At 29.8% G+C, this 139,125-nt stretch overlaps 3 protein-coding genes and 1 pseudogene across 3 annotated transcripts; all 4 read right to left on the bottom strand.

Annotated features, from left to right (window-relative positions):
• Positions 1-915: 915 nt before the first annotated feature.
• LOC149058460 (uncharacterized) lies at positions 916-3,290 on the bottom strand (annotated as a pseudogene).
• Positions 3,291-10,251: 6,961 nt separating this feature from the next.
• On the bottom strand, positions 10,252-12,018 carry LOC149058459 (uncharacterized). The gene has a single exon (XM_089221447.1). The coding sequence runs from the start codon at positions 11,684-11,686 to the stop codon at positions 10,541-10,543; it is 1,146 nt and encodes a 381-aa protein (XP_089077573.1). The 5' UTR covers positions 11,687-12,018; the 3' UTR covers positions 10,252-10,540.
• A 12,650-nt stretch (positions 12,019-24,668) lies between these two features.
• Positions 24,669-28,269, bottom strand: LOC107169410 (tubulin gamma-1 chain-like). The gene is made up of 9 exons (XM_089220847.1): positions 28,068-28,269; positions 27,763-27,968; positions 27,415-27,698; positions 27,149-27,343; positions 26,967-27,078; positions 26,739-26,873; positions 26,486-26,668; positions 26,235-26,420; positions 24,669-25,641 (listed from the first exon to the last, which is right to left on the bottom strand). The coding sequence occupies exons 1-9, from the start codon at positions 28,114-28,116 to the stop codon at positions 25,621-25,623; spliced, it is 1,371 nt and encodes a 456-aa protein (XP_089076973.1). The 5' UTR covers positions 28,117-28,269; the 3' UTR covers positions 24,669-25,620.
• Positions 28,270-59,494: 31,225 nt separating this feature from the next.
• On the bottom strand, positions 59,495-129,534 carry LOC107169411 (inhibin beta chain-like). The gene is made up of 4 exons (XM_015519139.2): positions 128,211-129,534; positions 106,302-106,802; positions 66,949-67,178; positions 59,495-63,832 (listed from the first exon to the last, which is right to left on the bottom strand). The coding sequence occupies exons 1-4, from the start codon at positions 128,518-128,520 to the stop codon at positions 63,221-63,223; spliced, it is 1,653 nt and encodes a 550-aa protein (XP_015374625.1). The 5' UTR covers positions 128,521-129,534; the 3' UTR covers positions 59,495-63,220.
• Positions 129,535-139,125: the final 9,591 nt, after the last annotated feature.

Raw genomic sequence — 139,125 nt, 5'->3', positions numbered from 1 at the left:
TATAAGGAGTAAAAATAGGCATTATTATATCGAACACTTGTAGAACAACACAAGAATGATAATTGATATCGATTACTTGTTGTCGTACACGCCGATTACTACAGTTTTAGACGTAAACAATAAAACACAATAATGTACCAACAATTAAAAATTCAATTGAATTAATAGTTTTATATTAAAACGAGCATTATTTTACAACGACATAAGAAAAATATAACATTAGTAAATATTGAATATCAATGTGTTATTTATAAGTGCTCATGTAGTATGTTGTTAACTTAAGATTTATAAAATATGTCACTGTTATTACTTATTAGTTATTACTATATGCTAATAGTATAATTAAAATATACAATTGCTGTATATGGAAATAATTCATTAAACAAAAATATATTATTTATTGAACATTTATTGAATACTGTTCTCGTTGATTATAAGGTATTAAGGTCTTAACGTAGATCAGCAATATACATATTTATTTAAAGAAATAAGCTAACTCAAACACACTACTCAGAATCGTTTTTTTTTTTTAGAATGCGAAAATGTATTCTTGCTTTCTTACTTGTGGCCTACCAAAATGGTTGGACGACATACGATTCCGCACAATATAACCTTTTTACCTACCCGATTCAGCACATTATCGTAATACAAAAGATTCTTTTATTTAACCCAAATTTAACACGATTCCGCATAAAAATTGTTGCAACGTTTCGAGTTATAATGTTGTTGAAGTAAAAATAAAATTATACAAAAATAGTCAAATTAGTTAAAATAAATAATAGATAAATAATAATTTAAACAAGTACCTAGTTAATTAATAATGTATAACAAATATTTTGTGAATAATAATCGCGAATAATAATTAAGAGTCAAATTAGTTAAAATAAATAATAATTTAAATAAGTACCTAGCTAATTACAATTTTTTTCCTTGATATCGAGGACCAACTTGTGATAAAAATTGAATGATATCAATTTGATTTGTTTCATACTTATTGTATGCATCTATGGTGAATTCCATACGTTCTTTTTCTTTCGCGTTCAATATTTTCGAATCATTATATAAAGTAATTGATCTTATTTTAGTTTCGGTTTCCGACTGAAATTCCATCAATACTTTTATAACTAAATAAATATGTGGATGAGGGTGATAAAATTGGCCGTTATATGTGTGATGAAAGCTTTCAGAACCATTAGTTGTTCTATAAAAGTATAAGTAACTATTTTAATAAAATTATGATTTACTTTTATTTTCATTTGGAAAAATTAATTTTACTTTGGACTCATTGAAGGCTTTTCTGCCCACAATTCTGGTGGAAATAAGCATTGATCTTCAATGTAATTCTTCAAAATATAGTCTGAAAACAAATATCCTGCAGAATCGTTGGGGCAAATACTTATAAGTTCGGTGAATGCTTCATTTACTTCATGACATGCAGGGAAGGTAAAGCGAAAAATTGCTTCAACCACTTTCCGAGTTCATCATTTGAATCCATATATGCTTCTCTTAAACCAGATTCACTTTGAATCTAAAAAAAAAATGTTTATAAAATAATTAAATAAATTTATAAAATGTATACATTAATATTGTTACTAACCTTACTCCACCAAGATTGTCCTAAGTGAAATCTGCAAGCCATTATTTTTACATTCGGGAAAACAGATAGGACTGCCTTATGTGCACTAATTTCAAAATCCAGGTGTATTATTTTTATATTTAATAATTTATCGCTGATTTTTGTGCAAAGTTATCGAAAATAATTCCATAAATCTACGTAAGTATTTTGAGTTTTGTCTTTAAAAAAAAAATATATTAGTGGTAAATAAAATCCATTTCTATAACTATGTATGCTGTAAAAAGTACTTAGGTGAATTAGTCAAATGTTCCATCACAAAATAATTCTGAACAAAATTGAGTCAAGAAGTTAATATTTTGAACAGTTGTAAGGCAAATAAAATTTTTATCTGCCGGAGCATAGATAAATTGTTGATTTTTATACGTGAAACATTTATCAGTTTTTAAAATTCTCAGTTGTTGTAAAGCGTTCTAAAAACATCTAATGATGTTGGAAGTACAGGAAATTTTTTTCTTCGTTGTTCATACATTGCTTTACTAACGGATTTAATGTCCTGGTGTTACATACATCAATAACGATTTATATAAATTATATATAAGTGGTAAACAAAACGATTAAAACGACTCCTGTTCACTTATCTATGTATACGCTCATACAGTAGTAATATTATAACAACTTAGCATTTTTCTAACACCTTACTGTTATTAAGTATATGATTTATCTTTCAGCTAAAAGTCATTAGGAAAAGATAATTCAGATATTTATATACGATGTTTAGTGTGACACAACTTTTCCAGTTCTTAATTATAAGTATTAATATATTACGACATATTATATTAAATATTTATCACACGTCCTATACCTGTATGGAGTGGGTAGATATATTGTATATAAGAGAGCCGATTTCACTCAAAATGAGTTATACTGTTCTTCAAGCTCTTACAAGCAGTCTACGTCAGGGGTTAAAGTGGGGGGGGGCGCAGGAGGACTCAGTCCCCTTACCTCTGACGGCGGTTAAAAAGCGTCCCCTTTAACAAATTAGGATTTTATACATTAGACATTATACATAAAATTATATATGGAACGCTTATAACTTTTTGGAAACATTAGTCCCCTCTGGAATTTTTTCCCACTTTAACCTCTGGTCTACGTGCTACAATTGTTCTTAATCCAGTGTTTATTACCCATCAGTAAAAATGTTTGATTGCAGTGTTTGTTCTAAAGTTTTCACTGTGAAGTGAAATATGTTGAGGCATGTAAAATCTCATAAACAAATTAAATTTACATGTGGTGATTGCATACAAGATTTCACCCGTCGAAATAATCTGTCCGACCACATACAGAGCAAACATGGTAGGTATGCATTTTATTTAATATTATATAGATATCAGATTAATGACTGATGACTATAATATTGTCTAATTTTGTATATTTATATATTTCCGCAGGCCTCATAAATTAATTTTACTAATTACTATATTATAAGCTATACAATAAAAACCAATTAAATAACATGACAAAATGTTTATTTATATAAATGTATACAATGGATTATTACATTTATTGTTACCTATTTATTATAGGTATATACCGGGTGATTCTTTTTTCTTATATTGTTTTCTTATAATAAATTATCATTTATATTATGTATATTAATAACTAACCTGATCAGGCACGACAATTGAGGCGTTGCAAGACGCGGGTGCCTCGTCATTTTAATTTCCCCATTTCATTTGTAAATTTTTCAAATTATATATACCGGGTGATTCTTTTATCATTGAACACTCATTATTTCAAAAAGTGTAAAACTGTAAATTTTGTTGAAAATATTGTTTTACATAGTTTCAAGTCGCTTATAAAACAACGTTTTTCTTAAAAGATTATATTTTTAAATATTTTTTATCCTTATAATAGGTTAGTATAGATAGTAAAGGTATTACTATATGCAGTAGTATTTTGTCTTAAAAGTTTATAAAGATTATGATAGCAACTATTAGTGTGCACAAGGTAACTTTCAAAGTCGTCTGTAAAATGTACCCAAATAAGATAATTTTTTTTTATTAATTATCCCGCGGCACTTAGGCCATTGGGAAGGGGGTGGTACTGTAGGTTTATGGAACGGTAGGTGTGTTACACGTGGGTGAGTTTTGGCAGAATATTGGGGCACCCGTAGGTTTCTGCCATGCCCCGGAGTGGGGGATGGCGGCACTTGTTCTCCGGGCAAGTCACAAATGTCACCCGATGGTCGAGGATCGAACCCAGTCCGGCTGAGCCACAGCCGACGCGTTAGACCGCGGCCACCTCGTCCCCAAGATAAAATTGTAAATATCGGTTAATGTGTTCACATCGTTCGTTCAATGTGACATAAATACCTATTTATAGTGTGGTAATTTTAATTTATAAACATTGTTAAATGTGGATGCCTAATTATTAGATACTTCATTAAAGTAAAAATGGATGTAAGTCAAATTTTTAAGTTTGATACATCTTGTGTTGTTTTAAATAGTGATGTTAAGACTTGTGAACATTTCAGCCTCGCGCTGAATCAGATAAGAATCGTTAAAAGCATATATACATCATGCAGAAAGGTTTTGGCTTCGACCCCGCGCCAAAACGTACTAGGATCGGGAAATAGGTTCTTTACCAGACTTGATACGCAATTCGTGTGTACCGCAATATCCGGTAAGTGTCTAATTAACCGGTAGAATTCAGCCGGTTAAGTGATGGTTAAATATTTTTGTGATTTTAACTTAACTTTAATTTTTTATATTTTAAAGGAACCAAAGAAAATCCAAAGTAAATTTATTAATTTAACAAATTTCGCTTTTTTTGATTTAATTGATGAAGTAAAAAAAGTGAACATGTCAATTGACTATAGTCAAGACATCAGAACACGTTATGTGTCAAAAACTGATACAGCTGTAGATGCAGCATCTTTTTTGGTTGGCATCATACAAACTTTTTGGGTAAAAATAAACAACAAAAATTAGAATCACCTGCAGGTGTTCATAATGTTATTAATAATAATCAATTATGTATTTATGTAGCATGTGACATGTGAACATGTCGTTCATTTAGAGTTCAAAACCATAATTAATATGAAATATATTGCTGTTTGCTTATGTGTCTTGTCCTCCCCCCTCCCCCTACATGCCCGTAATAAGCGTCGCAAGACACGTGCCCTTTATTTTTTTTTTGTTATATTGTTTTCTTATAATAAATTATCATGTATACTGATCAGGCACGATAATTGAGGCGTTGCAAGACGTGGGTCCCTCGTCATTTTAATTTTCTTTAAATATTTTTTATCCTTATAATTTTTTAAGAAAAACATTGTTTTATAAGCGACTTGAAACTATGTAAAAAAATATAGCAACTTGCTATCATAATCTTTATAAACTTTTAAGACAAAATACTACTACATAATAGTAATACCTATACTACCTACTATGCCTACATAGCCATAACTATTAATATTGATACCATCAGCTTGAGTCGAAAGAAACATTATGAGATAACTTAATAGCATATTTTATAATCCACAACGCTGTATGTAACACGTTTTCAGCCTGATTAAAAATATTTAACTTATATTATTATTACTGATACTTATATTATAATTTATTACATAGTTACCTATATAATATAACGTGACTAGCATATTAATAAAATCAGAAATATGTATTTATTGTTAATTATTTTGGATTCATAACTATAAATCTTGATAATAAAACAATGTTTGTAACATTTAATATTATATTAATTGTTTTAAGTGTTTATATAAAAATTACGAAGCTTATATCGCGCTGAATCAGATTAGGATCGTTAAAAACATGTATACATCATGCAGAAAGCCACGTTGAAACGTACTAGGATCGGGAAATATGCCAACAGTTGTGGAGAGCTACCGTGTCAGTTGTAAAAACGGCCCTTATAGTCGTGTGCAAGATATAACAATCAACTTACTTGTTTTTTTTTTTAATATTACTATACTTACTGTGGACAACACACATGAACATAATACAATTACTATCATAATAATTGTGATACGGTGTGGTAAGTTTAAGTACCAACCGTTCTTTGTAGAAATAAATATACCTTGGTTTTAGGATTTAATGGCTGGTCTTTTATTTAATCAAGTAATATATTATTTAATATTTGTACAATATCTGGGAGGAGTGAGATTCACGGATGCGTCAGTCAGACTTACACAAGCGGACTGACGCGGTGAGAGCTCGTGTTCGACCGACGATGTTATCGTTCGGTCCTATCACATATAATGGGTGTGAGATAATTATATTATATAGAGTTATAAGATATGGGAAGGAGTCCTCCACCAGTAGCGCGTAGCTTGTACAAGCGGCTACTACTTGATGGAAAGGAGCTCGGGTCGACGGTACTTTAGCAAGTGGTCGGTAAGGGAGAGAACGGGATCGATGACAGCAATCGCGTATATAATGTTGTATGACGTTCGGTCCGGTGGTTTCACTTGTCGTCCCGGATACTCAACGTCGTCGAATTTGTTGCTGCCGGTTCGATGGTCTTCGTTCTCCGACTATTATTGGTCGGCTGATTCTGGTCACGCTGCGTTCGCTTCGCCTCGACGCTGGTCTGCTCGGCGATCTGAACTTGAGCTGTAGAGTCGGTGTAGGTTGTTCTTCTGGTCTCTAGTCGTCGGTGTAGTAAGTTCTTGATGACTTGTTGACGATTAGAGATGAAGTTGAAGAGTGAAGAGTTTCTGAAATCTACTGGTATATATACCCATTTGGATCGGTAAAGTTGTTGCTGATTGTTTGTAGATTGTTGGTATGACGAGTCATCATCGTATCGTTGCCTGGTGGCTGTTACTAGCTCAGTGCGGTTTTTCCTCGTCATACCGTTGAAACTTTACTATGTAAAACCTGCCGTTTGGAACTGCGTTTAATATGTGTTGCATGTGGTTTTTAGTTGTTAGTGGTCCTGAAAAGGACCGTTTTATGTCGTACTCCGTTACAACTTCCCCCCCGGATTCGTGCCCGGGTGGTGTAGCCATCGTGCACTAATTCTTAAAGGACTGTTTACGGCGTATGGATGCCCTGAATAATGCTGTACGTAATTCATTGTTAGACAAGTACCACAACGGCGTTTTTGTAGATACTGTTTTATGTTTATTTCTCGGTGGTTCATATTTCGCTAGCATTTCTTTGACGTAGTTAAATGCTACTGACAAGTTGACATTTTGTTGCTCAAATGGTATGTATCTGTGCACTGATTCCTCTGTTATCATTCTAAAGTCTATTGGTTTGTTCCAATTGTCGATCTGTATGTGTCTGGCCGAGTTTACCTCTGTCACCCACTGTATTATCGACAACTGTTTTTTCTTGTTTTGTTGTTTTTCATCTTCTTCGGCTAATCTTTTGTCCGTCCTCACTGCTTTTACTGATGCTAAAGCAGTTAAATTTTCTTTGTTCTCTTCAATCAGTTTTTGTCGATTTTCTGCGGCTATTTTCCTGGCCGTGTTTCTTTCTGACAGTATTCGCTCCATGGTGTCTCGTGTCTGTCGATGAATTGGTACTGTCTAGTTTTTGTCCTGTTATATATAGTGTTTTTTGTATCTTTATTAGCTCTCTGATAGGTTGTTTTATTGACTGGTTGTTCTGTCCTTCTGATTGGATGACTAGCAACCGTTGTTTACTAGTCAGTACGGCGTTTGTTATAAGTACTTGTTCGGTGGTTGGATATACGGTCGTATTTCCACCACATTTATTAATTCTGTTTTGCCAGTTCTATTATTGCGTAATTCTACTGTGTTACTGCTGATGATTTTTGTAATTGTGTGTGGTCCGTTAAATATATGAAATAATTTTTTTATTTCATTGTTTTGGGCGTTTGACAGCTCATGTGTTTTTGTTAGTACTTGTTGTCCAACCGTGTATTTGATTTTTTCTGTTTTATTTTTTGCTTCATATTTATTTGCCTTGTTTCTTATCCTGCTTGCCACCAGTTGGATTACCTCTTGTTTACCCTTTTTTGGTGGCTGCTCTGGGAATTTGATTAATTTTTTTATTGGTTGGTTTGGTATTTCGTTTTTAATTATCTCCCATGGTGTTAATTCTGTAACTTCTGACCTTAACTTATTCATCCACTCCTCTATTTGATCGAGTTTGTTCGGCCATTTTGTATGTTGGTCATGGCAGTAGGTCCGTAATAATCGGCCAATCTCCCGGTTGTATCGTTCCACCGGGTTTGATTGTGGGTGGTATTTAGTCGAATGTTTTTTCTCGATCCCTAGTTCTTGTAGTTTTTTTTTCCAGCTTGTAGCGGTGAACTGTGTTCCGTTGTCCGTAAGAATCGACTTCGGTTTACCCGTGTTTGGTATGTAGTCGTTTTCGATTCTGTTGATGATTGCTTTCGTAGTGGCTTTTTTCAACGCATACAATCTTATAAATTTGGAGAATGTGTCTAGGATCGCCAAGATGTAGTGTGTCCCGCCGCGTCCTGTGGGGAGAGGACCCATCAAGTCGATCGACACAGTTTCGAATGGTTCTGTTGGTTTGTGTGATGTGTGTTGTCCTTTTGCGTTAAAGTTTATGGGTTTACATCTCTGACAGGTGTCACAGGATCTGGTTATTTGAGCGGTTATTTTATGCATGTTTTTGAAAATGCATGTTTCTCTTAACGTGTGGTATGTTTTATACCTACCTGGGTGTCCCATGATCTCATGAGTTTCCTGTGTAAGCTTTGTTGCTATTTGCAATGGTACTACTACCCTCCAGTTGTCCGTTGGTTTGTTTTTTGAAAATATTATACCATCTTTTTTTGTTAGATGTGTGTTAGTTGTACTGTATTTTTTCATTATATGAGGGTCGTTTTCTTGCCATTTTCCTATTTCTAAGATCATTTCTTTTAACTCAGTGCTATACTTTTGTGTCTCAACCTTGTTTATTGATATTTTCTTTTCTTGACGGTCGTCGTCCGTTCTGGGGTATCTTGTTAGAGTATCTGCCACAATATTTTGTTTCCCTGGAATGTGCCGAATTTCTAACTGATATTCCTGTAGCGCCAAAGTCCATCTGGTTAGTCTTCCGTTGGTGAGTCTGCAGTTTCTAATGAACGTTAGTGCATGGTGGTCAGTAAGTATTATTACCTTGTGGCCAATCAAATATTGTCTGAACTTTTGGCAACAATATACTAATGCCAATGCCTCGATTTCCGTGGTCGTGTATCTGGTTTCTGCTGTTCTTAAGGTTCTGCTTGCGAATCCCAGTGTTGCATGCTCATTCCCGGGTAGTATTTGGTATAACTCCCCCCCTATTGCTGTGTTTGATGCGTCCGTGTTCATATACAAAGGTTCTGTAAAGTCGGGATATGCTATTATCACCTCATTTATGAATACTTGTTTCGACTTTTTGAACGCCTCCTCGTGTTTTTCTTCCCACTTCCATGTGCTGTCTTTTTTTGTTAGTTCGATAAGTGGTTTTATTATATTCGCGAATTTGTCAATGTATCGTCTATAGAAGTTTATAAATCCTAAGTACCTTTGTACTTCTTTTGCTCTGGTTGGTGTTTTAAATTTTCTGATTGTCTCAATTTTTTCCGGGTCCATATGTGTGCCCTTTTCGGATATTATATGTCCTAGGAATTTGACTTCAGTCCGGAAGAATTGGCATTTTTCTAAGTTTACCGTTATGTTATGTAATTTAAATTTGTCTAGTACCGTATATATATGTTCGTAGTGTTCCTCGATGGATTCGGATGTGATCAATATGTCGTCGACATATATTGTTACGAAGGTGTGTAACAGTGGGCCAAGTATGTAGTCCATACACTTCTGAAATTCTGATCCACTTATGTTTAGTCCGAATGGCATGCGTTTGTATGAGTAGTTTCGTCCGTTTACCAAGAATGAACATGGGTCCCGACTCTCCTTGGCTAACGGGATCTGCCAATAACCTGACCGTAGATCGAGTGTGCTTATGAATTTTACCCTACTGAATTTCGCTAGTATTGTTTCGATTGCTGTTGGACATTCTCGATCAGGTATAATTTTTTCATTAATTTTACGTGCGTCCAAACAAAGTCTGACTTCTCCGTTTTTTTTAAAAACTGGTACAATTGGAATGGAGTATGGAGATTTGGACCTTTCTATGATCCCTAATCTTATCATCTTTTCTACTTCCGCTTCCACTGCAGCTAGTTTTGCTATCGGTATCGGGTATGGTCGTTGGTTTACTGGTGTTTTGTCTTTTAACTTGATTTTGCACTCGTACCCTTTGGCTTCTCCGGGTGTATCTCTAAAAACGTCGTGGAAACGCTCCAGTAATGTGTCTATATATTCTTGTTCCTGCGGTTGCATGGTCTTTATTTGTTTGTTTGTTCCTGGTTCTTTGATTGATTTTGTTGAGATGACCCTTAATTGAGATGTCTTTGTTGTCTTCTTTTTTATTGTCAGAGATGTATTTCCGGCAGCTGTGATCAGTGTTATTTTGTTCTGTGTATAATTTATTGTTGCGTTGTTAAGTTCCAAAAAATCACTCCCCAAAATTCCGTTTTCATTCAAATTGTCTACGATGATGAACGGTGTATGAATCGTGACTTCGCCGATCTTTGTTGGTATGAGTATTTGTCTTGTCACTTTTGTCGGTTTCTCGCCGACTGCTAAGTGTATACACATTCCGACTAATGGGAGTGTTGGTATATTGTGTATGTCCTGTCGTATCTCATCTTCATACTTGGCGGATATCACACTTACTTCTGCACCCGAATCAACTAGCATTTCGTATTTCTTTTCCTTTATCACGATGTCTACGTAAGGACATCCCTTCAATTCGGGTTGTTGAGTTGCTGTGTCAAAATCGTCTTCATTTATTAACTCGGTTGTGTCTAGCTCGACCAGGTGCTGTGTTGGATCTTTCCCGTTGTGTTTAGTTTTGTAGTAACTGATTGTGCGGATCTTCGTTGGACTTGGGGTGTTACGTACTGTGGTCAGTCTGATTCCACAGTCCCCTGTTCGTAGTTTTTTTGATCAGTATCCTCTGTGTCGTCTCCTTCTATCTCCTCGTCGTCATTGATTTCTTCAGTCAATGTGATTTGTTTAATGGTTTTCTTGAAATTATTGTTGATCTGTGCTTGTTGTCCGTGTGTCGCCACGTTAGACGTCATATCCGCTCCTTTTTGTGATAAGTTGTTCATTTGACGTGTTGTCGGTGGTTGGTTGTTTAGTTGACTACGTTGTGTTTGTCCGAATCGATTATTGAAAGAGTTTGTGGTTCTTTGTGGTGGTCGACTTCTTTGAACCGTATATTGTTCTTCTTGTTGGTCGCTAGTTGCTTGTTTGCTATACCCATTCTCTAGTTCTCCTAACTTCTCCCATACGTTCAAAAATTTTTTCTCTTGAGTGGTTTGAATGTATGCTTGGATTGCTATTGGGAAGTGTTTCGTAATTAAGTTTATGGCCTGTGTCTCGTCCATTTTTGGCGAGTCCAAGTATTTTAATTCGGCCATCCAGTAATGGAAGTGTTCTTGGAAGTTACTACTAATTGGTTTTTTCCCTGCTTCTGTACATCTGATGAATATGTCCCACTGCTTATCTTCCGAGAAGTAGTGTTTTAGAAATAGTGTTTTAAATGTGTCTTCCGTCGGTGTTGCGTCTTTAATCATGTTGAACCATTTTGCTGCGTTACCGCGCATACAATTCTCGATAAGAATTATTTTGTCTGCTGGTGTGACCTTCTTATATAACATATACGAGCTTAGGTCTTTCAAAAAATTCTTCGGGTGTTCGTTTGCATTCCCACTAAATGTTGGCATTGTCATTTCGACGGTGTTCGGTTTGGTGTACGATTCCTCTTGTTGTGTGTTTTTTAACGTAATCATTTCTTTTTCACGTTTTGCAGTTTCAATGGTAATTCTTGTATCCGTGTCATTTATCAATTGTCTAATTGCTGATGTTTCTTCTTTCATTTTTATCAGTTCAGATGTTAGTTCACTGATTACTTGTTTATGTCTTTCCTCTTGGGCTTCCATTTTTTCGGTCAATGTTACAATTCTTTCATTTAATCTGATTATCTTCTCGCTAGTTGTCTCGTGTGTTGGGGTTTCTTGCACATTCTTCTTATTTGTTCGCGTCATTATGACTGATTTTGTTGTTCGGTCTTTGTCGTGGATTCTGAGTTACTAGTTGGGCGCCAGTTGATACGGTGTGGTAAGTTTAAGTACCAACCGTTCTTTGTAGAAATAAATATACCTTGGTTTTAGGATTTAATGGCTGGTCTTTTATTTAATCAAGTAATATATTATTTAATATTTGTACAATATCTGGGAGGAGTGAGATTCACGGATGCGTCAGTCAGACTTACACAAGCGGACTGACGCGGTGAGAGCTCGTGTTCGACCGACGATGTTATCGTTCGGTCCTATCACATATAATGGGTGTGAGATAATTATATTATATAGAGTTATAAGATATGGGAAGGAGTCCTCCACCAGTAGCGCGTAGCTTGTACAAGCGGCTACTACTTGATGGAAAGGAGCTCGGGTCGACGGTACTTTAGCAAGTGGTCGGTAAGGGAGAGAACGGGATCGATGACAGCAATCGCGTATATAATGTTGTATGACGTTCGGTCCGGTGGTTTCACTTGTCGTCCCGGATACTCAACGTCGTCGAATTTGTTGCTGCCGGTTCGATGGTCTTCGTTCTCCGACTATTATTGGTCGGCTGATTCTGGTCACGCTGCGTTCGCTTCGCCTCGACGCTGGTCTGCTCGGCGATCTGAACTTGAGCTGTAGAGTCGGTGTAGGTTGTTCTTCTGGTCTCTAGTCGTCGGTGTAGTAAGTTCTTGATGACTTGTTGACGATTAGAGATGAAGTTGAAGAGTGAAGAGTTTCTGAAATCTACTGGTATATATACCCATTTGGATCGGTAAAGTTGTTGCTGATTGTTTGTAGATTGTTGGTATGACGAGTCATCATCGTATCGTTGCCTGGTGGCTGTTACTAGCTCAGTGCGGTTTTTCCTCGTCATACCGTTGAAACTTTACTATGTAAAACCTGCCGTTTGGAACTGCGTTTAATATGTGTTGCATGTGGTTTTTAGTTGTTAGTGGTCCTGAAAAGGACCGTTTTATGTCGCACTCCGTTACAATTGTCTTCTTTGAACGATCACGATTTCCGAATGATCCATCTAAAAAATACCAAACAATTTTATTTTTTCAGTTATAAATCAGTTTTAGGCTATAATATAATATTTACCTCTATTTTGGTATGCTCTTTGTACATTTTTGAACAATTTTTTAATAATAAATAATGTATAATAGTTGTTTGTTTACTGAAATATTTGCGAAAATAACGACGAAAGTCATTCAAGCCAACTTATTATTATATAATATATACAATTGTAAAGCTGCTCTTTTTTGTCGATATTTATTTAATTTTGACTCCTTTTATTTCTATAAAATTGTATGCTTATTGTTTTAGGAACAACGCATGACTCAAGTGACGTGCCAGATTTTAATATATTACGTCACCTACTAACGCAGAATCAATGAATAAAGAAAAATAGTCAGCCTATGACCACATTAATTATACTCCAAATTACAGGAACGTGTGCAAATCATATTATACAATAATTTTGTGACTTAATTTAACTAACAGATAAACATTACTGGTGATACGTTTCTTTGACCAGTCAAGCGAATAAGCACAGTAATATAATAATACCAGTACACGTATCATAATAATTATTGGTAATAAACAGGGCTCGTAACTTCATGCACTAAAAAATGCATAAATAAAAATGTATTCATGCACCCACTAAAAATTGTCAAAATATGCATTAAAATATACACTAAAAAGTTCGAAAATATGCCCTAATATTTTTAAATTATCCATTCAAAACATGCTTTATGAAAAAAAATCATGAGCAATTTTTAAAATAATTAGATTAAATCCATACATTTTAAAAGTGGTTTATTTGTTTTAATTTCTTTTACTAAATTGATAAATATAAAATACACATGATTTATACGCTAATTAGAGTAAGAAAGAAGATAAACCTGTTGGGGTGGGTTCTGAAATTATTAATATTAATGAAGAGAATTATCAGCGAGGAATTGAAAATTGGTTTAAGTCATTGGATATAGATAAAACATTTGGTCCTAAGAAACTCGCAAACGGTGATATTACCTTAGGTGATAAAGAAGTAAAATTCACTCAAAACATAGGTAATACTTATCGACGAGACTACTTATCCAACATTCCAATAACCTCGGGTATTATTCAGCTATTGTTTTTGAAAAACCCTACCATTTATACGGATAACGATTTAAAGGTATACAAATCGATATTAATTCAAACATCAGCACATTTAACCGCATCTGGCGCCAAAATTAGAAATACCAGTTGTAAAAAATATAAAAATATTATAAGTAAATTATTCCCCACCGGTGGTGGTGGTGGTGGTGGTGGTGAAGTGTTAATGAAAGTACAGAAAAATAGCTTAGTGTATTGGGATAACCCAAACGAGTTGGTCGATAGACTTCGATTACTTCTAGCGTCTAAATCAGTAGGTAATACAGGTGTTTCCAATGAGATTTATCTATTTTCGAGGAATTACGTGAGGCTGGGTTAATTAAACGAATTACAAATGTCTAAACGTGAAATTGCCGTTGAACTCCACAAACCATCGCGGAGAAATTTCACGAGGCGTAGAGTTGACATATATGAAAAAAATGATTTGTGGCAAGCTGACTTGGTTGAAATGATACCATATTCGAGGAAAAACAAAGGCTATAAGTATATTTTATGCGTGATTGATTGTTTTACTAAATTTGCATGGGCACCTTTGAGAGTAAAAATTATTAGATTAAAAATCTACCTCGGACATAATAGTGCTGCAAAGTCCTCATCGATCATGGTATTCACATCACTATGGATGTACACCCCCCCCCCCCGCTCGACACAGTTTTAAAAGCTCTATCCTCAGCGGGTAATTCCCTATTATGCACATATACGCTCTCCAACTTCAAATTATATTTTATCGGGTTAATACGTACGCAATCATTGATTTTATTCACCAACTCGAGTTTTATCGAATTTAAAAACGTTGGATAACTCACACAGTTGTCAGTATTACCTCTCTAATACCACACTAAAGTCCTATCAAGTGAAGAGTCGAGCTCGATAAAACCCGACGTATTAACCATTCGTATGTGGGCATTTTTAAACTTTACGATGTTACGCGCCGAGTTGGTGTTAGTGCGTTTAACTGACGGGATGGGAATTGGGAGAGGTTAGGGCTTGTGGTGGAATAATAACAATGTTATTATAACATTCACATTAGACGTGGATGCTATACACTTCCAACGATACACGTACCTTATAAAAAATAATAATTATTATTGTTTTTGAATCTAATACGTTCTAATAATATAATAAGGACTACTCGCTTAATGACTGATATTGTTGTTGTGCAACCGTGAGTCCGTGATACCCATAGCCAAATTGTATTCAGCGCTATATTTAACGAAACCTAATAAGGGTGAATTATAGAATAAAATGTTGTTCTTATGACTTATAATCTATACTACATACTAAATACGTGATATATTATCAAATAAATTAATAAATATACATTTAATATTTAATTATTTATTCATTAATATTTAATTGTATGCGCTATACAATATTATATTCATATCATAATACTACTATAGTATTTTTATGTAAATTAATGTAAGTGAATAATTTATGATTATTAATATAAAGACTATGAAATATTCGTTCAAGTAATGAAATATAAACTAAGGTTAATTTTATTCGAATTATTATTAATATTATATTCATTTTGACTAGTATCGGTTATCCGTTTAATCGTTTTGTTTACTATAGGTAATTTATAAATCATTATAGAGTTAATAGCTATCATAATAATAATAAGTTATATACGAATACTTTCATACTTCACATAAATAGAAGATAATGAGATATCGTTAATAATAACTTATTTATACAGTTATACTATATATAAACTATTAAGTCTAACTCAGATACTAGCTTGAAATACCTATAGTTAACTAATGTATTATCTCAAAACGTATGTATTTTATGTTTGATTTTAAATATCAGTAAGTATATTATATTTCTAATTAAATCTTCTCGAGTAGGTACCTATTTCAGATTTGACTACTTATAATTATCAGCGGTTTGTAGTAGTTAAGGAACGTACGGTATGAGGTGAGGTTAGGTTAGGGTATATACGTGATAGATATGACCGAGCGCGAACGGAGGGGTAAGATCGGGTACCTACGTATGTTATGGATATGGATGGGGTGGGTGAGAGTGGGTATATGTACGGTGATAGGTATGGATGGTAGGGTTGGTAGGTAAGTACGTGATATATGCAGATTATAGGAGGGGGATGGTTCACGATAACAATGCATTGATGAGAAGGGAGGGGCATGGTTCACGATAACAATGCATTGATGAGAAGGGAGGGGCATGGCATATAAGTGATAGACATGGTTGGGAGGGGAAAGGCCGGGCACGTACGTGATAGACATGGATGCGAGGGGAGGGGATAAGGTTTTACACGTGTGTGATAGCATGGGAGGGGTGGAGGTAAAGTCGGGCACGTGCGTAATATGATGGGTGGAGATGGGAGGGGTAACTGGATTCCCTGGATTTGCGGGGGGTACAGAAGGAACTAAAACACACTACTATTCTGAACCAAGCAAAACATAAATCATGTCAGGTTATAGATTAATAATATTGGTACTACTTAGTAATATACTTACTAACTTACTCCTTACTAGTTACAACTGACAACTGTATTTACTTGATTATTGATTAACATTATCGACGCATTTTGATAATGAATAGAAACTCTTGAGAATAATTATCAATATACCAAATTAAACAATAATAATATAGACAAAAACAAAATATTGAAAACCCAATACAATCTTCAATTCATTAAGAGTACCACAATTTCCAAATAGAATCTTAGAATGATTCAAAATAAAATCTTTACAAATGTAGATATGGTACACAACAGTAGAGTTCTTACCAACCAAGAACAACAGGAGTTAATTTTAAAAAAATGATAATGACCAACACTGCATTGAGTAGTAAAACAATTAGAGCAGATTTTATAATATAGATTTTACGATCGTAAAATATAATATTATAATTCATTGAATTGACACATTATTTTAAACTGTATTTGCTAATTACACCTATCTAAAAACCTGTGTGTTTTTATGAAATTATGGACTATATTTGTGAATTCGTGATGTTGGAATGTTGCTCGATTTTACCTTATTTGTGTGATTTAATTTGCGATATTCCATGATCTAGTATAATTTTATTTTAAGTTGATGATGGAGTTCTCTCGCCGTTGAAATTTATTAACAATATCATATTATATTTATATTGATAAGTGATTACATGAGGTTTCTATTTTGTGGGACGCGTGTTTAAAATAGTTTTCTGTGGATTTTTATTTGACCTGCAGTTGCAAAATCTACGGAACACTGTATATTGAAAAATATACGTAAATACAGGTGGGTAGGGATACATACTAGATATTAGATACCTATATGTACCTATATGAACTGCTGCAGTTTATGAATCTGGACGATTTTATAACTGAACTATTACAATTTAAATGATAAATCTGTTCAATACATTTTCTTATACATTCTGTATGCTATACGTATATTATACGCGTCGCATATATTATAATACGAGAATATTAATATTCGTGTATTTATAGATGAAGTGAAAAAAAATTTCGACAAACAATATAACATTTACAGTTGTATATCAAATACCATACTGTCGCGCAGGATGACGATATGGCGTTATAATACGTACCAATACTAAATATATAAGTATTAAGTAATGCCCACCTACCTATATTGTAATAATATGGTTGTATAAATTGATAGAAGCAAAAAAACGAACTTGATGTCGGGTAAAATAGTAGTAATGATGATGGGAAGCACACGGTGTGTTAAAATAATGATATGTGCGAGTGATTGAGGATTTAATGGTATTCAAATAATCAAATTATACTATCATATACATTATAATTATTATTATGACAGTACACTCAATCGAAACCAAACGCGCTGTGGCCTGTAGCAAACAGGCATATCTTCTTTACATTTATGGTATATATAAGTTGCTGTGTATGTGTATATACGAACCACTATTATGATGTACAGGGTGTCTTGCCATGATACCCACTAACCCGTCTACTAAGTTACACGACTCCTCAATCACCGGCTAGTATCTCAGCTAAAACGTAAACAATTATTAGTTGAATATTATAAAAATAAACCTAATGAAAATATTATTATAATAAAGCTAGTAAATCGAGTTAAGAATGTTTGCGCAAATAACTTGGATAAGTTTGATGATTTGGCTTACCTATACACCTGAAATTTATCAGCAAGGAACGCAAAAATAATTATATTTAATAGTTTTATTTTTATTTTGTGTTTCAATATGTAGACCAAAAACGTTTACATTTTTATCATTGTGGACGCTTCTATTTATAATTTTCTAAAGTAAAATTTCAAAAATATTCCTTTAAAATATAAATAAAATTGTTGTTGACCGTGGGGACGAATTAAATGAAACAACTTCCACCCTGTATACACAGATATAATATTATGTACCTATACACATAAGTACAAGTACATAATATAGTACCTATATATTATATGCATGGATATTTTTTTATCTGAATATGATTTACATGCGTTTATGTCAGCGGCGTGGCAGATGTATTGCATTATTATTGTTATACACGACGCCGTTGTAAAAATTCAATGTTAACCGACTCCTCGCCCTACCTATATGGATGTACAAATATATAATAATATGTACCTCTACCAGTGTATTATGTGTGTTTATTATCATAATAGACCCCGTACATGTTACACTATGCAGTGAATCTGTTTTCGGTTTCCTGTATATTGGTACGCGTTATGCCATTTGTATTCCTTCCCCGTTCAACCATAAATACCTATAATAATATATTGGCGATCATTTAAACACCAGTGCGCGCGGTTTACGATGGATTATTATACATTTCGATTTTTCCACTCATAGTTTGTCGTTTGGCACGCGCACACACCCGGATGACCGCGTCCAAATAAATGGGTAGCTCATAGGTTAGGTTTCAAGGGGTAATTTACGCACGAACTCTAATTTTACCTGTTATGAAAGTAAAAAGATAATTGACTGGAAAATTATTGGATAGGTTCTCAATTAAAATGTAGCGAATATAAAATATAATACTTAGTATAACTATACATATTATAATAAGTAATAATGAGTGCCTTTTATAGTAGCACATGAGCATCGAAATGAGTTCAAGCGGAAATCTCCAGCTTGAATCAATTTAGTATCCACAAGAATACGAAAAAACTTGTTTTTATTATCAGATTTTATTTTCGTGCTTACGGAAACGTAGCTTTAGTTTTAACACAGATTTTTCTCCTCAAACTGTAATGGATTCCGTGCACACAAATAAATTTACGTGAAAATTCTATTTAATATAAATAAATAACTTATCTCTACTTACTCTGGACATTATCATTTATCAGTTGATAAAATTGCATAATTATAACTTAAAATTATAACAGGCATCATATTATTTGATTTTTCTAAATTGCTTTTTTATTTGTAAAAGTACTTTAAAAATTTTAAATTACAATAATAATAACGATAATTTATAATCAATCGTAAAAAAAAGTAATGTAGTAAGTTGTGTATAATACAAAATACATATTTTAATGAATTCAATAAGTTTTCCACGACTGTAGCCGATGGTTGAAAATGTGGTTGTATTGTTCTGAGCAGCACCGTTTTCGGCCAAAATAAATAACCTTTTCCTTTTTGGCCATTCTGATATGACTGTTTTCGGCAGCACACTATTTTGGTCATCAATGAAATAATCTTTTACGAGAGAGGAAAATTAACATGATTAGAATTTATTAAACGTAATATGTGTTATAACTATAAAAAATCCACATTATTTTATATTTATTGTGTAAATGAATAATATAATAGGTACCTATAACTTTTGTTTTGTATACTTTTTAACTTACTTCAATATATTATAAATTAATAATTGACAATTGTTGACGTGTACTCGTACATAATAATTGTTGATGTCATTATTATTATTATTACTTCTATCTTTATTATATTGTATTATAGCCTATAGGTATCTTATTCTTGTCGATATCTGGTCCGACCAGATACTGGTCGATATCTGGTCACTTGAATTCTTGTCATTGATAAGCTTCTCTCGAGCACACATTTAATGCCAACACATTTAAATTTATTATATCTTGCCAATCTTCCGTATTATTAAGTAAGTCAATCGATAATGTAAAATGTATATAAAAAAAAGAAACCAAATAAATATAAATATATTTTTTCTCACTTAGAAGACTTGATAACTTTGCCGTTCCAGCATTATTGATTAAAATTCTAACTCTTCCTAGTGTAGAATCGATCCAAGAAAATACATTACTTACGGCTTGTTCATTTGTCACATCACAAACTTGCGTATGTACAGTACCGCATGATTATTTCTTTTCCCATATAATGATTTTACTAATTCCTTCAATAAATGTTATAAAACTACTTTAAAATTTACATAATTTTCAGGTTTATAGTGGATTAAGTATTATAGTAAACTACAATACATAATTAAATATTTATGCCAAATTTATACAATTTTCAAAATAGTTGGACTTATGTTAGGCTATTGAAAGGCATATGGAATTTTCAATTATTGTATTTAAATCAATGCACCATAGGCGCAATTAGGTGGGGGTTATGGATGGGGGGCTTAGCCTTACTTTAATAAAGCCATGACTTACGAATTTTTTATTCGTCATAGAAAAAATATACACGAGTTAAACGCGGGTTAGTGTGACTTATACAATTCTAGACCCCCAAAAAAATTGACCCTAGTTGCGCTTGTGCAATGTATACAGAACATTTTCAATCAGTAAAAAAACTTGAATATGTAGTACAAGTTTCTTCATAAGTCGTAAGTAAAAATTGAAAAAAAATTTGAGCGCATATCTGCAATTATTTTAGATTCTGAGCGAAGCGATGAATGTATTGATTTTACCATGATATGTGTTTTTTTTTTTTGTGTCTGTCATCACGTTTTGGGGCAGTAAAAATGCTTTGATTTTTGACTTCAGTACCTCGTTCAATCAGAAAGTGAATCTAGTTGGTACTTTGGGGGGTCAATAGTAAAGTACTTTTCTAAATAATCGAGAAAAACAACTAAAAATTAAGGGAAAAACGGGAAATTTTACGCACACTCATTTTTCGACAAAATCGATTTTGGTTTTTGATGTAACTTTAAAACGAATGACCATAGATACATGAAATTTTCACCGAATATTTATATAAGTATATTATATCCACCATGCAATTTTCAAAAAATTTCGACTTAAGTTGAACTATTCATAGGCATTTGAAATTTTCGATCATTATTAGTTTTTTTAAAATTAATATCGATAAAAATGTATTTGTTTGGCAGAAAAGCTTGAAAATTTAATACAAGGCTCTTAACATATTGTTGCAATAGCAGTTGAAAAATAAAAGAAATTCATAGTCGCAATTTTTTTTATAAGCATTCAAAGTTTGAATTTTGACAACATATGTAAAAATCACGAAAATCACGAAAATTCATAAATTATTTTATGCCAGAAATTCATAAAAAATGTTCCTTTTATATCTAAGATTTGAAAATTTAATACATAGCTCCTATCATATTTTTACAATAGCAATTGAGAAATAAAAGAAATGCGTAGTCACAATTTTTTTTTACAAGCATTCAAAGTTTGAAGTTTGACAACATATGTAAAAATCACGAAAATTCGCAAATTATTTCAAACTAGGAATTCATAAATAATTTTCTTTTTAAATCTAAGATTTGAAAATGTTTAATAATCTATAATATATCCTAGACAGATAAACCGTCTTCGCTCAGAATCGTTTTTCGTATACAATGATATAATATCATTGGATTCAAATTTAATTCCATTAATTACAGTAACCCACTTGTAACCTACTGTCTGTACAGCAGAGCGACATCCACGACTTACCCGCCTTTTTTTTATTTTGAGCGTTTGAAATTCGTAAAAATCTCGAAAATTTACATTTTATTTTGATATATAAATTTATAATTATTTTTTATTTTTATATATAAGATTTGAAAATTCTATACAAACAGACTCGTCGTCCTCGTATATTGTTACGATAACAGTTGAAAAATATTAAAAATAAATAGCCATATTTTTTAAAATATAACCTTAAGTTTAGCTTTTTCTCTAGCGAGCGCTACAACATGGACACCGTGAGTTCACCAACTTCACGCCAATTGCTTTGCCGATTCCTGCACTGGCACCAGTTGGCAGTTATTATCGCTACTTTTCCTTTCCAGTGTTCCATAACTAAAACACTTTCAAACAAATAACATTAAATTAATTATAGATTTATGAAGACAATATAAAAACTAAATGGCTACACGCACAGTACAGTGGAGAGTCTCCACTGGAGACGGAGAGTGAACAATATAATATATATACCTACGTAACTTCTATATTATAAAATAATATAGTAGATAGGTACTTATAATATGTGAGGCATACCTGCAACGGCTGCAAGCCTGCAACATATATAAAATGTAAAAGTGGGTATTGTTTAATGCAATGTTGCCTATACGTTTAGATGTTTAATCTATTTAAAATACTATATATTATACCCTGTTTGTCCGGGAAGGGCTCAGCGGTCGGGGTTACCATCCATAGAGTGACAATCACTTCGGTCACAGTTCTCCTATCGTCCTGTTCTTTGCACTGACGCACCGTAATAGATCTTTGAACGTATCATAAAAGGAATACATGTAATAGTCGGCCATTCTCATGAAACATGACTGGGGCCGCACAACAAGTCCTGTACAACCACAGAATGTTTTTGAAGTTGTTTATACAAAATTATATCTAAAATGATGCATATCATCGTTTTGTTATTTTTGGCGAAATTTAGTTAGAATTTGTTCGAAATAGTAAATACCATATTACTAATACAGAAAAATAAATTTCAATTTGTAATATACCTAAATAAATTATAATATGTCTGGCTTTTTGTATGAAATAATTTACATTATTTGGTGTCCGGACAATATTGAGAAAACTACCAACATAAAATTGAAAAAAATGACTTGGCGCGGCGTGGTTGCTGCAATCATTCACGCAACACCGTGATTGAGTGTACGCACCGCCCCGATTTCACTAGTCCCCGGATGGGTACCTAACGGGTTGTTAGTGGCAAAAACCTTGACACATATACACGTTTTCAAATCAATCGTACCTTCCCTCAGAGTTAAAAAAACCACTCTATTTCCTATGTAGTCACGGGTTAATTAATCAAAAAAAAAAACTGTAAAAAGACATTATTGACCACATCACCTTATTTGGTTTAAATTTATATAGATTTAAGAGAGAAGTTTGTTAAAAATGAAAATGGAAAATATAAAAAGTTAGTATAGAGTATTACACCGTAATACCTACTTCCCAAAAAATATTAGGAACCCAAACCCAAGTACCTACTCGACTAGTGTATTAGAATTAGGTACCTATCTGAGAATTGCCACTAGCATTATAAGCGTTGTAGGTCTATGGTACAATTTCAAATAGTTTACCTTAAGATACAATTTAATATCTCAAATCTTGGTCCGCGTATATCAAACCTGAATCGTGATATTGTTTTGTTGAATTGACACTAATTTGGATGTAATATCCAAGATATTAATAGTTAATAAAAATATTAAATGAATAATGTAAGTATAGGTACCTATTACCTATAATAAATTAATTAACATGTACAGTTGGTGGAGTTTCTAAAGTGCTAATAACTAAATGTTAAAAACATATTCGGTAAGGATATTTCGGATGTTATTTACTTTAACTGTTAAATTTGATTCTTTACTTTGCGTTCGAGAATAGTTATGTAATAAAAGGTCTGAAAAGTCAACTAAAACAAGTTTGAAATGGATCAAAATTGATATGGTTTTCATAAATAGTTTTTATAATAAGATTTAATTTTAATTCTATATTTTATATTTGATAAAAACAACCTCAAAACCTTACTAAATTATTTTTTATTATTTTTAGTTGACTCGACAAGAAAACTTTGTTTCATTTTTACCATTAATATTAAATAATTCTGTTGGAGTCTAAAAAAATTACTTAAGAAATTATTTTCAATTAATTTTCTTTTTTTAGATCCTGAACAGTGATGATTGTGTTATATTTACAATGGTAATTGTTCTTCATTCTGTCATCAACATTTGAGGTAATAAAAATGCTCCGATTTTTGACATCAGCATCTTTTCTGATAGAAAAGTGAATGTAGTTGGTTTCATTAAACTAACTACAAATTATATGCTATTATGAAAATGATTTTATTCTTCTGGCGAAACCCAATAAGTAATAAATGTAGACATCTTCACCAAATATCTTTATTAAATATTTTCCATAATATGATATATGGTAACATTTTCTAAATTTGTAGTGCTGTTTATATAGCCTTGACAATTAATGGTGAATGTAAAATTAACTTTTTATTTAACATAATTTTTTAAAACTTAATATATAATATATACTTATCTATATTCAATCTTAATAAAATAACAATTATAATAATGTCTAAAAATATGACTGACAAATACTCTATGAAATATAATGTAAATAATTATTATATATTAATTACCATGTAAAATACCAATATGGATCAAAGTTAACAAAATGAAATCAATATTATTAATTAAATTTTCAGAATTTATAAAGAAGTCTTCAGTGTATGTTATGACTCTTAAAAATCATCAAGCAATCTTGATGTAACAGAACATTTATACCAGTTGATATTTTAATTCAATTTATTATCTATAAATAAAACTATAGCTATAATTTATTATTAAAGTAGCCATTATTTTAAATTAAATTGTTATTTTTAAATAATAATTGAAAAATCTGGTAAAATAATAATTAGAATAAATAAAAAAATAGCCTTGTCAATATTAACAATTAAATATAATTGAAATTTTGAATTTATAATTATTTGAAACTTAAATAAATTCTAATTATAAATATAGTTGAATTATTTAGTTTAAAAAAATAAAATATTAAGCTATTTTTTGATGACAAATATATATTATATTTATCATAAATATAATTATCTTTATCATAAATATAATTATCTTTATCAAATAATTTGTTCACAAGTCATAAGTAAAAAAAATTAAAAACAATCAGTCAATATTTTACATGAAATGACACTATAAAAGAATTAGTTTCTATCTCTTATTTTTGATTTTCTTGTATCCTATTTCCCTAAATATTTTTTTGTACATATTGTGAGACTCAAATACATTTTCATCTAGTACATTAAAAAAAAATATCCAAAAAATATCCATAATGGAAATTCAAAACAAAGTATTACAAAATATTAACATAGAGAACTTCTCTGACCAAAATGTGCTTTTTTGATGTTGACATCATTTATTTTCTATTGAATTTAGACACCTATAAGAAAAAAGCACCATTCAAATTTTCAATTTTGTTTAGGAGACAAAAAACTTATTTAATAAAAAAAAACTATCTTCTAAATAAAATTGAAAATTCTAATTGGCCCCTTGTTCTTTTAAGTGTTGTTATGCTTAATAGTAATAATAACTACATAGAATTCAAACACAAATTATTATTTAGAGGGGAATTTTTTTCTATAATAATGCAATATTTACTGAATCATTACAATTATTATTTAGAAACATTAAAAAAAAAATAAAAATACAGAGAATTTAGATCACTATGTTAGACGTTAGTAGATATAAATAATAAGTTTTCAACAAAGTGTAAAAAAATGTTAAATAAATATAATTATAATAAATTATGTAACTCAAAAAAACTGTGATGAATGTTAGTAGGTTTATAAATAGTAAATTAATGAACTTTTTGATTCTGTTAATTCTTGACAGCATTTTTCTGAAAATAAAGAATATAATTAAATCTTTGAAAATAATTTTTAAACATGAGCTGAAGTATGACAAGTACTTGACAAAATCTTGAAATCGTTATTAATTTTGATGTGGTGAACAAAATATCTAATTTTTAATATGTATTTTTCAGTGAAGTATTTGAGACATTAAAAAAACTAGTCTCAAACCAAATTAAGTTTTTAATATTATTATTACAACAACTAAAATAGTTGAAAAAACAAATTTAAAAAGCGAGACATAGTCGTCTCAGTATTTAAGATTTTGTTAAAAAAAAACTTATTAAAATATAAAATTATTTTGGTTTTACAATATTTAAAATAGTCTAGTTTGTTTTACAAATTAGATCTACTAAAATAAAAAAATTGTATACACAATAAAATACTAACATAATTAAAATCAAATCACTAATAAATAAATATTTTTAGGCTTCTTAAACTTTTATAAACAACACCATACCTAAACATGGTTATTACTTATTAATGATACAATTGCATTAAATAAGCAATAGTACCAATACTCTTAATTACTAAAAATTTCTTACAAAATAGCTCACTAAATTGTTTTAATTTATGTACATACAGGTTGCCATTGAAGATATGTGTCCTTTGTGGCTTCCAAATATTCATCTACAAGGTTTTGAACTACAGCTCTAGAATCATCCATTTCACATAGGTCATCTTTGAACATATTTTGTTTTCGAAATTGATCTAAAAACGCTTCTCTGTGTCGCAGTTTATCATACTGATCCAGGACTCTCTGGAAAAGCTGAAAAAATATGTAACAATAAATATTCCATTTTGAATTATACTAGTTTAATTTTTAAGATCTACTTGAGATATGCTTGTGTGATTGGCTAACATAAGTCCAGATACACGATGTGCAGTGGGAACATAAGGTGACTTTTTAGAAAGAGCAACTTGAATACTGGATGGACCCCAATTAATGAAATTTACAGTTTTTCTTTCTCTAATTCTTTGCAGTGATTTGTATACTTGAGTAGGATCAACATCGCCCTGTAATTTTATAAATATTAATCATTACTTTCATACCTTAATTTATTGACTAAATATATATAGTAAATACTTGGATTATGTTTAATATAGATAAGTAGCAATGTGGTATGGTAGATCTTTCTTGTGCTGTGGACACCATCATATTTTTAGGTTGTAACAACCGTCTCATCACGTCAAATACTGTCGTTTTACGAATATTAGCATCCTATTTACAATATAATCCAAGTTAATACAGATAACATATTATTTAATATATATGAATAGATTCTTTTAAATTAAAAAAAAATAGTTGAAGTACCTCATGATCAGTTGTTAATGGGGTGTAACCTGTCATAAGAAAGTGTAAACGTGGTGATGGTATCAAAGGTCCAATGAGACCAACTAAATCATTGTTCATGTAAGATGGGTATCTAAATAAGATCAAAACTTAAGTTCAATATTCTAAATAATATGTACAAGTAGCAAAAATTAACATATTACCTTAAAGTAGCGGTTGAAACAGACATAATTGTAGATACTAATGAATTAATTTGAGCAAATGATGGATTTTCTATGTGTAAACGATCAGTAGCAATCCGATTTAATGCAGTATTATCTAAGACTACGACGCAATCTGCACTTTGCGCAAGTCGTTTTAAAGTCAATAGCGAATTGTAAGGTTGTACAACTACATCACTGTACAAATATTTGAAAGAAACAACAATTTCATTATTATAATTTGAAACATATGAAACAGTTAACCTTACCTAATTTCATCTTGATTTGGAAATACACTATATGTTTCAATAATCTTTTTTGGATATCGATCAGTTAAATGTTCAAGTATAAATGAGCCCATTCCTGAACCTGTACCACCAGCAATTGAATGGCATAACACAAATCCTTGAAGACTATCGCCGCCTTCAGCTTCACGATCTAATATGTCAAACACTTCTTCCTGCAGTCTTTCACCCTGACTAAAACCTGATGCCCAATTATTTCCAGCACCGCCACCATGTTTAGATAAATATACATTTTCAGGGTTGTATAGCTAAATTCAATTAAACAGTATAAAAACGGTGAAAACTATATCCAAAAAATTTTATCAAGCTTACTTTTGAGTAGTTGGATGACATAATTGAGTGTATGACACGTGGTTCCAAATCCAGCAAAACAGCTCTTGGGACATAATGGTTGTCATCAGCCTGATAAAAAAACACATCTTTTCGGTCGCCAACACCTTCTGTAGCAAATGGCTCAAGTACTCCTTCTGGATTAATACCATGCTCAGCACAAAGTTTTTTCCAAAATTCGAAACCAACTTAACACAAAATAGTATTACATTTTCATAATGAGTACAAATAAAGCTAAATAGCAATTATTGATTAGGTAACTAGGTCTCATTCTATAAATTACTTACTTTGATTTCCACATTGGCCCAACTGGACCGTTATCATTTCACACGGCATTTTAGTACAAAGATTATTTCTTTATTTTAATACATTCAATTGAACAATTAGCGTTAGTTAGAACGAAAACAAACAATTACACATAGTTGGCTAATGAGAAAATTTCAACATAAATAAATAATAATAATATTAAAAATGCAGTTACAAAATGTACTTGTAATCAATATAAAAAAGTGTTCAATGATAAGAATGCCTAAACTAAAAAAATGGCGCGAAATCCTAAATATTGATAATAGTTAAAATACAGTGTTGTACACGTAACAATAATTTTCAAAATATTTCAAAGATATAGAAAAAATTCCTGAAAAATATTTTCCTCGAATATTGACTGTTTCTGACGAAAATTTACCCCCAAATTATGCGCCCCCGCGATATCACACGCGCCAACCGGCATTAAACTCGGTGTCATCGATTATTTATTGCCGTTAAACATTAACACATTAATGGCAAAAACTTGGAACCCCGACTATATGAATAAAATTATGACAAGTTATATAAAGTACGGCCTTATCTTGATCACATTTCCAAAACATTTTTGCAACATATGAACCCAAATGAGTTGCAGTCCATTGATGAGAAAGCATGATAAAGTTCAGGGGGCGCAGTGCTGTGAAACAATACATACCAATGAAACCCATAAAAAGAGGCTACAAGATTTGGGTACGGGTTTGATGAAACTGGGCATATTTGTGAGTTTGAGATATACACTGGGATAACAGATTCTGCTGAACATTCGCGTTGGGAAAACGTGTAATAGTAACTCTTACTAATAAAATCTAAGGAAAGTACCAGTTTTGTTTGATAATTTTTTCACTTCTTTTGACCTCATGGAAGATTTGCTTAAAAATAAAGTTTGTGGTTGTGGAACTTTGAGAGGTAATATGAAAGGACTTCCTATAAATTAGTTGAATGATAAACAAATGAAAAGAGGTGATTGTGAGGGAAGAATTTCAACCACAAATGTGTTATGGATCAAATGGAAAGAAAATCGTCCAATACAATTTCTCTCAAATTATCACGATCCAGATCATCTTACCAGTTGCTCGAGGAAAGCAAAAGATTGGTCATCAGCAAGCATAACATGCCCTACAATTGTGAAGGATAACAATAAAAATTAAAAATATGGGATATGCTGACTATACAGATATTATGAAATCATACTATGAGATATTGATCGAATAAGAGCCACAAATGTGGCATAAAATATTCTTTTACATCTTATAGATGTTGCTGTCACTAACTCGTATACATATATTATTTAATTTAAAAAGTCGAGGGAGACAGGTTCCTTTGAAGAATTTTAGACTTGTTGTAGGTAGTTGCTGGTTTAGTTGGCATTCCAACTACATCACCAAGAGGAAGACAACAGACATTTAAAAATAAAACTAACAGTTTCAAAGTTAGAATACCACTAGAAATTCATTTTGATAATGTTGCACACATACCAAAAAGTTGTAAAATTCGTATATGGCACATGCCATAACTGCTCTACTAAACAAAACCCTAAAAGAAGAAGATGGGAATGTTCTACATGTAACGTAGCACTATGTTTATCATCAGAGAAAAACTGTTTAGAAACAATTCACAAAAAACAATAATATACCATGTATTTTTTTTTTTATAGGTACCTACTACCTACTTAAACAAACTGTTATGACATTATTATCTAATAAAAAACTTAAGTGTTTATAAGTTTTTAATCCTAGGTTCGCAGTGGTTATATATAATGACGACCGTTTTTTAGGTATTTATGGGTTGTAAAAACATTTTTTTAAATTTTTTTTTAGAATATCGTCGGCTTCTTGCCAAAACTCGGTAACTATTTCAAACTATTTTGAGATAATGGAGCTATCTAGTGGAAAACGTGGTTTTCTAACGTTTTGCAAGAGGCGTGAATTTCCTACTCTAACCTGCTTAAAACTTACAGTTTCTTATTTTCACTAACGGAGAGAGACGTAAATAATAAATATAAAGAGTAAAAAGTCATTAATGGTTTAGCGAGTTTTGGTATAGACAAAATTAAAGAAATATCGATTTTTTTTAGCTACAATAAGAACAACTCATAAGGAACCTTGTATTAAATTTTCAAGTTTTTTTGATCAAAATTAAACTGTATATAGATAACACTAACATAAACATTTGGTGAAAATTTCAAGTATTTACAGTGATTAGTTTTTGAATTACAACCATATAAAAAAATCGATTTGGTCTAAAATTGTTTTGTGTAAAAATTCCAGTTTTTCTGTAATTTTTTCGATTTTTTTGAAAACTGTTGGAAAATGTTTACTTTTGACCTCAATATGCACCAAGGATATTCACTTTTACACCAGAAACCACCCCTAAAGTTTGAAATTGAAGCATTATTTCGACTACTTATGCTGTACACAGACACAAAAGAAAAAAAAAAAATTGTAAAATCAATATACATTCATCACTTCGTTCAGAATCTAAAATGGATTTCTGTCTGTTTGTCCTATATGCATTTTTAAATGGCTGAACTGATTGCGATGTAATTTGGTACGGAGATATATTAGAAGATAAATTAAATTAAATAGCGATTGCGCTGAATATCATTCAATCGAATATTTTAATTATTCAAAGTCTGTTCTCGATAAAACGAATTAAATTACATAATGTTTAACTAAATTGAATATCGTTATATGTATGATTATTACTTAGTATATTTTAACCATTATCCTTTATCCATCTTTATGTATAAAGTATACTGTTAGAAAAATCACATGAAACAAATTTAACACACAGTTTGAAACATATAAGAGGTAGGATTTTTGAAAAAAAAACTTGTGTAAATGATCAAATTTATTGCATATGTATTATTATTATCAATGGTATGTAATTTGTTTTAGGTCATTCAGAACTATATAGAATCAGTTATATTCAGCAAAAAACCAAGAATGTTGATACCGGAGGTAAATAAGAATAGACTTTATATAAGATTAAGAATATGAGTGTCAAGTTCATAATATTTTGTGCATGCGTGTAGCCTATTTGTTGTTAGGAATAAAATATAATAGTAAATAATATTATAGCTTATGCTCTTTTATTTTAGATGGTACAAAACTTTGCTGATAAAAAGAAGAATCAATACTTTTGATTCTTTTAAATGAGCTATTTAACTGTCTAAATTGTATAACCACAGTTTTCAAAAATCCCCCACCAGTGATCTTAGTGGAATGTATGATAGATGGAAAGATTTTTTTTGCATTCAGTAATATTTTTGTATTGTAACATTATATCAGGTAGATCTTAACATTTTTAATATTTTAAATTACAAATTAATTTTAATATTTAATTTAACTTATATTATATGATGTATGATTTCGTATATGGCCACTTTAATATGTACAATAATAATATATACGATTTTCTATCAAGACCTTAATATAAAATTTATCTTGATTTATAAATAAAAAATATAAAATCTAGTAAAGATAAAAAAAGATAGGTATGTGTACAAAAAATATTGTTCTGATGTATAATAGTATTGATATTTAAAATAGTTCAACAATAATCAGTTAATATTGCCTTTAATTTTAATTTTGTAGATGCATCTAAAAAGGCAGCAAAAAAGGAAGTCGCCATCTTAATATTAAATCATTTTTTCGTAGATTAAGATGATTTTAAATAAATATTAAAAACTATTAAGAGGCATAAGTATGCTATTTATAAATCTACAATTCAAATTTAATTAGGTAAAGTATCTACTCTGGTGTATGATATTTAACCATGTACCTGCTTTTATTTTTTTTGTTTATTATAATTAACAATAAAATAAAAGTAGTTACATTAATTAATGTCATACACCGTAGTATAATATATCTTACCTAATTAAATTTAATTGTACATGCTATTTATATAACTTAATAGTCAATAATATTTATTTAAAATTTTATGAAGATCATTTGCAATACATAGTCACAATTTTTTTTTACAAGCATTCAAAGTTTGAATTTTGACAACATACGTAAAAATCACGGAAATTCGCAAATTATTTTAAGCTAGAAATTCAAAAAATTGTTCTTTTTTAAATCTAAGATTTGCAAATTTAATAAAAGGCTCCTAACATATGTTTAAAACAGCAGTTGAAAAATAAAAGAAATGCATAGTCACAATTTTTTTTTTAATAATTTTAGTGATAATTATTGTGTTATAAGTCTTAAGTTACATTATATTTGTATTTTCTTGTTGTAATATTTATAACACTTTTGATATTGGTTATTTAAAAAAAAAAAGTTAATGAGTTATGTTATAGCAATAATTATTTAAATATAAAAATAGCTATTAATAATTTACAATAATAATGAATGTTAATAATAACAAAAATTCATAATGATGATCATCTGAATAAGTCCAATTAGAAAAATAATTAATATCAAACCGATATAGATTTCAGCCTAAACAAATATTAATAATCATTTTTGTATTCAGTATAACTCATTAACGGTTAAAATATTTGCATACAATACTTTACTAATAAAAAAACAGTGTTTTGCATTAAACATTTTGAAAAAAATCTAATATGTCTTAATGTAGTAATATAAGCAGATTCCATTAAAAAAAAAAAAAAACTACGTCAATATCTTAAAAATCAAAGATTTTGTAGGGTTGAGACCAAAAATTTACTTTTTTAAAAACTATAATCATTTTCTGAACAACCTCTATTTTTCCGTTAGCGAGTTTTGGCAAGAAGCCGACGATATAATGTATAAAGTATTTTCAGGAAACAAAATTTCTATTTTAATTTTTTTTTACAACACATACTATAGATTTGTATTTACAATTTAATTTACATAAATTATAACATAAACTTACAATTCTACACAACGAAGGGACTTATGTAATCCAGTCCTGGTCATCTAACAAACGTTATGAATTTCATACATTAGCTAAAACCCAATTGGTATTCTATAAATTAACTAGTAAAATATTGTAGTTAACGAGCATAATTAGGAAATTTATAGAATAACTAGTAATTCTATAAAATAATGTATTACATACATTTCCGCAAACATATATTATTATATTCCTAATCATTTCAAATTAGAAATTTAAATTTAAAATTAAATTGCAAATTCTAATTTTTTATACTCCGAATAATATTCTGTTTCGGATAAATGAAATAAAAATGTATTTTGTGATAAAAAAAAAGTAATAAATTTGAGAATCGATGACGATGTATTATAGTATCTATCATCCGTGGCAAACGTAAAATCGTATTGTCGTCACTCGAAATTTGTCGAAGACGGTTCACAATTTTTTTTATTTCATATTTCATTGTGCTCAAGTTATTTTCTTAAAATAACTCTATACTTTCAGACTTCAGTTCAGAGGGAGATGAAGAGATATGAAAGGAGAGCAGTTCCTTGATATGGCGTTTGAACTCTAGATATTGCTCAGCTGTATTTAACTTGATTTATGCGTAAGTTTGATAGTCTATTATTTTAAAGACTTAAATATTTTACTTTTTAGTGTTAAAACTAATATTTATTGTCCGATCAATGATACCCGGGTGATGTAGATGGGTATTTTATTATTGAGCGCGCAATGCATAAAATACGTATGCACAAACGACGACGACGCATCCATATCGTATAATAATAATATATTTTAACAATTAAAGAGGTACCTATAGTGTCGTACATCTAGGCATACTACATTATTACACCCTGGTGTTCTTATGTTTTGTATAATTAAAAATTGTTTTCACTGTATACTTGATAAACGTTTAATTACATCATAACATTTAAACTTTACTCATCCACGGCGAAAAGCTCAAGGTCCGGCGTAAAGTTCTAGGGTTTGGATTGACTTGGACAAATTGAATAACGAGTGAATTATAAAATAAATTAATATTACGATGACGTCTGCTGTGAACCAACCGCGATTAAAGCAACGCCATAATTTATCAAACATTAAATAGTTTTATAAAGCAGGGAAAACCGAGAAGGAAATCAAGCTTTCCAATGTATCTTGTCAACGAGTAGGATGTAATGGATAACCTGAATTCAATAATTTATTATTTTATCTCTACCTAAAACGATTTTGAAAGAAGATAGTGTCAATTAATTTTCAACCAATATATAGGCAGGTGTTTAATATAGTAGCAATAGTATAAAGACTATAAAGTATACTGAGTTTACTTCTACCAAAAAAATGGTATCTAAATATTATACTTTATAATAATTTATTTTTATCATAATTCACTTATACCTAATTCAGTATTGACAAGTAACTAACGTATTGTATAATATATTTAACGCCTTTCAATAAAATAGTGAAGGCATTTTACAATAGTGACTTTTCGCAATGAATAAATAATTTTGTAGTTTCTCATTCTATCATACTAAACATTTATATATTTTAATTAAACCTTTTTAAAACTATTCATTTTATAATATAACCCCTTTAAAAAATATCCAAAAAAAATTGTAAACTGTAACGAAAACACAATTGAATAAAAACTGCAATTAAGTTTAAATATTTATTTTGAAAATTGCTTTAGTATACTTAAACGTCTTAAACTAACAATAAACAAATATATTACGAGGAAGCTCGTATTACATTTAAAATATTTTTTTTACATGCAGAACACATATTTTTACTTAACGGAATTAAACATGAGAAATTTTAAATTTCAAATATTTTTAAATAGTTTAAAATCAAAAATATAAAACATAATTAGATACACTAGGTATACAATTAAAATTAACATATTAAAAAATAATTAGGTACTATTCAATTATATTTTAAAATTCATAACAAAAATTTTATAAAAATATTCTTGTGTTTCTAATATTTCAATACAATCTTAATCAATAATCAAATAAAATATAATTAAAAAATTACTATACCTAGGTATATCGTTGTATTTTAAATTTAAATTTAAAGTTATAAATTATTTTGGTGATTGATATATTATCAAAAACAATTATTTCATTGAGAAAATCGTAATCATTGATCTCCTTGATATGAAAATAATTGCGTTATGATATAATATATCTTTGGATTTACCTGATTGACATAATTTAATATAATACATGGCAATTGTCATAGTAATTGTCAGTAGAAGATGCAGTCAATTAAAGATTCTAAAATTTCAATAGCAAAGCCGCTATGAACTAAAAATATACTGCATTCTGTATGATTTTATTTTCACAAATCATAATATTTTTAGATTTCAAGTCAGTATTTGATGCGTTCTCACTTTTCAACGTCGGATTTCACAGACGTCGCGGATTCTATCAAAGCTCGAAAGAGTCGATGTTTGAGGTAAATTTGTTTTCATGTTCTTTTGGGGCTTAAATTTATTTTTTACAATTTACATTATTATATTTAATGTCACAAAAAAAAAAAAAAATGCTACCCATGTATCGTAGACGCATATTTTATTTCTGAGCTCGAAATAAATAATTTCCCGAGATCGAATAATTTAAAATATGTGGTAGTCGTTTAGAATAATTATAACCTAGATATATATGTGTTGAAATAAACATTTTAGTTTAATTAATAGGACTACTAAGTTAGGTATAATTGATAACTTATAACCCATAATTTGTAACTGGTAACTTGTTCAAATCCAACATTATAAGTACCTAGGTAAATTAAAATACATTTATTTATTCGCAAACAAACAATTTTCAATAGGTTATTGAATACAAATAGATGACCGTCTAATCACCTTTTACAACTTAAGCTTGTACCTATTGAAGGTGATGTGTTCTTTGGGTAGTATAATATCATTAGTTCCAATAAACATTAAATAAAATATACATAGGTGCTATAAATAGTCTAAAATCAAACACAACTGATAAAAGAAAAATTTAATTACAATATATTAAATTAGGAAAATATATATAGGTATATAAATAAAATATTAGTATCATAATAAAATAAATATAACTCTTTTGATAAGGTTATAAGATATGATATAATTATATAATTTGGAGAATTGAAATTAGAATAGTTTAGATATGGTATACTTAAAATTATAATAATATATTTCTAGCTATCTAATAGACTACTGTATAATGTTTATTAAAACTATAGCTAACTATCTATAACTTATAAATTAATAACTATCTTTTAAACTTTAGTGAATAATGATAATTTTTCTTGATTTCATTTATAATTATGTTTTTATTAATTATAGAATTAGATACTTACCTCCAAACTTATTAATTAGTTGCTTTTATATTTTTTTGGGATTATATTTATAATTTTTAAAAAGGTTTTAGTACCTAATGTATGTTTTTTTTGCTTTATTTATAAAAATAGTTGGTAAGTAAATTTCTATATTTTCTACATTTATTTTTAAATTAATATTGAATGGGCTTAATAATAATTTATTGGACATTTTATGTTTATTGTTAATTGAGATCACTAATCCTTTGGTTGTCCAAGTTATTATTTGAAGAATTCAAATTTAATTTCGATTTTAACTTATTCAATATTATGATTATACCTCTCCAACTTCATTAATAACATAGAAATATCAATTCCATTTAATGTAAGGTAATAATAACAAAAGGTTCTTCTATTTCACCAACAATATTATTTCTATTTGATTCAATTTTTCTAGATATTACATTTTTTTTTAAGTTTTAGTAAAAACTGAAGGAAATAGGTCATAGGAAACTATTAATTTAATACAGAATTTTTTTTACTGAAATATCAGGCATATTATAGTGATGTATAACCATTGTTGTTCACCTAATATCTATACCATAAGGACCTATACCTTGTACACCTAAAAAATGTATTACTTATTTTCCAAATTACGATAGGTATCACAAAAATTAACATGCAATTAATTGGTATAAAATTTAGATATTATTGAAATAAAATAAATACAACAACTAATAAGCAATAGTAATTAATACTCATATCATAAACTATTATTAAAATAAAAATGAGCACCCGAGCTCCGGTAGGTAATTATCTAATAACTAACCCTTCATGACCAGCAAAGAAATTTTATATTCGTATATCTAAAAAAACTAATAGATTCTTAAATAAAATGTTCAAAACACAAATTAACACATTATAATAACTAGATAGGCAGGGTCAAAATTAAATATCAAATGGTTATTTTAGATATTTATTATCTGTAATGACTAAAAACTCATAGGTCTTAAAATATTGCTGAACTTTTTACTGAGTGCGTATAATTTCAGAAATGGTATTCGTCAGTGAAAATTTGACAATTAAGAATAAGATATCATATTCAGCAGTGTAAATGTGTCAACGAGACAGTATTTTGAAGATTCTGATTCGGACATGGGGTAAGTAGATAGTTTTCTATTTTTTAGTAGTTTACATTTTATATTACAATATTGATCTGAGGATACATAATTTAAAATTATTTGTATTGAAACCACTGGTATAACACTATTCCGAAAATAAATAAAGTCATGATTAAAATATTAGAAAATTGGTGAGGTATAAAATTTTTAAATTTATTTTTTAAAATTATTTCCTCAATGATATTTAAATATTTTCAGCGATTATCAGGTACGATGACCTGTAGGTACTAAAATGACTGGGAGTATGAGATTGGGGGAGTTGTGAGAGGGGGTGGATAGAAAGGGATAGGGAGGATAAAAATGGATAGGGATGTAGAGGGATAAGGAGAATGAGTGATAGAGTTGGAGAGACATAGGGTGAATGAGGGATAGGAAGACAAAGGATTAGGAAGATAGATAGATAGTTAGAGTAAGGGTGATGGAGAGGTTGGAGAGATAAATGGGGTATAGAGTTATAGTGTGTGAGAGAGAGGATTAGAGAGAGTTTGGGAGAGAGTGGGATAGGGTGAGTGTAAGGAGGTATAGAGGGATGGGGAGAGAGATAGATGGATAGGTTTTGAATGGCGGAGACGATTAGGTTTGGATAGGTGGGTGAAGGGGGAATAGTTAGGTAGGTTAGTTATGTTAACAATGCGGAATACGTAGGAAAGGATCTTTAATTGCAAAGGTAACAGACTCTTTGGCAGAAACCACCAAGTCAATAGGTTTACAACTTTCGACTTATTGGATAGAGTAAAAAGAGAAGGTTGGTTAGGCCGATTAAGAGGATGTCGGTGTATCTTTTCTTTCTTTAACCCACGTATATTATACCAAAATTTTCGTTTACAATAATGATAAACGTAAAAATTGGTATATTGTGCGTCGGTCAGAGAGAGAAAAAGAAATGCACTGATATCTTCTTAAGTGTTATCAAGTTGAATTGGCTATTGATTGTTGACTGTTTGTATTATTAGAGTTTGTAGGAAAGCCCTGTTACATTTTTAAAATAACAAAAATTTTATTTTTATTTACAACGTTATCAAATATATATTATAGCTTTATATAGATAAAAAAAGAAAACTCTAAAATAGGAAACATTAAATTATTATACTTTTATTTTTCTAAAAAAAAATTTAATTCTTTAAATAATTTAAATATTTTAAAACAAATTCATTTTTAAAAAAAGAAATCGAACATTAACTAATTATTTAGATTAGTATGAAATGTATTCATTTATAAAATATATAAATTCATTAAATGCTTTATTATATTTAACACTATTGGAAAATTAGGTTATTATATTAGGGCATGATGGCGAATTATTATATTCACCAAACATAAAATAATTTATCACTTAAATAGTATTTGTATATTTTTATTAAAGTAATTTACAAGACAGGACATTAATTATAATTAAAATAATAAACTTGAAATCAGGAATAATTGGAATTCGTAAGTAGTATATTATTTTTTTTGTATGAATATACACGGGTAATTTTTTTGTTGCAATAAACTCGTGTATATTTTGTTTATGGAATGTGGAACATTAATAATTACTGAAATATTAATAATAATTTTGGGTGCTAACGCTAAGTCCCTCCCCTCCATGCCACACCAGTTTACGCCTATGTAGGTGTTAAGTGATTAGAAGCAATTTTAACGACCAATTATATTACACTTATTCAAATGTATAATAATGGAAAGAAATGAGATTAAGTGATAAGTAATTATTTTTTCATATAATATACAGTCTAAATTTCAGAAATATAACTTTTTGACAATTATTGACAATTATAATACGCTTCTATTAGGACTGGGAAGGAGTATTATACTAAGTAAATTAACTTGCTAAAATAGATGAAATACAAAAATTGGATATATAAGTAAATGATTTTAGACATTTTTTTTTAATTATATGAAGTTGTGGCGTAATTTTATTTGTTATTTAATATTTTAGGTGATAGACATGTTGTAATTATTATCTATTTATCTTATATAATAAATTATATTATGGTTTCCTTATGTTTTAAAAAATATTTTGGGGACTTGGTATAATTGCACAATGATTGACCAAAGTCACATGTTCTGAGGTTATGCATGGACCGGTGTCGCTAGCTCCTGGATGGGTGACCACCTGGGTTCATAGTGACGATTCCTCGTCCTATTTACATGTGTTTCAAACAATGCAGTTGACGCCTTGAGAAAAATTTATAATTCTTTGGCCTGGTATATAGACACTGCAATATTAGATATTCTTGTACCAATACCTAGAATAAAATAAATAGGTTTACAAAATGTGCATTTTGCGGCGCGGTGTGATGGTGCCGTATTGGCTGTTATCTTTAAACTGAGTCAAGCATCGTCCGGTGTCGCTAGCTCCCGGATGGGTGACCATCTGGGTTTTTAGTGACAAATCCTTGACAAATATGCTGAAGTGTTTCTAAACCAACCTGTAACCTACAGAATGATAATAGCCATAGTTAAAGATGCTAATGTTAAAAAAAGTCTATTATGTAATCATAAAAATAATACGAAAACAAATTGTACAATTCATAAATCTATAAGGTATTATAGTTAATAATTCACAAAACGTAAGTCATTTGAGATATAATTTTCTTAGGGACACTTTATCATTATTATATAATACTTCAATATAACATAAAAGAATAGAGGGACTATGATGTAAAGACTACTAATTATCACATGATATATTTAATTGAAAAGAAAATTTGTAAAAAAAAAAATGTTTAGCTTAGCTCAAATATCCAAAATTGTAATATTTAATTATTTCTGGTGTGGAGTGTTATTTTACTAGATACCTACCATAAAAACATAAAATAAAAAGACTAATCTTCGTAGTAATTTTATGAAATATTACGTAAAGCTAAAAAAAAAAAAAATGTATAAACAATTTAAAAACTTATAATTAAAAGTTGTTTTGCGTAATAGAGAAAATTTCACCTTTCCAAATATTCATTTTTACATAGCGATAGGGTTCGAGCCATTTATGTATGGTCTAAGTTGTAAGAGGTGAACAATCAATATATCAACTTGATAAGCAAATACTTATATCGGAGACCAACTAAGAATCTTTTTATTCAAAATGTCCTAGAGTAACTTCTGTTAGTCACGCGATAGTGCGATACCCAAATACAATTTATTGTTCAAATTGATTCTTATTAGACTCAGTGACGTAGTATAATCCTGGCTACGGCACTGCCTTCCCCGCGTGACTAGCAGAAGGTTACGTAAGTCATGAGAAGGTTAGTAAACCTATAGTGACTATGGTGAGTCGAAGCTATGGTGATGATAGATGACTATCATCGCTTGTCGTTCCCTTAGCAATGATCTTTTCCTACTAACTATCAAGGTATTCGACGTTGTGAACATAACGATGAGAGAAAATATATAAATATAATTGAGGAAATATAGTAAGTTTTAAAGTCATAATAGTGTTATACCAGTATTTCATAAAAACTAACTTAAAGATATAATAATGAATCCTCTAATCATATACCATTTATTGAATTAAATATAAATAAAAGTAATTAATATAGGTATAATAATTCAAAATTATTATTAAATTATTCACACGTAGTGGGAACCCATGCCAGGTTCTAAATTGTTTTTGCTTCTTAAAAAACATTTGCCTACGGGCTCCAGGTCCCCCCTTCTCATTTTTTTTTCAATTATTTCAGTATCATTACTTTTGGAGTAGGTTCTAAACTTTTTGTGCTTCTTAAAAAACATTTGCCTACGGGCTCCAGGTCCCCCCTTTTTATTTTTTTTCAATTATTTCAGTATCTTTATTTTTGAGTAGGTTCTAAATTGTTTTTGATTCTTAAAAAACATTTGTTACGGGCTCCAGGTCCCCCTTCTCATTTTTTTCTTATTTTTTTTCAATTATTTCAGTATCTTTATTTTTGGAGTAGGTTCTAAATTGTTTTTGCTTCTTAAAAAACATTTTCCTACCGGCTCTAAAAGTAAAAATACGGAAATAATTGAAAAAAAAATGAGAAGGAGGGACCTGGAGCCCGTAGGCAAATGTTTTTAAGAAGCAAAAACAATTTAGAACCTACTCCAAAATAAAGATACTGAAATAATTGAAAAAAAAATGAGAAGGGGGGACCTGGAGCCCGTAGGAAAATGTTTTTAAGCAGAAAAAAAATGTGAACTTACTCCAAAAGTAAAAATACGGAAATAATTGAATAAAAAATGAGAAGGGGGACTTTGAGCCTGTAGGCAAATGTTTTTCAAGAATCAGAAAAATAATTTGATAAAAATTGATTGAAAGTACACACTGCAGACTATAATTTTTAAATTATTAAGGGGGGGACCCCTTCTTATTTTTTTTCAATTATTTCAGTATCTTTATTTTGGAGTAGGTTCTAAATTGTTTTTGATTCTTAAAAAACATTTGCCTACGGGCTCCAGGTCCCCCTTCTCATTTTTTTCTTATTTTTTTCAATTATTTCAGTATCTTTATTTTTGAGTAGGTTCTAAATTGTTTTTGATTCTTAAAAAACATTCGCCTACGGTCTCCCGGTCCCTTCTTCTCATTTTTTTTCAATTATTTCAGTATCTAAAATTTGGAGTAAGTTCTAAATTGTATTTAATTCTTAAAAAACATTTGCCTACGGGCTCCAGGTCTCCCCTTCTCATTTTTTTTCAATTATTTCCGTATCTAAACTTTGGAGTAAGTTCTACATTTTTTATGCTTTTTAAAAGACATTTGCTTACGGGCTCCAGGTCCCTCCTTCTCATTTTTTTTCAATTATTTCAGTATCTTTATTTTGGAGTGGGTTCTAAATTGTTTTTGCTTCTTAAAAAACATTTGCCTACGGGCTCCAGGTCCCTCCTTCTCATTTTTTTTCAATTATTTCCGTATCTAAACTTTGGAGTAAGTTCTAAATTTTTTTTGCTTTTTAAAAAACATTTGCCTACCGGCTCTTAAAGTAAAAATACGGAATTAATTGAAAAAAAAATGAGAAGGAGGGACCTGGAGCCCATAGGCAAATGTTTTTAAGAAGCAAAAACAATTTAGAACCTACTCCAAAATAAAGATACTGAAATAATTGAAAAAAAAATGAGAAGGGGGGACCTGGAGCCCGTAAGCAAATGTCTTTTAAAAAGCATAAAAAATGTAGAACTTACTCCAAAGTTTAGATACGGAAATAATTGAAAAAAAATGAGAAATAATTTGATAAAAATTGATTGAAAGTACACACTGCAGACTATAATTTTTAAATTATTAAGGGGGGACCCCTTCTTATTTTTTTTCAATTCTTTCAGTATCTTTAATTTGGAGTAGGTTCTAAATTTTTTTTGCTTCTTAAAAAACATTTGCCTACGGGCTCCAGGTCCCCCCTTCTCATTTTTTTTCAATTATTTCAGTATATTTACTTTTGGAGTAGGTTCTAAATTGTTTTTGATTCTTAAAAAACATTTGCCTACGGGCTCCAGGTCCCCCCTTCTCATTTTTTTTTCAATTATTTCAGTATCTTTACTTTTGGAGTAGGTTCTAAATTTTTTTTGCTTCTTAAAATACATTTGCCTACGGGCTCCAGGTCCCCCCTTCTTATTTTTTTTTCAATTATTTCAGTATCTTTATTTTTGAGTAGGTTCTAAATTGTTTTTGATTCTTAAAAAACATTTGCCTACGGGCTCCAGGTCCCCCCTTCTCATTTTTTTTCAATTATTTCTGTATCGAAACTTTGGAGTAAGTTCTAAATTTTTTATGCTTTTTAAAAAACATTTGCCTACGGGCTCCAGGTCCCCCCTTCTTATTTTTTTTCAATTATTTCAGTATCTTTACTTTTGTAATAAGTTCAAAATTTTTTTTTTGCTCTTTGAAATACATCTGCCTACAAGCTCCAGATCCTGTCCCCTTTTCTCGCATCACGCGTACACCAATATGTACCTAATATACCAATAGAATATTATACTACTATTATATACTAGTCTTTGATCGATAAAATGCACACCGATAACATAAACCAATACACATACATATGATGAAAGAAACAAAATTGTTTATTTGATTGGTGTTATCTCTAGAACTTTTAACTGATATTAAAACTTTTTTTTACCATCAGTAAGCTACCAAGTCTCTTGAATCTATATATAGGCTACGCTGGTCAGATTGGAAAAAAATTAAATGTGGACTGTAAATGAAGTTGAACAATTATGCAAATTAATTTATTAGCTATAGTAACCCTATTCCTTGATGAATATTATAAAGGGGTATGCTATAATTTGAAGTACAATGATGAGTAGCTCAGTTCCCTGCGTCCTCCTCCAATTCAACCACTGATAGGCTATATAATATCTTGATAATTTACCCTTAATTTTTAATGTAAATTTGAGATTTTTTATAGCAATAATAATATTATTAAATATATTTTTATACAATTTAATATGGAAGAATAAAAAATAAACAATTTGTTATTAGGCTGCAAGCTTAAAAATTTTTTCACTTATACAAAGCTATAAATCCAATAAAAAATATTATTCAATATGCCTACTTTTAATCCTGTATTTTAAATTACCGTGTTAAAATTTTTTAATGATGTGTACCTACTTTATACTTGATATTAATATAAAGTAATATGAATAATATATTTGACTGTTGGGTACATAATATCAGCGTGAAGTGACGGTGGATGTGAACTATAGAGGAATAGATAAATAATTCTATTAACAATTCGCATTCACCGAACTCTCGACCATACGCTTTCTGCTGGACTTACACGAGCAGCTAATGTGCACTCCATACAACGTACTTCGCAGTGTCGTATTTATACCGAGTCTACTGGGTCCTAGGCCCCAGAGTGCCTAATGAATGTAGGGGACACAAAACATTGATTATGATTGATGAGTAAAAATATTGAATATTTTTTTTATTTAATTATATATTTATGAAAAAAATATATTAATCTGAAATACGAAATACAGCAGTTGTGTTTATTGTCTTGCGTGATGTTAAGCGGGATGTTACTTGTTAGTTAAAAAAAATAAAAAGTCTTAGTTTGTACGTTGTACGCAGTAATTGCAGCACAGCTATTCTAAAAGCAGCCTAAGTCATACTTGGCAGTGGATAGTTTGGAAGATATTTTCATTGAAAATATAGACGGTCCGTAAATTAAATTTGCGAGAATAAGTGATTAAGATGTGCGTTCAGTTGTAGGCTCTAAAAGATATTTAAATTTAATTCTTGTGTAAAAGAGGGCCTCTGTCTCTTTTTATGATCCTACGGCTACCAATTTTCTCGTTACGGCACTGGTGTACTGCGTACAGTTCGACGCATATTTTATTAAACCGTTCGGTCCGGTGAGTTTTGTAATACGGCGCGACGATCGCCTATGGATCTTTGCGCAATAATATGCGCCATCGACGGAGTGATGTAACGTTGCAGGCTGCATCGTAACTGTTAACGCTATAATAACGATGTAACATGTAACGTAGTCGTAACAAAGACATACAACACGTCATATTCAAAGGTGACACGACAGATGAATCGTTATTCGGTACCTATGCCGTATGCGGACAGTAACGAAACGGTAACGCGAAACGGAGAATAGAAAAGCTAAATGGGCTAGTGTTTAATCCCTGAGACGACTTGCAGTAACGTCGACACACAACACGAGCATGTCAACAAAAAAACGATTTGTCATCCTGATGTCCAATGACGGGTATCCTCAACGTTGCACACACAAATATCAACGATAATATAGTAACCGGTAAAATGTTATTTAACAACCGCGCAAACTCTAGTGAGTAATAGTCAATAGATGATAGCTGTACAAAAATAAAATGTCACTATACATTATACAATAACATGTAATAATAAATAATAAAAAAGTAACAGTAAGAATAAATAATAAAACAATAGTAACAAACACCTTGTGTAGTTGTATATTATGTTAAGGTCAACGGGTGACCACAAATAACGGTCAGTATACCTCGAGTACTGTAATGACGGTATAACCGTGTGCGGCGTATTCTGGCTATAATAATATAACAATATGTATATCTTCCTGCAGACAGCAATAATACTATGTGGCAAATGCACAATTACACAGCAACCGAAGTTCGCACCGGCGCTATGAGCATTATAATATACATTACGCGTTTTCTTTGAAGGGATGAATTCGCATCGAAACGACGACGGCTAAAGCAACCAGACGACAAGACCGCAGATCCTATACCAGACACTATTTCCTGAGAACGTGGACGACGGTCGCCTACAATGCTGCACGCATCGCGTCACATAAAAGTAACGACATCGACGTAGTATATAGCCTAATGTTTAGCAATACTGGTTGAAATGTTTGTGAAAACGACGAATTAACACACGATATGCATCGTTAGAAAAAAATACCTCGTCGACTATAATACTTCTAACTCGTTGTAGCACTTTCCGAGAAAAAAAAAACGGCTAAACCGCGAAACGAAAATCTTTGGAAACCGTTTGCTCGATAGATACGGTACGTCGTTGTTCATTACAAATTATTATAATACATTTAATAACTTATTTAATGAGTAATTAATTACAAATAATTTTTGAATATTCGTGGAAACCACAGACCGCTACGATCGGCGATAAAAAAGAAAAAGAAAAGTCACTGAGAGTAATTTACAAGTAGAATAATCGTCGTCTATACAGGTGAATAGTTTCAAAGACAAGTATCATAAAAAAAAAAGATTACTCTAAAGTATTAATTTTTTTAGATTTGCACGCAAAAACACGTTCCAATTCCTACGAAAACTTAAAAAAACGCATTTTCACTATTTTCGCTATCTGCGACCGATCAACGTGTCACACAACCCGAAAACAAAACAGTTTATCATAAGGAGGCGATTAATGTTTTTCATCGTCGCCTGGTGCATCGGGCGAAAGCGTTCGGTGTAGTGATGACATCGACCACGGAGATGACGACGAGGATTGCGACATCGGCGACGGTTGTTCACTGTCTGACAAAAAAACTAGAAGTTCTACAGATTCTGATAAATCTACGAATATAATAAACGAAGTACAAATTCAATATTCTATTCAACCTAACCGCATGCGGCTTCCGAGTGAGTCTCGTGTGACTCTTGAAAGTTGAAACTAATGTAATGACTAATGAGTTAAAAATATCATTACACTAAGCTTAGAGTAAAATTAATTCATATTAAAATACATATAAAAAACACTCCTCAAAAGTAAAATCCCATTTCTTAATACCTACTATCTTACTATATGAACAATTATGCTCTGTGTAGTGTAAAAAATTAATGTTGCTTTATTTATTATAAAATCAAAAATATATTTTCATTTTATATAAACATACATACCTATCTTAACAAAGTGACTCACTTCAAAATAGCTTCATGAATTTGAGGCTCCCAAGATAAAGGTGGCCACCCCTGTTATATAAAATACGTAGGTATACACTATACGTATAGTTAACTGTATGGGTACAGTATAAATGTATGATTGTGATAAATTATGTGATCAATAAATACCTATCACAAGTCGACTTTTCTTATAGCGGAACATTATTTTTAAGTTTTTTGAGGACAGCGGGCACTTATCTCGAAAGCGGGATTTTTAAAAACGGGAAATTAAAATTTGGGGTGGTCAAATTTTGAAATTTTCAAAAGCGCCGGGAAGAACGATAAAAAAAAAAATAAATAAATAAATAAGAAAAAACAAGAATTTTTATGCAAAGCCAATTTTTGAGAAAATCGATTTTATAGATATTGATATAACCCTAAAACAAATTACTGTTCTTCTTCTCCTTCTTCCTCAGCTTATCGGCCCATCATAAGTGCCATCGCTGCAATCACATGACCTTTCCATTTTTTCTCTATCATATGCATCGTCAAAAGACTTCTATATTTTGATATCTTGAGCTATAACGTTCACTCATATTGGTCTTCTTAATGGTTGTTTTACGCTGAAAGTTGTAAAAAAAATAAAAGTGGTTGTTTTTTTACTTATTTTGTTAACTAAAACTTCTTTTATTATTTGTTCATCCGCTCTCTAAACATGGCCGAGCAATTCTAACCGTTTGATTTTTGTATATGAAATAATATTCATGTTATAATAATATTATTTATTTTAAAAAAAGTAGGTACTCAAACCTAATACTATTTTATTTTTAGTACCAGAAATTCTGTTACTTAGTATTTAAACTCTATACGGTAGTGTTAACACAATGTTTTGCGGCAGTAAAAAGCTAACTTTGATAAGTCTAATCTAAATTATAAAGTTGAACTTAATAAAATAATACAAGTATTGTAGTACCTAGCTAACTAGCTAAAGACTCAACTGTAACGAACACTAGACTAAAAATGGTTGCATTTACAATTTAATGTTGAAATCAACCAAACTAATAGGCATCCACAACAAATAATATTTGTGTAGTTATATGAAACCCAAACAGGTATTGTACGTTCAATAAAAAATTAAAAACAAATAGAAGTGGTAAAAATCAGTTTGGTGTTCACGATATTCGTAATAGCTATGTACAACTTAAATTAGGTGTAACCGCTACTTTCAGTGGCATACGTCGATGTCGTTACTTTTGTAACGCGATGCACGCAGCTTTGTAGACGCCCGTCGTTCACTTCCTCAACAAATAGTGTCTGGTATAGGACCTGCAGGACTTGTCGTCTGTCTGGTCGTTACGGTGCGAAATGTAATTGTGCCGTATGCCACACAGTATTATTGTTATCTGCTAAAAAATATATATAATATATATATATATATATTATCTGGTGCCGCCGTAGCCGTCATAATATATTATATATTTATATTAGGATGCATATACTTAGTCAGTGGAAATCGTTCACGTCCGTCGCGTCGTCTCGTCGAGATTATCGACATCTTCAGCCGCGGAATACGCCGCAAACAGTTATTTCGTCATTGCAGTAGATACTCGAGATATTATACTGACCGTTATTTGTGGTCACCCGTAGACCTTATCATATTAATATACACGGTGTTTGTTACTATTTTTTTTATTATTTATCATTACATGTTCGTATAGTGACATTTTATTTTTGTACAGCTATCGTCTGTTATACTCACTAGAGTTTGCGCAGTTGTTAAATAACATTTTACCGGTTACTATATTATCGTTGATATTTGTGTGTGCAACGTTGAGGATACCCGTCATTGGACATCAGGATGACAAATCGTTTTTTTGTTGACATGCTCGTGTTGTGTGTCGACGTTACTGCAAGTCGTCTCAGGGATTAAACACTAGCCCATATAGCTTTTCTATTCTTCGTATTCGCGTTACCGTTTCGTTACTGTCCGCATACGGCATAGGTACCGAATAACGATTCATCTGTCGTGTCACCTTTGCAATGTTTGTTGTATGTATTTGTTGCGATGTTACATCGTTAGTACAATAATTTATAGTGTTAACAGTTTCGATGTAGTCTGCAGCCTGCAACGTTACATTACGCCAAAATGCGCGATGTGTAACAAGATTTATACCAACATTCGGTCGATGGTACATTATTGTTCTGTAAAGATTTATCATCTACATGTACTGAGATAGATAATATATTGTACTGGAGCGTGGACTTGGCCGTAAAAACGAGGTGTCGCGATTGATGTTATCCCCACCGGCCACCACCGCAGAGCAGAACATTTAATTGCGTGTTATGACTATTTCCGTTCATAAATCCTAATTTACTTACGGCTCGTTTTTTTTTTTTTATCATTGCGAAAATGGTGAGTCCGTGCTCCAGTATAAAGGTATTACATATATATTAACCATAAAGTATGACACCATAACCTTCATTATTACATTTTAAAACACGATTAGACTTCATGTAAATTCATAGAAGTATTTCAATAAACACACAAGAAGTGATTCATAATTTTTTCCTTAAATTAAATTTATATATTATATCTATCTGTATTAATTCAATTAAGGTTTAACGTCTATAATTATTAAAATAAAGTTGGTTTATAATATTGATAAAATACATTTTTTTTTTAATGTTAAATTAATTGTTATTTATGAGGGTTCCAGATTTAGTTCTCTACCAGTGTCAAAAATATGATGTGGGGGATCTGCATACACAACTTGACATTAAATACTCAACAAAACTACAAATAATGTACATTACACTGACAGACTAACGGTAAACAACTACAAAGTCGTAGCTAAATCATGGAATAAAATGAGTACACCGTGAATGCATAATATGATGTAATATACTAGCGTCTAGCATGGTATTGAATACTGTTTGTATTCCAGCAGATGCATTTGCAAGTGATATCTATTTAAATTATCGATTATAAATTGGCTCATTTTTTTTTTTTACAAAAAACCACTTGTCAAGTGCTTGGATGACAAAATAAATATGATACACAACAATCATACGTAAACTGTATTGACAACATTTTTTTGCGCAAAGGCATTGAATAATATTCTAGGGCAGTGGTCTTCAAACTTGTTAGACTCATGATCCATTTTTTAGGTCTACATTTGTTGCGATGCACTTAAGCCATGTAAAAAAACAAAAAAACAAAAATTGTAATTGCTTTGTAGTAGTTAGTAATACTTGTACTATAATAACTAATGAATAAATAAGCAAACAATATCGATAATATTCGTAAATTATGAGACTCTTTGATGATATATTAATTTTATTCCGCTAAGGCTTACTTGCAAATTATTACATATATACAAATGTTGGGGGGCACTCATGATACGTAGAATATGATCTAAGCCCCAAGGTAGAATCATAAGTCATGACAGACACAGGCACGTAGTCAGAAAATATTCACTAGGTGGGCCCTCTCCTTCCTGACATTTGTATATTATAAAATGGTAGTTATCAGCATATCATTACTATAAATATATAAGTATATAATCTAATAAGTAATGATACCATATATATTATCATTTTGCCAGTAGCTAATAAGTATATTAAAAAAATCAAATACAAATAATGCTTTTAATAATCATAATGATAATAAAATCCAAATATTTAATATATATAAAACAATTTTTAAATGAAATACAATAGATATGAATGACAGATATAATTTAAGTACTAATATAAAAGTATTTTTCTATTTTTATGTTTTATCGAAAATCTATTAAAAATTTGAAAACAATTAAAAGCCATTATATTATAATGAGTCCCCTAAATACTTTGGGTGGGCCGGGCACATATTAGGGTGGGTCAGGAACAACCTGGCCCTCGCTTAACTACGTACCTGGACAGACAACAGTATATAAAATATTATATACTGTGATTTGATATCCATTATATTATACATTATATAATAAACTGTATTTTCAATTATTTGACATTTATTTTGTTTATTAAACTTGTTAGTTGGTATAAACATAGAACAGTAATATAGATGCGGCGTTACCTATCACAATTGAAGTCAAAAGTCATTGACCCCAGAAAATAAGAGTCTAACACTGATACTATTCTCCGTAAGATCGCGTTTTACTTCTACAAACATTGATATCTATTCAATATTTCGATGATAATTTATTAATAATAACTTTTGCGAAACTTTGAACCTTTGAACTGCATTCACTATACGAAATACGAATTAAGATTCAGTCTGTAGTCTGTATACTGTATTTCTTTTTGCAATCTTTTACATATTTATGTATATAAACTATAATCAGGCTTTTATATTCTTTTGAATTTCATTTAAATTTCTGAAAAAATGCCTAGTTGTTTTAAATGTAAGCGGTTTATAAATTCTATTTCGTAATTGCAGAATATTATGTTACACATGAGTAAGTACCTCTTTAATTTTTTATTAAACAATTATATATTCTCTATTTGTTGAAGGGTGGCCAAATTCAGGAATTGCTGAATGTACCTATACTGAACAAGATTTGAAATGTTATTTAGGTTTCCTACTAATCAGTCAAAAAGAGAAAAATTGTTTGATTTTGTCATTGAAAATGATTTAAATGTAAATAATATCAATAAGTATAGTACATTGTGTTCGTGTCACTTTGACGCATAGTCTCATTGTTCATCTGTTCCTATAACACAAAATCATTAGACATCTATGCAAAAATACTGTTCCTAATATCAAAATATGGAGAGTGGTAAACGTAAGTTTTTAATAGCATTGAATAATAAAAGTATATTATGTATAATTATATCAATTATTAAAATAAAAGCATATTTATAATATCATAAGATATTCACATAAAATATCAATATTATAATGTTTTGATTTTCCTACTTTGATAATTTTAATTTTGCTTTAAGTAGATCATTGCTTGTTAAATGACTGTGCTAAAATATTATACATTTATATTACCCTCATATTTTATTTATATTATTTTACCACACAAATATTATTTGGTTGGCAATTTATTCTGGTAATGAGGTGTAGCTTGATAATGGAGAAATTATCAAATTTTACTCTGTTATAATATAGTTTATTTTCAGCTCGTACGTGGGAGAATCATTCAAGATCGTATAAATTCTTTTCACGATTTTTGTTTACGTACACACTACACTAGATATTATAACCTGTGTGTGTGTGCGTTGCAACATTTTACTTACTGGAAGTATATACGTCAGTTGATGGTAAAAGAGCACAGAATTAAATTAAATGTTATATTTCTATGTACCTGGCTTATTAAATAATATATGTTTAAGAATGTGGCCCACGCGAGAAGTATTATATTATATTATACTATACTTTTATATATTGCTTCAAGAATATAAGTGCTCAGTCTACAGTATTTTTTAAAATTATATCTACGTTAGTTTTTGGTATTCTTATGTATTCTACCTTCCTATTATGTAGTTTGGTTAGAACATTATAGGTATCTTTAATTATTAAAATAACTATCTAGTTTTTCATTTCAAGACATCATGTAATTTAGACTTAAGTATAATGTATACATGCCATTTAACATTTATTTTAAAGTTATTAAAGTAATTTTATGTAAAATGTGATATAAGATATTTATTTTTAACTACTGTATCGTGTATATCATGACTTATATTTTATGATAATTTGTAATTATTATATACATAGAGAGTGTTATATATATGTTAGCGTAAAAGTATATAGATAGCGGTAAATCCTATAGGTTTGGTCGACTGATGTTGGTAAAACCTAAGATATACAAAATAGTTTAGTCAAACCCCGAATGATTTTTGTAGTTCGGACGTTCAGTTGATATTCAGCATAAAAAATATCACACAATCGGTAGACAATTTCGGACTTTTACTAGCACTAATTGTTCATCTTAAGATTTATCAAATCTCGTTTGTAAAATTCCAAACTACAAAAATCAATCAGGGTTTGACTAAACTATTTTGTTTACCGACAGCAGTCGGTGAAACCTAAAATAATTTACAGATAAATCCTAGGTTTTACCGATATTCGTAATTTTACCGTAACATATAGTTATATACCGTATATATATATATATGTAAATCACAAAGTTAACACTAGATATGCTACTAATAACTATTCGCTAAAATTTCCCAAAAAAGATGTTGTAAAATGTATGATTTTGTTGGGACACATATACATAATATAATGCCCAAAGAAGTGGCTAATATGTCTCTTCCTATTTTCAAAAAATACATTACCAATTGGCTTCACCATGAATACGATGCTACAATATTGAAGTTTCAAGATTAATTTGTTTTTACACCAACATTGTTTATTTATATTTGCTGTTCAAACTTATATTATTGTATTTCTGTTACTGGTGTTTTATTGTGTATTTGAGTAGGTATTTAAGGAGAAAATGATAAATGTAAATGTGTTGTATATAAGATAACTCCTAGGCCTCCACACGAGTTTAAACTCAGTGAGGCCTAGTAATCTTTACCGATATAAAATAAAATAAAAATAATCTATATATATATATATATATGTGTTAAAATTATTTTCAAGTCGTTAAAAAAAAGTATCAAACTTTAAAAGTATTTGCACTAGCTACTATTTAGTTACAATATACCTATACTATTATGATAATAATGAAATTAAAATTGATTAATCTAAATAGTTAAAGAATAGGGAATAAACTATTTTCTGTTTTCAAGTAAATAAGCAATCGTTTATACTTCATACACAATCGTTTATAAACCATTGTATAAAAATATGAAAAATTGCTGACCTTGACTAAATAACTAATGATAATTTACTGCATAACTAATAACTAAGTTAACAATTAAAATTATAACTTGTTAATTATAAAAATTATTAACGTTTATAAAGTATCAACAAATTTAAAGTATATAGGTACTGAAAAAAGAACAAAAAAATGTAAAATAAAAGTATTAGAATATAATTCCTCTTTTCAAATAAATTATATAATAAAATATACTAAATATAATTTTTGAGCTTATTTTAGAGATGTGAGGATGTAACCGTAACGTCTAATAGTTAAATACTCTGAATTATAATAGATATATACGATATACTAAAGTTAACAGTAAGACCCCGCGAACTCGCAGTTTAGAATATTCAAAGTTATAATGCAATTAATTATAAGCTTATACCTACATCAACACACCAACTGTCAAGTTTTTGAATCTATATTTCACCAAAATCACTTTGATAATTATTACTATGGTAAATTTATACTGCAATATTGTATGTTTTAAACTGGACATTTATAATTTTTAAAGTAAAAAATTTGCAATTTTGCAAACGAAAAATAATTTGCTCGATTATGTTTACACCAGCTATAGGTATTTGTCTCGATATTTTTTCATGTGTATTTATGTCCAAAGCACAACATCGTTGTGAGTGGCAACCTTTTTTGAGTGGAGGTAGAAACTTTAATGAGCTATGACTGGTAGCCAGGATATAATATAAATACTGTCATATTTAAAGTCAAACAAATTACTATATTATTTTATATTTTGTGAAATATCACAAATAGAGTTTTTATTATTTTAGTTTTTTCACGCACACAAAAATACACATTTACATTATATATTTAGGTGTATAAATATTAAATATATATGTATTTTTTTTCGTTCATTTGGTGCATGTAATGTATATTATATTGAAGCAGATAGAGCGGCAAAAAGAAGGTTGGCTAGCAGTACCATCGGATTATTTTTTTTTTTGTTTTGGCTCGTCTATTTTATGAGCCCGGTCGGAAGTGCTAACTTGGACCGGCCGTTGTTCTTTCTATTTATTATTCCCGATTATTTATTTCGGATATGCATTTCACATTGTTTCCGCTCCAGTCTTCAGACACGCATTCGCACACACACGCGTACGTACGCAGAAAAAAATCTATGTGTTTTCGCATACGACATTTTATACCCTAAGTCGTTAAACAATAAACATAAAATACCAAACGATTAAGAATGTATATCATATTATTGTACACTGACAATATAATATGTGCAGGTAATATAATTTGATTTCAGTTTATACGCTGATTACGCTGTTTTAGGTCATATAAATGTGTCGAATGTGCAGTTCGAATAAAATAACGCATATTTATTCTAATTTATAATTCTGTTCTAAATGCTTATGTTTATTTAATATCTCAATTTAACATGGGTATGGTGTACCTGTCTGCGATTGTTTCAATACAATAATGAATAGAATATGATACACAATAATGTTGATTTTTGTTGAACTATATATTATATTTGTAATAGTATGTGTATAATATATGCTGCGGGTGTTCAAATGTTAAATTACACGATGGAGTGTTTGTACCAAGGGCGTATATACAGGGGGGGGGAGACATGGGGGCCCCTTGACTATTGCTTTAATTTATTCACTATTGTTCGTACCAGTTATAATATCAAGCAACATAATTCAATGTTATTATTTTATTAATTTATTGAGTTAATGATATTTATTAAAATATTAAGAGTACTATTAATTCTTATACAATGCCTATATAATTTCTAAAAAGTGAGGTTATTGAATAACTGCATTAAAAAAGTACCAGATTTTTTTATTTTAAATTTGAATTATTAATATCTCTTCAGCAAAATACTAAGTACACCTCTGCTTTATAGTAGTACATTATAGTACTATAACAATAGTTTGTATAGGTACATTTTGAGTAGGTGTTGGGTATAGACTATACAGTGTGCACTGAGTACCTATTGTGTAGGTGTAAAACCAATACAATAATAATTATAATAATATTATCGATAAGTTAGAATCCTTGTTTAAAAATTGTTAACTCTTCTCATATTTATTTATATTATGTAAAAATTGTAGCCACAGTGTCATTATTTTATCTCGAATAAAATCAAAATTAAAATAAATAAAATATCACACTAAAAATCAACAATGTATTTTTAGTTAGAAATGATAAGGTATATATAAAATAAATAAATAAATCATCATATTCGTTATTAATAAATATCTATCGTATAGACGAATGTAATGTGCTGAAAAGACAATGTGTTTATGTTTGCTGTTAAAATATTGTAATGATATTACATATTTTACTCTGTAGCCAAGGTGTCGCGGTAACATTTATAATTAATATTCTCTTTTTAAAATACGTATATAAAAAGTGCTTATATTATGTGCGATTGTGTTACATAATATACAGATGAAATTTTCTTAAAAATAATGTGTCGGAACTCGGGGTACTTTGAACATTTATTTAATGTTCTTACAGAAGATATAAATTAAGAAACAAAAATAAAAAAAGAAGAAAATTATCGTCCTAGGAATCGTTTGTGCGTCTGCCAAAGCCATTGTTATATTTCACTTGGACTCCATTACCCGGTTATGTGTAATGTATAGAATATATATATATATATAATATATATGTAATGATGGTACTCACGTCTCACATTATGTATTTCCTATATTTTCGATAAAATTGCAAACATAAATTTAATTTTGTGAATATATGGACATAATTATTATTATATAGGTGTATAAAACAAACAAATTAAGTAACATTTTAGGTATGATAATTATTAGAGTCATTAAACTAAGTTGGATATCTAAAATTAAGTATATAGCGAGGGCTTAAGAATAATTCAACTAATATATAAAAGTGTATAATATAATATATATATGTATATGTCTAATATAGTTTAACTAATGATTAAATTGTAAAGAAAAAAATTGTATTTTTACAAAGCGTTATGGAATATAATGAAAAATGTTTTCTAATTTTATTGTATTCAATAACATTAAATTTATAATTATTTATTTAATACTCATTCTGCTATTTTCTTGGAATCTAAACTTGAAAATAATGGAGGACCATTTGAATACAAAAAGTGTTAGAAAGCTTAATATATATTTATTTAATTAAAAATTTACCTAATTTACGTTATATACAGAGTGTTCTATTTGACTTTAATAACCAAGGTATGAAATATTAAAATCCATCTAAACTAACTTTATTCATTTGAAGTGCCTAATCAAAAGCCAATTCTCAAATGAATATTGTATATACACAATATTCATTTGAGAATTGGCTTTTGACCTATAGGTATAAAGTATAAACATTAAAAAATAATTTTATAGCGTCTACAATTTGTCAATTTATGTATACATATAGATAAATTGAATAAAATTTTGATTTCCAATTGCTTTACATTTGTGTTTGCTTGATTTTTATTAAATATATTTCAAACTGTAAAATTCATATACATTTTCATACTATGATCAATGATCATGCCTTATTGAATGTTCTTTGGTGATACCATTTTCAATTCATCGTATTAATTATTGATGATATGATGGTATTAAAATCAAAATAGCTAATAAAATTATAAACATTTATATTTTATATACTATTGATGATGATCATTAAATATGATGTTAAAATCTATATACTTTATTTATAGCCTTATAGGTATCTAAATATAATTCAAATGGATGAATATATTACATTTTGATATTCAAACTTACCTTTAGTTTTGTTTTGTAATGATTACATGAGCGTACTTGTAGATTTGTAGACTGTACTTCACTTGTCTGGTTCGTTTTTAAACAACATAATATTATAAAATTATTACCAATGTGTTTCTCGGATAAAATAATCAGTTTTAAATATTTTTTTTTTAGTCTTACGATTTATAAATTAAAAACGAAAAGCCTACGTTATTATAGCTTCAAAAACATATTATTGTGTTTTAATATAAATCATTCAATAATTCAATATTGTAAGGATGATTTTTGCATTTATGTATATATAGTAAATACTTCAGATTTATATTTGACTATTTAAGTTAATTTACAGTTAATACCAGAGCTTGAAACCAATATTCGATACCGGTTTCAAATACCGGTTAAAACCGTTAAAAACCGAAATCGAAATCGGAAAAAACAAACACGGATAACCGAAACAGGAAAAAAAATTTCGGTTTCAAGCCCTGGTTAATACCGTAAAGATAGGTATATAATTTATAAATATGTGTAATATGGTGCATTATAAAGTGACTAAACATTGTTTTTTTTTTTTACATATTATAGTATTATAAATGGAGTCCCGTAAGTAAACACATTATTATTATTATGAATATACTTTTCTTTGAATAAAATTTTCGCTATTTTTTAATTATTCAGATTTTATATTGCGAATTAAAGAAACGAATTTATTATAGGTATAAGTTATTGATTATGCGATAATATTATTTTTCTGTAAAATATTAGTTTATTTGTATTTGTAATTAATTTTAAATATTATGCTAATGTTTTATGTAAAATAAATAACATGTTATTTTCATAGTTACGTCAGTATAATCAATAATGACGACGAAGATTGCGAGCCTTATAAAATGTCAGAATTTCCAATATATTTTGTGATTTTTATTAGCAATAGTTTAAAATTGCACTGAGAAAAATTTTATATTTTCCCTTCGTTTAAACCTTAAAATTGAATAATACCATTTAAAATCGTTATCAACAAGAAGTCGAGGAATTGGATAATGTGATTAGGTGAGCTATACAGAAAAATGAGTAAACAAATATGATAAAAGGTCAATAAATAATATTTTACAATAATTGTTTCAAATTTATTGCTAACAGATGTTTTTTATTTTCCCTATACATAATAATAATAAGATCAGTAATTATTTATCATACAACAATATAAATTCTACAATATTCATAAAAGCACGTATTATAGCAAGGAAACAACACTAAAAAACTAAAAACTAAAATGTATCATTAATTTTTATTCGTCGTGCAAATATAATACTTATATTAAATTTTATTCTATAATATAATATGTATTATATATAATAGTTAAAAAATAGTAGTAATAACTTATAAGAAATACAAGTAACCAAAGCTTGTAGTATCACAATGTGGGCAAAATAATTTTTAGAAAACAAAATGTACACAATACATCAGGCTAGTAATATATATATATATATATATATATATATACCGTTTATTATAAATATATTGTACAAAAAAAAAAAATGAATAATAATAAATAAATAAATAAATACATACATAATGGGAAATGAAAAGTTAATTTCTCAATATTTATCTAGGTATCATTATTTAATTTTATATATTTTTTTAAATAATTAATTTAAGATCTTTAAAAATTTGTTTAAAAATTTGTCTAGTGTTTCTATTAATTTGCTTTATAAAATTATTATTAGTCCATTCGATAGATGGAAAAAAAATTATATAAAACAAAACAACGTCCCTAAGTCCTAGCACAATAACACTATTCTACTGTTCGGAATCAGTCTCTGAACAAACTCATCTAAAGCATTTCAAATTAATCTAAATGACATAAAATGCGAGCTGCGCGTTAAGGTCACGGGGACATTTCTATTAATGCGGGTAATTAATATTAATTCATTACTACGATGATGTCCGTACATAATATATTTAACGATATTACAATGTCGAACAAACTTAGCGTCGCTGTTGGTGTACCGTACTGATTCTTACTAATTTAGTCTGTCGGACGGCGTAGGTAATTTACAAAAAACAAGTACGTCCAGACAATTACACTCGAAAAAATTATACAGCACGCGTGTCGCATTTGTTGAACGAAACTGTTTCTAAAATCGAATATTATGGTTCGTTCTAGTAGGTATTTATGGATCCGAAAACTTAATATCATTATAATGTTCTGTTATATTTGATTTTTTGTTTTTGCTATTCAATAAAATACGTATAAAAAAAATGTCGTCTATATTCGATTTCCTTAAATTAATTATTTCGATACGTATAATAATAATTGCTTATATATCGATTTAATTTAAATATTTATTCTTATACGCTATTGATAGATTTGGAATGCATTCGCAAAATAATAAAATAATCGTTAAATTTTAAAATTTAGGCTAATGGAACAGATTATTAGGTGGTATTAATATTTTAATAATAAATCATAATAATTACGACTCAAAACTTCTGTGGAATAATTCATAATAAGTTATTATTAATAACATATTTAAAAGGGAAATACTAAAATAAGTTTTTATTTTCAGATAGGTATCACGGAGTAAAGTTGGTTAAAGAGCTGCCAGTTGCTGATGAAACGCATTTTTCGGTTTTTGGTAAAAATGAAAAATTACCATATAGTCTGTTTAATCAGTAAGCGTTTTTACTACACTTTAAAATATAACACAATAGTGGTAGAAAACAGGGGGAGATTAGGCCTTGGGTTTTCACTTCAGTGAAGCACATTAATCCATTGAAACGTCAAAACGCTGCAAAAGATTGTTGATTAATTGAAACCTTTACACTATCTTATTTTTCGGAGTTGACACCGCCATCGCAGTTTTTAATAAATTCGTCGACCTAGGGAGGCCCCCTTGAATTGAGATCGGTTATAATATGCAGTGGTAGGTTTTTCAAAACGTAAAAAAAACCATAAAAAAATTGTATTATTCAAATAATTATTGTTGTGGACAACCGAGGAAATGCATTATATTATATTATTCCGTATGTACTGTGCCTTGTAACATTTTGGTGATGGCTGATGGAGAGTTTAATTAATAATAAACGATTTCTGTTCGATAACAATTATTACACACAAACGTCTTATAAGAGATCACAGAACATTTTTCTAAAATATTAATAATTACAATTATTATTATTGTTGTTACAATTTATTGTTATTAATAATTTAGAATCTATATAATCTATAATTACTTATAATAATGTGTACCTATATGTATATAATGTGGAATATTAAAGTATCGTAAGTTAAGTTTTTCACGTCATAAACATTAATAAAACCAACAATCAAATTGAACGTGCTAGTGTAGTCGGTACATAATATATCTATATGTATTATATTATATATATTTTATAAAATTAAGTTTGAATTGCTACTTATTTAATTTTACTATATTATGTAATTAATATTATTATTATTATTATTATCTTCGAAGCGTTCAAATAAGAATGCTATGTAAGTTTTCTACTATATAAGTATTACACTTTCGTATAAAATTACAATGAAAAATATATATAAAAAGTATATAATATATTTATGTATGAGGTAAAATTAGGTTATACGCGATTGTATATAATATACACACATACAGTGGCGGTGTGAATAGCTATTTTATGATGCGACTGCGTCCAAGATCTAGACTGCTAGACTATTTTATACTTTATACTCACCTGGTCACATTTTAAACGCAGATCATAAATGTGAAAAGTTAAATACTAAGTGTGAACAAATTAGTGGTTGGGAGCTTATTGAGGGTAGTTGCTTCATAGGGGGAAAAGTTCAAGTTGCCACTGCACACATGTACACATTATACAATACCTACTAGATACGCGGTTAACTGTGTGCACACGAAATACAAAATTAGCTACAAGTTAACTGTGATAGGTATATTGGATTTATATTATTAATTATTATGTATGTAATAGTCTATAGTGGCGATATATAGTGCGTTTAATTACGAATGCCATTGGTGAACGCAGCGCAAATTTTTTGGGGGGCAAAAACTTCTCCCCTCCCCCACCAGAACATAAACATTTCAGTAAAACCAGAAAAAAAATATACAAAATTAAAGTCGCATTAAATCACAACGATACAAGAATCACGGAACTACCACCACCATCACCTCAGCCTGAAATGATTTCCAGCACCCTATATGAGCGTATGCCGCGCGTATTATACGATATAATATCATAATCACGTGATGGTATAGTTACCTGTTTAACGTTTGCGTTTTGAAAACATAAATAATATTATAATATTATCGAAATGAATGCAAAATCGATGATATCAAATCGCGAGAATGCTCTATAATATCTACAACTTACTGCATACCGTATTTTCGGGTTCGTCGTCGGCATGTCGTCCGTCGGAAAATTGTCCGTCGCATCCTTCGATCGTCAAATATATTATTTTTTATTTGATAATATCTTAACTCCGATCTATGCGATAATTTCCACAGCATTTTTCCCATGTTAATTCGTTTATTATTCGTACATCGTTTTACGGCGGCGATGAAACCTAATGAAATTCGTTACTTCGGGCGCTGTGGAAAATAAAAATGAAAAATGCTAAATAGACCGGTCGCCCCGTTACCGTAATAACGAATTCAAAAGGCGTGTCTGAGTTTCATTTTAATAAAATTACATTTATTGTTATCATTATTTTAGCACTGCCGCGTTGATAATAGGATTATCTATTGGCAGAAATCCGTGGATGAAACGGTGGCAAAATGGACGTGGACATATTTCTATTGATCGCATATGGTTCAAATTTTGCTGATCACTGTGTCGCAGGCCGCAGCAACTATAAGATCAGTCATGTTTGTTGTATTTAGTATAATTGTATACTAGTACGGCCAAGTACAAAGGTAGTATACCTATATGGCTATATATACCTATAAAAATTATAGTTAACAAAACATTTTATATGAAACTCTCATTCGGAAATATTATGATTAAATCATTTTTTAGAAATATTATAGAAAATTCCTATTCAATTTTCTCATCAAAACCTAAAAATAATGCATTCATTGAGAACAGTGTCAGAAATGACAGTATCAAAAGATTGGGATTCTGTGATTTAAGAATCAACCAAAAAGAAAATTTGTGATGTAATTATCAATACAAAAAAATTTATTCAAATGTTGAATTGACAATAATGTTATTGAAAATAATACTTTACGATCTAAAAAAATAAAACTAATAAAGCAAATTATTAAAATTATTAGTGTGTGATGTTGTCCACCTCCTCGTGAGCGCACCCCTAGGGCTAATGTAGGTAATAAAACGGGACGGACGCACATGGGCTATGCGATATGCAACATTGAGCTATGCAATCATTTTTGGTTTGGGACGCGTATACATCATATGCGTTTTTTATGGATCCGCTCGGAATATTATCCAAGTATTATTTTGAATTTGCGGGGGGTAGGGGGTAGGCTAGGGTCGCGTGGCTTGGTGACTAGTGACTTTGGCGGGAAGCGATGGAAAATACGCGTAGAAAAATAATAAAACGATTTTAATGATGATGATAATAATAATAATAATAATATAAAATGAGTATGAGAAGAACAAGACGAAGAAAAGACGAAAAAGAAGAAGGATAAGAGGAAAAAGAATAATAATAGAAAAGATCGTCGAGCGAGGGACATATTAAAATATATAATATATACGCCGTGCACGCGTTGTCCCGCGTATACGTCACACATCGAAGTGACGTAATAGTATTACACTTTTCAAGTATATAATAATAATAATACATGTAAACGGTATACGCAGTGCTTGCGCAATCAAAATATAAATAATATGATAATAATTATATTATATCGTCAATGATAATAATAATAATAATTGCACGTGTGCGCGCGTACTCGTCCACTCTCGTTTCGTCGTTGCATTAGGGACAACCGCACTCGTCGATGACCATTTTGGGCAGGTCCCGCTTGATGATGTTACCGTCGTCGGTGAAGTATATGAGCGACATGGACGAGAACTTGACGGGCGCGCAACATGGCTGGAATATGGACGAATGTTTGGCCTTCCTGTAGTCCTCGATGGCCTGCGTGTAAAAGTTTAGGTACGTGTCCGGTGTCCTGTGCACACCGCCGCAGTCGCCGCGGCAGTAGTTTGCGTAGTAGCCGCCGGGCGCGATTATCCACGAGTCCCAACCGATGTCCTGGAACTTGATGTAGAACCGTTGCTTGCAGCACTGACCGCGTACCGCCAGCGAACAGTCCAGCGCTCGACGGCGCACGCGCCTCGCCACCGTCGGGTCCGTGTACACCATCAGGAACGGGTTCTCCCACTCGTTGGCCTGCCTGGTGTCGTGGAACAGCACCGGCGACACCAGCCCGCCACACCCGGAACAGTCGATGTGGAACCTCAACCGGTGTTTACCGCTGGACCCGTACCACTCGCGCACCGTGTTCGTCACGTCCACTGATATCCAGCCCAGGTTGTTCAGCGACAGTGACAGCGACGACGCCAGCGTGGCGTGCTCGTCGAATTCCTGTTCGTGTACGATATACAATATAATAAGCAATAAAATTATACAATAAAATATGATACCATATACCTATTATAGACTATATTATAATCTCTCTATAACATATACAAAACATACATTTCTGGCCAGTCAATACCTATTACCGACTGTGATTTGTTCTGTGCATTAACATCGAATTGCTTTTCGGCTGAGAAGGGTTGTACATATTATTATTATCGTATAAAACAAGTTTAAAAGTATACCATAATGTTAATGATTAAATAATATAATCTGATAATCGCAACTATTTCTATAGAAAAAAAAAAATTAGACTTCGTAAATCAAAACGACATTAATGATTGTTTAGCCAGCACGCTAAAGAAATCGCATACGGTTTGAAAAGAAGCTAAGAACACGGATTCGATGAATTGGTATAGTAGTATAGTTTTTATTGAAATCAGTCAAAAAATTTCTGAAATTAATCGTTTGTTGCAGTATTGCGTTTTCGTTTGTTTTAACGAAACTAATAGGTTTGGCCATGCATTATCGGGTAGGGGTTGCTCATAAAAAGTTTTATGGATTTAATCTTCCATATAATATTCAATCATAATATTACATAATGTTTAGTATTTCAAACTTTCAAATTACAGACATTAAACTTTAAGATGCAAAAGTACATCGACACGGGGGAGTTGAACAGTGAAGGGACCTGGTGGCCGAGCCGCCTATAGTATTCTAGTAATATTATTCCATGATGTAGGTATTAATACTTTCATAAATGTATGCTGTATTTACGACGCCACACGCTAACTGCAATGCAAACCGTTGTTTACGTGTATACCTAACGCCGCAGTATTCTCATTATATAAACTGCAGTGCGACTTAAGAGCGGTCTGATCGGATTATGAGACTAAAAAAACAACGAAGCTGCACATTTTAGTGCACACCATAAGTCAGCAATTATTATGATTAATGGTCCATTGTGCTGTGTGTTCAAAATTCGTGTGATATTAACACCGTGTTCTACGTAGATCAGACGAGTCCGATGATTTCTATTCCGATCATGCTGTTTCACTGCACTTCGGTGAGTCTGATACGGCAAACTGCAATAATCATTATTTTGTTTTACGCGGATTCGTAGGATTTAAGTAAGACCCCCTGGTTTTGCACGCGTAAAGCTCCATCAAAACTCAAATCCCCCAACGACTTTGAAAACATGAATGTAATAATATTATAGTAATATTATATGTGAATTAATGGTTCGTATAATTTACCACCCGTATCACAGACCACTTATAACTTTCATGGATGTAAAATCGAATTATCAAAAACAAACAGAATTCTGATCGAGTTTCCGCCGTTTCATACAGTCATAATATATAGGTACAGTATAACCAAAGTTGTGAACTTGGGAATTGACGCCGACGGTAATAACACTAATAACTATACACAAACATAAATATATTGTGAATTTGACCAATACCTCCCCCCCCCTATCGCAGAATGTGTTCAGACTTTCCCACGAGATCCAAAGAACCAGAGGCCCCTGCAGGTTAGATTCTATACATATATTACCTATGTGATTATCAATGTCGAGCTTTCACGTACATCAGCCACATATATTATTATACGACTTGTCGCATTTAATGTAATAATACGATGCGTGACGACGTAATTGCTCTGTCTCCGCGTTCCCTTGTTTATATGACATTAAGGCTTTTAAAATTATCCTAATAAACGTAAGTCGTATAATATATGTAATGTGCCTATGCGTTTACGCAGTGCGACTACGCGTTGGCAGATCGAGCGAGATGTTTGGCGTGACTTGCGAAGAAAATGTCTTAGACGAATATGTGAAAAAGAAACGCATCCGTTGAGAAATCACGTAGTAATAAGATCGAGCGGAAACGTGCGTATATTTTTATAATATCATACAGTGTAGACGTGTGTGAAATGCTGTCTCTGGCCCATGGGAGTCTGAGGACTTGCATCATTAAAGCAACATACGTACAGTGGAAGAGAAGAAAACCAAGACATTGGTAACTACGGTCTACGAGTTCAATATAATGTTATTATGGTGCACCTACGTTTAGTTCAGACGATAACACACGAGGTTTTTTTTTATGATTGATATAAATAATTTGTGTCGATTATCAAACCTATGGTACAAAATAAAACTATATACATTTTTAAATAAGTTATTTTCAACCATATAATATTATTATGCTTGCGGTACTGAATTGTCGCGTTCAAACACATAATATTACTATCATAATATATGTTATCCGCAATATATCATTCTGAACTCAACAATACCATATGTACTCTGAACACCCGTGGTGGTATGTAATTGCGTACACATTTTATTGTTTTAGGAAACATTATAGCGTTATTTTAGCAATCGCATTAAATTGTATGGCAAAAGATTTATTAGTACTTATTATATATACACTCTATCAGTTTGTTTGGGGTTAGACTAGGTTTTAGAGAACCTATTTGAATCATTTCCAACCGTTGTGAATTACACATGCATTGGACGATGTGATATTCTTTTATAATAATATGTACAACTACAATAATCAATATCTATGTACATTCGCAATAGATCATTGCTTAAGTATAATTATTATAATTTAATAGTGCATATTTAATACATGTATTTGAAAATTCCAATAAAATTAATTATCTAGATATCAGAAAGATAGAAGAAATATAGAGCTTTGATTAAAAATAATCCACTCTCCTAAACTAGATAGTACTAATTTTTGAGATGAAATTGAAAATAATTTTAAGTAGGTAGGTACCTATATTGAATAAGTAAACATTTGTTTTGATTTTTAATTATTACAGTGTCAACTGTCATTGTTAAACAAATATACGTGAATTCGATAATCTGAATTTCCTCTTAATTGAAGAAAATCAGAGGACTTACATAATTATGGTTTAAATTTCAAACGAGAATACAAAAAAATATGATTTATAATTCATAATATTTTTTAGATGTAGTTCTATATCAAATTGTTTTGTAGGAATTAAAACATTTAAAACACAAATCTTAGTAGTATGATAAAATAATTTCCTAAAATACTACGACTATACACTAATTGTAATAAATGTTATGTATTTTTTGCGAAACATACCTTACCACTTAGGAACGTGGTATTCCGCATTGGGTTCGTGCGGAAGTTTATTTTAAACAGCCACAGAGTTACATTGTGACTGTGATGGGTCCTACGCGCAGCCGGGGGAACGTCCGGCCTGTATTCTAACCTAAACCACAGCTTCGCAGACTTGACTTTTACAGAATCAGTGCTTCCCATATCCTGCGACCACGGGAATTCTAATAACGTTTGTCCGTTTAACGTTGATCCTGGAACAATACAAAATAAAACGTTAAATTATATAATTTAATAATAAAATAATATTGGAAAATCATCTTTACAAACGGAATTTGGTCTTTTAAATACAAAAAGTTATATGCGATCAAACATGAAACAGGCAATAATAAAATATGCATATTATATTATACAGTAAAAAAGATCAAGAAAGTCAAAAATTAATTGGTTGTCGATTCTGTTAAAGCGTATCACTTCATTGAATCATAGAAATTGTATTATTTTAAAGGTTAACTTTCAAGTTACATCGTTACATGATAATATTGTATTATGCAAGATTTTCAGAAAAATAATCTTACCACAATGAGTCACGTGGTATTATTTGAAATTTGTATTCTTCATTATTATTATATTTTATTTTATATTTTTAAACACTAGCTGTGCACGTGACACAACTGTTCTTCTTTATCTAGTCGATATAACGCAATATTATTACTTATTAACTTATTAGTCTCGAAACTCGGAAGAAATAATGACTAAGGTTACCATGGTTAAACAAACGTTATCGCCGAATTACAATAGAGCATAAACTAATAAACTATGATATAATGTTATTTATTTTTTCAGTGTTAGGGTTGACGTTGCTCATAGGTATGTAATATGTATGTCACAATACAATAACATTATTATTTTTTCATGATTCCGAAGAAAGATAACTTAGCAAAGACGACATGCTCGTAATTCTCTACAAACGAATAAACGCAATAAACGAAGTTCCGTTTTACTTAGCAGGAACTGTTTCGCATTATCCAATACTTGATTCGAAGACGACGTTTGATTCAGAGACCTAAACATTATACTCTTTATAGAGCCATACCGCCCTGCGTATCATCACCGGCAATTCACGAGGTTTCAAAGAATCGGACCGCGTCTATTGTATTTGATTCGTTTTTATTCTCAGCGGTTGTTGCAACTCGCGGGTAGGTTCTCGAAAAGTCGCGACTACCCCGCGTTCGTCTCCGGATAACATAAATATTTCGTATATTATTAATAAATATCATCGTCATCAGCGTCGTCGATTTCGCAATCGCCGTCGTCGTATTCGCCGTCGTCGTATTCGTCATCATCGTCGACGTCGTCGTCGTCGTCGTCGTCGTTTCGAGTGAGCACTATATAATAATAATAATAATGATAACATTATAAAATTTCATGTTACACGGAGACGGTTTTAAATGCGCCACGTCGATAAAATGTTTATCGTGCCGTTAAGACGCTCGCCGGTGTGTGCATGTGGCGATGGTCGTTACTCAAGACACGCGTGTCATTTTACAAAGTATTCGGTATAATGACAATAATATTATTATGATACACAATCGAAATTAAATTCGCTCCTGTAGCCTCGTCGGATTATGGGTGTTTGAATGATATAGTAATAATAATAATAATATACAATAAAATGCGTATAATAAGAGACCATATAATATTATTATTATTATTATTATTATATTACTCAGCAGACACGTGCGGCGCGTTATATGGGCGCTATAATAATGGGCAACGCAATCGCAGTTGCATACGATTATAATATTTATATAGCTGCATTAACATTATATGCAGGCTCGCCGATTTAAATACCGTGGTTTGCAAGCCATAAGGTTACCAGAATAACCATGTCATGTCGCAACTGTATTATATTAAAAATGTCACTGATGCAGTTGAGTAGACGGGTGAATCACCCAATTTGGAAATAGCCGCCGGTAAATATGTATACGAAAATATTGTCCAAATAATAATTAATGGCTGCGTACGAGTTGATTCCCGGGTACCTGTTTACCTTCACCGATACCGTTGAGTTGATTCCCGTGGGTGATTAAGAGGTACATATACGAGTTGATTCCCGGGTCATTATACATTTTTTTCAATGTTTATTAAAATATTTATCCTACTAGTATAACCCAAGAAACACCAATACGAGGAGGTTGGCTGACAAGTTTATCAAAAATGACAAAAATGTTGTTTTTTTTTTGTTTTTTCATATTTTGAAAATCATTCAATTTTTATTTATTAATTATTTTTTGTATTATATTATATTTATTATTTATTATACAAATTATTAAAAACATTTAGTAATTAAGTAAATAAATAAAAAAATTTAGTAATTTAGTAAAAATGTCTATCTTATTGTTTTTATAAATTGGTATCTGCAAGTAATGAGATTATATAACAATAGGGAATCAAATCATACCATTCTCTTAATGACCCGGGAATCAACTATTACATAAAATAGGTCTCGGGAATCAACTCACCTATCGCGTAATTAATAGTTAGTAGTGATCACTGATCCGTATACCCTGCAGATCTCTAACGCTCGCAGAATGTGTTGAAATGTTGTTATATGATTCATAACGTCTAACTAACGTCAAGCTATAATGTTAAAAATGTCATAATAAAGTGTTACCTACAAAAAAAACGAAAGGGAATTTTTGTGTACCTAATTCTAAATGTTCTTTTGTAAATAGTCATAAATATAAAGGATACTAAATTTAATTAAACTTTAAATTTTTTGCCGAAAGGGTTGAATAAATATCATGCATTACATGAAATAGGCCTTTTATAAGTATTAAAACTACGTTAAGGATATATATATATCAACATTTGAATTTTAAAATATCGAGAAAAAAATAGTAATTATAAAATCAAAAACAGAAAACGCTGCACAGACTTGTGTCACGTAGCCCGTCGGTGGCAGATGCGAAGTTCCGTATCATTAATTGTTTTTGATAATGCACGGAATAAAGTATTTATTTTTATCAATTAACATTATTTGTATCGTGTGTGTCTTGTATGGACAGTTATATTGGTAAAAACCAATTAAAAACAGAACAATTTAGCACATTCAAAAACTGTACAGAGAAAATGAACAAAATATAATTTTAAATACATTTCGTATTATATTATCTCAATATCTCCAGATATCCTATAATATGGTAATGGTATTATATTTTACTAACGATATTCTATTCTAGGCACTATACGTCTTATGCTTGTACAGCAGTCAAAAAGCGATATCAAGAAGTTTGAGGCTTTGAGGGAGATACAAATTCGATTTAAATTATGATGTGCAGTTACTCGAGAACTGGAATTTATCAAAATGATTTTTTAGGGAAGTACAAAAAATTCAAATTGTCAATTTTTTCGAGTTATCGAGGTTCGAGTTATCGTGACTCGACTGTAATATTATATAGTTTTATTTAGATGATTTTCAATAATCTGGACAATCACGCTGTATGGACTTAAATGTTGTGAACATTTTAAGAGATTCATAAAATAATGAATTGTGTATAAACTTCCAATTTCATTTAAATCTCATCAGAGTACCTATACCTATATTATTGTACATTTTAGAATTTTAAATAGAATAAATATGCTATAAGAAACACTATTTGCCGATAGGCGTGTACATAACCAACGGACAAAAAACCGTGCTCGATATAGGTCGTCCATCCGGTATACCGACGGAAATAAACGCGTAATTTACTAATACATATTATTATATGTTTGCACATAATAATATAATATTTTAAGTACACTCATCGAGACGACTGCACTAATATTGTTTCTACCGCCAACCGCGTCAGTGTATAGTAGTGAGTTTTATTTTCTATAGCAGTCCTATTTAAACATAACCAATATTATTTAAGTCCGATATTGTATTTCGATCAAACGAAATAGCATCGGTCGTCCTGTTTCAACGGTTTACTTTCAGAACCCGCGTCTTTGTCCGTGCGCGTCTAGACATTGTCTCGCTAATGGCTTGGCAATGTTGGTTTTAATGTTCGTCCTATATAAAGAGGTCCGGGGGACATTTAAACTAAACTGTATAACACAAAACGCGACTTTTATGAATATTCGTCGTAAATATACTATACGCTGCGCAATTATTTTGCCGTCTTCGATATGGGGACATTGGGAATATTTTCCGTTACGCCAGATAATATACGCATTACACACATAAAACTGTCGGCGTCTATTTAAATCGAACGCAAATAATTCAACGAGTCGGAAACGATTTCTATTTCACGTTTGCGAGAAAAAAAAATGAATGCCGCCGCGGGCATTGTATATACAATAATAAAAATAATAACAATAAATATATACTATATCATTGTGTTAGTATCGCGATGCATGCATCTCATTATCGCATAATATACAGAACAATATGATATTACGTTGAACGTCATTACATAAAATATTATTACAAAAACGGATCACGCGTCGACGTAGTTATACATCAGTAGGTAATAGGTATATTAATAATAATATCACATGACAATAATTTAATATTGGATTGTTCAAATAACACGATTTTCCATGATATTAATTTTATTTTATTATTCGTTTAGAAATATTACAAATAATTTCGATGTGTTGTTATTATTTATTGTTACAGGACGGTGGCCATCACGACGGAATCATTTATAACATATTATAGGTAGCACACTACGCGCGCGACGTGAACAATTTATTTTCGTACGCTGTAGGCTCTGGGTCAATATAATAGAGTTTATTGACCTAATAGTAATTACCAAAATCGAAAGACGATACGTTTCTCTATTATTATTCAGTTGTAGGTATTTATATGTATTTTAAATATTTCAACAGATATGTGTTCAAAATAGTGCATATAGGTGTCTGGTATCTTACATGATTATAATATAGATTAATGCATTCAATCATTGACATATTACAGGCCACGGGGATATTCAAAGAAAAAAATGTTCGATACTTTGATGCTATGCATTTATATATACGACGATTAACGTTCTCTTAAACGTGCATTTGTTAATGCATTTGATATATTGCCTTGATAGCCCCGCCTAAATAGAGTCCAATAAATTGTTAGGGAGTTCCTACGATTTTTATTATCTGTTATCATTTTATCAACGGTTATTATGAATAACGTGTAAACAAATATATTTTTATTCTTTTATTTTATCGACATACTTAAAATGCTTATATGCAATAATTTTATAAATGCAATAATTTTATAATACTTAAATAAATGTCAACATTATGTATGCTTAACTCTATTCAATTTTTGGATTTAATATATTTTTTATAACTAAGCAATCACATTAGGGTTGGTCAACTAAACATTTAATAATATAATTACGCGCTATATTACGTCAAATATGATATGGACATTCTGTATGTTTGTGGTATGTAAATATTTTTAAATAAATAGTGACAAAAGTTTGACTAGTTTGACATTGCATTGTTATAAAATCAAAAATCGTTTACTGTACATGTGCAATAAGTCAAAAAATTAACTTTATATTTTAAACCAAAAACCGATAATACGGTATACCGTACTTAATTCGAATTAATTTGAAATTAATAAAACCCTGTTGATAGCTACCTCTTTTAAGTATAAGAAAAAACTCCTAAAAACTACCTGCTCGATCTGACATGGGGCACACTCCATGAAAGTGTAATGGATTTATTCTGCAGATAATGATAACAATAATTATTATACGATCAAACCATGTCATGGTTATGGTATTACCATGTTTGTATGAAACTCAAAATTTGGTTGGTTTATTACTGCGATGCCCGACGGTCGATACTATAGCAAATATCGATACTAAAAATAATAATATACCGTTTCACACATTGGTTACACGGCGCTACGAGTATGCAAACGCGCATCGCTTTCGCGTAGAAGCCCCAAACATCGTATAATCACAATAATAATAATGAATAATAATGCTTGTCGTTCCACGGAATACTGCGTCAGTGGTGAAGTTATTAACACAACCATCTCATATTCCTGGTAACATTTCTATTTCGATGTAGTTGGATATTAAGTATATTTCAAGTTTGGTATGTATATATGTGTGAGCAGTGTGTATTGCAGTGTATACGCGGAATAATAATTTTATGAACCCTACAGCGTAAGCTTCGTGGTACATCGATAATAAATGTAACATAACTGAAAATCTAAAATTAACCCTAAGAGCGAATTCTAAGAATTTTAAAAATGTGGCTGGTCTCATGTATATACAACCATAAAGGGTAAAACTGAAATATACAATTAACGAACAATTGAAGCATTTCAAAACATCGACACGGAGCTTACATAAAGACCTAAAAATGCAAACAACCGACGAACTTTCCCGACTACATTGCCTCATACTTATGTCACATACATATAAAAGTATACGTGATAATGCATTCAGATGATTTCAAAAACAACTGGCTTACAAATACATTTTGCGTTTAATTTTCTTTTTATAATTTTGTACGTAAAAAACTTTTTAAGTAGAAAAATAATATAATAAAATATATCAATAAAACGCGAACCGTGTGAGGTATACCTATAATAAGAATAATGCAAAATATGTAAGATCATAATATCACCTATATAACACTACAGTACCCACCTACACATTTGACATGCAATAGTCGTCGTAAAGTTGCAGGTTAATCGGGTGCGACCCGACGCGACGGCCACGGCCAACACGAAAGGCGGCGTTGCGATAGGTTTTCCGGGAACAGCAGTCAAAGCGACATAATAAAAACAACTTTACTGCCACGCCGTTATATTATGCCGGTAAAGAACTCAACCCCCTGCTAAAAAAAAAATAAAAATAAAAATATAACTGGCCGATAAAAGAGTAACCGCACACGTTTGAGCCGATCGCCGCCGTATAACAATATGGTATTTCGAAATTTAATGTTATAATATATCATAATAATATGTATTATAAATTGTTACACGATAATATTTTACGATCGTGTGCGCGTGGCATAGGTATACAGTGTGTTTTCTTTTAGGTAACACAAATTATTTCTGTCCACTGTCCAGTGACATTTAGTTGTATTTGAGTTTTCATGGAAAGCTATATATTATAATATTCAATACTAAAACATTTTTGAAATTTTTTTGTATTTTTCATTGTGCCCTCGTGTAAAACGCGACGTGCAGTTTTTTAAATGGCAAAAAGTGTAATTTTAAAACCAGATTTTTTATGGATCAAATTTTTAAGAAATTTTATTTTTTAACTATAGTTTAAAAATTCAAATTGAAAAGACGGGATAAAAATACCCTGCAGAATCACGAGGAAATTTGTTCAAATCATAGGATTGTTGTCGAAAAATTTAATAAATTACTCAATCAAGTTGAAGCACTAATTCGATGTAATTTAGATAATTTTGCATTAAGAGAGCCATGGTTAAAAATCAAACGACTTAAAAAAAAATTGGAAGTTATATTGTGACTATTCAAGAGGTAGTGGAACGCTCCCACACGTGTAGGTACACACATGTCGATAAAACATTAAAGCCCAATACACGAATAATAATATTAATATTTTTTTCAAGAGTATAAATTTCTTCCCAATAGTATTAACTCACCTACATAGGAAAAAAGTTTCTTAACATCCAAAAAAATTTCTTAAAATACATTTTAATTTTTTTTAAGAATTTTATAATTGATAAATTGCCTATCTTACAATTATTAGTATCTAAAATTTAAAAATATAATTTTTATGGGTTTATAAATTCAATTTTAAACAGTGGAAAAGTAATTTTCAATTATTCCTCATGATGAATTCAGTTATGGTTTCAGACGATATATCCGATCACTATTGTAAAATATAGTCTGCAGTAAGATTTGGATAAGATAGGTCTATTATGCGTTGGTATAGAAAACACTGCCGGGACCTTAAAAGGAAACATACTGTATATATATCGTGAACGGTTTCTCGCGCCCGCGGCGGTTATTGCGTCGCGTTTCCCGGGTTATTGCACCATCGCCCTGCCCCATCACCGCCGACCCGTCTGCGCCATCGACGCTGACGGCTGTTTACCGACCGGCGGCGACGACTTCTCGGAAACACACTTTGGCCGAAAACGCTCGCGCCGCTGCACCCTTTATATAATATTATTATTATTATTATATGAACATAATACGATATACGCACACGACTAAGCAGTGTGTGCGATCACGATAATAAAAACGATATAATATATACGCGGCCTACATATTATTATACACACATCATCGGTGCAGTAAACCCATGTCCCAGCGAGCGTTACGGTCCTTGTAATACCCCATACACGGTTAGGGGTAGTATACGGCTGTTGTCGTAATGTTGTGTAACTCACGACGTATAACAATATATTATTTTATGCGATCCGGCCCGGGCAATAAAAACGGAGATTTTAACGGGAACTCGCGCGCCCGCGACGCGACATAAACATTATATAATAATATATTTTGCACGTTTTGGAACAGACAACATTTTTTCTTTTGACGTTGTGTAAATCGCGCGCCTATACCTGAATGCATAATTATTCATTATATTATGCAATTGTTCGTTTCGTACGGAAGATTCGTTTCAATTTGTATATAATAAACGACCGGTGGGTTAGCTGGAAAAAAATCTATAGGGAGAACTACAGCCCCTAAAATACTAGATATACCATATATATGGTACAGTTATAACTAGTAATCCGTTGAATTTAGTCTTGACTAGTCAATATACTTGTTTAATAAACCCCTTTATTCAAAAGCCATAGTACCTAGTTTTTTTTTAAATTTAATATTTATTAGCTTCAACCAAATGTTACGATATAGCTCGACAATTTCTTTAATGAGTTAAAACTAAAATTAACTAAACCCTTGACGTCAGAACTAGTTTTAACTTGCTTAAAAAAAGTCTGAAACTAGTTTTGTCTGTAATGTAAAGGATGGAACCTAAAACTACACAAGAATTATAATTTTTCTCATAGTTAATTCTAAAAATATTGTTAAATATTAATGAAAAACTTTTCGACCAACAAAAATGCTAAAAATTAATTGTTAAAACAATCTGAACGATAGGCACTCAAAGACTACTTACAATACTTAAACTCAAACTACTATACATTTAATATACACACAGCTATGGTTATAGTGACTATCACAGTCAATCCAATTTGATAGCCAGCAGGTCGATGTTATCTTAAATTATTTGATAGTCGGCTGGTCTATCGCGATCACCCATGGTCACGAACGATTTAGGTTTTTTTTTTAACACCTATATCTGTACGTTTCAATAAAAACTAGTTTTCTCATTTAGACATTTAAATTTGATGTTAATTCTTATTTTAACTATAAATAGTCAAAGTTACAAGTATACCTTATACAATCTAAGTGAGTATACGGATTTTCAATAAATTTGAATTCAATTAATTTCAATATCATTTTAAAAATAATAATGACATTATGCAGCAGTTTTAAAGTTATTAATTTAATATTATCTGCAGTTGTGAGCCGTGAGGATACCACAAAGTTGATCGCATTGGCAACTATATTCTAAATATTATAGTCTCCGATCACACTTTTTCGGCGGCTAATTTTGTAGTATTAATAGTATTATCAGTTGGATAATGTCGACATGGTATCCAAATATTAGCATTACACCCGCGGCATACGATAAGCATTATCGTCTATGGATTTGGCGTTAGGGCCGTTTGGCGGTTTCACATATTATTATAACATGTAATATATATTATGCGATGGTCCGTGCCGCGGCGACCGGACGGACCGGCACCGACGCGATGGGGTCTTGTGCGGTGATAATAAAATACATTCGGCGGCGGCGCGCGACGGTGCGGTAACGATGTCCTCACGCCGGCAATAAAAAAAAAAAAAATAATAGAAAAAAAAAGATACCGAACAGAGACAAAAAAAAACCCCACGCGGGACGTTATATTATTATTATTATTATTATATTGTGTGTTTGTGTGTACGGCATATATATACATATTATATAACGAACGCGCGACCATCCTGAGCAAAGGCGGCGTCGGACGGCTAGCGTGCGGTACACGTATTGTAACTTACGATCATAATAATATTATATGTGTACGTTAGTCGTATAATATCGGCGGCGGCGATGATCGCGGACGTTTTATACGCAATTTTATTACAAACACGCCGTACGACGCCACCCCCTCACCGATCCCATCGCGCTACCTCTTCCTTCGGGGGACCGTATATTATATAATAATAATATGATATGTACCTATATGTGTGTATTTTACACATAACATAATATACGTCGTGGCCTTTGACGTGGAGCTTTTTAATTGGTTCTGTATTGGACCCTGCCGAGACTTGTATATACGTGTCTATATAATACATCTCGTACCTACTCCGGCACGTGCGATGCAACTGCCGAAAAAAAAAATTTCCCCAAAAATAAGGATGAAAATTCCATACTTATTATTATTGTCACTACAAAATCAAATACGCGTACGTTAAATTTTATACAATTATGCTCACGTTTTATCAGTATAGGTATTACGAATTTTTATTTTTATTCCTTAACCATCCCCTCTTTCACCGATAACACCCTGTTGCCTTTATATTATAAAAGTATTATGTGTATACTGACCTGGTGGTTTACTAAGCACGCTTACCACAGTTTAATAATACATTATATTAAGTCGAGTATTAATTATTATACTTGGATAGTTGGATAAATTTGATACATTTCTATATTAATCATTAAAATGTCAAGTCACCATAGGAAAAATCTTCCAAACCCATTATTATAAACCTATATTACTCTTAGTAGTTTATACACTACAAAGTTAGATAATTTGAAATTTAGATTTAGATTTATCAAATTTTTATTTTTTATACCTAAATAATCTAATGAAGAAAAGGAAGGTTTTCGTATGAAGAACAGAACTTTTATCTCTACAGGACACACCTTAAAAAGCACTTAAAGTACTCAAAACGACAAGAATTTGAAAATCTAGCCTTTATATATGTTTAAAATTTCAAAAATTGAAATTAAATATTAATATTACTGAAAAAGGCAGAAAGCATGCGTAGTGAATATTACCCTGTGTAATAAATAATACTATATACAAATATAAATAAATATATTATTTGCCACTCGCTACGGTCGGAGAGTATATCATGATATTTCAGAACCAAACTTCATGCATTTATCACACCATTGTAGTTGTAGCCTTGTAGGAATTTCCAAACTGCACTCCTTACCCTAAATTAAAATGTTTAAATTGTAACCTGGTTCAACAAAATTGATGTTCAAAAACGATTAATGTTTGAATTGCATACGATCAGATCATTCTATAGCACATACATTACTTTAGGTTTACGATATTGTAGTGTACATCGATTTAACGAGTTCAATTAGAAAATTAAATTTTTCTGTTCTCTGTTTAACCTTACCCGGGCTTTAACGGTAGGCAGGAACTTACCAACATCAGCAATTTATTAACTATTAAGTGATTTTCATCTGAAATTATTCCGTACAGTTAAGTTTAGGTTATTCTTATCGTAATACTACAGACCACCGTTTTGCCCACGGATGTGATAGTGTTGGAAAGGTACCTACCTACACGTCCGGCGCGGCAGAACCACCGCCAATCGTTATCTTTGTGCAAAAGCCTTATACTAAACGAATCACCATTTTATTCGATAGCTGCTTCTATATTCAGTCGCTACAGTGTGACAATATAATATATATTTTACTATGAATAAATCGTAGCTGAAGAACAAATAACTCGAGCGAGTTGTTGACTTGTGAACTATTATAATAATGGACTGCACACCTCCGTCCTACTAATAATAAATTATCAGTATTAAAGCGAAACCATGATAAATCATATAAAAATAAATTATCTGTTTTTGTTTATACTTTTCTGGTGGAAATTTTAACCGATGCGTTCTTTTCACCGTTAAAACGATAAATTAATTTATTGTAGCAATTTCAAAAATTTTCCTGATTTATCTTCAACCCACTGACAAGTTTGATGCATTTTATTTCTAAACTTAAATCTTTAGCTGATGATTTACGTTTTGTATAGTTGAATATTTCTTACTTTTATTAATCAATGATTCAAAGTCAATATTAAAATAAGTGTAATTTTCACCTTAAACTTATAAATTCCCTTATTAAAAGGTAATTTATTTTTATAAAGATAGAACATATGAATGAAAACTTCTGAAAAAACCCTAGTATATTATTTAATAATGTTTTTATGTCGTAAAATATTGAATGTTTTGTTTCCACAATTCTTTGTTTCTTATTAAAAACAAATACCTATACAGATCATTTAAATTTAAATTCCGCGAATAAATTCGATATTTCTTATTATCACTATAATATGCATCGAATAGGTACCCGTACCTTACATACGTTTATTAATATTCATATTATGCAAATGAATATTTTTGCTTATTAATGTTCTCGTATTATCTAAATAATTAAATTTCAAAAGTATGTAATTTATTATCGCCGTATTGTTTCATGTATTAATAAATCATAGTTTTATGTCAAATTTAAAATAGTATTCATATTTTTACGAACGGAAAAACGTAATTTATATACTATAATAAATATATTATGTTGTATCGCTGTTGTAAATGTTATCCATGTACAGCCATCTAATGTTTTTGAAAATCTGTGCAAGTCTTGAATTTTCACTAATGTGTTATGTTAAAGCTTTTCAAGACACCGTACCTACACAAACCAAGTATTTAAACCCTTTTCATGTAAATTGAGATTAAACAACATATTTCAAGGACGAAAACTTTTTTAATTCACATCGTACATTATATTTAAATTGCGTTCAAAGTTTATTTTTTAATTTAGTCCAAAAGTGCTTAGAGCCACGATTATTATTATGATGCATGGCCGTGTATGATTTTACTAGACCATTATCGACGTGCAAACAGTATGTGTGTATAATATAATATTATATCGTGTATATACCGCTCAGGAACCTATACATAAAAATATAATATACAAAAGAGTGTATACACTGTACATATTATAAACTATCATGAAATGCCTGAGGTGAAAACGATAAATCAAAATAGTAAATGGGTTTGGTTTTTATTTTTTTTAATTAAAGCATGGTGTTTAAAAGAAGGGTATCCGCGTGTATAATAATTTAATACGCACGTGGCACGTGAATACCACGCTAATAACAGTATTCGTGGTAGACGCGAAGATCGTTAGAAAATTTACGAACGCGGCGACGAGTCGCGAACAAATCCTTCCGGTATCCGTTTGAGCGAAATATTCGGGCTTCCCGTTTTCAACTCGTGGAGGAGCATTATAATAATACGATCTCGGAGAGAAAATCGAAAGTTCCATCATTTTTTTTTTTTTTTGCTAACGATTTTCTCATAAATATTAAAACCATTTTTGTTTCGCCGACTAAGAGTTGACCCACTTCTTTGAGGACGGTGTTTATTTATTATCAGCTGTGGTTCACGTATATTATTATTGTTATATGTGAGCCAGATATTTCGGTCCACGTCAGAAGCGCCGAGTTGGACTAACGTTCGATAACCCCTATATATCATAATATGTATTTATACAATTTACTATGGACCGTCAGCGGTGGGGGTAGGAGTCACCCGTACATTGTATTATATTATTTGCACCCCTCTCCCGGACGCCACAATACACAAGACACATAACGGTCCTTACTGCGATCATCTCCCTAATCGCCCCTACCTCAAGGCCTCAAGTATATTATTATTATTATTATATAGACATCTTCACAGTCATTCTCTGGTTTTATAAATACGCGTACACACACGCATTTTGGTCACCAATAATGATGTATATAATAAGTAACGTTTATGCGACCCGGGGGCAGTTTACGTGTCTCGTTGTAAAAATCTGCGGCGGCGGCGTCGTCGTCGGAGGCGGTGACGACGACGCCGGGCAATCGATGCGAGAATCGTAGTGGCTGGGAAAAATGACATTGAAAGCTGCTTTCCGAAAAAGTTTATAAGGTCCTCCTCTGTGCATGCCGGGACCATCGCCGTTATCTGACATTGTACATCAAATAAAAGTTTCCTTTTATTTTTCGGTTATTTTATTTAGTATTTTTTTTTTTTTTTACAAACTCGAAAAGGATAACTTTTATTTTATAAGTTCCGCTGATACGTTACACAGTCGTCATGGTTACAGTCAGTGAATAGCGATGAAAAAATCAAAAAACCGAAACTTAATATTCGAAAAACAAAACTATATTTCTGTGTACGTATATAATAATATATAGTACACGTACGCACGTACACACAACTAGCGTCTAGCACGAAGGATTTTCTCGACAATCGGTGACGAGATTATATTATAATGTGCTATAACAGCAAATCGATCGGACAGCTGTGTATACGCATTACAGATGATTCCAATTTTAACTATATTATGCTAAGTATATACACATTAAAAAAATGTATATTATGTAAAATGGTATTTTTTTATAGATTATTCATTCATTAATTACATTTAATTATTTAAATGGATATAAAAATTATAACGCATTCAAATTAATTCGCACTATGAAGTCTAAGCTTGTGAGGGATAGGCTAAATTATGTATATTATATTACGTAATTATTATCGTTTTTTTTTTCTGTAAAGGTTAATGAACCTAGAGTTTTTTTTTTGTAATAAACTTAAATGAAGTTTATGTGTAATTTTAGTTTGGTCTCCCGAGGACAGATTCTACCCATTCACGATGCTTCTGGTAAATATTTCGATGATAATTTCGTTTTTAACGCACCTTGTAAAATAATTATTATCGTTGATGACTGCCAATAAATGTCGGAATGTGTAGTGCACGGTCCTGCTACTGCCTTCCGGAGGGAGTAAATTTTGTGGAAATAGGAACTTATAGATATAGGCATCGTTTTTGAATTTATTCACTTGAGTGGGGTGTTTTCGGGGTTCAAAAGCTTTCTCGATAAAATCAATTTATGTTTGAAAAAGTTGTATATTATAGCATTTATAAATTTTCTATTTTGATATTAAATTTCATCTTAACATATTTATGGTGTTCCTTATTTTTAGTATACACGAAAATAATATCATATAAGAAAAAGAATAGTGTAATACACGATTTGGGTGCCAGTTATTTGCAGTTGTGTTAATAACCGAATTTAATGATAAATAAGGGCATTTGATAAAAACGATACTGCACAGAGAAATTGGGTAAGTCAAAAAACAGACAACTGGCGCTTGCTTAATTGATTATTATTTATTTTTGGTTTGTATCGATTTAGTTCGAAACTATTTGAAACTATTTTTAAATTCTTCTTAAATATCTAAAGTATAAAAATACAGCATTTTGAACATATCCATGAAATATACATTTTAAACAAATATAAAATATATAATTCATTTTCTCCACTCAAATTAAAATTAAATTTCAAACTCTCAAGAATTAATAAAGTTTAATAGTTTTCAATTTTGATAAAATATGTAAAATATCATTATATAAGTGATTACATTTGAATTGATTCTGACTTCTGAGTCCAGTGAAGAATACCAATTTGTTGGTTTTAGTGTTTTTCAATAAAGTGTGATTATTTCTATCATTCGTTACATTTTAAGGCAGATAATTTTTTTTCCCACATTGAGCTTCAATTCTAAAAACTCAAGAAGTGTTTTTATTAGTAGGGAAAACTAACATAAAATATCAGGAAAATAGTAACATCAACACAACACCTACAGTTTCGACAGAATCGATTTTGATTTTTTTTTTTTCAATTCAGAATTGGATTAATTGCAGAGACTTGACATTTAAAATATTTACCTATACTACCAATTTCAAAACAAAATATATCTCCGAAATTTAAAATATTTGGTTGTTTCTTTATATATTGATATTTTCTATATAGACAATAACATTTAAAAAAAGACTAATTTTAAGCTATTTCAGATAGTGAAATATTTTAATATTAGTCAAAATTGATTGTAATGTTTTTTAAAACTACATTTCTTACAACATTTCTAATTTTAGCTACAAATTTGTACTGAATATTATTCACATAATTTTTTTTATACAAGTAAAAATATAATGTTTAATAGTTACGTCGTTATTGTGGAAAAATAAAAACAACTGCTGTTAGTGTTAAAGCTTTTCCGATTATATTACGAAACTTCAGCATTTAAATAAAATGTTGTTCCAGTTGACACAAAATGAAGATGTAGATAAAATATTTAGTACTCCAATTGTTTTAGTTCACAAAAAAACTTTTATTCTAACTATGTCTTGTTTAGACCAATTCAAAGCGTTGTGTTCACAGTTCACATATAAGGGGGATATTGAAATTAATTAAATACATTTTAGCATATATATTCTAACTGTATTGTAATAGTTTATGACAATTCATTTTTAGGATCTTAAAAACTAAATACCACGTTATAATCATATTAAAGTATACCTATACACTCATCATATACTGGGTGATTTACCAAGTATGTTTTTGGAATATTAAAATATACTATATTTTTTAATTCATAAAAAATACTTCTGTTTTTAAATGAAAATGCCATTTTTGAACTGTAAATATTATACATAGATATTTTTTCTGAAAATGATGACGAATAAGAATCAAAATTCGTACGAGTAGTTTTTGAGTTATTTAATTTTATGTTCTAATCGCTATGGATAAAAGGTCAATGGTAGCGGGGGTATAAATTTAGGTTATGGCTATGGTGATTTGAAAATCTTAGTCATTATAATCTATCAATATAAATTATTTGTAAAAATGGCCCAAATATAATAAACACTAAATTCAATCTTATGTGTATTTAATATTTTTGTAAAACCATTTTTAAGGGCTATTATCCTTAATACAAACATTTTAATAACTAAGAAACTACTCTTAAGAATTTAGGGTACATAAAGGTACATAAAAATTAAAAAAAATTAAAATTTTCAATCAATCATTTGCATTTAAACAGGAAGGTTAGAATTTGAAAAATAGAATTTTGTATCGCTACAGAACACTCCTTAAGTAGTATAAACAGATTCAAGAATTTAGAAGTATAGTCTGAGTATATTTGAAAATTTCAAAAATCAAAAATTTAAGAAAATCACAATTTAAGAAAAAATGGGGATAAGCTTGCTTGGTGAATCACCTTGTATTTGTTTAAATATATTATATACAAAAAGTATTAATCGTAGCTATGTATTCTAAAAACATGTTATTCCATAAAAAAATATCCCACGCCTATGTCTTATAAGATAAAATATTTATTTTTTCAATTTATAAGTTGTACAATAAATACATATTAAGTACAATAAACATAGCGCTTTTTTTTCTAAATAATATTATACTATAATGCAGTAGCTTGAGTGATTTGAGGCAAGAACTATCTAGTGACGGTACATCGGCAAGTTAAAATATAAAATAGAATTTTTACGGCTCCAGAATTTATTTTTAAACTTTGAATATATTATAGCACCTACCAAAAAGAAAAGTTTTTGGGAGTAATAATAAATCAGTAATTTATATTCAACTACCGCGGGATATATACCTGCATATGAACACCGAGTACCGACCTTGAACAGCATAGCCTTTAAATTTTTACTCCAAATACACATATATAAGGTTAAGTATTAAATATTCAAATTGTAAAATCCAATCTGTTGGGTAGTATAAAGAAAATAAGTTAGTGCAGAATAAAAAAGTTATTTATCCATCTTTAACACCACCAAGTTCGATGTTATTCAACTGCAGTATTATTATATGACAAATTGACAATGAAAAAATGTATGCATTTATGTATGTTAGAATAAAATAAAATTCTAGAAGAATATTTTTGGACGTTTAAAAATCTCGAATAGTGATTTCAAGGTTTAAGAGAACTATAAAATTTATGTTTTTTTAAAGGCACCAATTATTTTCAAAAATGACCATCATAATATATCATTATTTAATTTACATAAAAACATAAAACGAGCATAATACGCTAACATGCAAGACTATTTTGATTTTTATATATTATTTAACAAACTGTAGGTACTGTAATAATACTCATTATATTGATTTTATGCACACGCATTTATATTTTTTGTGCAAACAACTTTTATAAAGTAGGTAACACAACAGCTGCGATATATTTTTAATTTTAAATGTTAAAAATACGATTATAATATATTATGCCAGAATAATATTATTTCTAAGATTAAAATGATAGTTATATACAAGGTAAGATTTATACTTTTAATTAAAACATGTGGGTAGTGGATATTATATAATTTAAACAATTTATACAATGTCAATAAATTATCAAGAAGTCTTAAGTGTAAAAATTCAATTTTATTTTTTTAGATTTTCTATTGAACATAGAAATTTTCACATTTAAGTATTATAAATATATTTGTGTGTGTGTTGTATTATTTTATTTCAATCACTTTCCTTCCAAAAGTTCTATTATATATATAATATACTATATACTATAGCTGATCGCCGTGAATTTCGTTGCTCGTTAAAAATACCAACTCTATACAATTTAAAATTTGAGTTTAATTCGTCGTTTAATACCCGGCTACTTATGTAAAAAAAAATAGTTTTTAAAGCATTTCAAATCATAAACAGAATACTTATTTAAATTTAAAATACAGTTTATCTGAATATTCTAATACATGATATGAATAAACACACTTGAGTATTAAAATAATATTTAATCATACCATTGTAATAGTTGTTAAATAAAATGTTTTTGTTTATTATTAGTTACCTAGATACCTACTTAATATTTCACTCTAATCTGGTGAAACATTTAAATATCTATCATAAATTTAATCATGATAAAAAGATAAAGTTACAAACATATTAATAGAATAATTAACTAATAAGCATTTAGTATTTGGAACATAAAAAATAAATCAAGTTTAAACAAATCAATTTGGATATCTGATTTGATAAAGCGGTCCAAATGTTACACACCGTTTAAGATATCCAATGAATATAATAACGAATAAATAATGTCTATAGAGTACATTAAAAATACAATATTGTATGAATATTCGATATACCTAATATGTAAAATTAATTTTACCATTAATTTAGTTAATTTCAAAATCTGCTGCAGGTACTTAATGTATAATAATATTAAGTTATGACGTATATTAAAATGAAATATGCTCGATGGCTGTTATTTTACTATATAATCTTTTAAAAATTATTACATCACGTAAAAAATAAAGTAAATATATGGAGAAAGCATTTTTTTTTTTTTATGCGGCATTCGAAAATATATTATAATATTATGAATTAAAAAAAATAGGGAGAGAGAAATCACACCTCAAACAACTTCGGCCGTAATGTGGTCGTGTAATATTTTAATCATATTTTGACGATTATTATTAATACACTGCCTATAATATTGTTTTATCAATAGTCGCGAGTACGTGTGGAGTCGCGTATAATAGGTACGTCGGTACGACGTCTCAGCACAAAATATAATATATAACATTACATACATAACACTGCATAGCACATAATAGTGTGCGTACAGACATAACATTATATAGGCAAGTTTATCGGTTTAGATTGCTTTTTTACCACGATATACCTTCCGTCACTGTGGACACGTCATATTACACAGCTGAGACTGTTTACAGCCCTATATATAGAGAACGTTTTCAGTGCGATCACCCTACACGGATATCGTTATATATACATATAGAATTATATATACATATATATACGTGCATGTATAAATGTACATAATATACATAATATGCATTGCGCAGTGTGTGTGTGTGTATATGCGTGTGCGTGTGTGTAAGAGCGCTATAAAAAGGACGTCGGACAAGTGGCCTAAGTCGTGCGAGTGTGTCTGCAGTGTGCGTGCGTCTGCGAGGTCTCAGACACGATCGATGGCAAGTGGCTCCAGTGAAAATCCCTTTCCGCCAAGTGCCCCACTTTCCCAGTCATCGCGGCCCCACCACTCTCCCGCGACCCATCTCATTGGCCGCGCCGCCACCGTAGCCGCCGAAGTCCCGTCCCCCGTCACCGCACCACACAGCAGCGTAACACCCCACAGCGTGCAGCGGCACGCAAAACATTTTCATTCCAATCGCTTATCTTTCCCGCCTTTCTGTGCTCAACGACGGCCGACTTTGTCCGCCGCCACTGCTACATTATACACACACACACTCACACACATGTATAGAATATACATATTATATATACATATTATATATACCACCACCCTTACACGAGTGCCTTCCGTCTCACGTACTCATATTATATCGTTTCATCCTTCGTTGGCGGATACGTCCTCACTCCTTCCTACAATCCTACATCATCACGTTCTGTTAAAAGACAATTCTTATTATAATACAATTTTTTATTTTTAGGTCAATCATCCCTTTCGCGTTCAATTCACGAATTTTGTAATGAACTATACATACCACGTACCTCCCATCCTCTCCTATCAGTCACACCATAAACTCCGAAACGCTGGCCTCTGGTTCGAGGATTAGCCACTGTTCTACTCCGAATCGCCTGGTCACCATATCCACCGCTGTCATCGCGTGTACTTATTTATTTTTGGAAATCGCGAGATAAATGCTCCTGAAGCACTTGCGTTACCTACCTATACACTGACAACAGCTGTGAGCATAATATATAACATTATTATTGTTGTATTATACATTATCTATTATGTAACTATTATATTTAACAGTCGTATACTAGTACCTATAGTAGTATACTATACGGAAAAATGGGTGACTGGAAAATCTAAAACATAATATCACACATAAATAACGATATGCGCATGCATAAATTTATTATCGTTGTTATTCCTATATAATAATATAATGTTGGACGCCTCGGCGATGAACGTGGTTGAAAATCGTGTCTAGATTTACCACAAACCCAATAATAATAATAATTATTATTATTATCGATTAGGTTTTGGATGTGTTATTTTATGCACGCCAGAAAACGTGAAATATATATGTATATTATAGACCATTAAATGTATACTGCAAACAACGAGAGGAGGCATCGGCGGCGAGAGTGAAACATATATAGATATATAAATATATAGGTTTGCCGTATAAAACTAATGTGAATCCATTAAATCGTTTGGGTCCGCGTATTTTATGAGTTCCCCGAGTTAATCAATATAATATACAGAATACGCGCAATTACATACACATAAATGAGTGTATGTATAGTAAAGCTGTGCGTGTGTGTCTGCGTATGTGTGTGAATACTGCAGAGGGAGCACCACATCGTCAAACTCGTCTTCATTATCGCCACCGTCGTCTCTATATCGTTTATACATAACATAATGTCTATATTTTCCGCACAACTTTCTTAGTACTATTATACTAACGTTCAACACCATAATATAAATAATGGTCAGTCGCGATTTTCCCGTAGTCCCTTCGGATATCTGCGGTCGCGAACAACTTCAGACACACTTCGATAATATCGCTATAACAATAATAATAATATGTTATCCGAATAATAAACACGAAAATTATCGTAAAAACTATAATTTATGAAATACTGCGCGCGCAAACATACACCACACACACGCAAGCTATATATTATTGATTGCTATCTAATATCTATTACAATATATTCACATCTGTCTATCGTCCTTCGTCGTATAATAATAATAATGTGTATTGTATATACCTAATATCATCATATACCATATCCCTATTTGGCTATTGTGCATATACCTAACAGATGTATATAGGTATATATTTATACTAAAAAAATTACAATAAGAACACGCACTATGTGTTGGGACGATTCTAATTGGATTACATACGACGTCATTGCGACGGTGCTTGCAGTAGACTACGACAACCATAGGTATAAGGTAAACTATATATATTATATACATGCAGCAGATTATATTATTATATTCAAATAAGCTATACGTAGTACGACCGACGCGCGGGCGGGTGAGACTGCCACACCGAGTCGGTAGCACGTAGACCGGTCCAGAACACATTACGCGTTTTAAATGAGACGTCAACGGCAGTATTGCTATACAGTAGGTATATACATACTTATAATATGTAACATAACAATATACACGATAAGACTGTGACGCCACGCGACTGGTCATGGTTGAAATTAAATACATTTTTTTTCGCACGAAATGTTAAAACATATAATGTTATTCGTTTCCTGAAAAAAAACCCTGACGTTTTAGATTTCGTTTATCTGTGCACGGCCTGTCCATATTTTTTTTATTTTTTAACTAACATAATAATGAAAATTAAAAGGAACTGTATCAAAAATATTTTATATTTTTAATACGATGATAAATTTCAGAGGTTATTTACTATAAACATTTTTTTTTTTTATTGCTAGTAACTTATGGCCACTTATGAATTGATAATAAGAAAACTAATTACATGTTAAAGTAATATAATTTAGCAGGTTATAAGCTATAAAGATAATTAAATCCAAAAGAAAGTTTAAATTGATCAAACCACTTATAATAAACAAAATTACCCATGCAACAGTTTATGTTTTTTTAAATTCAAACTATAAGGCCTAAAGAGTCATATAAAATATAATATAGGGCGGGTAAATTTCTTAAAAAATGAACAGTAACTTTTAAATTATGTACTAAATTACTAAAGATAAGTAAGAAAATTAATTTAATTCGTTGGTGGCCATCATAACGTTATGTCGATGCATATTTTAGATCATGTAATCTCGTATGGATATTAAAAATATAAACGTAAAACCACACGACAATTTTTTTTTTTTTTTTATTGAACGTTACAGCTTCGGCAGCATAGGCCATTAGCTTTGAGTTTTATACAATTATATACTTATAAATATTTACATAGAATAGGAAGAAAAAAAACAGTTTATACAATATTAGTGACTTATTACTATTAATTATTATATGCTTTTTTCTAAATTTAATGCCTTGAGGAAAGATATGATGGTTTCTGGTAGGCAGTCGGGACCGATAATTTCGTACAGGTTGGAAGGTCACGACAATTTGATCACTATACTACATCATTAAACTTTCTATCATCAATACCTATCGTAATATTAATATCGAAGAAATTGAAAATCATAATTGTTAAATTATCTATATTAACTACCACGAAATCTAATATTTTAAACGCTTTGCAGCAGTATTTTTGTCTAAACCTAAACATAACAATATCATATAGACAATAGATGAAATACTTGTATATACCTAGTAGTTAAGGCAATTGATTAATTGAAAATATATTATTTGTGTATATAACTAAAGAATTAATTATGTGCAAACCCAAATATATATAATAATATATATTTATATCCATAAATAATAATCATCAATACATTTAAAAATGTAATTCAAATTTTAAACATTTTGTGAATTAGTTTTAAAGAGTTTGGTACAATAATTGTATGAAATCAATGCAATTGTAAACCAACAGTTGTGTGTATGCCCACAATACAGTCAAATTAACAATTTCCTCTGATAGTAAAAACCTATATCATTATACTATAATGTTTCATTGAAATCTAAGTAAGTCGCAGTGTAGTTAAATTCAAGTGCCCTTCAAACAGTGTGAGTGGTTATAATATAATAACAACTAGCCGACGTTGTGTGATTATTATTATTATTATTATTATTGCTATTGATGCTGTCGACTGCAGCCATGGTACAAATGAAATAATAAAACATAATGGATTCAAAAAAATGCGTTCAGTGTGGACAGCCCAATAGAAACCGCAAACCGCGTGGTGTCGATGTGCGCGTGCGAGACGGAAAAAAATCTTTAACTTCATATACGGCCGTTAAAATTCCTCGCGTCACACTATACGGCATTACCTACGGCTGCGTGGGCGCCGCCGTCGTCGAAAGAGGAGCACTATACACACGCGTCTTACTGTATATTATATATTTGTGTGTATGTGTGTGAGTAGATGGTAAACCATTTGAGTCGCTTGCAGACAAACAATATACTTATACACTACGGTGGCGTCATTTTATGTATAATAAAAATATGGAAAAAAAATAATAATAAATTGTAATATATAAAATGAAAACTGGTTCTATAATACCGTTCGTATTGCATGAGAGGCTAGACGGACTTTATGGAGAATGACTCATTATATGTATATACATATAATATTATACATATTAACGTGTACACGACGTATAGGTGCGCACATGTCTATGCTTGAATTTTCTTTATTTTTTAAAATACGCTGTTTATTATATGCAATATGCGCCATAATATTATAATGCTCTACACAAATTATATATTTGTATTTATATTTTATATATAATTATATAACATACGAGATGACAACGCGTATTTTAGTAAAATATTGTAGTATGTCTGCACACGGTCTGTATAATGAATTGCGCACTAAATGTCGTTGAGCGTAGGTTCAACGGGTCATCTATGTGTTAAGTGGATCTCGAAAGTCTTGGCACGACTATGATGGCGACGGCTTAGTATAACTTATTAAAATCGAAATAAAAAAGAATCTTGTAAATTATATGTATAACCTTATATATTATGAGTTTTATAACTAGAAAATTATTTTACTGATATTCATATATAATTACATTTAATATAATTTTATACTAATATTGAGCATTACAAGTATTTGTCTTAACAAATAAATTATACATATCTGGTGTATTGCAAACATTAACAGCAAGTATCACAGTAATTTTAAATAGGGTTAAAAATTAACAGTTTTTTTTTATTCAGATATTATATTTAAAATTAAAATGGAAGATCGATTTTATTATTTTTGAACAACAACCATTTTCTAACGATTTTAACCATAGATTATTTTATATATTTGTATATTGTACGATATTGGCCAAAGTCAATTTTCACCGAAATGGACCAAGTAATATAAGCCTACAACATGTGTTATTTGCACCAAAATTTTTGAAATGCGTTTGTAATTATTTAAGCCAAAAAAATGTTTATATATAACTTTCACAATTTCAAGTAGTATCTATCTAACAAATATAGGAATTTAAATTAAAATCGTTTTTAAAGATGGTGTATCTACATGCAAGATTTGATATATCATAAAGACGTAGAGTATATAATATACTAATATATTATTGAGATATCGAATAGATCGAGAAACTATAATAACACAGAATATTTCATTTTAGATTCTCAGTGGTTATTTCACTTATATATTTACACAGTTCTGTTGTACGTCAGACGACTACTGTACCTACCTATATTAACTCAAAAGTTACCATATAATAATAATAATATAATATAACAAATGTATTACATAATATAGTAAAAATGGTATTATTTTAGACAAAAATTTATCTTAAAAAATTATTTGTATACTATTTAGATTTTGATGAAGAGTGGCTATAGTCCTAATATCAATACTTTATAGCTTGGTTTTTATTTATAAAATAGATAGAAAAATCACGATTCTGTTTAGAACTTAACTCTTCGAAGACAATTTGAGCTTAAAAAGATTGTTGTAGCTATGTATTTGTAATAAATGTTTAAGTGTGTATATTTTGTGTTACAAATTAAGTCTAAATATTATAAACACTAATATTGTCGCTCAAATAGTCAAGCATTAAATGAATACCTATTAGTTCTTAGTAATACAATAAAAAGATACCTACTCATTTTTGGTACAAACTACAAACATTATTTTCGGCTATCTGCAGTGCTGTAGTTCACAAATTTTTATTTTGTTACAAATAACAAACTCCCACGATATTTATAAACATTTTTAGTCTCAAAATATATAGGTACACATATTATATTAAAATATTATATATTACATATTTATATACCTAGGTACAATAAGTACATTCAACATCTTACAAACTAACCGTCATCAAAATGGTGACGTTGAAAATAACTAGATTACAACTCCATGTTAGTACTCGCAAGTCATTCGTTCAAGACAACAACAACTATAACTATAGTTTGTGTAGTAAAATTTAAAAGCAGAAAACAATAAAATAAAGATTTCTATGAAATTAAAACGTATTCTAGGACGTTATGTGAAAAGTCGATACATAGTATTGTAGTAACTCCACTGTTAAACGTTAATAAAAGTTTACAATCATGTCCAAATAAAATAAAACTTCAACGATAAATATTCATATTTTTGGAGATCATATGAATATAACAATATAATTGCTATTAATAAATTAAATTACGTACTTATATTAATTTATCTTCGTAACAGTTTATAACTAATACTATAATAGCCTTTTACATAATTACTCATTATGAAATAATTTTTATTAAACACGCTCAATACAAATTTAATATTTTTAAAATGTAAGGTATCTGAATTAAATTTTCAACATAGATTTAAAAAGAAAATTTTTTATGAATTTCTAGCTTAAAATAATTTGCGAATTTTCGTGATTTTTACGTATTTTGTCAAAATTCTAACTTTTAATGAAAAAATATGTGACTATATATTTATTTCATTTTTTAACTACTATTGTAACAATATGTTAAGAGCCTTGTATTACATTTTCAAGCTTTTCTACTCAACAAATAAATTTTTATCGATATTAATTTAAAAAATACTAATAATGATCGAAAATTGCATATGTCTATAAATAGTTCAACTTAAGTCAAACATTTTTGAAAATTGCATGGTGGATAGAATATATTACTTATATAAAGATTCGGTGAAAATGTCATGTATTTATGGTCATTTGTTTTAAAGTTACATCAAAGACCAAAATCGATTTTGTCGAAAACTGATTGTGCGTAAAAATTTCCTTTTTTCCTTAATTTATCCTGATTATTTAGAAAAATATTGAGAATCTTTGGCTTTTGACCCCCCCCCCCCCCAAAAAAAAAAGTACCAATTAGATTCACTTTCTGATTGAACGAGGTACTGAAGTCGAAAATCGAAGCATTTTTTCTTCCCCAAAATGTGATGACAGACACAAAAAAAAATACACACATCATGGTAAAATCAATATATTCCTTGCTCAGCTCAGAATCTAAAATACCTAACCTTAAAAATTAAAGGTTTTTCTCAACTATTAAACTGATGAAGTGATAAATGAATGACAATTATCGATTAATGGGCTCAACCGTAAATATATTACAATAGTGTTTGCATCAGAACCTTGACAGTTAAAGTGTATGGTATTAAATAATTAATATTTTATTTATGTTTTTATCTTTTACTTTTGTATTTATATACAATTTACATATTATAATATACTACTATAGTAACAGTAAGTATTATAAAATATTTTGTGTAGATTTTAATTATTTATTTATTGGAAGTAAATAAGTACTAGAGCGAAACTTATATTGTTTTGTTATAATTAGAGATTAGATTTAAGGCATAATCAATTAAAATAAGCACAAAATTGTTTTAAAAATAAAGCATATTTCATTTTTTTAAAGCAAATAAAATGTATGACCAAAAATTAACACAAATTTGTTATAAAACTGAATTAAAAAAATTTTAATTTTAACTTTAAATAAAAAAAGAATTCACAACCATGTATTTGGCAAGATTTTCAGTAGTGAAACGGAATCTATTATCTAACAAAATGTTTTTATACATAGAAAACCAATATAACCATTTAGTCCATACTCCATATTCCGAGTTTTCTTGTTAATTAAATTCATTTTTTTTTTATTACTATACCATAATAAATATATAGAAATTCCACAGCTCGGATAACTGAAAAAAGAGTAAAGTCAAAAAAAATCATTTACATGAAAAAAAAAACCAAAATAAATTGGTTTATTTGTAATCATTATGACATTAAACGAATTTATGAATAAAAATTAGATGTCTATCTCATATATAAAAAAGAAGTATTTGCTTTAAAATCCGACCCTTAGTTATAACAATTATTTCAAGGATTAATTTATCTTGTTTCACATTGAGCTACCTCTACTAGATCTTTATTTACTCGGTTGTCAATTATAACGATTTTATATCATTTATTTGAATAAAATAAGGTTAATGTTCAAACTTCTAACAGATAATCTGATAAAACATTCTAGAAAAAAGCCTTAAAGCTAAAATGCAAGACGTTTCCACTTACAAAAATAAATAAATAAAATAATAAGAAAATTAAAACATTTCAGTATTTAAGAAAGCTAATAACAATTTATGTGTTGAGTATTTAACAAATAAATAAATAGTTAAACTAAGTTCTATAATAATAAACGATCCGATACTCAACATTTTGAGTTGAATTAAATATATATATATATATATATATATGAAATGTAATATCGTATAATATGTAACAAATCATATATATATAAATGCCTAAGTGCTGTCCGTAATAAAACAGCATAGCACAGAGAACAATATAACATATTATTTATGGCTTTCAATAATATTATAAATGTTTTACAAGAATATAGCATTTAAGTGCAGATATCTAGTTAAATATGAATATGGCACTAAAAAATAAAATCAAGATGTTTTCTTCGTTTGTCAAACTTGAACTCATATCAAAGTACACACGAATTAGTTGGCATTATTTATTATATTTCATCAAATCGTGTAAAGACGTAAAGTAAAATATACTACTTTAGGTGATATAATTTAGTACATTTTTATCCATTTTTGAATAGTATTAAAAATATCCAGAAATTTCAAGAGCAGAAAAAATGTTTAAATGATACCAATAAGAGCCAGGGCCAACTGATATTAACATTAGATTTATGTTATAGAATACAGACAAAACAACATAAATATTATAATCAGTATATAAATGTCTAAAAATGGCTAAAATTTGAAATGTGTGGAATTCGGTTGATTATTTTTACGCCGCGCCGTGTACGAAATTGGTGAAGAACAAAACGGTCAATCATTATTCATAGACCATAGTTTGTAGGAAACTACGACTAAAATATAACGTAATATCGATCTTTATTGTGGTTTCCTAGTGTACAGGATATGAGTACTGCAATGTTATTTATCCGTTGTTACTGTAATCTCAATTTTTTTCCCGAAAACTTCATAGCATTAACAAGCTTAAAATTTATTTAGATACATATTTTAAATATATTTATTTTTATTATTTATGTATTAATGGTATGGTTATTAACAGGTATTTTTATTGTAAGAGGCAGATACGGTTGGTTTGGAATACGTGTTTATGGTGCAAGAATTCATCACTAAAAGCCCAGATGGTCACCCATCCAGTATAGACACCAGCTGATGCTTGACCTCAGAACACGTTATAGTGACTGCGGCTATCGACCATACCAAGCCCCTATTTTATATTACATTTACAATGAAAGATATATGATTTTTAATACTCGTATTATGATCGCTTATATATTTTGTATAAAGTCAACCGTATATTCGTATATTTATAATGTATCTCAATACTTATATTTAAACATAATACTGAAAAATTTTTACGAAACTTTTAAGATTTAATAATAAAATAAATATTAAATATGTGTAAAAAATTATGTACAAATAAATGGCTTTAATAATTTTCACGTTTTCCATGTTATGTATCTACATTAAATTTATGAGAAAACGCATTGATCCATTTCGTAAAATAGTTTTGAAATAATTTAAGGCTATCGGGTGTTCTGTGCAAATATATGACAACAAATATGGGTCGTGATATTTTATTCAAAATTTGAATCTATTACATTTTATCTCAACTTTGTTTTGTAAAAGAAATATTTTTTACCATACTTAGATCTTATTCTCCTGTTGTAAACTAAACACACTATTTTGGAATCTAATAATACCCAATTATATATTATTTCTTAAAAAAAATATAAATAAAATAAATAAAAATAGAAGTAGAAAAGTGATGAAAAAATTATTTTTGAAATTAGCTAGAAATTAACACAACCATAAATAATTAGTACAATCAATCCAATACTTGATGGGCATATTAAATTAAGTAACATATAGGTACTTATGTATTTAAATCATTCGACAAATGTTATTTTAATAATTATTAAATGATTTTATATATTAAGTATAAAAAGTAATAGGTCATAGATATTAATATATAAATTGATAACATGTGTACACGACAATGCAATCCTTAAAATATATAAAAACAATAAGTTGTCAAATAAATTCAAACGAAGAAAAGCAATTGAATTGAATTTATTGTAAAAAAAGTTTAGTGAAATTTTATTTAAACAAATGGTAAAAATTATAATTTATATTTTATACAAATATAAGATACCTACTGAAAACTCATATTATATTATATATATTGAATATTTTTTGAGTTATGGTTCATACGTTTATATTTTTTGTTTTGTTCTAAATATAAAACAATAAAATAATTTAATAAAATATGCCCTTGTAAATCTTGAACATAAATGTTAAAACTTACAATAGACCAAAATATAATATAATCATACATATTCACATGTATAACTATTCGTTTATTATCGAACTCGTGTTTGTAAAGTTTTACATTCAAAAATGCTTTATTACTATTTGTACGACTTTCCGAATAACATTTTTGGGGACGAGGCTCTAAAAAACCGTATTTCCCAGCTGCAGTTATTTTTATACTTATACAAATCGTGTAGATACACGATATAATAATAATAATATAAATACACGTGTCCTTGAATCAAAGATAGCATAGTGACTTTTAGAATACACACGACGATGATAAAGGAATAACCTTTATATGTATTGTGTGCCGCAACATAAAAATCACATTAAAAGCCCGGCGTGTTTTATTCGGCCACCTACCATAACAATTTCGAACCATACAACCGTATGCGATTGCATATTGTTAAAATGTAAAATAAAATATATATAATAATAACATGTCGCGCGTGATTCCAAAAAAGCTACCATATAATTACACTGTAGAATGACATGCGCGGGTTACATAATATAATATTTGATAGGTATATAATAATAATAATAATAATAAATAATAATATATTGTAATTACTAATAAGCAATAACGGAGACGACACATGGCGGCGGCGATCGTCCCACGCTTTCTACGTATATATTATATTCTCGTAAGAATCTTCATCATCGTGACGAAAACTTCTCCACCGAACGGCTGTACCTGCATATTATATTGTTATTATACTTTATTATTACTATCTACTTATAGAACTGTGTGATGATTATTAACGGTGAAAAAACCGACAGTATAATATCGTTATTATCTATATTATTATAACAATACGACAACTCCAGACCTAAAGGCGTATCTAAAATATAATATTTTAGATACGCCTTTATGACTTGGCCTCTTGGATTCACCTATAATATATTATTAATAATGTCTGCCTGAAATATAGATATTTGACAATCACAATCACTGTTAATAATTAAAAATTGTCGTAAATCTGTATAAAATGTTTTATTATAAATACCTATCGTCCTATCATGCTGATTAGATATTAGTATAACTAATTTCAATACATAATTTACGTATACTACAGCTCAGTGCCGTTAATACTCAAACTATAATTCAAGACTTAAATCCAAAATACTGATTTTATCTGTGGTGTTTTTTTAAAAATCAATTTTCATTCACTATTAAAAAGTTTCAATATGCTTGAGAATAGATATTATATTATTATATAATATACACAGTATATATCAATAATATATCGCTACTTTTTATTTCATCGTAGATTTTTTGGTCTTATTTATTTTTTAATTAAATGTATTTTGTTTTGAAGCATAAAGTAATATTATGGACGTTAGGTTAGGTTTTAATATTGAATTTTGTCATTTTGAACAAACAATTTAAGTTATATTAACCATCATACAACATACAACTATACAAGGTATATTAAACTAGATGTACATAAACATTTAAAGTTGTATGAACGGAAAAGTGCAGAAAAAATATTGAGAAATTCTACTCATCTTAATGTTAAACACTTTAAAAAAAGTTCCAAATTCAAATAATTAATAATTTATTAACTTAATATATGCACTATATATATATACTTTATAGAGGTTTTCAGAGTTTTCTGCATTGGATGATAAAAATCAAACCATAAAATATCAAAATAAATCGTACTTATTAGTGTTGCATTATTTCAGTATAAGGTAATAACTAATAATATTATTATTATACATGGATATTTGTAATTATATAAAAAACATTATTTTCGCAATCACATCGTCATGCCGAAAGTATTAGTGGCTTTATCACCTAAATTATCTAATAATAAACATTAACACGCACAAAATAGGTATATGCGGAAACATAATAATTTCCAGTACATGGTCTGGTCAGTTGTGTTTTGATGTGTGTTGTATGTGTTTCTCTCTCTCTCACCCGTCACATTCTCTCACTCACCCGTTCTCTTTCACTGTTTTTCAGTGGGTCTGCGCGTGTATCTCTGTGGTACTAACTGACAACTGTGCGTCTGCAGTGCAATGTATCATAGAACTGCTGCACGCAGCACGCGTGTAATAGTCGTATCGAAATTCCAATATTCCATATAATACATTACAGGGCGCCGGTGGATATAAATATAATATATAAATTATTATGGTAATGCAGTATATCATAATATTTATTATAATCGTATGTTATATAAAATGTGTTGGTTTGGCTGCCGAGTACTGGTGCGCTGCTGGGCGCTGGGGACCACGGTTTTTATAACGACATTAATATACCTGCCTCTTTAGCGTGAGTGGTGCACGTTGAAAACTCTCACGGTCACCACAAACATATAGACGGTCATAATATTATACATACCTACCTACACGGCTACACTACACACACACACACACACACTTAGGTGTACAAACACTAATGTATACATGTGTTAGCAAATATGTGTATTATATACAGTGTCCCAATTAGCTACATACTTAGACATTATATTATATTGAAAAGAAGACTAAAAAATAATAAGTTTAAAAAATAATAATAATAATAACCACATTTATTAGGCGGCGTTATAGATTATATTATGTAATAATAAATACATGGGCGTGAACCAGTATCTATAAATTACCGACTTAACGATCTGGATCTAGGGTTTCTCTACTAATATGATAAAATATATAGCATAAACGAGTTCAAAGGAGGCTGTGGCGGTATGTTATAGCCGTTATAGGTATTTCTGCCCCCGAGCCGTCACCCCCTCCGCGCGTGCCGTCGCCGACACTGTACATGCCGGACCGTGTGGACCTCGCGTCGCGTATTCATTTAAATAAAATCATTTTAAATCAACAGACTGTCAAGACAGTATCGTATCATTATTAATAAATTATAATATTATATATAATATTCTCGGCGGCCGTGGTAGTCACGCGCCACCTTATCCGCGTGTTGTCGTGGTATTCTTGATAAACAGTACGTATTATGATGGGCACTCATCAAAGCGGATTTTAGGAGGAAAACACCTCCTACATACTAAAAAAGAAAGTCATCAACCCGGTTGGGGCAATTTCTTCTGTAAATAAACCATAGTACAAATCGAAAATATGATATTATTATGAAAACTGTCGCACTCTGTCGTGTGCGGTCAAAGCAGAACTGGTCTACTTTTACATACACACTCATACTTTCCCTGAAAATCTTTATAAATTATTCTTAAGAGGGTAACATTTCAAATTGTTTAATTTTTCTTGATTTTTTTTCTAACCTAGCCATATATCAGTGTCCGCTGTAAGGTTAGACATATAGTTACAGCGTAGTACTCATCTAATTAACACTATTATTAGGTACTTAGATACTAAGATAAATTCACTTTTATCTAGAACCAAGATAAAAATAAAGTCGACTCAGCCGAAATCGATAAATATGGGATATAAGATAAGAGTATAAATAATAAATACTGATCGTGTGCGCATTTATTGCAATTGGCGAAGTGATGAGAAATGAACTTCCGTACGACATACGTTATGTACTAGGAATGTATTAATAATATACACCAGGTATGCGTTTACCAAAAGCCGCCAATCACGGGCCAGTAAGCAATTAAGTATAGAAATATCGTTTGCAAGAATAATATACATATTACATTATTTCGGTGCTACTATGAGCCCGGCGGCCGATGTCTGGTATACGAGGATGGAGAGGAGGGGAATCGATGGGTGTCCTGGGACCCGGCGGCGCGGCGGTAGCGTTTTCACTTTGCTCGCGCACCCGGAAAGTCTGAACGCGTCTCGTTCGCCAACGTCAAATTCGACTAGCGGCTACCAAATGGAAATTTTTTTAATTAAAATATATTCATATGTATTTCTTTTTCTTTTTTTTTGCTAATAACGTGTGAGCGTTAATTTAACCAACCGCCGTTGAACATTAAAGAGTTTAACTCTTGCGATAAGATTTCAGACGAAGCTATGCCGTCCGACTATAATAATATATTGGTTGCAATAGCATTAAATTACATTAAAGTATCGATTTTCCCCAAAGGTTATTCTATAACTTACATATATTACAATTTACATTGTTCATTCGTTCGGTATAACCTATATAATACGTATATGTAATAGGTATTTTGGTTGTTAGTTACATATGTTATTTATCAGTGTATATTTTTGGTTCAATATGTTAATTACCTTTGTGATGATTACGAATTAGTACCACAACCTATATTACATACCTATGTTTGGTGAATTGAATTAAATAGTAGTACCATCTCTTTTTTTAAATAAAAAAATAGGTGTTCTAACAAAATCTTTTTATTTAACACATGTATTATTATTATTATTTTTTTGTAACATTAAGGTAGTTAACAATATATAATAGGTAATATACAATTAAATTATTTATTGTTATTTTCAAAAGTCGCATGAATTTATATTGAAGAGCTGTACTATTGTATCTTGTTTGTAATTCTTATACTCAGTCTTTGAATTTCGGCTTGTTGTGCAAATAAATAGATAAATAAACGCCCATATTTTTACAGCATAGAAATAAAATCGATGGAAATATATTTTTTAGATATTTTACCTATCGGAAGAGTTATCTGATTTTAAACTTATTGTTGACCTTATATGATCCAAGTTGTTGACTCTTCAAATTTTAATTTTTGTAAGAAAATAATTAATAGAATATCGAACCAAAAATGTTGGTGTATTAATCCAAATTACAAGCATATAAAGAATTCCCTACATAGGTATTGAGAGATATCTGCGGTACAGTGTACCTAGCTATAACATTATGTTGAATCAATACCTATGATCATATTATTTAGGTGGATGATTTCAAAATTTTATATTGGATGCAAAAAAAATTATAACTAGTCAATCACGATCAGAGCAGTTCTAAAAACCTTAGATACCTTACAATTTTTTAAATATTATCAAACATACTTTACGAAATATTAAACATTAATCGCTTTTTCTATAGCAACGTGGTCGGGAGACCTTGTTACGATATTAGTTATCCAGAGAAGGTTTTCTATTCCTTATGGATAAGTTTTCCGTTATTGGGGGTTAGAGCACTGTATATGAGATATTTATCAATAATAAGACACGTTTGGTTTATAGATCCATATTAATATTATTATATTAAAAATAATACATTACTAATGTAGATGGCTCTAAATAAGTGTATTTGGTGAGTTCACTCCTGTTGATGGTGACTGTCGAACTAACTGCTGTGTGTCATTTTAATAATAATGTAATTATGTGCATGGGTAGAAAAGTGTTGAGTGAGTATATATTATGTATTGGTCAATCATATAGTGTGTGTTAAGTGTGGGTATAATATTTATATGTATATAAGGTGTAACTAATGTTCCACTATAATAAAATGAAAACGAGTAGTTAAAAGATTAATAAAAACATATTGCATTAAAATTGATTAAGCATTTTAAAACTTAGAAGATAATTTAAAATAGTAGGTGTGTTAGATAGTTACAGTAAATAATATATATAGACATATAGTATACTTACTTAAAATCTTCAATAAATATTTATTCTCGGAAGTATTTAAACTCAAAAACAATTAGTTTTATCATTAAAAATGACTAGGTAAGACTATAATCATGTTATGATATTATCCTTGATGTTAAAAAAATTAAAAAGTTATAAATTTCAATAAAAAATCTGTAATATATGGGATCTATGATGTAGGTATAATGTATGAGATGCAAATGTACAATTGCATTCTGCAAATGACGCCCCTGATATTATTATTTGATACGAACTTCGTACTTTACATAGCAAATAACCATCAAATATCAATGCGTGCTATATCTATGCCAACTCGTCTTTAATTTTTTCGCTCGTTATTATTATTTTTTTTAAAACCAATATAAAAATAAAAAAAACCAAGAAACCGATTTATTTAAATTTTAATCTAGTCGTATAATACCTTTGTTCGTTTGTTTTGTCGGGTGTATAATATACATAAAAAAAAATCATCATACATATATGATATATTATATATTGTGCGTCAAACTACAAATGGAGTTTAAACCGTCGGTATAAAGTGGTGATCACACGGAACACGATGAACGATAGTGAATATTCACCGAAACGCTCTAAAATATATATATTTTTTTGTTTTTAAAAATAACTCTACTTTATTTGTGTAGGCATATTATACATATGCCATGTAAATAAAGTACTTGTAATCTCGTCGACGGTAGATGGAACTTAATGTAGTGCCCGTTGTATTTTTGGAATAATATATATACATGTATATTTAGGTGTAGTATATTATTACTAAAAAGTTAATCGGTATACATTAGTGCTTTAATTTCAATTTACAAGAGTGTTTTTTACGATAATAATCAATTCACGCCAGTGTGTTTATTAGTTTTCAATCAATTATAAGTGGATTATATTGTATTTACCGATCAAGTTGATATAGCATGATGGTAATTGGATATGTATATGTGTAATATTATTCAGGCGATAAATCTCAAATTAAAATACTCACTCCGTTTTAATACTTATCAATAATAATCTTGTACCTAAACAGATTTTAATTATATATATTATTTTTAAAATGGTCATTATCAAGTTTATATATAGTTCATTTAAATTATTATGTATTTTACATAATATTAGTAAGCTAATCGAATTATTATACAGACATACCGTAGTAAGATACACGATTATAAATGCGTATAATACAATATATAATATAATAATAGTTTAATCGTACACCATCAAAATTTATGAAACACTTATAATTGCAGATAAATTGTAAGCGGAATTATTTACACGAGTTGTTTGTAAAAAATGTTGTTTGACAAATTGTGTTCATTCAAATCGTATAGATTCATTATAATATATTATGTACTAAACAATTACTCGGCGTTCGTCGTGCCTTTGTCATTGTGTACAGGCTGCCGAACATCGATCCATCATTGCTCTATAATGTTGTGTTATATGCATTGTTTTATCACGTACCTTGAGCCGGCCGTACAACTCGCACGAGTTCACGATAAAACGCAAATCGTACAGAAAGGCAAAATATAATTCATACATACATATATAATACGCTTCAATTGTTTTTACTATTTGTTCAGTGGAAACTTTTCCATTTAGATGTTTATTACGTACCATAAACATCTCTAGAATGCTCACGAGTCATGATAGTATTTTCAGAATAATTTTCTGTAGATGGAAAAATGCCTAAACACACATTTCTGCATGATGTCTTTTCATCAATATAATAATAATACGCAATATGACGTTATTCGCGACATTTGCAAAAAAATAATATCGTTATCTATTTAATACCCTTCAATATTTGTTTTGCATTTTTTACAAACATGAAAAATCACAAATTCAATTTTCATACAAAAAGTTCTGAGAATTCATCGTTTCGATTTAATAATGTATTTTTATTTTAAAAGTTTAAACAACAACTATGTCTGCTAGTCTGCAAATGTAAAATGGCACAAAAATGTAGCACTACATTTTTTAAATTTAATCCAAAAGTGTTGACAATTGTATAATTTATAACATCGTAAAAAGGAGGCCAATTTTGACTTAGCCCAGTGATACTCAAATTTTTAAGTTCACAGGATATCCATTTATTTTGATTTATGTTTATAAAGTGTAAATACATAAATATATGAAATAAAACCATTATATAAGGGTTATTGTTGGACTTTATCAAAAAACATTATATGACTGATGTAGTGTGTGCTTTATTATAACCTATATATAAAGTTTTAATTGTTTTCCAAACAAAAATTTCTTGTGAAGTAAATATTTCATTTTTGCATAAGCTATACGCTTTACAGAGCTTATTGTTAAAAAAATTTAGTACACATTTTACTTATATAATATTCGAGTAAAAATAAAATGTGAATTAAAAGTTCTATTCTATCTTTGGACATGAATATGAAATTGAGAATTTATTAAATTAAATGAAAAATTTGTATATAGAGTAATTTGTCTACAATAATGTATAACGCTGTTAAACATAAAATACTGTTATTCTTCTAAAACTTGTTCCAACAAACCTGACCCATTTTTAAATGAAATCAAAACTCGCTTAGAAATATTTCTACAATATAGTAAAAGTTAAATGGAATTTTAGTTGATATACAGAATGCATAGCTGAATTAGAAGAGTTATCGTCCTGACGAAAAAGAGTGATATTTCAAAATGCTGTTGAAACAATTGTTATATTTTTCCCAAAGTCATTGGTTCGTGATATCTTGCTAATGCATCGCGCCTAATAGGTGTTCATTTATTTTCATATTTTTTTCGATTAGGTAATTTTTACTCTTCGTATAAGATAAAAGGTATATACGTCGTACCTACTACCTAATACATTATAATACTATGCACGGGTCGCAGGCCAGAAGCCAATGACTTGTACGGCCGGGGGGCTATGCTATTACACGATGTTTCAAATAAATCAAATTTAAGAAAATACAATAAAGATAAACTATTATTATTATTATTATTACGCTACTAAGCAGGCGCTTATAATGTAAAACATGGTGTAATTATTATTATATACAGCGCGACAAACGGAAAACGATGTACGTATACAGTTACCGTGTGAACTGGCTGAACGTGTAATTATTTTTTTTATTATTTGATATTGTTGTTTTATTATTATTATTTTTTTATTACAAAAATATTTACAATTTTTATGCGTCTACTGACATATTAACGAGTTCGAAGACATCTAAACGACGTGATTTGAGAACGAGTAGATATTAACTATATAATATATATATAGAACTATTACACGAGTAAATAATATAGTATAGTGCAGTCATCACATCTCTTTATAGTCGTCCGGATAAAATTTCTGCTGCAGCCCTAACACAACTCGGGTGGGCTATATTATTATCATTTGATGAGATTCGGGATTTTAATGTACTATATGTAGGTGTGAGCACGATAATGATGATGATAATAATAATGTACGTTCCAACACTCACCTGGTTCTGCAAATCCGATGATCTCTCTGGTGCGGCCGTAAAAATCGTCGGGCTCCGAATCAACGTCTCTGGTGGTCGGTAACCGCGTACTCGGTGGCAGTGTATTACCGGCTGCGGCGGCGGCGTCCGGGTCGGCGACAGTCAACCCGGACAACGGTTCGACGGCCAGTGCTTCCACCAGGAACCTCGTTGACCGCGCCTTAGTAATATTTGGTTTAGCGGTCATGCCAAGCTTGGACAGTATCTGTTCTTTGATCGCCTCTATTCGCTGTTTGTCCAAGCTAGACCTGGTGGCACTGTCATAATGCCGCCGTCCTCGCGGGCGGTGCTTCCGCCGATGGTGATGTCGATTGATACCGGAAGTCGCCGCCGACGACGACGATGAAGACGAGGACGACGAAGAAGACGAGGACGACGACGATGATGAGGACGACGGTAACGGGAGCGTACCAGACGCTCTTTTGCACCATGGGCAATGCTGTCGTCTACCACCTGATGTACCTAAAACAAAACAAAAAATAATTAACATTATATTATGCGTAATATTATACATCCGTACTTTAATGATAAACAGAAAATTATTTTCTGTAGTTATTTAAACAGCACACTAAAATACCCTTAATCAAAACAATTTGAGGAAAACAATTGCTATTAAGTTAATTGAATTAGGTATAGGTACGTACTACAATTATGTCTGAACCTAACAATCTCTTCCATATACTCGAATACTTAGTTACAATCTAAACCTACTTAAAAATTCATCTAACTTAACCATACATTCTCGTGGCATACTAAATTGTGTCTTTGGGTGATATCAAAAATTGATACATAATAAAAAAGTTATTAAATAATGAAATGCATGATAAGATATTTCTATGAAATGTTCATACATCGAATAATTTTCGATTTTTATTAAAAATAATGACGTGTTTTTTTACTGTTTTAACATTTTTGATCATTTTCACAATTATTTTTGGTTGCACTCAAAGTATCCAATTTATTCATTATTCATTATGATTATTGTTAAATACCTCCAGCAGATAACTAAAGCCCCCTTTTATGTGTTAAATGACACCCTCCATAGTGACCTCCTCATTCCGACAGTTGAAACTCTTTACAAACGTTTCCACCTCAAACTTTCAAATCACCGAAACCCTCTCATCCAAAACCTCTCCTCTCGAACAATCTTGGTCGACCCTGGCCGACGCGCGACGTTTAAAGCGTAGCTGGTGCCGTGATCTGCTAGTCGACTAGCTAACTAGTGCACTATAATCACTACTATCCCGCCATTAACTGCTATTATTGAATAGCTTCTTCATTCAAGCCAACCAAGACTTATTATGTACTCCTCCATTGTGCTTATTGTAAATTCCTCTTACAGATTGTACAATAAAAAAAAAAAAATGATTTTTGTAATAACTATTTAGACATTTTTTTAGAGAGATGTTTTTCAATTTATTTTTAGTCACTTATTAACAAAATAGATTTATATTATTAACTGTAGATAATCTATAATGAACACTTTATATTCTCTTTTGGTTTTAATTATTTTACTTATTATTATATTTATAATCTACATAATTAGCCCATAACTAGCATAACTAGCCCATAAATTATTGGTTATTATATAAGCACAATACATTGAACGTAACAATATGTTTTCTCGTAATGTTACGATTTTTATTTTTATTTTTTAACCCCTTACTAACTCATATATGTAATGGAATACGTAGTCTACCGTAAAGTACAAGTACCTATACCTGCGGATTAGCTATATTATTATATTAGATATATACGGAGACCATTCATTCTAGAAACCGTTCTAGCTAATATAAATTGTTATAAATTCCATTACGGAAATCCTATACCCACTCAACCATTTGGTAATTAAATAGCTAAAACTTAATAGTAATACTTTAAAACTAGTAATACTTATAACTAAACTATACTAACAATAGAAATCAAAAATAAGTAAAAGCATATTGTAATGTCAACAATCAACCATCAGCTTATGAAATTCGATCCAAGCAAAGATTGCATTGGTGATCTAGCCAATATATATATAAAATTTAGCTTGAGCTAAATCACTAAAATACACCAGTAAGTAGAATATTTATAATAATACATTATTTATAGTATAAATGGTAATAGATATTAAATAATACAAATTATTTTGAAAAACCTAAAGCAGAAAAATATTCGTTAATATAATAAACTGTATAGGTGATCAACCGTGTATCAACATTTTGATTCTAGAAGATTTGAATTTACATTTAATTGATACAATATTAACATACATAAAAAAATTAAAATTTGCCGGTCTGAGAAAAAGTAATTAATTTCTATCAGAATATTGATTATAAGTATTACATAAATATATTATATACCTATTTAGTACATAACAAAAGTATAGTTTTGAAGCACTGAAAAATTATTTAGTGTGGCAACTTTGTAAAAATAAGGAGCTATAAATTATATAATACCTAGTTATAATTAAAATTTGATTAACTGTCGATCAAACCGATTTCCATAAAAATCCACATACAAATACACACTCCGATAAATAGTGAAATTAGTAAAACATAATTAATGATAAGTTACTTTAAATATTAAATAAAATAGTAGGGTATCTACTCAAAACGATTAATATAAATTTATTAGGTATGAGCTATGATTATGTTTCTGCGTATACATATACCTACATAAAACCACACAAACTAAAAATAATCACACATTTATGAAACCTAATGTATATACAGTAAAAAATAACTATACTATTCCTCAGATTGTTTAGGTATGTGTTAGTGAACCTGCACTCACGTACAAATAATAGAGCACTCATATTTCAGAAGTTACGATAAGTCAATTATTTAAAAATTATTAACAAATACTTATTTCAAATTTGCTATAATAGAATGAACCTTAATTTAATATTTTATACTTGATAAAAAAAAATCAGCTTAACGCTTTGATAATAGTACAACCAGTAATTTAATTAAAACGTAATAATCATTTTAACGAATTCGTAATTATTTTAAACTGTAATCATACTTAGTATATAAAATAATCATAAAAAGTACCGTGGCTGATGAAAAATTAAAAAATTAAACTCATTAAAAAAAAAAAAAAAAAAACGCCTCGTGAAATATGCATTCGTATTTTATATTAATAAAATTGAGAGTAATTTTTTAGGGTAGTAAGGTAAAATTATTTGTTTGGCTGGACATTAATTTTAAGTTTTAACATCTTTACACCCTCCACTCAGAAACTTTGTACAATATAGCTATATGTACAAAATTGGATTGTGATACCCTAAATGGTTCATAAAAACAATCTATAATTTATTATAACATGCAATCAAAATTAAATGTTTCTATATTTTTAAATTAAAAGTTGGTATTGCCACTGAATATTATACTACACCAATTAAGTTTGATAAGTATCAAACAAATTCACTGTGCACAAAACTTTGAATACCTATAAAACATTTGTTATTTTAAAAATTAAATATTAAACATCACAAAACCATTTAAAGGCGGTATAAAGTTTGAAAAAGTATTTTTATTTTTTTAATATTAATTATTGATATGAATTATAGATATATTCATGCATATATTTATAAAACCATCCCTTATAAGTGAGTTAAAAAATTAACAAAAGTTCCTACCTAATTTTTTTATTTGCTTAAGAAAACCATATTAATAATGGTTAAAGTCGTCAGTGTCATTCCAAATTTGTAGTCATTATTAAATTTAAAAAAATATTTTTATCAGATTAACAGCATTGTGATGACTTTCACTACGCCATCGCCAACGCACTTTTTTCATAATTGTAACACTATGGAAAAGTTAATGATATAAAACCATATTCATTTATAATCGCCGGTGGTCGTGTGACGTGGTAGTAATGATCAACTATATGGACACAGACAGTATAACTAAAATTTACTATAACTATCTTTCCATCAAGTAAATAAATATAATTCTTTTTATTAATTAAATAACTTCAAAAGCTTAACTTTTTTAAATATTTAATGGCATAGAATGAAACATAGTTGGACCTATATTATCTATGAAATAGTTAACAAAACTTTGTTTTTGTTTACTAGAATGTTGTGCAATTTTAATCTCAAATTTGTTAACTTGTTTACTTTCAAATTTATTTGACTCGAATAAAATGGTAAATTAATCTCAAAGTGCCTTAAGTTCTATATAATTTTATGTGGAGGACCCTAATATATCCTTTTGTTTAAACATATTCGTACAATTAGATTTTGTTGTACATATAAAGTTGTCACTGAATTATTTACACAACCCACTCAGACTATTGAACCATACTGTATAATAGATATACTGGATAAGTATTGCACACCACTTCAATAGGTAAGATTTTATTTAACTTTTACATTTTGAGGACGACAGATCTTAAATGTATTGCTAAATCATATCAACATCTACATTCCACATTCCACCGTTGATAAAAATATATAATTATACCAAAGTTATTAATTATATTTTGTATTTGAGTACTCGTTATATTTTTATTATGACAAATTACAATATTCGAACTATAATGAATGCATTTATATTTCATTGATTGGTAATTACTAATTAGTAAATATTAATACAATATGTCTAATAGTAAAAATTACGAAAACGATTTTATTTATACTCAACGACAGTTTTTCATTATTTGACACAATACTCTTTATATATTTAATTAACTCCAATTCCTGTTTTTTTTCTACAATCCCCTACCACGATTAGCAAGAAAAAAGAAGTCATACAAAAATTATATTTTATCATAATAAACATTAACAATGATATTTTATTTTTAAACCTTTTCAGTGCATAGTTTTGATTTATGTTTAGTAAACAATGTATTTATTCACAGAGTACAAACTCCATTTCCTTATTACTGCAGTATTATTTAAAATACTGATACGCGTAATAATATAAAAAATATAAAAAAAAAAAAATTATAGGAAATACCTAATGAAAATTAGAGAATACTTACAATTTAATATCATTAGCGTTACAATATTATTTAACGATAATATTGTATTTATCATTTAACAGAATTACGTTGTACCTACCCTTTCTATACGATGTTACTAAACTATTAACTGGAAAATACATAATTTCAATCAGATATTGTTTGGTACGATAACTTAAAATATTCTAAAAGCGTCTATCTATATTTCTTGTATATATTTTTTATTTTTTTGTACATTTTAAAGTTAAGTTTTCGTATTATTTCTGAATGGTGTATTTTATTATTTATTATTATTAACGTTATCAAAATTGTACAAAAGAAAATATTTGTAATATCACGTAATGTACTGAAACATTTTAATTTACTATAAATAAAAAATAAAGACTTATCAATTTATATAACAAAGAGAGATTTAGATATTTCCCTTAATATTTTTTAATTTTAATAATTATAACGATGGAAATCTCTGAATTTTACCTTTATTAGACAAACGTCTCAAAAAAGGAATTTTAAATATAGATTCGAGCGCATGTTTTAAGTAATAGTGTGAGAAGACCAAATAAAAATGTATAATTAAATATTATTATGATTATAATATTTAATATTAAATTAGAGCATAGGTAGGTAAGAAAAATTAAAGAACCTAATTTAAACCTTACACCGTTTATTTATACTAATTATAACAATTTATAAGATAATATATTACAGCTATTAGATACTTTAAACTTATAAACTATTCATAAAATATATTCTATTAAAAATGTAGTTCATTATTTTTACAAATCAACAATACATTTTCGATAGGTACGTATAAAAACATTATACGTAATTATAAATTTTTTTAGTTAGGCTTCGTGTTTTAAAATATAAACTTTGAGTGTCTTCAAAATATGAGTACCTAATTAGAAAAAGAAAGTTTCTATAATCTATAATAAGTTGTTAAATTAAGTTTTAGTTTATACATAACATAGGTATAATAATATCATACAATGTATATCTTTTATACTCAAAGATATAATGGAATTGCAAGTCATACATTAATTGAACTCAACCACTCGATAAATAATTAATCAAATTGTATTTTCTATAACCACGAAATGGAGAACGAAATGAGAATAGATTAATGAAAGAAAATATTTTCAAGGTATCAGTTGTGACTTGCGTGTGTAAGTTAATGATCAAATATACTTAAATACTTAGATACAGGTACATGCTAGCTATTTTACTTACTTTACTTATATATAATTCAACTACAACTATACTTTTTTTTTTTTTTTTAATTAATTATAAAACGTTTCTATCCTATGGCTATCTACATCTATAGATAAATGAACATAACTTTTTTGGCTATTTTAAAATGATAGTTAAATATAAATAAAATAGGTATTATAGTAATTGAACAAATACAACTATACTTACATAATACAATTTTATTATCTATGGTTAAGTAAAAATTTAGGAATGTATATTATATCATATCAAACATTCAAATGACGTGATCCAATATCTGCAGTATATATTATAATATTATTGAAATAATTAATATTTTGTTAGACAAATGTCACATTGACGCAGGTTTCCGAATGAAATAATGAATTCCCATCACCGCTATATGTTTTGTCTTTTAAAATTTTCTAATTAATTTGAAATTTAACAGTCAGATAGCGAAACTAAAATAAAATGTAATGGATAATCCGATAATATATTATTTACATTGCGATATATTATGTTGTATAGTGAGTGATGTCTGTATGTGTACTTCGGTCATAAACAATTAAGCAAATGAAATCCATTTGTTTATGACTTACTTAAAACACTGAGAAGTTTTGTCATTAAGTAAAACTTCTAGGAAAAAGTGTACTAGCATAATAATATGGTGACTAATTCAATTAACTAGTACGTATATATTTCTCACGGTGATATTTTTTTTTATAGATGTGTTATTTTGGCTAGTGAGTCACCCCGTATTTTCGATAAACCGGCTCTGGACGTTTCGTTATCATTACATAGCTAGTATTGCTGTATTATATATTATATTATACTATAAAGTACTTCATCGGTAGGATGTGTCATTAAAATCCCATAACAAAATTTATAACGTTGAGTTTATCACGTGTTCTGTCGAATCAATTACTGAAAATTGTTTGAAAAAGAAATCCTTATATTACACATATTAAATGTATATACTGTATTATACTATACATATATATTGTGGTATTTAAAAAATAGATATGTACAATGTATACGTGGTAAATGGACATTCTCCCCATACCTATTTTTAATGTAAGTATATTATTTATTATTTTATATACAATTATTATTTCTTTTTGACTAATATTAATTTAATTATTAACCTTATAATGACGTGTGCTTATTGTAAAAATGTATTTGTAACGATACCACTTAAACCTATAGGATGTAAAATATAATTTAAATAAACAAATTCAAAAGCAACATTCAACATTATGTGAATGGAAAACGAATCCTTTATAATATTATATAACCATTAAACCAATGTTTTCAGTTAATTTTTATATTTATTGACTATTTATCTAAAAGTGTATCGATGATTTTAAACAACTCTTCAAATAAATTAATAAAATTATAAATATATTATATACATAATTAGGTAGGTATAACAGGATTAACGGATATGTCCGTAGTCTTAATAATGCTACATATTATCATGTTCGTATGCTAAGTACCTACTCAGATTACAGAGTAATTTATGAATTTAAATTTAAGTATGTACAACTAACATTAACTTAAAATTAACTTATTATATTAAATGCATTTAAGATTTATTAACTAAAATTCACAAGTGAACATAAGATTGATTTTTTTTGTGGTGGTAAGGAGTAAGGACTTACATAATCTTAAGATAAGTGGCCCGTACCACTATTACATGGTTTACGTGCATAAATAATATAATTATATTCGGGGGTCTAAATCCTTGTAAGCCACCCCTCCTTGTGATGTCTGTTTATGCAAAAATTTTAACGGATAACTATTGTATGAAATATTCAAATATTGCAAACTTACGAAATAATAATTTTAATTTATTGAGTTATATAATAAAATATAACCACATATACTCTATGTATAGATACAATTGATACAAATTATGTTTCCATAATAGTTTTATTAAACCAACAATAATAATCAATAAGTAACCTAAACCTTGACAACAAAAGATATGAAGGACGCAGCGGACACTGTAACCGTGGGCATAGCTATAAAATCTATAATAGGCCACATAATTTTTTTATAAAAAACTTAAGTATATGACGTGTTATTATGTAGACATTTTGGTTACATGATTTACAGTTTATTATATTATACATTATGTACATAGTATAATTGTATCTCTATAAAATATATATAATATATAACTGTGTGTAGATAATACATTATACTAAATCTGATGATTCGTATGATCACGGCGCGTACCTATATGGAGGCGAGTTCGGATAACATGGAGGCATGAGGATACGGTTATAAACTATTCGTCTAAATACTGACGTTTGCTATGATATTATATTTTATAGGTAGGCAGGTACATTACGTACAAAATAATATTATATTTTATGTACGCGACATTTATATAGTGTGCATTATATACATAGGAGCCGCCGGCTAGTTATTGATTCCGACATCCAATAGGTCATTGCATTTTAATTGTGTGCGTATACCAGAGCGATCAATGCACGCACACTCACACGAAAATTGACTACCATTGCCTTCTTATCACGAAAACACATGAACTCGTCTACGAATGTGTGTGTATATTTTCCAGATTGCATTCACGCGTGTTTGTGCGTGATGCACCATGAGCTATATAATATATAATATATTTGCATATAAATAGGAGGGTCGATGCAAGTTTGCTCATTTCACACGTAATTGCATCATGTCTAGTATGTTCTTAACAAAGTTAAACACAAACATATATGTATAACAATAATAAAATGTACATTAGCCCGTTTGGATTTGTGAGCGTGCATGCGTGTGTGCGTGTGTGCATGTGTGCGCTAGTGTGTTTGTGCGTATATAATAATATTATAATGTATAATATATAATACAGTTCTGGTTATAAAACGATTTTCCCTCGGGAACGCCGTGGACGACTGCAAAAGCGCTATTAAAGTAAATATAAATATGCACTCTATTAACATAATACGTAATATATATTCAGTATTTTCCGTGTTTGTGTGTATGACGATATTATGTAGGTATACGTAGGATATTATACATGCGTATACGGTATGCTCGGTATAGTACCTATAGTGTGTTATAATAAACGCTGATAGCCGCGTCGGTCGGTGGTGGCGAGGCGTCGTCTGTCAGCGCGGGGTTGAGGGTTGCCCGCGGTAGTCGTTGCGCGATGCGTAAGTGGGTGCGTGACACGACTGACCTCGCGTAACGACCATCGTCGGCCCAGACGGACACTGACCTGCGTAACCGGAGAACTACCCTTACAGAAAAAAAAGCGAAATGTCTTAGTCGTCGCCATCCCCTCCTCACAACACACACACACGTATATTATTAAAGGCGCGTTTAAGTTTTATGACTTTTACGTTTTCCTTTTGTTTATTACGTTATTATTTATTATTATTAATGTAAGTTGTGTACACGCGCGTCTTGCTCGACATAATATGTATGTGATGTATATATATATATATACCTATATCATGGTGTATTATTCTGCATACGCCCGTAGGAAAAATAACGATGATATTATAATAGTATATGCGAATATATTATGTACACGCCATTTCTACTAAAAAAGTAATATATATATATATATATATATATATATTATGATATATTATATAATTACTCGGATAATTGGGAGGTTTTTTTTACGTAGGTACCGAATAACGTTAAAATGTTAAAATATATCATAGTCGGATACCAACACCTAAAACATTATTAGCACTTCGTAATAATTCGATTGTGAATTTATATCATGCCACTTGTAAGGTGTCGTGCATATACAATTTCAAATTATATTTTTGGTTACTGTGCCTTCTCTATTAGGTATATTTATAACATAATACAAACGTATTCTGTGAGGTGTGTTAATCAAATGAAGTCCTAAAAATCTATGCGCGTTGAGTATTGTTAATATATAACCCACCATATTTTTTCTAATTGTAATATTAAAAACGATGATATTTAAATATTTTCACTTGAGAATTATTGATCAGTAAATTCAAAGGATTTTATAATTAATAATATAAGTAGGTACGTTAACTGAATTTAAACAATTTAATAATCTCATACAACTTTTATAGAATATGCTTTTAGTTTATATTTTTTAATATGAAATTACAGACAAAAATACGTTTAAAATTATAATGTTTGAATATTGCTTTTTTTTTTAAATTTATTTCAGACAAAAACTTATCATTATATTTTAAAAAAACCTTGTATTATTTGTATATACATTGCATTAAATATGCTAAACACAGTATCATAGTTAGAAGTTGTTTAATTTTACTATTTTAGTGAGACAATCACAAATTGACTTTAGTTGTGTTTCTTTTTTAAATGTTTTCAATAATTGAAGAAGTTAAACATTCAAAAACAAAGTTTATATTTTAATATAATTTTGGAGGATATTTTAGGAACCTAGTATAAAAACATACACAATCTAATACTAATAAGTAAGTAAGTATACGATAACAACCATTTATAATATTTTACTAAAAATATATCGATGTAAATTGTAATTGTCTAACAATAACAAGTTGCATTACAGTACCTAAAAGAAAAACGCAATTATGTTGTGTAATTTAAGATATACATTTTATCTAAAGTTTTTTTAAACTGCAAAGTAGCATGATATGTATTATTAAGTTATTTAAAATCTTGGTCATTTAAATTTTTAAAGTAAATTAAGATTTTATATTGATTAAATATCAAGACTAATCATAAACATTTTTTTACATATTATTATATAATGCATATATTATATGACTATATATGAGTAATAATATACAATATGTAATTTGGGAAAGTGACCGGCTGGCTTCATAATGTAGTTTATCTTAAGTTACGAAAAAAATTCTTTGAAGTGGAGTAGGTTGGATTCGATTAGTTTTTAATTATGGGAAAATTAACTTTTTTTAAATAAAACTAAACCTACCTACTAAACATTCGCTGATCTATCTTCGACACTTTTCAACTTTTTATCGAATTTTTCTTAACTCTTAGGCTATTTCAGTGCGTTAATTAAAAACATACATAATTAAACCATAAATCTACAAATTATTTTTATTAAATCAAACTAAAAAAAAAATTGTTTTAAATTATCATTTTTGAAAGTAATAAAAAATAAAAGAGATATACCACATTAAAAAGGTTATTTTTTCATAATTTAAGGTACCTATACTTTATAAGGTGAAAATTAATCACATCAAAATTAAAAATAGTCTTTTTTTACGTTTATATAGCCATATGAGTTATTACCTAAATTATTGGTTCCTATATTATAACACAATTTTTAATTAATATTTTCATAGAATAGGGTTTAAAAAAATAGATGAGCGCATAACTTTTATTTTAGGGAACTGTTGTAAGTACTTTATCTATTATTCATTAGTTATCAGTTGAAAGTTTCACAGACAAAGTATAGGTGTAACTGCGTAAGAATTATGTGTAATTAGATTGGAGACTGTGTATCAAAACGTATAGTAATAAGAAGTGCTTACTCCTGAATTATTTTTTGATCACCTTTAGTAGGTACCTAAATAATTATTATAAAAATTTTTTCAAATTAATTTAAATAATATCTATACTTGCTAAATATTTGTTAATTTACTTATACATACGACGAGTTTAGTCGTCAAATTTTAAAAGTGGCATATAATATAACATAGAACACCTAAATAAATATTTCATTTCCATGTAAGTATGTAACTGGTTTTAAAATAAAACTTGAATATTTTCTAACAATTCTAATAATCTAAAATTATAACCGACGAATCAAAAAAAAAAAAAAGCGGGTAATTCGTGGATGTCGCTCTGCTGTACAATAGGTTATAATAGTGGGTTACTGTAATGGATGGAATTAAATTTGAATCCAATGATATTATATCATCATTGTATACGAAAAACGATTCTGAGCGAAAACGGTTTACCTGTCTAGGATATATTATAGATTATTAAAAATTTTCAAATCTTAGATTTAAAAAGAAAATTTTTTATAAATTTCTAGTTTAAAATAATTTGCGAATTTTCGTGATTTTCGTGATTTTTACATATTATGTAATCGAAATTCAAACTTTGGATGCTTGTAAAAAAAATTGTGACTATGAATTAATTTAATTTTTCAACTGTTATTGTTAAAATGTGTTAGAAGCCTTGTATTTATTTTTCAAGCTTATCTACCGAACGAATACATTTATATCGATATTTATAGAAAAAAAAACTAAAAAATTTGAAAAATTTAAATGTCAGTTAACAGCTCAAAACACCTCTAAATATTTTGAAAATTTTTTCAAGTATAGAAAATGCCTATATAAACATTTAGTGAAAATTTCAAGTATCTGCGGTCATTTGTTTTAGACTTTTAGAGTTACACCAAAATAAGAAAATCGCTAAATGTGAAATCCAGTGAAAATCCAATATTGTAAAAATTTAAATTTCAAATGCAAATTTGAATTTCCAGTGGACTTTTAATTTGTGATAAAGATTGACAAACTTGTAAGGAATCTTGTATTCAATTTTCAAATCTTAGATTTAAGAATAAAATTTTTTATGAATTTCTAGCTTGAAATAATTTGTGAATTTTCGTAATTTTTACGTATTTTGTCAAAACTCAAACATTGAATGCACATAAAAAAAAATTGATGAATTTATTTTATTTTTCAACTGCTATTGTATCAATATGTTAAGTGCCTTGTATTAAATTTTCATACTTTTCTGCCGAACAAATAAATTTTTATCGATATTAATTTTTAAAAAAACTAATAATGATCGAAAATTTCAAATGCCTATGAATAGTTCAACTTAAGTCGAAATTTTTTGAAAATTGCACGGGAGATATGATATACGTACTTATATAAAGATTCGGTGAAAATTGCATGTATCTAAAGTTACATCAAAAACCAAAATCGATTTTGTCGAAAAATGAGTGTGCATAAAATTTCCCGTTTTTCCCTTAATTTTTAGTTTGTTTTTCTCGATTATTTAGAAAAGTATTAAGAATTTTTCACTTTTGACCCCCCAAAGTACCAACTAGATTCACTTTCTGATCGAATGAGGTACTGAAGTCAAAAATCGAAGCACTTTTACTGCCCCAAAACGTGATGACAGACACACAAAAAAAAACACACACATCATGGTAAAATCAATACATTCATCGCTCCGCTCAGAATCTAAAAAAAAAGAAAGAAAAAGAAAAGAAGAATGTGTAATTATTTTTTTAACTTTTAAAGTATAGTAATTATTTTATTATTACATCAAAATACTTAAATTATTACTTCATATAGTCAGAATAGCCATGTATTATACATGCTGTAATTTCTATACAATTAAAAATAATAGTTTATACCTAATACATGATACATCTTATGTTAATAATTTATAAGCTAAAATATTCCAGGAAGACCACAATACTTCTGTCAATATATTTGTATTGTTAAATTTATTATACTTGAATCAACCAAATTTAGATTTTTTTAATTAATTTAAAAACATGTAGATGTATGCCTAAGGGAAGACCTTAAGGGAATATTATTAAAGCGAAATAGAGACGTGGGGGTCAAATACTTTTTTGTTTTATCAGAAAGTTTAATATTACTGGCTGAAATTATTAGATGAAAGCAAATTAAGCTTGTTTAACATTTTTTATTAAACTACTTTTATGTCATAATCATTGCAATTTAACCGCCATTGTTTTGTAGAGTCTACTACGAAATGAAAACGAATCGGTCTAATTAAACTAAAATTTATTCACTCAGTATTTTGCAGAACGTCAAAACATTTAATTACCAGTTATTAAAGAAATAACTAGCGGTATATCACCATGTTTTAAATGATGCATGTCAAACCACAAATTTTATATGTTTAGATTAAAACTTCAAACCAAAAAGAGACGTAGGTAGGTACCTATATCAAAGTTGATGTATAAATGCATCATTCAATTAAAAGTTTGATTGTGGTATAATATTATTCAGCATTGATATCAATACATAAATGGAAACTACATTAAAATTATTTATAGTATATTATTTTATTATACTGCAGTATAAAACAAAACTACTAATTGAACAAAAGCGAACTCTATTCAGTAAAATTATGGATGGGCTCTAAAACAAAATGTTAACAGCATTCATCGTATAAGTTATAATAACATGCTATTGTTATTACTGTGGGGGTATCGGTAAAATGCAGCTGGACAAAATACTTACCTCTATCACAGCAGTAATTCCGAGACAATAGAATTTTACCGCTACCACTGCACCTTTTTTGTGGGACTTGTATATACAGTCCCAAATTTGGAATTATAATTATGGCTGGATTCTGTTCGATAATCCACCTAGTTAAGTCCGATTAAAAACATTCGATATTGGATTTTCCTATTGTTGCTTATTAATAAATTTAGTACTAACAATATGAAACAACTAATAAGTACAGCGTATGGAATGAGATAATTATTTTCACAAAAATATTAACCAGTAGTGCTATGGATCGTCAATACTCGAAAGCGACTTTTGAAAAACTGAAAAACTTTTAAGTATAAAAATGAATAATGAATGAGTAAAATTCAATACAATAAAATACATTTTCATTTAATTAGTTAATTATTTATTTATTAAAAATTAATTTTTTAGCATTCCATACTAAAATCTTATTTTATTTTTATTTAAGCTCGGCGACTGAGGTGATTAGCTGTAAGGTTGGTTGGTACTGTTCGGTTTTGGGACTGTAGGTTTTTGGAACACTTATGTGTTGTGTTTTGACAGAATTTCTGGTGGGCACCCGTAGGTTTCTGCCATGCCATGTTCCCGTCAGGTAGTATTGGACTAAACTCGGGAGAGTTTACCATCGGGAGAGTTTACATGCCATTAAAATCGCCCATAATTTTATTGTTTGACATTTTTTGTGCTTTAAAATTTTTTTAAAGTTAAATTCAGTAGTTTTTATCACCGAATTTGGTCTACACCGTGTCTATGGGTCTCGGCTGTTAATTATTGAAGCTATTAATTTTGAATATTCTCAAACAATCAAACACTACTAAAATATTTACGTTTTGATTTATCTAAATGGTAATATTATGCTGATTAATAAATATAGTATGAAAGTAATATGTCATAGTATGATACAATATATCACAATGATATAAAATGTATGATCAGTAAATACATTTAAATTTCTAATAAATTTCTAATGAATTTTATTTTCCTTTTTTTTATTTAGTTACTATTATAAACACATGTTGTGTTGTGTTTAAAATAAATAATATCACAAGAAGCTTATTAAATCAGTTAAATCTCAATGAGTTCAATCTCAATAGCAATGACTAATAATTTACACGACGATAACTTGATGTTAAGTGCTCATATTGCGTCGACGCATTCCGGGAACTAACACTTCTAAACTTGAATAATAGTAATGAATGTATAGTAATTCAACATAATACGATATCATTTAGTCATAGAAATGATCATCAATTATTATACCTAATGTAACAAATACAAATATGATAATCAATAATTTTAACTTTCTGAAATGATTACTGGTAATATTGTTTAAATTTTAATGACGTGAATATATTTTACTCCTAATAATGAATTTATTTAAGACATAACTATATTCAAAATAATTATCTTTGGTTTCAGGTTTGCTAATTTTAACAATTTGTAGCTAATATCATACGATAACAATATGATTTCAAAGATAGTTTCATGTTTCAATAAATATAAATAAATTATTTAAAGACTATTTATAGGGGAGAGTGGGAGAATCTGTTAAAAACGTATGATAAGATTTTGTTAAAGATAAAAATAAATGTATAGTTTGCATAACATGTTATATAACAATGCAAACTTACAATATTTTAAATACAATAACTAGGTAATCTAATTATTATTATTTTTAAATTCAAATATTTATAAGTACGGTTCTACCCAGAACATATTTAAACATACATAGTACGCGGCACTAATGCTACCCAGTGAAAAATAAGTGTTGAGACTGCAGAAAGGTTGGTTTCACTAATTTCGGCTATACCTATAATATGGCTATATATGGTCATCTATAGTAGAAAATTCTATAGAAGTGCCACCCACTAAACATTACTTAAAACTTTCTCTGGTTCTACCCCGCCTTCTACATATATTAATACCTACAGATTGTATACCACATAATAGTTTTCAAGTATAGCTGATTAAGAAATATTATAAGAGTGGCCAATTTAATTAGCAAAATTTGACGTTCATCGTGATGACATATCTTAGTATAGATATATCATATATAAAATATGTTATTTAATCAGACATCACTCATGTTAAATAGTTTTAGAAAAATACTATAAGCATAAAATATATATTCTCACAATTTAAAATTTAGAATTTTATCAGGATAAATATTAGGTACTGCAAACCAAAAACTTAAGCTTACACAATGCTTATTAATTAATTTTAAAAACGATGAAATTTGTTTCTTAAATACCTACAAATATATTATACGATAAAAAATATGATATTATATCAACTATAAATATGTATCTATAGGTACTTAGATACTAAAATGTATAATCCGTAAATATGTAGAGACTTACGTCTATCAATACAAGGAAATATCCTTAGTGATAGACGTTGCAGAGTAATAATAAATATTAATTATGTACATATTACCTACAAAAACTGCTAAATATACACTCATTATTATTATTATTATTATGTACTATGTATAGATACCTATAGAAAATTATATTATTTACACGGATAAAATAAACTATTATTCATGCAAATGTCATGAAAATCGATAAGACGAATTATTTATTATTGAATTTTTGATTGATGTGATTAGCCTAATATATAATATTATTTGCGTATACATTATGTATACTATATTATAGATCCTTATAGGTACAGTGCGTTATAATTGTAATATATAAAATGTAATAATATTATCTCGTAACGTGTAATGTTTTTCTCCGTGAGACGTGTTCACGCAGAAACAAAAACCAAAAAACGAAAAATTGAAACTTGCGTATACAAAATAACAACTTAGGAAAGCTCGCACTCTATGGCCGTTTTAAATTCCGGATTCTCGTATTTTAATACTACACAATTAACTACAATTCCATGTACAATTTAAAAATAATTAAGTTTACAACCTCAATATTTTGGTACGTATTTTTTAATATTGGTTATAGTATGAATCAATTATTACTGATATTTTGATGCTTTTTAATATTTGCTGTAATAGTTTACTTTAAAGAGAACCGTTATAAAATTATTTATTTATTCAACTGAAGTACTGAAACATTTTTATTAATAACATTTCTTGGTAGTTAAATAAAGTTCGTTTTTATGATTTTTGAATTATAAACACCAACATTGAAATGGAAAATTAATACTGATAGTCGTAACTATAATATGTACCTATCTACTGGAATCTAACACCACGGACGGATGGACATAATAACGGGTAAGGGGAGATAAAGTTGTCTATAATCTTTTGTTTATTAACCTAATATACTGTTTAGCTTATCATTCTATAATCCAACTACTGATCTTACTACTGATACTGATTTTTTTTTTTTTTTTTGAAAAATGACATCGAAACCTATTTGTAGAATACTTTACTCTGAAATGCCAACCCATCCAGCATGCATGCGTATTGAACAATATAATATATTATGGGCACGTAAGATAATAAAATATGATAAAAAACATCGTTTAATAAATACAGCCATTACGCGTATATCCCGTCGATCCAAAGTTTTCGTTTTGATCCGACCGACGCGTTACTGACACTAGCGCGCGTGTCAGAGTACTTCAATAATAATATTATATGCCTATAATTTATCATTAAATAAACAGACACACATATTTTGTACAACACATTTTTCGTTCCACGTCGCACCGTCGCGGAGAATGCATGCTAATTGGCGCATACCAGTTTACCCGTTCAAGTCCTTTTAGGACGGTCACCTTTCACAAGTGACATTTAAACCTGCAGCACACGGCGGCCAATGTACAGACGTTGCTGTAGTTATAATATTATTATTATTATAATAATAATGGTGCACCACGAACCCGAGAGGGTAATACCCGCCTCTCCAGACGGCGGCGGCGGCGGCTGAGGTGCATTCATTCGCGTCTTTATGTCGTCCGTATGGGGCCGAAACGAAAGAAATTAACAATCATTCCGACGTATAGTATATTAGTGTTATATTATTATATTAAAGCTATATAAGAGTATGCCGCCGCCGCCGCGGGCTGTCCGACGAAAATACGTTGACAGCTGTCACGGCTAAAACGCTTTTCAATGATTATTTTTTCCTTCCCCATATAATTAATAATAATGTATACACCACACATAATAATTTAGAACTCGCGATTTTCATCTCGGCTGAAAATATTTTAATTTATCACTCTTTGAATAAACACATATTGTATTACACGCTGTATTTAGCCACGTAGCGATGATACAAATCATTATTACTGGGAAAAGAAAATTAATAATTATACAATAAACTTGATTCGTTCATCTAGAAAAAGCAGGTATAACTCAGTATTCCAACAACCAGTAGAAAAATTAATGTTTTTGCTACCAAATTCATATTCGTTTACGTCTTGTAATTTTGGTACTGGTCCAACATTAGAAAATAATATACTACCACACGGTTTTTAGTTAGAACTCAGAATCTAGTATACCTATAGTCATGCAATAAGTTTTGTCCTTGCCTATTTTATTAATCATGGCTCAATAAATTAAAATCCCGCCATCAAGAACTGTGTCACGCATGATTAAAGAACGCCTTGATTTTAGTGCATATCAGAGAAACACTGGCCAACACTAACTTTACGGAAACTGTGCGTATAGAATAGTAGAAACAAGCCCAAATAAATTACTTCAGCAGTACGTGAAAAATATATTCACAGATTAAATATTATGTTCTTCATACAGTTGAAAAAATTTGAACCATCAAAATTATAGAGTGTATGTTCACAGTCTCAATAAGCTGCTGAAAAATTTAAAGAGTAGAAAGAGGACTTCATCCGGCCTTAGTGATGGTTTAATGGGGAGTGTCATATGAGGACGTTACTCGACTGTATTACTGTTAGCAGGGAGCGAAAACACGTGCGATTAAATTACTAAAGTGATATTTTATAAAATATGGTGAAACCTATAAGTGATACATTGTTTACAGTAAGACACTGGACCTTTCAAGCAAAATTCGGCACTATTGCCTCATAAAGCGTAACAGCACAACACGGGTCTGAGGTCATTTACCTGGAGTGCAGACCTCAACCCTTTGGTCTACCAACTCTGAAGAACTTTGGGGAAGATTACCTTCTCTAATTTCATTGAAATATCGAATCACTAAAAACTGACTAGATAAAATCTGTAAAGAGTTAACGGTAATTAGGATATTAATAAACGATTGTTTAATATAGTAACAAAAGGTAACGATTCCATGTGTAATACACGTATACACGTCATACTGAATTGTTTCTGAAACAGACCCACTCGAAATACCGATGGACTTAAAACTATTACGAAATATAGAAACTAAATAGTTAAAATCGAATTACAAAAATCTTTTGAAATTTTGACGCGAGTAAGAGTAATAAAGGAGATCTATATTTTATTCAACATTCAAACCTGTTTTTAATCAAGAAATATTATTTATTGTATTATATAGCGCAATCATATTTTTGTTTTATTAAAATATGGCAATGATTTACAACTCAATCTATGATTATTCTCTAATTTCTAATAGAACTCAAATTTCCACTCTCTATACAAATTATACATTCCCATAATGTATATTTAACTGGCATCCAATTGACTCCCGCGGACATCAAGGTATAAAATCTACCATCTATATTCTATACCTATCTAATATTTAATCATTAAATTTTAATGATATCTTTTTAAATATTGTATTAAATGGTTTTTAAATGATTTAATGTAGACTGCGTTCGAGTAAGCTTGTATTTTGTGCGTTCATTCGATAAGTCGTTCGATGTTTAATAATATGAAAAGTTGCAGTTCATAAACGATATTATTCCAATATTATATCGTAGTATTATAAATATAATACAACCCACGTATAAATTTAACTGCGACGACTTACCAAATTACATTTTTGTGTAATTACTACTTTATGAGCCAAAAGTATAGTATTTAAAATTTTGTACACATCAGCTTATGAACAAACTGAGGAGCCAATAGAAAGAGAACGTAAATAAAACGAGTTTTTAACCATAAATCATATACGCTCATATTACATTATTATAAATGTAAAATAAATTCAAATTAAAGCCTCTTAAAAGGGAAAGTACTTAATAGGGAAGGTAAAATAAAAGTAATCCTAAACTTAAATAATCACGTAAATGATTGTCAATGTAATAATAATATGTCGAACTAAGTACACGGTTTTTAACGGAAATTCATTAGAATACTAGGTAGGTACCTACTTACGATGTTTTATTATTATTAATTATTATGTTGAATATATGTACCTACCAACAATTTATAGATGATTCAATGAAAATACGGGTTATTTAACAGGTCTATTGAAATTGAAATATTAAGAAAAAAAGTTACGTATAGCATGGTAGGTACGAGTGTGTAGGTACGAGTGTAAGTATATGTGTAATCACCAGGGCTCGGATTTTATAGCACTAAAAATAACTGCAATAATATTATGATCTAAAAAATCCTAAAATTAGCTCTATAAAATGCCCTAAAAACATGAAAAATAGCAACACTAAAAATGTAGTCTGTTCACAATTATTTTTTTAAAAATTCGTACGAATGTACAACGGAATATATTACACAAAATATATAAATACGAGCCGTTCAACCGATAAAATAAATAACAAACTTTTTTTATTAATCACAACACATGGTATAACCTAGATTCACAAAAATATTAAATAAAACGTTATCTTATGCAAAATAGCAAGACAAAGTACAAAAAATAGTACTAAAAACAAATAAAATATTTTAAATTTGCAAAAAATAGCAATATAAAATTTCATATTTAAAGTCCATGATGCAGATAACAAATTTATAATTCACTAGGCTATTTTTTAATTTTATCCTATAATAATTAGAACATTTTATGAAATTCTAGGCATGAACTAATCACTTGTCATAGTTGTGTGTGTGTTATACGTATTTAAATTTTTTCCTGTAAGAAAGAAGACATGGCAAACGAGTGCAGTCAACAGGTGTTGCATTTGAATGAATATATGATCATAAATCGCAATCATTGAACACTATCGAAGGATAAGCCTCGTTATCAGTCATATAATATATGTAGGTAAGTATATACTAATATCTTATGACTGATCACCTATCGTGTGGAAAAAGTTTTTTACTACTTGGCAGGGGAAAGACGTACCAGGACGTGCCAGCAGAGCATCCGCGTCACAGAGAATTTGCGAGCGAAGAACGAATTTTTTTCTACTCGACATGACTGTACAAAAACCCGAAATACAATTTTCGAGTTGGAATAGCTCAAAGTTTACGGGAGACAAAAAAACTATTCGACATATCGTATAATGTACCCAACTCGAATTTAACCCAAGCCAACCCGCGAGCAATTAAAAAAAAAAAACAAGTTGTCGAGTTTTTCGGGTTATCGCGGCTCAACTGTGTCGTGATAATAAGACATATTATTATTATATACGCCAACAGGATAGGTGATAGACTTACCTGGTGTGTTGGTCTGTTGTTCGGTGCCGTCGCGGCCGAACGGCGCTCTTTCCAGTTGTGACGTGACGATGGTTACCGCACTGGTAGCGGCGGCTGATGACGAAGAAGAGGAGGAGGAGGAAGAGGAGGAAGATGACGACGACGACGGTGGTGACGACAAAGAGGAAGCAGAACGGAGGGAAGATGACGAGGAGACGGCGGATTCGCGTGGTTCGGCGGCGGACATCGCGAGCGTTACGGCTGCGGCGGCTACAACAACGACAATACGTATAGACCACGACCAATTGTATCGGTTACGTGTCTTCCACATACTTCCCACAAACGCTCAGGTCGGCGGCGACGTCGTTACACACGCGACTGGCGGCCAATAACAACTCATCGGGCGGCCGATAACGTCCACGGCGGTAATTTCACCGGCATCATATAACTATACGGCCAAGGCTGCAGACGATTGTCGCCGCAGTCGCGGATTCAGTTTCAGTCGCTGGTTACAAGTTGCGGTTGTCTTTACCGTAATGTATTTTCGTCGTAGTCGTCGTCGTCGTCGTCGTCGTAGTCGTCTGTTGGTGCACGCTTGACGTCTGTGCGTGTGTGTGCGACGCTATTTTTTCACTGAATATTTTTATTATTATTGTTGTTGTTTTTTTGTCGGTGTATTCTACCATACGGTGTACCAACTAATCGTCCAGGCCGTCCAGCTAATGCGCTGGGTGGTAAACGGGTCGTCTGTCTCGGACAGTGATCGCGACATCGCCACCGACGCCGCCGCCGCCACCGGCGACGACTTTTTTCTCCCAGTCGCCGGTGTCGTGGTCGTCTAATACAACAGCACAATATAATATGCCCGTACGACTGTAATATTATTACAAGCTCGTCGCGTTCAACAAACTATCTCGGTACACTTTTTCCGCGGTTAATTTGATATCAGTATTAAAATTATTTTAGAAGTAGTACTATAGTAGTAGTGGCGGATGCTGTTGCAGTGTAGTAGTGCTAGTAGTAGTAGTCGTTGTAGTAATGTAGTTGTAGTAATAGTAGTATTGGCGGTAACACTACTAATATACCAACTTTCGCCGGTAAAGTGAAGTGTTTTTAAATTGATATATTTTTTAAATGTTTTCAAAAATAAACGATCGGTGAAACAAAAACTATTCGCGGTCGTCCGTCCGAAGAAAAAAAAACGGAGCAATAATATTATAAAATATTGCTATTAATTGTGTACGTCGCCAGCGTCGTCGGGGGGAACACACCCGGCAGATATCGTATGCGAACGCGTGTAAGACGTCCGACGGTCGGCGGACACTGTATAGAACACACGCGCGCACCGCAGCACACCAGTGTGCCGGCCGGTCGCTGCCGTCGCCGCCGCCGTATTGTGGCCGGTGTGCCGCGCATGCGTAACCGGCGCGCACCACGTGTCCGACACCTATGCAGACAAGGTTCAATTCTCAGCGCTGCCGGTGGTCCCCCGGCAGGCCCGTGGGTTTCTCGTACGCACCAAAGACGGCGGTGGCGGCGACTTCTTCTTCTTCTTCTTCTTCGACGGCACGCGGCACACGCCACCAACGCCGCCGCGTTTGTCATATTTTACGTAGTGCGGCGTTGTGCACTAATCAGTATAATATTATCGTTGTTATTTTATAATCACCGTCGTTTCGATAGTCATTTCGCGTTATAAACACCATTTTTTTTTTTGTTCGTTTCTCCACTTTTAGTTGTAGTTACCATCGACATCGTCGTCACTGAGCAAAACAACTCGTTTATGCAAATGGTACGAACCGAAAAAGTCGTCTATTGTGCTTATGTTTTTCGATAGTGTACTTGGGCCTCGTTGGATTTAACACGCTATATGGTAATACGTGCATATTATGGGCAGATGCTATAACCACAGTTCCAAAACTGGGTAAATAAAAACTAGGAGACATTATGAATTCACTAAAAACGGTGAACCCATAACCTAATAATTGTTTGTTTCTACACAAGTCTTAAAACTAATTGTATATGGCATGGAAACAGACGATCGTGAGTACTACGTAATAGGTACCCATATCGTTAAATGTCCACACAAGAAGATACTAGAATACATAAAAAAGGTGCTACCCATCTACCATGACAAAATGTCATTCGCAGTCGATATCGTTGGACAACCGCAATAACCGTACCTATTATAGGTCACGTTACAATCAAACTCGAACTGGTGAAGTTCATGTTCACAATATTGTATAATTTCGTTTACCTATTTAATTGGTAAGATAACTATTTTCACAAACTCGAGTTTTATAAGACTTTTATTTCAGCATAGCAAAAAATTTACCCGACAAATAAACGTATAATGCATATGTTTGATTTATAGTATATCAATATCCAATATATTATAATAGAGTAATAGACGTGTGCCACGAATGTTTCCACTGCTTATTTTGGCGATTCAGATCCTCTGACGCAAAAACCTGTCTCCGGTAAAGATGGAAAAAATTCCAACTCGCCGACAAATCATAGGTTCACTAAATAACAAAAATTATTTTATTTGAAAATATGCAATCTACAACCATCAAACAAACTTTGAGTTTGGCCTCATAGCATAAAAAAAAAATACAATCGTCCATCACAAAACTATATATAGGAAATGAGAGGAAAAGTTATTATTTGCAAAAGAAAGGTATAGCATTTATTAATTTGAATTTGAACATTTTTTTCTAACGTTTAACATTAAAACTGTAGGTTACAAAGTAATACAATTTGTATTATGGAATATCTGGACGCAATTATTATATTCAATTTCCGTTTAGAAGACAGAAACTCATCATAACTCATTATCAACTCATAAACTCGTATAAATCCTCAATTTTTTATTATATTATATTTTTTATACTATATCATATTATATTTGTTATTATTGACTATAATATTATTTTATATTATTTATTGTCGGCAAATCGGGTATCGGTAAAGTAGTGTCGGCGAATTGGGTTGTCAGCCAACCGATAGGTTAACGTCATATTTTATTGAAATAAAGGTGCCTACCTCAGGAAGTACCTTTTATAGGTTATTGCAGACCAGACTATTGTAGTATTGTCGTCATCCAATTAGTTCTGAAATCCTATTTAAAGTATATGCATATAAATAACCGAAGTACATTTTAATCAATTAAATATAATGTACGTAGGTAAGCAAGAACACATAATAATATATAGAGCGAGGATTTGTATGTATTTGCATAATATTTATTCTGGTCGATCGTATGATATGCTAAGTGAGCACAACATTTGTTTCATGACATAACGATTTAAAAAATGAAACTTTGTTAGTGCATATTTTTGCATGTTTCATCTTTTAGTGTATATTTCGATGTTTTTTTTGAAAATTTTTTAAATTTATACTATTTTCAATTATAATATAAGAAAAAAAAATTATATTTTTATAGTTTCGATTGTTTTGATTAATATCAAAATATAGATAAGTACATTTATTTTAGGAGACATTTTTGTTATAAATTGATTCCTTTTTTATATATTATAGATTAAAGCTACCTGAAAATAGTGAAAGTGGAAAAAATAAAGAAAAGTGTTTTTAGTATTGTTCCATAATTTGTTTTTATAATATATTGTATTAATTTAATGTTCCAAAAATGATTTTTTTTATGCATATTTTTTATTTTCCATGCATATTTTAACATTTTAGTGCATATATTTATGCATATTTAAGATTTTTTAGCGCATATTCGATTGATTTTTAATGCATATAAATCCGTGCACTAAATTAATATATAATATTCGTATAAGGTTTACCTACATGACTCATTTCTAGAAGGACTTTTGGGCACGAGCCGTTTGGCGCGACAGGATGTTTCATTATTTCGCAGCGTTTTCGAATATTTTATAGCTAACTGTACGATATTATAATATGATTCGATTTTAGTACACGATAAACATGACGTGTCGATTAATAATATATTCGCTTTCGCTGTGTACAACAGTAATAAAAAAAACGGCTAGTTTTGCATTACTGGTTTTATTTTATATGTCTAATCGTTATTCGTTCGTGACATATTGTGGTGGTTACCATTTCTTATCAGATTTTATAAGTCCAAAAATTATTATTGTAGTATATTATACTATATTAAGTATCAGATACTTGTATAAGTGACGAAAATTTGCGGACGCGATAATTATAGCATTCGCACGCCGATAGTTTTACATTGGTTCCACCAGATGTGTATGCTTGTTGAGAAAATTATTTTATATTAAACTTCGAAAAAAAAGTAATAGGTAATTAAATAATAAATATTTTTTTATTTTAATAAATTTACATGAATGTAAAAACAATGAATGAAAATTGTTATTTTTTTTAAACTTAATGTCATAAACTCATAGACAATAATTATTACGAGCAGTATCTTAAAAAACATATATGTTTTTTTTTTCAATAAGCACTTGAAAAATTAGGATTGAGTTGGATACATTGAAGTTCCACCAACCACAAACTTTTTCATAAAGGTGCTGTGGTAGGAAAAGTTTGGGAACTACTGCTATAATATACATTTAGTAAAGATTTCGTATAGAATAGAAATTATTGATTATTCGATTTTAGATATAGTTTGTAGTTTAAAAAACTGGAACAACTAATAAATGTTGAAATTATTTCTTTGAACAAAAAATAAATAACATAGCTACCGTATAAATAATGGACCATAATATTATAAAAACTAAGACAAACAAGGATTTCAAAATTATCGATGGAAATTGGAAATTGTTGATTTTGTTTTGAAATAGTTTACATTGGTAACCGATTATAATTGTAAATTGTAAAAATAGAAATTACTTTTACTTTTAATTTAAATGGTTGTCATCGGTTACTCGGAAAGTTGAGATAAATACATGCATAAAATTGATACACATTACACATATTATCATGTGGCCGAATAAACAATTTGTATTTAAAAACAATAAATATGAGAATTTATTTATAAAATGATTCTTCTATATATTTGTTGCCCATAGACTCAAAAGCCACTAAAATTTGTCAAACATTTCAAAGATTGTTTCGTAGACTTATAATGAAAGTTTAGAAAGTAGTTTTCACAACGTTCGAAAATAAATCTAAACTAAGAGTTATGAAATCTGAAATGAGGTACACCAAAACCAAGATGCTCCAATATAAGGCCGTATATTTTGTATTATTGATCATTTTTTCTCGGGCGAATTCCGGTTTTACAGCTATATCAAAAACCACTGGAACAAGCAATGTCACATTATTGTACTCAATCTTCCATGGGTGTTGAATTAAGTAAAATGTACAAACTTGATATAACTTTGTAACTCTCAAGTTATAAATTATACATCATGATCATATTTACTTGGGTTTGGGAAAGGAGGGGGTGGAAGATCATTTTTAAATTTTGAACACCTTTACAACGAATATTAGAAAACGAATTGAACAAAGTTTGAATCATTTAGAATTGGCATTTTTAATGGCTGATAGAATGCGCGAGATCGGCTAGTAATAATATATATACAGTAAAACCTGTGTAATAAGGAAATAGTTGGGATCGGATATTTTTTCCATTTTAGACAGGTTTTCATTTAATATAGGTTGTGAATAAAAAATTTATCGATAGATCTTTATTAAACATAATTTATAATTTATTATTAATTCATTTATTGTTGAAAATAACACAGAATTAACTTCTTACATGAAATTTAATTTTTTTTTAATTTTCAATCCTTAGCTATAAAAGTTCAACCTTTTATACATTTTTAACAACCAAAGAATTTGTAAGTTTTCAATTAATACATTTTGCCAACATTTGATCTCTAAATGGTTATAAAAAAAAAAAAAACGTGCCCATGTATTTTTAAAATTTTCAGCTACAATTATATAAACTTATGGAAACTTTGTAATAAATCTTCAAGATTTTTGATCCAATAAATGAGATTTTATTGAAATTTATAGAATAAAAACTAAAAAAAGGAAAATTTCAAAAATTGTTGAAATATTTAGAAAATGTTATCAAGTATCGAAATTGATAAAATAAACATTTGGTGTAAATTTCAAGATTCTACAGTTATTAATTTTTGAATAATAGCAAAATAAGAATATCGGTACAACAGAATTTAAGTGAATATCTAATGTTGTAATTCAAATGATCATAAAAATTTAATTTTAATTTTCAACTTTCTAGTAGACATTTTTTATTTGATGTAAGTAGACAAACTCATGAAGAACTTTTCATTGAATTTTCAAATCTTAAATTAAAATTTTTATTAAAAAATTGTGATTATGTATTTTTAATATTTTTTAACTATCATTATAAAAATATATAAGGAGCCTTATTGTATTAAATTTTGAAGCTTTTTTACCTAAAGAAGAATAAAATTTTAGCGTCATTTATATAAAATAACTAATATAAAATAAATAACTATAAATAACTTAAAAAGATTTGAAATATTTTGAAAATTAGATCAAGTATAAAAAATGACGATATAAACATTCAGTGAAAATGTCATCTGTCTATTGTAATTTGTCTTAGAATTATCCCAATATCAAAATTCGATTTTCTCAAAATTGATTTTGTGTAAAAATACCAGTATTTACTTAATCTTTTTTCTATTTTTCTCGGTGCTTTTCAAAACTACTAGGAATTTTAAAATTGTACCTCCTCAATGCACCAACTAGATTCACTTTCAATCGGGAAAGCTACTGAAGTTGAAAATCGAAGCATTATTTTGACAATTTATCGTGTATACAGACACAAAAAAAACACATCATTGTAAAATCAATTCATTCATTGTTGGTATTCTGACACGGAAACATTTTAAATATATAAATTATTTATTTTATTTATTTATTTATTTATTTAAATGGTTGTCATTGATTACAATAATTATTATTTAGCTTATTTTTGCTGGACAGATGGCGCCGCTGTAATTACATCACCACTTCGTCATATTCCTCTAACCCGGTAACTTTCTCAATTTTTTTCTTACATAAAAACTTCTTCTGACAATTATTACGAAAACAACAAAGAAAAAAAATTAGCGAAATCGTTTCAGCCGTTCATGGGTGATGCGATAACCAAGGGAAACAGAGATCCATTTTTATGTAAGTCCATATACGAATGCGATACACATTACACTATAACTACAATTATATACAAACGGCCGCGGCAGTGATCCGAGAGTTATAGAATATTATCATGTTAAATACTTCCGAAAATTAATACCTAGTATCGATGCAACTTAAACTCTGGAAAAAAATGTATATAATATATGATAATAATTAACATATTTCTTTTGGACTATATGAACATAATATACATGATCGACTACTGATGATGAGAGACAACCGCAGTAAAAACGTTGCCTATTGATATATATACTCCGATACTTATTAACCTGTGTAGGCTGTAAGCTAGTAAGCCATACTCTATCGTGTAATACGATCGAAATCCCCCTATATATCTATTAACGAGTTGGATTCGACCGGCCGGAATTTATTTTACTATGAGTGGCGTGCCGGTCAAAAAAAAAAAAACTGCGTAGCATAACTTTGCAGCACCTTTACATGTACCGTCCTATTAACATAATTCCAACGAATCCATTATACTGTGATGTTTATAATATTTTTATCATTACATTTCCGTGGACCTCTCGCGTTCACGGTTCGCTGTCCATCACGACAGGGTACCGTATTTCCGAGAATCGCAACGTGCTAATGTTAATCATTATGCATAATATACTTACGAACCGTCATAGGCTTTGAGTCAGAATTTTTCGAATGAGGGAAGGCCAATAAAAAAAACCTCAAACAATTAAAAAAAATGTCTACCGCCATTCGCCACAAATTCCTTATATATACTACTCCAGTCGATCCATCATACACTTAGTCTAGACACATCAGTTACATAATAAGTCTCTGTGTGCTCAACACAGCACATAAAATTACATATTATATTATGTTAGGTATTGACTATTACTAATACTAACTAATACTGACTATTATTGTTGTTAAAATAAAACGACGGGGAGGAGGGAAGTCATGGCCGCACCCTGGCTAGAATCCAGATCTGTATAATATCCAGCTTAAAATATCCACGAAAAATTATAATCGAACCTTTATTATTACAATAATATTAAATAAAAATATGATTTACCTGTAACACTATATACAGGTATGTCAGACGTCAGTGTAATATGTAATAATACGATGCATTAACAACTGACGCGGCGCTCGTCAATACCACTTAACAGACCACGCGTGCTGCATCGCCTATTTAACGGTTTCCGATCAGTCGCCGACGGAACGGGTCTCTTATGCATAAAGTTATTCATTTATTATTATTATAAACGTGCGTAATTTCACTACCAATGATTATATATAATATTCCATATATTATTATTATTATTATTATTATCTTGTAGACTGTAGTCAGTGTAGTGACCCAGTGAGGAGGCCACCAAACCCTCGGGCATTCACCGCAACCGTTTATCTTTTTGGTCTGTCCCGGTAGAACACGTTGTCTCGTATTATTATTATTATTATTATTATTAATAGTATAGCTTGTCGTTATGACAGTCGGTAAATACCTACTAATAAAATATAAGTTATAATGTCGACGACGGCAACACAACACTCGGGACAATGCTCACTAAAATAATATTATAATAATAATAATAATAAAAGTAATAATACAAATAATAAAATTAGATAGCAGAATAGGTAACTAATACTAGTTCTAAATAACTTTAAGCATATCTGTGCACGCGTGCATGGACTATTTGGTTAACCTAACCTAACTGCAAGTATCCGCGAGTTTAATTTATAAAAAAATCATTCATTATTTTGTCGTACTGAGAAGAAAACACATTATTATCTTCAGTACTTTTAGAAGTTCGGAGAATACTAAATTCTGGCGATTTAATAATTTTTTCTGTTCTTCTATAGTTTATTAGTTTATATTACCGTCACGTGTATGGTGTGTATCGTCAGAATTTTTGATTAACAGACCCATTTTTCCATATTCCAATTTTGTTTTTGCAAACTATTATAATCATTACGTGATCGATAGCTTAAGGAATGCCAACTTTGTGGACGTGAATATTATGCTTATGGAAATGTAATCATTGAAATGATATCTTAGTTCTTGCACTTGTTATGTGAAAACTATATAAAAACTATAATTCAATATTTGTAATTTATTTACATATTAAATTGTCAAAATCAATTTCGTTCAAGAATTCAAGATAATAATCTTATAAACGATCTTTCTATCGTGCACCATGTTAAAACAAATTATTATATCATAAATTATTAATCACATTTCATGTTATTCTACTTTTTAGTTTACTCTACGCCCCATGGTTATCTTACTAATGTCTAATTACTATCTAAAAGTAACAATATATCATCTACAGATTATAGTAGAAGAAAAGTGAACTTAAAGTATTTATAATAATATCAAATATCAAAATAATTGATCCAGTTTTTAATTTTTAATATTTCACGATAACTCAGTTTACTTGACAATATAGTAGTTATAAATGAAACATTTATAAATTTTAAAAGTCACGAATCAGTGCAGTACCTCACAATTTTTCGCTTCAGTAATATTTGGCAATAATAATTATTTTAAAATCGTCATCGCCATTGCGTACACTACGCACCTACTTATACCACTTCGACGTGCGTCAACATTTAAGATTAGCTTATATTATGCAATTTGGACATTTGCTACCCTGGGGTAACATATTTAAAGGGTGGAAAATATTTTAAGTATAAAAATATTTTATAATTCTCCAAATTATTAATTTATTAACATGTAAGTAAGCGGCGTTTTAAATTCTAGCCGTAGGGTGACAGAAAGTATATATAAACGATATATGACGATAGATTTTTTTGGTTGGATAAATTAAGGTAAGTAATAATATAGGTAATTATTATTACTTTATCAGTTTTAAGTTTTCATAAATTTGTGTTTATGAACAAATGTATTGTAAAGTCTTAGTGAACAAGGTGAAGTAGAATCTTGTTTATAGTCAATTTATTTGTTATGTTATATTAATTGACAAATAATAAAACATTTCAATCACGCAATGGGTAAAGATATAAAATATTAATACCTTTAGGTACCTACAATATTACAATCATACAAAACACAATTAAACAAACAAGGAAATTTATTGCCCATCGACCACTGTATAAAATATAATTATAAGTTCTGTCTGAGAAATGTAAACACTTGTAAAAAAATATTGTTATAAAGATGTGGTATTAAGTTTAAAAACTTACCTGTTGATAAACATGTCTAATTTACAAAATACGTAGATAAACATTCATAGGTGGTACTTAGTTACTTGTGTATTAGTAATAAATAAGACACCTGTATACATTTTAATATAATAAACAGCAGGTGGTTTGTGTTTTGAAAACTACTAGGAGTTTTAAATTTTAACCTTCTCAATGGACCAAATAGATTCACTTTACCACTGGAAAAGCTACTAAAGTTTAAAATCGAAGTATTATTTCGACTGTCGAGTACACAGACACAAAAAAACAGGATCTAAAAGAATCTAAAAATCTTTAAGAATCTAAAAAATGTCTAGTACTACATATTTAAAATAAGTGTTCGTATGTTTTTACTAAATCATATAATCAGATAAAATTGTTTTAAAAAGTGTAAAATACATACAATTATCAGTTTAAAAAACAGTACCTTCATTATGGAATTACTAACAGATAGTCAGAACAGAGAAATCCAGCACACTTTTTAAATTTGAAAGCAATAATATAGGTTCTCATTAAAATTTTTTCAAAAAGCTCAGTTGATGAGTTCAAAAAAGTGAACACCAGTATTTGTGAAAAAAATAAAACTTATACTCGTTTACTAACAGTAACAGTAATGTTCAGTATTTTTACA

Source organism: Diuraphis noxia, unplaced genomic scaffold (genome assembly GCF_037042655.1).
Source record: "Diuraphis noxia isolate RWA-SAM2 unplaced genomic scaffold, SU_Dnox_SAM2 contig0002, whole genome shotgun sequence".
Taxonomy (NCBI): Eukaryota; Metazoa; Arthropoda; class Insecta; order Hemiptera; family Aphididae; genus Diuraphis; species Diuraphis noxia.
Note: the sequence above shows the minus strand (reverse complement) of the source record. Positions and strands in the feature narration are given on the sequence as shown.

What these genes read in the sequence shown, in the direction of transcription:
- LOC107169410 (XM_089220847.1), bottom strand. Translation starts at nt 28,116, where the DNA reads ATGCCGTGTGAAATGATAACGGTCCAGTTGGGCCAATGTGGAAATCAA. An exon ending in TGTCATCCAACTACTCAAAA is followed by an intron (nt 27,699 to 27,762) that starts GTAAGCTTGATA and finishes AATTGAATTTAG; the next exon opens with CTATACAACCCTGAAAATGT. An exon ending in GTTTCAACCGCTACTTTAAG is followed by an intron (nt 27,079 to 27,148) that starts GTAATATGTTAA and finishes GATCTTATTTAG; the next exon opens with ATACCCATCTTACATGAACA.
- LOC107169411 (XM_015519139.2), bottom strand. Translation starts at nt 128,520, where the DNA reads ATGTGGAAGACACGTAACCGATACAATTGGTCGTGGTCTATACGTATT. An exon ending in CATCGGATTTGCAGAACCAG is followed by an intron (nt 67,179 to 106,301) that starts GTGAGTGTTGGA and finishes GTATTGTTCCAG; the next exon opens with GATCAACGTTAAACGGACAA. An exon ending in CCACGTTCCTAAGTGGTAAG is followed by an intron (nt 63,833 to 66,948) that starts GTATGTTTCGCA and finishes GTACACGAACAG; the next exon opens with GAATTCGACGAGCACGCCAC.
- LOC149058459 (XM_089221447.1), bottom strand. Translation starts at nt 11,686, where the DNA reads ATGACGCGAACAAATAAGAAGAATGTGCAAGAAACCCCAACACACGAG.